At 35.7% G+C, this 144,179-nt stretch overlaps 1 protein-coding gene across 1 annotated transcript; it reads right to left on the bottom strand.

Annotated features, from left to right (window-relative positions):
- Positions 1-46,281: 46,281 nt before the first annotated feature.
- On the bottom strand, positions 46,282-143,770 carry LOC306653008 (uncharacterized protein). The gene is made up of 7 exons (XM_079125765.1): positions 143,404-143,770; positions 129,648-129,739; positions 76,012-76,132; positions 66,264-66,367; positions 59,396-59,573; positions 52,727-52,901; positions 46,282-47,003 (listed from the first exon to the last, which is right to left on the bottom strand). Exons 2-5 carry the CDS (start codon positions 129,691-129,693, stop codon positions 59,539-59,541), a joined length of 306 nt encoding a protein of 101 aa, XP_078981891.1. The 5' UTR covers positions 129,694-129,739; positions 143,404-143,770; the 3' UTR covers positions 46,282-47,003; positions 52,727-52,901; positions 59,396-59,538.
- Positions 143,771-144,179: the final 409 nt, after the last annotated feature.

The following is a 144,179-nucleotide window of genomic DNA, read 5'->3' as shown; positions in this document are numbered from 1 at the left end:
GCACCTTGCCTTTGGTTGACCTCATCTTCTATCAGTGACTCTAAACCTCACACTAGATTCCCTGTAATTCAGAAACTCTACACTTTTCAACAGTCCCCAAACATACATGGCTTGCTAGGACATATTTCCAATTCTCATGTGATAAAATCCTGTATGCCCTACTTTTCGTTTCTCTTTACAAGGTATTCATTCCACTCCCCCAAGAAAGAGCACTAGAGCAGGTCGCCTGTCCCTTCATGTTCCTGTAGCAATCTCTTCATGTATGTGCTGTGACACTTATCACCTTGCACTCTAACAAGCTATACGTGTGCTTAGCTATCCCCAAAACTGTGAAGTCCCCAAAGGTTAGAACTGTATCACATTCTTCTTTGCAAACAATCAAACCAGGAACAACCGTGGTGCTTAGGGACCAAGTAGCACTTAGTATATTTGCTGAATAAAGGAATAATGATGAATGGGTAAATTCACTGATGAACAGAGGGGTGATGGGTGAACCAATGCAACCTCTTGATTTCCTATCTTAGGGACCAATTAAAGTGGAAACTTAATAGGAAATATGCCTAAGCCTGACACTGAAGCCATAGCCATAAAAAAGATACAATGTCAAGTAATCAAAACAGCTATTGCCCTTAATACCTCCTTGTAAGCCCCATGATATCTATGTCTTTCAAATAGGACAACGGTTTCCATCAATGCCTCTATCACTAATAAACAATGAAAAGTGAACAAGGGGTCAATGTCATCAAAGTTAGCTTCTGTCTCTTAGGGAGCCTCAGTGCAGATCCAGGCTCTCTGAGTTTGACATCCAACTCAGAAGTATACTATTTAGCAAATAATCCTTCTATGTCTTGGTTTTCTCATCTGTGCAACAGGGGATATAATATCAGGACCGTTTTCCTAGAAGTGTTATAGTACTACAGTAAATTAATACCTGTGCAATGCTGAGAAGTGTTTTCTTGTACTTAGAAAATATTTAATAAATTATTATTTTTCATCCTTAATAGTTTATCACTGACATCAAGATTCTGTTGAAAAGAAATTCTAATGACAAGTAGGGTGAGATTTACCAGGAGTTAAGTTTGGAGGCTATAATGGGAGAAAGGACCAAGGAAAACTGAGACTGTCACATGCAAATGTGACCCCAGTACGTTTGAACCTTTACAAGATTCATAATTTGGCACAGCCACTATAATTAATGTCTTTTCCTTTTCAGATAAATAATGAGGTGGTTTTTACATTAAGGTGGATGTTGATGGGAAATGCCCAAGACCTAGTTTTAAAGTAACTTGAATTTTCTGGAGAAAAAAAATATACATAAAAATTAGAAGACATTCATTCATTGAGACAAATGAATTAGGAAAACGAAAAGATTGGAAACAAGGAGACAAAGACTAAGGAGTAATTTTATGGAGATAGGGAAAGATGTTTAATAATGAAGTAATGTTAATAAACATGAGCGTAACCTTGTGAAGAAAATCAAAGTGAATTATTAGTAATATTGAAATTTTGAGGTGAACTCAGGCTTTTTCAGTTGGTTGGCCTGACTTAGGTAATGAGGCTTCTAGAGCAATAAAATAGATGGTCATTGATATATTACTTTTCCACCATCCTCATTACACAAATGAAAATAAGACATGAGAGAGAATTCCCACATCCCCTTATAAAAAGACCAAAATACTTGTCACAAAGTCTGTGTCTTGAGTCTGTGTTTATTGCACATAGGAAAACCTTTCAGAGACAGATTGCTCTCGTTTCAGATCCTTATCATCACCAGGATTTGAACTGGTCTGTTGTCTTTTCATCCTGTAAAAGGTAGCTGAGCAGGAAATTAAAGCACAGGGTGGTAGCAACATAAACAAAAATTCATGATATGAATTCAATGTGTGCTGTATAAAATCATATGTAATATAATGTATTTAGAACAAAATCTGAAATCCCTAAAGATAAAATTTTGACAAAGTAATTCAAAGGAAAAGTGAAAAATAAAAGCATAAAATCAAGACATAGCAGACTGGACTTGGTTAATTCAGGGACACTGTGGTATCAGCTCCAGAAGGGCAATGTCATTGCACATTTAATGATCATTACAAAATTAAGACTTCATGAAAAATTCAGATTATAAAAAAGAATGCCATATATTCAGAAAAGATTTCTGCTTTTCATTGCAAAGTTTTGTGTTGTCTACATAGAAAATTCCCCAATGTGCAACATCCCATTTGAAGACACTAATGGAAACATGAGGTACTACTGTATTTCTAAACACTATCACAATCATGGAAAGACTGTAAATTGCCTTTCTGACATTACAAGTCATCAAAAATCACTGAGCCACTTCTGATGTCTTTCTATTTTGGCTACTTTTAAAAGTGACTGTTACCTTAGGCATTCATTGAAAAACAAACAGGTACTGCAGACTATGATATCAAACTTCTTAGCTCTTGAAAGTTTTATTAAATTAAATTTAATTCAAACAAGAATTGATTGTTATTAAATGACGAAGAACTATCTTGTGCCTTCTAAAAGTGAAGTGCTTTAGAGGAAAGTCGACTGGCAGTGGTGAGGACAGGACATACTTTTCACCCTTTCCCCAACCTCAGAAGGTCATTCCCCACCTGAAATAAAGAGTCTGAGACCCGGGGAACCTTTTAAATCGTTGGAATCAATCAAGCTATCTTTGTAGGCAAAGGACAGGACAGAGATGGTTACAAATTCACACTGTGAGCTGGGCAGGACTGACAAATAATCTAAGCCCTGTCCACAAATCACTCAGTGTACAATCTGAAGGTTCGTGAGCCTTTACAAATCCACAAATAAAGTATGGCAAACAATGGTGTTAAAGAGCTGGTCAGAGGTCCACTAAAATATTTCCTTATCTTTGGTCAAATTGCTACATTTCATTTCCAACTTCCCTTAGGGTTAGAAGTGACCGTGTGACTAAGCTTTCTCTAAAGAAATGCAAGCAGATTTTTTTTTTTTTTTTTTTTAAGTTCTCCCACCTGGCTCCTTCATGCCATCTTCACAGTCTCTGGCAAAGGTCTGTATTACAGGGGAGAAATGAGTTCCAGGACAAAGTCACCCAAGAGGCAGATCTGCCTGCAGAAATGAGCAGCAGTTTATAAAGCATGTTAATCCATGATGAACACGGATCCAGTGTGACTGGCCTCTGACATTCCTTGCCTATGTGTCCTCATTGCCTGGCTTATCCAAACAATGCAGTGGTTAAATACAGAGTCTGGAGTGACACAAAGTTGACTTTCATTCTTTATTCCCAATTTATAAAATTGTGACTCTGGGCAAATCTCAAACTTTGAAAACTTTTATTTTCTCATCTTTAATGTGAGGGAAACATACTGCCCTGTATCCACCCCAAGAGGCCACTGTGCATTTTAAATGAGAAAATATTAAATAAAACACTTTAAATATTTAGCATTATGCCTAATGACATATTTTTAAATGAGGACTTTTAAAATTAGTTTGATAAACAAATACCTAATTAAATATTATACTATAGAAAGTGTTTACTATTTATATGAGAGAAAATAAATATCTGAAACCCTTTTAAATGCCATTTTCTTAAGACTATGTATAAAAGTGCAGATTGTCACTTCAGTATAGTTCAAATGGTAATTCAATTTTCTATTCTGGCACACGGCTTGAGCAAGAGGATCTTTATAAGTTAGCAGGCTTAACTATTTTAGAACTGAAAGATACAAGATCAAATGCCATCTACAGTCCTGAAAGAAAGAAGGTTGGAAACATCTTTATGAGTTACGTAACGCAAAAACTCAGTCACACACAAAAACATATACACTCCATCCCCTTAAGATCTTTCCAAGTAGGCAGTGACATTGCATCCATTCTATTTGACACGTATTTTGCTCAATGAAGGTAAAATAACTCAAAACTGAACGAAGAAGAAAATTACCTCATTGTTCCTACAAAGAGAATCTATATACATGATTTGAGGTTTTTGGAGGTGAAGTTTGAGCTCCAGTTCTGTGTTCTGTTTGTTTCACAAATGAACGTAAAAAAATTGGAAATGAGTAGACTATCTAAGGCAAAACGTCATCCCATATCAAACTCACAATGGCAATACTTTAAGTATATCTGGAAATGAGAATGTCAGCATTACAATTTTATCACTGATAGGTCTCAAGGACATGGGAATCAGAGTCAATATCAGTATGTTGGAAGAGGGAAAGAAGCAGAACCCTGCTCTTCTTTTTTTTAGATCTTTCAGTAATAAACTGCAATATGGCTTTCTCTGCATCCTTCTTTAGTTTTATTAGTGCTATTTTGGATTGCAAGATCCATGTCCCACCCTCCCAGCTGACCCCCACCTCTTCGCCTTTTTCTTTCTTCACCATTGTTTCTCCAAACTACAAGACCATCTGTTCACTTGGCAGATGCAAGTCAGTTCTATAATTGTTGTCATTCTTAGCATAGTGCAAATCCCGCACAATCCAGAGGACGAGAAGTACTACATTCATGAGTTAGCCAAATGTATATTGTTGTCGAAATTACTTGTCAAAACGTCAAAGGGAACAATATTTGATTTTCAAAGCGCAGCAGACATCTACCCAGATTACAATGTGAGGGCCCTATTATGTTGTTACTTATGCAGTGCGTCATTCAGATTTTGACGGAAGTAAATGGCATGAGCTCTTGCAGGCTTTGATTTCCATTGTGTGAAAGGAGGAGAGGAGTTAGTTACAAAACCCTTTGTTCCTGCAGTGAACTGAGAGGTTTTCTGAAGTATATCAAATACATAAATTTGGATAACAGAAATATCTGGTATGAATGTGCCTCACTTTTAAACAGCCCTGATATATAACAATCATGTTTTAAACAAAAAATGTATCAAAATGAATTAGGAGTCCTTTAAGACCAAAGGCAACAAGATATTATATTAGATTTCTATGACTGCTGTAACAAATTGATTTAAACTCAGTGGTTTCAAACCGCACCAATTCATTACTTTACATTTTTGGAGGTCAGAAGTACATTCTGGTTACACTGGACTAAAATCAAGGTGTGGACTCCTCTCTGGAGTTTCTGCAGACATTTAATTGTTTTCCAGCTGTTAGAGACACCCTGTTCCTTGGCTGTGGCCTCCTTACTCCAGCATCAAACCTTGCATGTCTCTCCTCATTCTTCCACAGTCCCATCACCCTCTCTGACGATAATCAGGAAAGGGTCTTTGCTCATCAAAAACCATGTGATTAATTTAGGTCCACCTGAATAAATCAGGATAATATTCCCACACATTTCCACTACCTTAAATTAAATTGCAACTACAAAGTCCCTCTTTTCACATAAGACAACATGTTCACAGGCTATAGAGGGGACTGGTTTGGGACTATTATTTTCCTACTGTAGATATTATCCATCTCAACCTCCTATTTTACAAGTGTAAGTTGAGGAAAATAAAATAATTTGCATTAGTTCAAGATCAAATTGTGAAATACTGACTACAACGCCAAAACTCTAACCTCTGCTCTTGTAACTAAAGTACATCCTTTTCTTCATAATTTTACATGATTTTTCTTACATTTAAAAAAAATGAATCAAAGCGTTTCCCTAAATAGCATTCACACTTCCTAGCTCTAATAGCAGACTTAAACTATTATTTAATGATACCAACCAGTTACATACACAGCTTTTCAGCAATGCATATACCACCCAGAGGTAGACAGAGTAGGTGTTTAATTAATGTACATGTTGTTGATGACAACAGGGATGATGCCAATTCACAACACATTCCTGAAGACTCTAAAAAATCTGCTTTTAATTGCTAGCTGATGTATGGAGTAATTTAAGCACACATATTGGATGAATGAGGAAGAAGCTTCGCCAGTTAGAACGTCTGTTCATGGAAGACGTCAATGAGCACTTACTAAGTGGCTACTCCCGGTACATGCAGAGCTAGATGCTGCAGATAAAGGATAAATAGGGCATGGAATCTGCCCTAAATTAACTCACAGTGTGGTTAGTAAAACAGACATATAAATTGCCATATACTGTTACACGGCTCTCATATTCATGAAAGGAAAATAAAGGAGGAAGTGGCTAATGCTGGAAAAGATCAGTAGAGAAAGTAGCATTTGAAATTGATTTTGAAGGATAATTTGGATTTCAAATATTCAGATAAGTGGTGTTAGGATTTCCTTCTTTTTTTTTTTTTCAAGAATCATAAAATGGAATCAGATTAATCAAATTGAAAAAAAGTCTAGCAAAATTAGCCTCTAGGAAACTGATACGTGAAACATCGTCATTCCCCTGTGACCCTTGACTTTAAAGATGTAAAACCGAAGACAGATGACAGTGCACCTCACAACCAGGCCAGGGACTCGCTATCCCCAGGGAACAGTCTTGAGCTCTGGAGCTTAGCATGTGGGTGTCTTCTCTGTAAGTGCTTTAGGGATGATTTAAGGCCCTCACACCTACAACTTGCTGTCAAATAAAATACAAGCTTCAGCTCTGGAGAATTTCCAAACAGATGCCCCTTAATAAAATGTTGACTTGTTTTCAAGAACTGCTAAGCCACATCAAAAGAGGTATTTTAATTCGAGAATATTAAATTCATGGTAATCTGATTTTAGACATGCCAGAAAGTGATTGCTTTTGTTAAGGTAAATAAAACCTACGTTTCACTACCCAAATTCATGAGGATCTTAAATTCTTTAAATCCCTGCCTTTGGCACTCTTGATAGCTGTCTATTAGAACTGAGTCATAAACTGGGTTAATCCAAGGTGAAGATCCATGGATTCTCTTATTGTAAAATACAGGTCCTCACAACTTTCTGACCTCAAGTAGGAAAAGCAAAGGGGGCTGGGTATTAATGAAATTACAAAGAAAGTTCCAATGATGACATTTGTCTACAAAGTCAGCCACAATTCCAGGACCTACAGAGCTGAAATCTGATGATGTGTCATACTTACAGTCATCAGAACAAAGAAAAGCAGGCATTAGGATTGCTGCTGCGACCACTGCCATGCAAAGCCAACTTTATGTAATCTCAAGATACCTACGTGTGTCAGGCACAGTGACACATGCCTGTAATCCCAGAAGCTCAGGAGGCGGAGGCAGGAGGATCACAAGTTCAAAGACAGCCTCAGAAACTTAGCAAGGTCCTAAGCAACTGAGCGAGACTCTGCTTCAAAGTGAAATATAAAAAAGAATTTGGGGTGTGGCTCAGTGGTAAAGTGACTCTGGGTTCAATCCCTGGTACCAAAATAAATAAATAAATAAATAAAAGATACCCATAGGCTAACTTCAGAGCACTCTTGTCTGATTCTGTAGTTCACTCTTTCACCAAAGTTCCAAGCTCCGCATTATACTTCATGAATCTACTTATTCACAATATATCCTGTTATATCCTCTGTGTGAGACTATAGCATACATATATGTATATGTGTTTCTTACATGAGGATATTCAGATGTAAATCTGTTATATTAAGACAACCTTTGCATCATGATTACATGAATGATGTAAATCTACATCATGTTGAATCATAAAACCATAAAAACGAAAAGTTGTATCCTATTTACAGTCTTTAAAAATAAAAAAAAAATTAAAGATAACCTTTGCATTATTAAAAAATCCAATCTTTAATTCTACAAAACTTCCCCACTGCTCTCCTTCTTAAAATTATTAACCATCTCTGGAATCCTCCTAAGATTCCTCATTTCTTGGAAACATCTTTGGACCCAGTTATCCCATTCCTTGGCTATGCAGAGGAAGTAAAATCAGCATACTATAGTGACATGGCCACATCAAAGTTTATAGAAGCTCAATACACAAAAGCTTTGGAACCAACCTAGCTTCAACGGATGAATGGATAAAGAGAATTGGGTATATATACACAATGAAATATTACTCTATTGTAAGGAAGAATAAAATTATGACATTTGCTGGTAAATGGATGGAACTAGAGGTTATCATGCTGAATGAAATAAACCAATCCCCCCCCCCAAAAAAAGGCCAAATATTCTCTCTGATATGTGAATGCTGACTCAAAATGGGGTGGGGTACATGATTGGATGGAGGGAAGTGGAGGGAAAGGAGAGGGGATGAGAATGGGAAAGACAGTAGAATGAAACAGACATAACTTTCCTATGTTCATATATGTACATGGGACCAGTGTAACACATCACATACAACCACAAAAATGGGAAGTTATACTCCTTGCTTGTATGAATAAAAGAATAAAAAAATTAAAAATAAAAGATTCCTCATTCCTCAGGTACTGAATCCAAAGCATATATACTCCATTAAAGAAATTACATTTCCAGGGCTGGGGTTGTGGCTCAGTGGTAGAGCACTTGCCTAGCATGTGTGAGGCACTGGGTTCCATCTCGATCCTTAGTGCCACATAAAAATAAATAAAATAAAGGCCCATCAATAACTAAAAAAGAAAATACATTTTTAAGTGTATATTTGTAATGAGAAAAGGATAAAGTATCCTTTGGAATTTTGTTGTTAAAGATGTGATAGTTGTTTTCGTATACATTACTTTGAATTGATTTGTGAGAATTTTTATTAAAAATAAAATTCAGTGCCTACGTAGAATTTATAAAGCAAATATGTTCAGTATATATATACTTTAGATTTTAAATGTTAAAATATAACAGTATAAATTCAGTGCCTACATAGAATTTATAAAGTTAATATGTTCAGTACATATATACTTTAGATTTTAAATGTTAAAATATGGGTTGGAATAGTTGATATTTCACCATTTATAGTGTTAAAAACTATATAGGAAAAACTACATAGGAAAGAAATATATATATATATACATATATAGATGCTTGTTTTGAATATTCTTATCTAACATAAGATGTGTTGACATTTAATTTTCATTATAACATTATTAAAGGGCATAACTTTTAAGATGTGATTAGGTCATGGTGTTTGATGGAGTAGGTTAGATGTCACAGGAGTCTCCAGATTACAGAATACCTTTTGTCCCTCTCCTTTCCGTTTCTCTTTCTCTTTCTGTCTTTCTCTTTTTCTGCCTCCAGAACCATGAAACAAATAAACTTCTGATGTTTATAATTTATCCAATCTGCGATATTCTATTTTAACATCAGAAAATGGATTAAATACGTAAAAAATGTAAAACACAATACACAGTCTTACTAATTTAGTTGAATAGGTTAGAACGTGTGGAACAAAAATACCAATCTGCTTAACCGTTGTATGTTAAGAGAATAAACATGTATTCATGTGTGAGTTTATAGTTAAGAAGATTTACTTCCCAAGTACAGATAGACACACACACATGTGCATGCACACACACACACACACACACACACACACACAGGTATGACATGAAGAGATGTGGTAATGTCACTGGGCCAGGAGCATGGAAAGCCAAGCTGTAGTTCTGAGGCTTCAGTAGAGGAGCTGATTGGCCCAGGCTACTCATATTAGGGTGGGCCTTCTTCCATACTTGGCAGACTGGGTGGATAGAATCAGACAATATGGAGTAATCTTTCTCATTCTTACTGATGTTATGACTTTACCATATTTCTATGATTATTACTCTTACATGCTTTAGTTCTAGGGTAAGTGTAGGAGGGGTTATTTTGGTTTTTGGTGTTGGATTACTTTCTTATTGGAGATTTGAAAGGCATCTAAATTTTATTATTGGACCTTTTAGTAGAAAAATGCATTTGTAAAAATTAATCTATTTAATTCATGAGTGAATACAATTAAATGATATTTTTGTTCCAGTCCAATGACTGGTTATTATAATGCACAAGTTGCCATCATGTTATGGAAACTCAAATGCTTTTGAGATCATTTTGTTAAATATTAAGATATAACCTGGCATGGTGGTGCATACCTGTAATCCCAGCAGCTCAGAAGGCTGAGGCAGGGTGATCACAAGTTCAAAACCAGCCTCAGCAAAAGTGAGGTGCTAATCAACTCAGTGAGACCCTGTATTTCAATAAAATACAAAATAGGGTTGGGATGTGACTCAGTGATAAAGAACCTCTGTTCAATTCCCAGTATCACCATCCCCCCAAAAAAGAAAATACATGTTGCAGAATACTGTTTTTGCTTGAGTGTTGGATTTTACTCAGTGTATGTATTTTGCTCATTTGAGGAACATTCAACAAATAAAAACTAAAATTTTATGAAAATTTTTGGAAAGTACTGCCATCTCAGTGTATATTGGTGTATTCAGCAAATAGATATCCAACTGCTATATACTGGGCACTCTTTTATGCACTGATAAAGTGAAGAAATCAAAGCTCCTACTCTTTAAAAAAGTTGAGTATATATTACAGCAGATGCTAAAAGACATCATAGAGAAGTTAAAAGGAAAATAAGGTAATAGCAAAATTTTGTTAAGTGATGTTATTATACGTAAGATGCCTTTGAAAAGAAATTTCAGGTAATCTTTGAGCACAAAATTCAATGTAGTGAAGCAAGAAGGCATGCAAAAAGGAACAGAAAGTACAAATCCTTGTGGGAGAGATAGCAAACACAGTGCTTCTGAGGAGCACCAAGCAAAGCTGGGAGGCTGGAGTAGAGAAAATTGGCAGGAGTCCAGGGCAGAAAAGTAGCTATGGAATCTCCAATTGAAGATCCACATGCATTTTGTTCTAAGTAGGAAATTACTAGTCTTACAGGGTTGCAACATGAACTGACTTACATTTTAAAGAGAGGAATCTGGGTTTTGTGTTGCAAACATACTACAGAATTGCAAGAAGACAAGAGACCTTGGGCTGATTCATTATAATGGTCTAAGTGTGGTTTGAAGATGGCTCCTTCATCAGGAGAACTGGCAAACTGTTTAGTCCTGCCATGTTTCAAAATGTGGACTGTAGACATTTCTATACTGTGGTGAAATGATAACTAAAAGCCTATGGCCAAGAAAAGTTTTAAAACTTCTGGAATTTTAAGTTAGTAGACAGATAATTTCAGTACCTTGAAATTCACAAAAATATCAAATATCTTTAGATAAAAGCCATTATTGTCATTATGTATAGGACATTGTTAAGAAAATGTGCATCTGTAATCAATTAAGTGTGAAACATTTTAAATTTAACTCCCTCACTTTAAATATTTGTGCTAAATTGTTATATTTTAGAAAGCATGCTTTTTAGTCAACTTTTTACATTTAGTACCATATTTACCAAAACTAATGTTTTAAAAATTACTGCAACTTCCATAAATCGCTAAGTAACATTTTTACATAGGACCATCAATATTCTTTTTGAAAAAGGTAAAGATTAACCAGCTATTAACATAATGATAGAAGCTAAAATATGGCTAATATGTATTTACACAAATAAAATAACATCCAAACACAATGCTCCTAAGTTAGTAAGTGTTCAATGACTCCATATGCTTAATGTCCCCTTCGGATTCTAATGAAATATTTGTGATGCTTAGTTTGTGGGCCATATGTACAATTACTTCAAAAATGTCCTGGTGACGTGGATTATGTTTTTGTGTAGGTATGGGTATTATGGTTGAGATTACATACCTTCTTTTTTCTCTGTGATCAGCAGACCACATCAGGCCTGTAACATGAGTCTCCCTGGCACTCAGAACTGATTGCCCCAAGTCTCAGTTTCTAGGCTTTCTTTGTATCCAAGGTCTAATTTTCAGACGCCTGCCCTTGTGTCAGCTGACACTAGTTCCTTTGCTAACTGTATACACCCTTGTCCTCCATGAATAAGGGCTTGATTGTGCATTGATTAAAATGGCTTATTTTACTGTTAAAGCAAATTACACAGAAATGGCATTTCCTACCAAACAAAGAAAAATAATACCATAATAACACAAAGTTGACACTTCCCTAATGCTTTAATCTGACAATCTCAGGGCACTTAACAAACAGCAATTAATTAACCCTTACAACATTCTTGTCAGGAAACCCTGATTAGACCCATTTACAAATGAAACATGAAGAGGGAATGTAACTCAGACAAGGTTACACAGTCTGCTTCTGACGGACCCGTGACCCACAGAGCCTTGGCCAGGGTCTCAGAGAGTCTACAGGTAGTCGGCAAATCCTAATCAGGAGAATGTGCTGCTTCTGCTTACGGCAGGAATTTCCCCATTACATTCGAAGTTCCTGAATGGCTACTCAGACAAAGACTTTATTATATTCAATCATAATTCTCATCTAAGTTTGCCACCAAGAGGAAGAGAACTGGAAGGGGTGTATGAAAAATGGTGGAATGAGACAGACCTCATTACCCTATGTGCACGTATGGTTACACACATGGTATGAATCTACATCGGGCACAACCATAGAAACAAGATGTTGTATCCCATTTCTGTACAATGAATCAAAATGCAGTCTGTAATAAATAAATAAATAAATAATTTTTAAAAACTCTATAAGTACATCTGGTCCAGAACATCACCCCTAGCCCAAAAAGTCATGTCAACTGTTTTCTAGCAAAATGTGAGCAAGAAACAAATTTTGGAGGAATGTAGATGCCTGAGGGTGTCATCGAGGTGAACTTGGAAGTGCATTATTCACTATCTTCAATGGCTCTTGGTTTTCTTAAAAGGTTTTCATCCTGTGTTTTAAAATTCCAAGTGCAGAAAATTTTTTGTTATGTTTCACATTCACAATCAGAGCCAGCCTGAAAAGACGATCCAAAGTTATTTGGGAATCTATTGCATAGATACATCCAACTAGAAACTATGATTTTTATTGAAAATGATAAATTTAGTGTCCCTGTTTGCAGTCATGTGGCTTTATCAAAATCTGTGCCTGTCATTAAATTGGATCCCACAGTGTCAGGCGGTTGGTTAGTGACACACTGATATGGTACCTTAGTTTGTGATGTTCAAACTGCAGTCAGTTTTGGACATCAAGGGCAGAAAACCCATAGCATTTCCTGTCTCATGTTGCTCCAGCGAATATAAACTAATCAAGCTCCTCATTAAAAGTTATGTTTCCTCAGAAGTGTCTTTAATGAGAATTTGATTTTGGCAAAGTTTACATATGGCATCCACTGCCTGAGACTCCATGCTTATTACATCAAGGCTGTGAATGGCCAACAGGACATGTACGGAATCATTATCATAAACCGGAGAAATCTAATCAGTTGCTGCCCTTCCTGTTCTTGGCCACAGCTCCTCCAATTGCTATCTATTCCTCATGAGTTCATTTTTTTGGTCTTATGTGATTTTGATTCCCATATTACTTTCTGATTTTCCATGTTTATCAGCCTCAGCTTTGGATCATGTCTTCAGATCATTAGAACCTAAAGTCCATCCATTTCAACAAAAATCTGGATCATTCCCCTGTGAACTCTTTTACTATTATTTTTAAATTGACAGAAAAAAATGGTATGTACATGAAATTTTGAAGTATATATACATGTTGAATGACTAAAACCAGTTAATTAACATATGCATTATTTATAGAGTTATAATTTTTCTGGCAAGAACACAGCATTCACTCCCTTAGCATTTTCAAGAATATATTGTAAGTATATTTGACTGTTTTAAAAGAGATCCCTTGAACTTATTTCTCCTATCTGAGATTCTGTATCCTCTAACTCATACCAACCTAGCAGCTCCACTCTCCCCTCACTACATTAGCCCTTGGTACTGTTCTACTCTCTAGTTCTATGAGAGTCACTCACTGGTTTTTAGAATTCATATGTGAGTGAGATCATGAAGTATTTGTCTTTCTGTGCCTGACTTTTTTTAATGTCTGCCATGTTCACACTTGTGAAGTAAGTGGCATGCTTTCCTTCTTTTTTCTGGCTGAATAGTATGCCATCATGTGTATAGGTCACATTTCCTTTATTCATATATCCATTGATGATACTTATGTTAATTTCATAGGTTGGTGATGGTCAATATGGCAACAATTAAAATGAGAGTCTAGATTTCAACATGCTGATTTCATTCTCTGGTTTTTCAACAAATGTTTATTAATCATCTTTTATTTGTCAGACCCTGAATCGTGACACAAGGATTTAATGGTGCATCTGTCACAGACTATAGTCTCTTGTAGCATAAAGTTTAGTGGATTCCCAGATGTGTTAATAATTTATCTGTGTATAAGGTTAGAATAGGCACAGTGGGATGGGAAATTATAAAGCAGGACAAAAGATTCATACATGGGATATTGGTGGAGGGAGGAGGCAGGGTAGAATTCCCACAACATACTGACACCACCATGACTGTCCCAAATATTTCCCACTTGACTCAGCCCTTCCTCTGCCTGGTTACAAATATTTCTTGCATGTTTTGGCAAAATTTACATATGGCATCTACTGCCTGAGACTACATGCTTATTAAATTAAGGTTATGAATGGCCAATAGGACATGTACCGGGGCCATCCAGTGTAGATTATTGCAATTTTTCTTCTATTTCACAATTTCTTCTTATCTTTTTCTTTGATTATTCCTTTCCTTCATGACCTTCTATTTGGTACCTTGTACATAATAGGATATAGATAAGTGTGTATTGATATCACCTCTTGGGTGACCTTTCCTAATAATGCTGTCAGGACACCCAAGTACTCTCCATCCTTCATTCACTGTGTTTTGTTTGTTTGTTTGTTTTTTAACTTTGACACCTCTCACCTTCCAGTGTACTGTGTCAGTCAGCTTTCCCTTACTGTAACAAATACCTGTGATGATAAACTTATCTAAAGAAAGGAGGTTTTGGAGATTCCAGTCTGTGGTCAAATGGTACCACAGGCCCTGTGGCAAGGCAGCAGTAGCAACACCACTTACCTTATGGCGGAGAAGCCAAGAGAGAGGAGAGGACTGGTGTTCCACCAAAGACTTCAAGGGCACATCCTCAATGACAGGAGGACCTCCCACCAGGTCCCACACTTAAATATTGGACTCCCTCTCACTAACCCCACGCTAGTAATCAAGAATTTAACACAATCTGGAGCTTAATTAGCAGTAGCATGTACCAGATGATTCTTTTGCATCTCACTCATTTCCTCTCACTAGAATGACGTTTTCACAAGAATGGGAATTTTGAGCTAATTTGCACTTTGTATGTACCTGGTATGTGGTAATAGTTAAAATTAAGTATTTGGCATAAATATTGATCCTATTTTCCCTTGTGACTTTGACCCAATCTTATTTCTCAGTTATGAATCCTGAACACTTTTCACAACAAGATAAACCTATTTACTAAATTTCCTAAACTCAGAGAAATCAGAAAACCAAACGAAAATATGCCAGGACACATTTAACAATTAATAAATATAAACTGTAAATCCCATAATAGAAGTGCTCTGATGAAAGAGATTTAGGAGAAAGAGAAATGAGTATTGGTGTTTTCCCTGGTCAGGACAAACCTCAGTAAAGAGGTGACATTTATGTTCACACAGATAACCCAATACTTAGCTAAAATGCAGATTCTTGATTCATTGTCCATGTGGGACTAAAGATTCTGCATTGCCAAGATGCTGCCCAGTGATGTCCATGCTGTTGCCTAAGGAATCCGGATATTGTTTATAGATTGGAAGGAAGAAGATTAAGAGAAAAAATTAACATAGTAATTGATAGTCTCACTGGACACAATTAAACGAAGGAAATATAACTTTAAGTCCATTTGAACAGATAAGTTTATTCTGTTTTACTTTTTATCTACTTTTTAATGTTTCAATAATGGATACAAAATTAATTATGAAAATTATTTGAAAATATGATCAAATGCCTACACAACCAAGTAGTTATTAAGTAATTGGAATGTTTATTTCTGACTTAAAGTTATATTTCTTTTAATATTGTACCCAATGGAATATTAATTACTAAATCACATAAACCAAAATGTCATCTCTAGAGGACAGATGAATACTACATGTATACAAAACTAGACTACAGTACTGTAACACATAGCTATGTATAATATCCTGATTCCATGGGCAGCAGTGTAGCCAAAACCTTAGCAGCATTATGGCAATGTAGAACCTTTGATTGGTCCCACATCAGATTTAGTGAATCAAGAATTTGCATTTTAGCAAAGCATCAGGTAACTTGTATGAGCATTAATTGCCATGCATATATATGTATTTGAATAATGTAGTTTAATTTTATGTATCTATGAAAAATATATACATATAAGAATAATGCTGTTGTTTCACAATGATTTGAAATTTAAAATGGCACACACAAAATAGTGTCAATAAACATTAATCTTCATAAATTTATTTCTATAGCAACTAACATTTTAATCCAACAAATGCATGCTCATGATAGGAAAATAGAAAAAAAGTTGAAGAGCAAATCAATCATAATGTCTCTGCCAAAATATACAGACGTATGTAGTATATTTACTTGCATATTTCTGGATTTTTTAATGGATGCATCTACCTAATAGCTTAAGTTATAAATAAACTTATCATACATGTGTGGTACTAAAAGGTTTACTTTATAATTCATAAAACATCATTTTTTGGAGGATGGGTGGTACCAGGGATTGAATCCAGGAGTTCTTAACCTCTGAGCCACATCCGCAGCCCTTTTTCATATTTATTTTGAGACAGTATTTGGCTAAGATGCTTAGGACTTCGCTAACTTGCTGAGGCTGACTTTGAACTCTCAATCCTCCTGCCTCAGACTCTGAGAGGCTGAGATTATAGGTATGCACCACTGCCCCCGGCCATTGTGTTCTTAAGAATGATGTTTTAGCTGGGCGGTATGGTGTAAGTCTGGAATCCCAGCCTCTTAGGAGGCTGAGGCAGGAGGAAGGAAAGTGCAAAGCCAGCCTTAGGAATATAGTGAGGTCCTGAGCATCTCACCAAGTCCCTGTCTCAAAATAAAGTATAAAAAAGGACTGGGGATGTGGTTCAGACACTTAGTGCCCCTGGCTTCAATCCTTGGTCCAATAAAAAGAAAAAAAAAATACACAAACAAAATACTATTATAGAAAGGCACTATTCTTATTGATTCTTTCAGTTTTAGGTTGACAGAATAATTTTGGCATTGAAAGAAACACCTCTGCATTCCAGACTGTCTCCTCTTTTTTTTTTTTTTTTAATTAATTATTTAGTTAGTTTTGCATTTTGATTCATTGTACACAGATGAGGTACATCATTTTGTTTCTATGCCTGTACACAAGGTAGATTCATACCATTGGTGTAATCATACATGTGCATAGGGTAATATTGTCTGTCTTATTCCACCTTTCTTCATACCCTCTCCCTCTCATTTCCTTCTACATAAAGTTCCTCCATTCTTTTTTTAAAGAATAAATTCTTAAATATAAAATGCTATACCATATTCATTTTAGAAGTTTTATTGTTATTTTTCTATTTTGAATAATATGGTCACATTGCCTTCCACGATTTTTTTTTCTTTTAATATCTAGAGTTTTACCTAGGAAAACTCTTCTACATTCTCTATGGCATGTTGCCTATTTATAAATTACATTCGTGAGCTTCCTTGTATGACTCAAGTGTTGTCATATTTGTTTGTCTGCTGAACATTTTCAATAATTTCCCTTGTGGATCTTAATAGCTATTTTCCTAACAGATTATTTATATTTTATTAATTAATATTACTATGCTGTATCTAACAAAATAGTAATACTAGCTCAAAATACTGAGCAATTCTGTTTACAATGGTAAACGCCAATAGGCACAGTTTTTTATTCTTTGCAATATCTAACATTAAAACTTACAAATTTGAAATATCCTTTTACTTAATAAAAATCTTTACCATTTCAACATCATGTGTTATTTCCATACAATTTGTGTTTTATTTCATTGCTTTGATAACAGTGCCTCTTTCTTTATTTTTGCAATTAATACATTTTACTAATATATTAACAGATTCATCTTTCAGTAATTACTTATTTTAATATTAAACACAAAAATTTTTTTCCAGTCCTGAAATATATAACTGCTATAGTTTGGAGTTAGAATGTCTTGCCAAAGGTCCATATGAAACTTTTGGGAAATGGTAGGAATGTTAAAAGACAGAGACTGGCAGAGATTCTTATGTCATTGGGAGCAATCCATCAAAGGGGATAATGAGACCCCATCACCTTCTACTTCCTCTCTTTTGAGTTTAATTCAAAAGGTACAAAGCTCTGTTTTGCCAAGTACTTCCCACCAGCATGTGGTGCCTTCACACTGACCCAAAAGCTACAGGGACAAACAACCATGGACTGAAACCTGCAAAACCATAAGCCAAAATCCACATTTCTTCTTTGAATTTCTACAGTATTTGCTAAAATCACAGAAAACTAACACAAATTATTTGTGAGGTTTTCAGTTAGCTCTTTGAAGATTTCTTTTTAACAATTAAATCTTAATTTAATTTTATTAAGATTTATTGCAGTATATGATGTGAAGAACATTCTAATTTTTTTATTTGTAAGTAATATCTATTCACTCTTGAATCTGGTTTTTCAAGTAATTTCTCTGTTCCCCATTTGTCTGAGGAGATCATTCCTATGGTATTAATAATTATACTAAGAATTATTCATTGTTTTTTAACTCTTTTCTTATCTATCAATCATTGTAATTTAATATATAGAAAAGCATATTAATAAGTGTATTTTTCTGATAAATTTTTAGCTCTGAATTTTCAATAGAATAAATGGTAATGTTCTAAATTTATTCATTACTTTGGAGTAAAGTGATAGTTATCAATTTTTAAAATTCAGAAACATAGTTTATCATTTTACTTATCTAACTTTTTTATTAAAAAACACAGTAATATAATTTTATATAAAACTCAAGCACATTTTTCATATATATTATTCATAACTGTTTATACTTGGGTTGCTATTGTGAACAATGTATTCTCTTTATTTTTGTTTTGTCATATCTGACCCATAAGAAAAGTGTTCATTTTGTTCATAATCATATAATTAACTCTCATTCAAATTTCTAGTTATGCAACTTTTCAGTTGATTATTCTTGTTTTTCCAAAGTAGACCATAATATTTAAAAATAATAACAAAATACAATTCTCCTTTATTTAATTGCTGTATTATACTAATGAGTAGATTTATATACTATTGACGTTGTTAATAGCAGACTTCCATATTTTGTTCCTATCCCTATTGGTAAAGTGTGGGATTCTCCCACAGCCAATGATAGCTACTTTCATTTAGATGAATAATCTTTATTATTTAATGGCCATTCCTTTTTATGATAAATTAATAAATTAAAATTTGAAATTAACTAAATTAATTTAAATTTAATCAAATGTTTTTTTAGCACTGAGATTATACATTTTTCTCATGATTCTCATGATACAATGTATCATATAAATAAATTTATAAACATTTTCTACCATAGAATTTATAGAATAAATTCTTTTGGTAATCCTAACTAGCACTTAGTTGAAAGTGTTGATTCAGATATTCAATAAATTCACTAAGCAAGTATTATTCCAATATTATCAATAATGTGTTGTTAATAATATATTTAGCACCTTTCCATTTATATTTGTAGGAGGCTGTTTTTGTTTGATACCTTTTTTTGTGTTATCAGATTCATAAGATAAAATGATGAAAAACATTTTACTTTCCAAAGCATTATGTGACACAACTCTTGAAGGATTATTAGGAATACCTTATATTAGTTTTCTGGGGCTGCTATAATAAATCATCACAAAAGACATGACAAATCAACTTAAATCATGCCATAAATATATATATATATATACACCCACACACACACACACACACACACACATATGTATAATACATATTATACAATTTATATATATATATATATTTGGTTCATGTATATACATACATGAAAAATTATTGAAAAGAAATATGGAATCACTTGGAATCAACATATTTACTATAGCCCACCCTCAATTTTTTGTATTTGCAAACCAGGTAATCAGTTAATAATGCTACAGAATTGGCACGGGTTTTATATTTACTGTAGTGTCAAACATGTAAAACTATTCAAACTCTTCTGTAATATTAGATTCGATCTCAGAAACATTGTCAATTTGTGTTTATAATTTGCCCATTTTATTCAATGAGATTTGATATGGGCAGGACATCATCAATGTGTTACAGATCAAGAAGTTGATGTTAATTCATGCTACATGATCATCAGAAGAACTAAGAAAGTGGAATTCAAGGAAGCTACCACTGAAGATCATGGGAGAATTGCCACCAGTGGTCCCAAGGTGTGGGGTTTTCAAGAGTTTTTTGAAAGCCTCTAATTCTTTGTCTGTCTGCAAGTCTGGTTATTAAAACATATGGGAAAATGGCTTCCAGATCACTGAACTTCCTAGTTTCACATGATCTTCTCTCATTGGCACTGTTGAAGCCCAAAACAGAAAGAACAGGAAACTCAACTCCCACCCCTCAAAGGACAGGGAAGTAGATAATAGGAAATCTAGGGTATTTTGCATCAGATAGATTAAACCTAGTGCAAAGGGTCATCAAGAAATAACACAGGCAAGACTTTCATTTATTTAATTATTGTTTATTAACTAATCATCTTAAAAACTGTAAAGGAACAATTGAGAATTTACCTCTGCATAACCAAACCACTAAACACATGTATTTTAGGTCTTAAATTGAACTCTCTATTGTTTTAAATATCATTCTACATGTTGAACTCTTCAAAGTGAAGCATGGGGAAAGAGGAAAGATAGGCTCAGGAATTCTTAAACATGCAAATACTTTCTGAATTCTCTTAATTCTATTTTTAATAATTCAATTAAACAATAAAATTCACAATGTTCAAGCTGTGATGAATGCTTGCTACATAAAATCTGTCATTGATTTGCTTAAATGTAAACATCAACAAAATTACACTTAATATTTATTTATTATAGACTTACCATGTTCCAGTCACTGCCTTAACTCAAATAGCTTAATTAACACTCTCAGCAGCCCTGTTAAGTAGGTACTAAATATCAGAATCTACCTTTTAATTATGGTTTTAAAGATTTTAAGAAATTAACTGAGAACTCAAATGAAAGTGGAACTGAGCTTTCTATTTATCAGTAATATAGCTACCATTCATTAAGTTGTATAGCTTATTTTGTAGTGAGTTAAAGAGTTAGGTTGCCAAACATAATTTGAGGAAGCTCTTCCTGAGAAAAGCCACATGGGGCATCTGCCTGAAATATTTATATTAAGGTTTATTTATATATGTGTTTATTCATTACATAGCCATTTATTTATAAACTGAACAAGTTAATCCTGACTGTCCTAGATGCAAACTCTTCTTCAGTTCATTGTATCACTGGTAAGGAAAGGAGAGACTCAAATCATAAAAGAAATTCAGACTCTAAAGTTTAGATCTTAACTGGAAGATCAACAACTACCTTGAGCACAGAGGAACTCTCAAATGTGGCAGTCTAACTGGGTGTATTCAAATCTCAAGAGATTGGTAATCAGGAGATCCTATGACATGGTAATTAATTGTGTCTTGGACATGAATATAACTTAGGTTAAGGAATCATATTAATTTTCAGATGCACACTAATCCATGACATGAAATTTCATTATACCCCACTTTGCTTAGAAATGGCTTGCATTTAGATGACTGTAAACACCTTTGGTCAATTTTTAAACTTGCTTATAGACATACATACAGTGGAACATGTTAATAAATTGAGAAACTCTTGCTGAAAAGTCATCATTTAATTCTGAAGCATACTTTTTAAATGAGGAAAATTTAGAAACAGTTATTCAACAGAACTGCAAAGATGAATTTCCAGCAACTAATGTATATTTATATTGTATTATTTTATAGCACTAACATTTAAATTATAACTTTTAAATCATATAGTCTAGTTTTATCAGTGGAGGATATAAATAAATGCCTACAAGAAAAGATGTGAACTGAGAAGCAATAGGAGACAAAAATGATTAAAACCACATACAAATATCTTCAAACTCATATGTAATCAAATAAATGAAAACTAACCCAAGTATAATTATTTTGCCAACAAACTGATAATGGTACTCACTGTTATCTGGTGCTATTAAAAGAGCCATTTTCATGAAAACTAAAATTGATATAAGTTGATAAAACTCTCCTGGAAAATACTTTATCAGTACCTATCAACAGATTGAAAATTTGAAACTTTTTATCAAATTCATTTCCTTGTTCTTATGTTCCTAAGTTCCTATGGAAAGAAGATACGTACAGATTATATATACAGAATGTTATGGTTTTGATAAGTGTCTCCCAAAAGAACTCATTTGTCAAAGACTTGATTCCCAACTGATTGTTCTGTTGGGAGGGAGTAGAACCTTTAAGAATTAGAGCCTAGTAGGAGGTTTCTCTGTCATTGTGGGGGGTGTTCTTGAATGGTATATTGAATGACAATCACTTCCCCTCAGTCTGTCTCTCTCATTCTTTGCTTCCCAGACAAAATTTTATTAGTGAACATTTTATTCCATGATCTGATCCCTACAGTGATGCACTGCCATGCCACAGGCCCAAAGTAACAGGGCCAGTTATAAACTGATACCTCCAAAACTATGAGACAAAATAATCTTTCCCTCTTTTAAAGCTGATTTTCTGAGGTATTTTGTTATAGTAATGGGAAGCTAACCCACAATATTCGATTCAACATTTTATGGTGATAAAAATATGTAACAATCTAAATGTTTAAGAAAGAAATTAAGGTAAATTTTTACAATTTGTATGATAAATACGATGCATCAAGGTAACAAAGGAGTTAAAAATGTTTCTTGAAAAGAAATATAGACACAAAACCAGCTCCAAATCCCTGAGCCAGCGCGCAGCGAGCTCCGGCCCCCAGGTTGCTTCAGAGACCAGGACAGGGCAGCCAGGGACTTCCCCAAGCAGCCCGGCTCCCTCCGGTAGAAAGCGCATTTCTAGGCTAGCTTCTTGGAGCAGACTGCACAGTGAGAGCCTTTCTACACAGAGCCAGCCACAAGTCCCCAAGCCAACGGAGACCTCCAATCCGCAAGCAGCCTCTGGGACCAGGGCAGGGCAGCCAGAGACCTCTCGAGGGGGCCCTGCCACCTCCCGCCGCAGGCTTTTTCCACAGGGAGATCCAAGATGGTGGACTAGAGGGTGACTGCACCTCAGTCGCTACAGAACCCAGGATTCAAGAAGGGGAGGCATTGAGAGACTCGGACTAAAATAGAGCCACGGGGTGAGTCTCCCCCATGCAGTGAAGCTCGGCACTGGCAGCAGGCCCGGATTTGGGCGGTTGATTAGAGTAGGGCAAGGCAGCTAGAGTCTTCTCCAGGCAGCCCTGAGCACTCCGGCAGTGGGCTCCTCCCACACGGCCAGCTTCTTGGAGCAGGCCCCCCATTGAGAGCCTTTCCACACAGAGCCAGCTCCAAGCCCTGGAACCAGTAGCGGGCTAGGGGCAGCTTTCTTCGGAAGCACTGCATTATCAAGTTACTCCAAGGCTGCAGGCTACTGAAGGCTGGGAGGTGATACACTGGAAATCTACAGGGTCACTATAAGCCAATAGAGGAAATCTGCAATATCATAGAGTCCCACTGACATCTGACAAATATGAGACAACAAGGGAAGAAAATGTCCCAAACAAACCCAGATACTATATCAAAAAAAACCAATGATAGCACAGCAGAAGAAATGTCAGAAAGAGAGTTCAGAATGTACATAATTAAAACAATCAGGGAAGCAAACGAGGAGATGAAAGAGCAAATGCAGGCATTGAAGGAGGAGACGAAAGAGCAAAATGCAGACATTAAATGATCGCACCTATCAACAGTTAAAAGAGCAAATACGGAAAGCAAGAGATCATTGCAATAAAGAGTTAGAGAAACTGAAAAAAAAAACAAACAGAAATCATTGAAATGAAGGAAACAATAAACCAAGTTAAAAACCCCATAGAAAGCATAACCAATAGGATAGAACACCTGGAAGACAGAACCTCAGATATTGAAAACAAAATATTTAATCTTGAAAACAAAGTTGACCAAACAGAAAAGATGGTAAGATATCATGAACAGAATCTACAAGAATTATGGAATAACATGAAGAGGGCAAATTTAAGAATTATTGGAATTGAGGAAGGCTTAGAGAAATAAACCAAAGGAATGAACAATCTATTCAATGAAATAATATCAGAAAATTTCCCAAATCTGAAGAATGAAATGGAAAACCAAGTGCAAGAGGCTTATAGGACTCCAAATATACAAAATTACAACAGACCTCCACCAAGGCACATTATTATGAAAATACCTAACATACAAAATAAAGACAGACTTTTAAAGGCTGCGAGAGAAAAGAATCAGATTACATTCAGGGGGAAACCAATAAGAATATCAGCAGATTTTTCAATCCAGACCCTAAAAGCTGGAAGGGCCTGGAACAACATTTACCAAGCCCTGAAAGAAAACGGATGCCAACCAAGAATCTTTTTTTTTTTTTTCATATCAGTAACCTGCTTTATTAACACATAAGCTGCAAAACTGAATTGAACCTTGTAGCCAATTAACAACCCCAACAATTATCGTCTGCTCAGGGACCCCCTGAGAGACTCACCAAGAATCTTATATCCAGCAAAACTTACTTTCAGATTTGACGACAAAATAAGATCCTCCCATGATAAACAAAAGCTAAAGGAATTTACAAAAAGAAAGCCGGCATTAAAGAACATTCTCAGCAAAATATTCCATGAGGAAGAGATGAAAAACAACGATGCAAATCAGCAACTGGAGGAACTAGCCTAAAGGAATAGCCAAATAAAGGAGAAACCAAATCATGTCAAAAAACAAAAATGAGTCAAATGACTGGGAATACAAATCATATCACAATAATAACCCTGAATGTTAATGGCCTGAACTCATCAATCAAAAGACATAGACTAGCAGAATGGATTAAAAAGAAAAATCCAACAATATACTGCCTGCAAGAGACTCATCTCATAGAAAGATATTCCCATAGACTAAAGGTGAAAGGATGGGAAAAAACATACCATGCACACGGACACAGCAAAAAAGCTGGAGTATCCAGCCTCATTTCAGATAATGTGGACTTCAAGCCAAAGTTAGTCAGAAGGGATAAAGAAGGACATTACATACTGCTAAAGGGAAGCATAAATCAGCAAGACATAACAAGCATAAATATCTATGCCCCAAACATTGGCTCATCCATGTACGTCAAACAAATCCTTGTCAATTTCAGAAATCAAATAGATCACAACGCAATAATACTAGGCGATTTTAACACACCTCTCTCACCGCTGGATAGATCGCCCAAACAAAAATTGAATAAAGAAACCATACATCTCAATAACACAATCAACAATTTAGACTTAATCAACTTATATAGAATATACCATCCAACAAAGAACGAATACACTTTCTTCTCAGCAGCACATGGATCCTTCTCTCAATTAGACCATGTTTTATGCCACAAAGCTACTGTTAGCAAATACAAGAGGATAGAGATACTACCTTGTACTCTATCAGATCATAATCGATTGAAATTAGAAATAAATGACAGAATAAAAAACAGAAACTTCTCCAACACCTGGAGATTAAATAATACACTATTATATGATGAAAGGATAACAGAAGACATCAGGAGGGAAATAAAAAAAATTCTTAGCAGTAAACAAGAACAAAGACACATCATATCAAAATCTCTGGAACACTATGAAAGCAGTACTTAGAGGAAGATTTATTTCATGGGGCGCATTCAACAAAAGAAGTAGAAATCAACAAATAAACGACTTAACACTACAGCTCAAAGACCTAGAAAAAGAAGAGCAGATCAACACCAAAAGTAGTAGAAGACAGGAAATAGTTAAAATCAGAGCCAAAATCAATGAAATTGAAACAAAAGCAACAATCAGAAAAATTAACAAAATAAATGGTTGTTTGAAAAAATAAACAAAATTGATAAACCCTTACCCACACTAACAAAGAGAAAGAGGGAGAAAACTCAAATTACTAAAATTCGGAATGAACAAGGAAATATCACAACAGACACGAGTGAAATACAAAACATAATTAGAAGCTATTTTGAAAATCTATATTCTAACAAAACAGAAAACCTCAAAGACATCAACAAGTTTCTAGAGACATATGAATTACCTAAACTGAACGAGGAGGACAAACACAACTTAAATAAATCAATTTCAAGCAATGAAATAGAAGAGGTCATTAAAAGTCTACCAACAAAGAAAAATCCGGGACCAGATGGGTTCTCAGCCGAGTTCTACAAAACCTTTAAAGAAGAGCTCATTCCAATACTCCTCAAAGTATTCCATGAAATAGAAGAGGAGGGAACTCTCCCAAACTCATTCTATGAAGCCAATATCACCCTGATACCTAAACCAGACAGAGACACTTCGAGGAAAGAAAATTTCAGACCAATATTCTTAATGAACATGGACGCAAAAATTCTCAACAAAATTTTAGCAAATCGCATACAAAAATAAATTAAAAAGATAGTGCAGCAAGATCAAGTGGGTTTTATCCCAGGGATGCAAGGTTGGTTCAACATCTGGAAATCAATAAATGTCATTCACCATATCAACAGACTAAAAGTTAAGAATCACATGATTATTTCAATAGATGCAGAAAAAGCATTCGATAAAATACAGCATCCCTTCATGCTCAAAACACTAGAAAAATTGGGGTAGTGGGAACATTCCTTAACATTGTGAAGGCCATCTACGCTAAGCCCATGGCCAATATCATTCTAAATGGTGAAAAACTGAAAGCATTCCCCCTAAAAACTGGAACAAGGCAGGGATGCCCTCTTTCACCACTTCTATTCAACATTGTTCTTGAGACTCTAGCCAGAGCAATTAGACAAACCAAAAAAATTAGAGGGATACGAATTGGAAAAGAGGAACTCAAATTATCCCTGTTTGCTGATGACATGATTATATATTTAGAGGAACCTGGAAATTCCACCAGAAAACTCTTAGAACTCATAAGTGAATTCAGTAAAGTAACAGGTTATAAGATCAATGCTCATAACTCCAATGCATTTTTATACATAAGTGATGAATCTTCAGAAAGAGAAATTAGGAAAACTACCCCATTCACAATATATCGAAAAAAATAAAACACTTGGGAATCAATCTCACAAAAGAGGTGAAAGACCTCTACAATGAGAACTACAGAACACTAAAGAAAGAAATTAAAGAATACCTTAGAAGATGGAAAGATCTCCCATGTTCTTGGATAGGCAGAATTAATATTGTCAAAATGGCTATACTACCAAAAGTGCTATACAGATTCAATGCAATTCCAATTAAAATCCCAATGATGTACCTTACAGAAATAGAGCAAGCAATTATGAAATTCATCTGGAAGAATAAGAAACCCAGAATAGCTAAAGCAATCCTCAGTAGAAAGAGCGAAACAGTGGGTATCGCAATACTAGATCTTCAACTCTATTACAAAGCAATAGTAACAAAAACGGCATGGTATTGGTACAAAAATACACAAGTAGATCAATGGTATGGAATAGAGGACATGGACACAAACCCAAATAAATACAATTTTCTCATACTAGACAAAGGGGCCAAAAATATGCAATGGAGAAAAGATAGCCTCTTCAACAAATGGTGCTGGGAAAACTGGAAATCCGTATGCAACAGAATGAAATTAAACCCCTATCTCTCACCCTGCACAAAACTCAACTCAAAATGGATCAAGGACCTTGGAATCAGACCAGAGACCCTGCATCTTATAGAAGAAAAAGAAGGTCCAAACCTTCAACTTGTTGGCTTAGGATCAGACTTCCTTAACAGGACTCCCATAGCACAAGAAATAAAAGCTAGAATCAACCACTGGGATAGAGTCAAACTAAAAAGCTTTCTCTCAGCAAAGGAAACTATCAGTAATGTGAAGAGAGAGCCTAGAGAGTGGAAGAATATGTTTGCCACTCATACTTCAGATAGAGCGCTAATTTCCAGAATCTATAAAGAACTCAAAAAACTCTACACCAAGAATACAAATGATCCAATCGACAAATGGGCTAAGGAAATGAACAGACACTTCACAGAAGATGTACAAGCAATCAACAGATATATGAAAAAATGTTCAACATCTCTAGTAATAAGAGAAATGCAAATCAAAACTACCCTAAGATTTCATCTCACCCCAATTAGAATGGCAATTATCAAGAACACAAGCAACAATAGGTGTTGGCGAGCATGTGGGGAAAAAGGTACACTCATACATTGCTGGTGGGACTGCAAATTAGTGCAGCCACTCTGGAAAGCAGTATGGAGATTCCTCAGAAAGCTTAGAATGGAACCACCATTTGACCCAGCTATCCCACTCCTTGGCCTATACCCAAAGATCTTAAAATCAGCATACTACCGAGATACAGCCACATCAATGTTCATAGCTTCTCAATTCACTATAGCCAGATTGTGGAACCAACCTTGATGCCCTTCAGTTGATGAATGGATAAAGAAACTGTGGCATATATATATATACAATGGAATATTACTCCACCATGAAGAATGATAAAATTATGGCATTTGCAGGCAAATAGATGAAATTGGAGAATATCATGCTAAGTGAGATAAGCCAATCTCAAAAAACTAAAGGACGAATGATCTCGCTGATAAACGGATGAGGACATGTAATGGGGGGTGGGAGGGGTTAGCATTAGGGTTAGGGTTAGGTTCAGGGTTAGGGATAAGGAGGGTGGTAAGAATGGAGGAAGGATGGACTGAATAGAGGGAAAAGATGGGTGGGAGGTGTGGGAGGGGTGGGAGGGAAGGGAAAAAAAACAGAATGAATCAAACAACATTACCCTATGTAAATTTATGATTTTTAATTAAAAAAAAGAAATATAATTTAATATTAACTGAAAAATGTAAAATAAAAATTGCTTTAAAAATATAGTCTCATATCTGTTAAAAAATTAACCTTTAAAAAATTCAAAAAGAGACAATCAAATTTTTATATTGTCTCTGACTTGCAAAATTACAAGAACATTTAAATTTCCTATTGTTTATATTTTTCAAAATAAATACCATGAGGTATTAGTCAGTTTCTCTGTTGCAGTGACCAAAATACAATCCAAAGAAGGAAGGATATACTTTGGTTCACAAAATCATTTCCTTCATTTCAAATCATTTCAAATCTTGCAGTTCATGACAGCTGGCTGCAAAGCTTTGGGTCTGAGGTGAAGACAACAGCATCTTGGAAGGGTGCTACAGAGCAAAGCCAGTTACCTCTTTGCTGCCAGGAAGCAAAAAGAGAGAGAAGGGTGGATGCATAAGAAATCCTCTTCCATGGCACACCTGCAGTGAACTTCTTCCTCCCAATATCCCCACATCCTAAAGTTCCCACCATCTGTATTAATGTCATCAAATTATTAATCCATCAATGGATTAATCCAATGACAAGGTTAGCATTAGCATGATCCAGTCATGGGTAATAAGCCCCTCCTCTGAACAGTACTGCATCAGGCAATAAGCCTTTAATACTTGAGCCTTTGGGGAACATTCCAGATCAACCATAACAATAAGCTAATTGCTAACCATAATAATAAGCTAATAACATAAGATAATTTTATTTTTATCATAGGAAAATAAAGATATGCCTATAAAATGATTTTATTTACTCTCCTTTCATTTCAAAATGAACCACTAGCTTAACCAAATATCAAAGGTAGCATGATACTTTGAAAAAAATACACACATAGTAGAGAAAGAAATTTTATCAAAATTGGTTGTGTTCTTTTTCACATCTAACTGTATTCTTCACTCATCTACCCCTCCTTATTCCAAGAGTTATGTAATTTATAGTGAACTTCTACTGTTTCTAGAACAAAGATAGCCAATTTATGAAAGAAATGAACAAGCCCCATGTTTGGTTGGGCACAAGACAATTTTCTTCTCAAGTATCAGAGGGTATATTGATACAATCATTAATAAATTTTACTAGCCACAATTAACATGCCACTGCACTAATTATAATGCTCAAAATATTGTCTTTTATGCTTTGTTGAAAAACTTAGACCCAGAATGACATGTCAGAGAATCAGAGGTGAAGAGTATGTTCAGGAAAAGGGCTCTGTAATCACATTTTAAGGGAATTATTTTTATTTCCTTCTCCTTGGTGACTCAAATATTACAAATAGTAAACATTCAAGATGTGTGTCCTTTCCATGTTGAGAAAATGGAAGAGCGAAAATGACATTCACTTTTTCACCTCTTGCAGCAAGATTTTTGAGAGCATGAATAAATGGGATTCAGTAAAGAGGGGTTTCCACTATAAAAGAAATGCTAGGGAAAGGTCAAAAGATGGACTCTTCTGGAAAGAAGAATGGATTTCGAGCATATGTATATTTGAAGAGCTCCTTTTATCTTCTCGTACCTGAGAGGGCTTTTCAAACAGCTTGAAGAGTTGCCTGGATGCACTTACCGGGTAACAGGTGGACCGAATTAGGCCCCAGTCTCAGAATGTCACCGTGTATTATGTTTCCAAAATGCTCTTCTAGTTTTAGCAGGTCGGCTGAGATGAGGGTGTAAAACAAACACATCTAAGTCTGTCTCTGATTCAACTAATGATAAACCAATAACTGCTGTTAGGAAAAAAAAAAATAAAGTTCATGCTGTCAGGATGCATTCTATCTCCAGTTAAAGATTTTCACGCCTGATAAGTTTTCATTTAAAGCAAAGATTAAGCCATATGTCACTTTAGTCATTGATATTTTAATTTGCATATGCCGATCTCATGTATAGGAAGCAGTTCTAAATCAGTAGAGTGGGTGGTACTTAGCAATTCAGAGGAAATGCAGGCCAGGAGTAAAATGATTTGCACCAAATTGATTTTACAGAAACCCAAATGTTATTGTGATTGATTTTGCCCTTCTGTTACATACAGGTACTCTTTTTCTTTGAGTTTCCTGACTAATCACTTCCCACCAAAGCGGATGAGATGGAAGAATAAATAACAGCAATCCTATTTAATCATGCTCACTCCCTCTTTTCTCCATCCAACCATCCATCCATCCATCCACCCAAAGGAGATGAACTAAAAACTTTCTGTTCCAAACATTGACACTGGTTTGGGATGGATATGGACAAAATGAATAGTACACAATAAAGGACTTTTAAGTTTAAAACTTTTATTTTGTTCAGTACTTTGGGTTGAACCTAGGGGTGCCTTACCATTTGAGCCTTATCACCCGTCCATTTTTATGTTCTGACTTTGAGACAGGGTCTCACTAAGTTGCTTAGGGTTTCCCTAAGTTGCTTAGGGCCTCACTAAATTGCTGAGGCCGGTTTTGAACTTGTGATCCTCAAGCCTCCTGAGCTGCTGGAATTCCCTGCATCTGCCACCATGTCTGGTAATAAAACTTACTTCTAAAACAAGCCAAACGGTATGAGAAAAGCATTGTGGCACACATAGACCACCTCATCATCTGAGACTTTCCCTAGTGGTAGTGAGCTTCTACTTATAGAAAAAATAAACTGTTCTCTATTTTCATTTCAATAATGTGATTATATTTTTGGCAACTCTGTTATAGTTTGCATAAACATAGACTGGTGAAAGTATGAAAATTTAGTTTACTTTCTCTGAATTTTGGAGGGAAATCTGTTTTTCATTCTCTGCTCTAACATGGAAGCTCTCTCATGAGATTAAGAAACACCATGTTTCTCTGATCTCTTGAAGCCAAATCCTAGGTCAAGACCAAAACCTGCAACTCCAGTGATAATCCACACATTTAAAATATACATGTACTTAAAATATACATGTACATATCAGTGTTAATATATTCCTGTATCTGTGTATGCATATATATATATATGTTTAAATGTATTAGCCAAGTATTTATATGCTCACATAAATATAATAAATAATTCATGTTCCCTAAATATATTAAGGCATAATTTTAAATTGTTAACCTTGAGGCAAAAAAGATTGCTTTTTTAAAATTATCCTTAACTAAGTAAAAGGATTTTTCCCTTCTCCATACTAAGTTCTAACAATAATTAACAATAATGGGCTTGCTCGTTCACTTAGCTGTGTGTTATTTTTTTGATAGAAAGCACATGTTGTTTTAAATAATAAAATTATGTCTGCAAACTTCCCAATATTTACATACTTATAATTTCTTTTATTTACATATATAAGTAGAAGGACAGGCAAAAAAAGAACAAAAGAAAAATTAACTGTCAATACTATGATAGAACCTACAAAATGTGATTTTTTTTCCCTCAAGGAAACATTTTTCACATTTGCTGAATGAGAAGTAAACTAATCTTTCTGTGTAGACACCTGCGTTTTTCTGTACTTACGCAGCCTGAGCTCTTGTCCTTGATGCTAAGCAAACTTTAATTTAGTATGACCTCTAGCTGGTCTGCTTTATAATGGGGAACAAGTTCAATTGTAAGATCACTTACTAAAAGACCTCTGCATGGGAAAAAAAAAAAAAAATAAGCATTTCATGGTCTACATGGAGCAAAAGGATTCCAAAGATGGCTCAGGTATTTCAAAGCCCAAGGAGGCTCTGGAACATTGCTACTATCTGCTCCAAATCAGGTCCAGTGGTCCAGCAATAATAACAAGAATGTTTACCTTTCCCATAGTTGTTAATTCATCAGACATTTTCTGAAGTCCCTCTCAGCTGTAATTTAATTCGATTCCATTGTGTGACTATTACACTCAAATTTTGTTGTGAAAGAAAATATCCCTTCTCCTAAGGACTGAATAATGAAATTTGTTGAATGATCTTAAAATGGATACTACAAATAAAGTTACATAGTCAATGAGGCAAACTTACAAATATAAAGTTAAGGGACTAAATTTTGATTTCTTTTTTTAATATTTACATAATAAAATCTATTAGTGGTTCATATCCTCAAATCTCAATTACAGCATCAGCATCTTCCCTGTTAAGCAGTGAATACTGTCCCAGCATTTCCTTCCATAAAAGATAGTCCTCTGTCATGGGGGTAACATGGCTTGTCTCCACCAAAACTCAAGTACATGTTTGCATCCCAGTTTAACGGCATTGAGAAGTGTTGGGCCTTTAAAAGTTGTTTAGGATCCTGCCCTCATGAATGGATGAATGTTCATAATCCAAGAATGAGTTAGCTATTGTGGGAACTCCACTCTCTTCCCTCTCTTTTGCACATTTTGGCTTCCCCTTACCACCAAAGGCTCGTACTCAAAAATCTGACAATGACAGTGCGATGGTCTGACATACAGACCTGGGAGCCAGAACAAATCCTTTTTCTTTGTAAATTATTCAGTGTCAGGTATTCTGTTACAGCAACAGAAAGCAGACGAAGGCATCCTTTGTGTCTTGAATTACTAACAGGTAAATTCCCAATCATTTCAATTCATCTCCTCAACCAATTTCTGTTCCTCTTCATGCCTCATGGGTCCTCCTGCAGCAGACACTTGCTCTCTTTGTCTCCCCTGTTGTCTTCTCTATTGGATTACCAGAATGATGAAGAGAATATTTGAAAAGATCCTTCTTATAGTATATCAACATCTTCTCATTAATTGTTAAGTTTCTTCAGATGACAATAGACAATAAATAATCCAGTCGCTGGATTATTCCATGATTATTCCATTCCATATTCAAGGAATTATTCCAATTCCTTGAATTGCCATTGGGCTTAGTTATTCAGTCATACATGGCCATCTCCCTACTTACTGTAGTTATTATTATTATTATCTTTATTATTGCTTATTTTTTCAGAGTGAGCTGACAAATAAGCCCTGTTTGGTTTCTTCATCTTAAATTTTATTTAGATAACCCTCCAGTGTACTGCTATAATGCCAAGTTCATCACTATCATATTTACCATGCTGTATTTTCAGCCTGGGTGTTCAAGTTTTTGAAGCAGGGGTTGTGTTTTATATTCTTAATACCAAATATATGAGTCTTGACTGGGGGAATTTCCCCATTTCATACTTTAAAATGTGGGTTTTCTAATAATAATGAATAAAATAAAAAATTATTAGAGAAAAATCTACTTGCAGTCAAAGGAACATGTTCAACACCCAAAATTAAATTACAAAATATTACTTGGTATCTAAGGGAAATTTGGGTTTATATAGAGTAGTTTCTCTTCATAAAGCCAAGGACCTATGTAAGGGGTTAATAATTGAAGCATTCATGATCTTTCATCAGTAAGAAAGTGATTCCAGGAGTCATCTTTTGCCAATGGATTGATTTTCGCATGTGTCTGGCTGCCACTAAGCAATGGGCATTTGGAAGCATCATTAACTATGTGAAGTGGTCACTGCTGATTTAATTTTAAAAATCTGTAAAATGTAAATTCTGTGGCTTACCTGTTGCCATGGCCCAAACACAACCAGCCTTTTTCTCTCGTGAGTAGACAGATGTTTGATTTTCACTACTGAAAATGTCTTTCCTCACACCCTTGCAGCTGCTGAAGACTATCAAAGCACGTGTTTTCAGGGTTCTCATCGTAGATTATTTTTATCTACCCTTGTATACCCCCTTGTCTGCCCTAGTAAAACCTCCAAGGTTAACTGAGTCGGCAGTAAGCAGCAGTACTAGGACACTTACAGAATATAAATAATTCATTCACAGCTAATTCAAGTTGCCTCTCCCCACTACATTTTATTATTTATTGAGGTTTTATTGGGCCTTCCACTTTGTTGCTGTTATCATCCTCAATACAAAATTCTTTCCACTTGGTTCAAAATTTTGCTGGTTATCTATAGGAGAACGTCCATGCTCCTTGTCTTGTCTTTTGCTTTGCTATATCCTCCACGCCAGAATGAGCAACAATTCATGTTTCCAACTTTTCAAATTCAAACGTATGACTGGGTTGGGAGTTTTTCCAAGGTTGAGACAACTCAATTATAAGGAATGCCAGGTTTAACTTTTGTTAGGAAAAGAAAACAGAAGCAGTGATAGTCACATTTGAAATCATGGTGCAATTGGAAACTTTAGCGAATGTCAGTATTGCCATTTAAAATTGCAAATTCAAGATTTATTAGCATCTAGTAAAACTTTTAGTTTATCATTCGTCAATTTATCATTTTGTCGAATATATTAACCAAGATCTTTTGGTTTTAATATGCAAATAAAATGAGAATTTGGAAAAACTAATTGGTGAAAAAAAAAAAAAAAAAACTAAACTAAACTAAAGCTCATACCTGGGCCGGGGATACACATCGTGGTATAGCTCTTGCCTTGCATGCATGAGGCCTTGGATTTTATCTCCAGAACCAAAACAAAACAGAACAAAAAAATAACAAAACTCATGTTTTTCAAATTTTTGCACTAATTTTTGTAATAAGAAAACCTACTTTGTATGCATAGGTCTAGATTGGATTTTTCCCATTGTCAGTTAAGACTTAAAAGATTTTCTCAACCTTAGGTAACTAAAATATCTCCAACCAACTTCTAAAACATAAAAAAACGCATTTACTTTAAACATTTATTCCACTTCATGAAGCAAGAATTCTAACACAAAAATCTATAGTGCCTATTAATTCATAAAATCTGTCTTGTAATTCATCTAACTACTTTGCTGAAATGTGTGTGGTCTGTCATGATTTAATTTTCTTTTAAAGTAAATATTTTTTTAAAAAAATGAATCAACATGTTTGCCTTTAAAAAAAAGCATCTAGGGGCAGTTTTGAGAATGGACCCCTGCTTCTCTGCCTTTTGGCTTCTCTAGGGAAAATACATGTGACGAAAACAGAATTATCTTTTAATAAAATGTGAACATTATTGGCATTTTTCTTTTCCTGTCTCAGCAATACTAGGATGGTAAGAGTTGACAGACCTAAATTTAGTTGCATAATCTTAATCTCCTCCATATGAAGTTTGGTGGTTCTAACCTTATTTTTTTCCTCTATCTTGCATGAGCAAGCAAAAAAACAGCAGAATATTTGATACCAATTAAATGAAATAATTGAAAGAAATTTAGAGATGTATTCATGGCACTGGTTGATGAGTTCAGAAATATAGGAGCTTCCTCTGTCACTAAAAGGTGGCTAAAATTAATTTGATCACATTAATTCACATAGTGCTTCTCTTCCTTGCCCAGAACATAACCCAGAAGGAAAAGCAAAATATAAACGGGCTCAATACCGAATGTCTTCAGGAAGATTACCAGAGGAGCAACTGGAGGCTGCAGTTTGTCCTGGTTATTTTCCCACTGAAATGCAGCACGTCGTCAATGTATGAAAGAATGTCCCTCTGGCCACGATCCTCACAATGCTGTGCCCCACAGAGCAAAGATGAAAAGCAGGATGGAGAGAAGTCCAGAACCATTAGCCCCCTCACGCTGAAAAGCCTCAAATCAAGAAAATGACATGTAGCTTCTTTTACAGTGGGATCAAAAGAAACCTACGGACAGCTGTGTTAGGGAGCACATGTATTTTTTTAAGCAAGTTTATAGTTCAGATTTTAGGTCTTGAAAACCAGATGTGGATGATAGTGAAACTCAGACATGCACTTGAGAGGGAGGATGAACACAGGAGAGGAGCGACTTTACCAACACTTTTGTTTAAAAAATAAAACATAAACCACAATACCAGACTTTTACACAACTAATCATTTTAAAGAACCAAGCCTTCGTTCCAAAAAATCCAGACAAAGAATCACATCCCCAAAGATAAGAGGATATTGAACGTGATTTAAGCAGCTGAGCAGAGTTGCTGGTGAGTTGACCTTGGCTTTCTGCATAGCTTGAGACACACTTAAGGTTTTATTTGTAGGTCTGTTTCTGGACTGTTTCTGGATTTTAACAAAGAATTGGAAAACAGGACTTATCAAGATAAGTTGAGCTATTTTCCAAATTTAGGGAGTGGTAAAAAAGAAGCTCAGAAAAGAAAGAGAAAAACAAAAATGAAAGGTCATATCTAAAATAATGAGATTGCAGGGGCTGGGCCTGGCAGGTGAAAGACAAAATGAAAGCAGAGTTTGGAAGGTGCTTTGTGGGGGTCAAACCCATAAAGAATTAAGGATGAGAACAGCAGAAGCTTTGATGTATAACCGGGGTAGTTTTAAAATGGAAACACAGGAGTATCTATTTTTCTAAGCCCTAACATTTTTTCCTTCCTCTCTTGAAAATATTTGATGTATCTTTACCCAATTTAACCCTCAGTACAACTCAAAGATGGAGAAAACGTGTTGCTAAATACATTCCCACAAGATATTATGATTTTGATTAGCATCAGATCCTTAGATCTTTACTTTGCCTTTCACAGTCTTATTCCTCGTATGCATGTGAAAACATCTGTTAAAACACACCCTTTGGCAGACTCGAACTCAAAAACTGACATATAAAACTATTTCCAAAAAATTATATTTTTGTTGAAGGTCTAAACACTGAATAACTTTTCATGAAAAATGATGTCATTGCTTGACATAGGAGATAGAAAAAAATGCCACTCTTCAAGGAGTGCAGGCAGTGCACTTGACTTCTTACGCCTCCAGCATCGGTAACACTGTTCCCTAAACCAACTGCTACGACTCTATTAGTTTCAGCAGTAGTATTTATCAATTCACTTAATGGGTACTTTATACAACAAGAGAAGTTGTGGCAAAAACTAAATAAAAATATCTGCAAAAGGGCCTTGAAAGCAGAAGCCTTTGTTCTGTTATTAACCCGATCTACAAAGCACTTTAAAAGTAGCAGTGGGGAAAGGTCACTGATATGTGTTGAATACCTTCTATGTTATTGAAAACCAAGAACTATGAGACGTGTCAGGTGCATGTATGGGTGGATGGATAGATGGATGGACAGGTAGATAGGAAGATCAATGCGTAAATGGATAGATGGATTGATAGATGTAGATAAACAGATGCATATGGAGCTAAATGGATGGATGAAGAAATAGGTGAATGGATGGCTAAATGTATAGTTAGGGTGTTGGATAGATAAGTGAAAGATATCAATATATATGCCATTTAACTCATATATGTTAGGTGGAATTTTACTGGGAATCCGAAACTCAGAGACTCATGTAACTTATTCAGTGTTAAACAACTATTAAATAAAATAAAGCCTACTCTCTTTCCTTTAGGTTATCTGAATCAGAAGGTAACTGAACAATACTCATTTCTCATGATTCTATAGTCAGCCAGGTGGCTCTCCTGGACTGGTTTGGCTGAGCTGGCACATGTCTGGGTTTAACCTGGCTGACTGGGCACACTAAGCCAGCTGGAAGACCCAGGCCCTCCAATGGAACAACCTGCAGATGACGGCAGGAGAGTTTCATAGAAGAGCCAGAGAGGAAAGTCCAGTACTTAAGCGCTCTTCAAGATTCTGCTTTTGTTGTATTTGCTAACATTGAGATAATTAAAGTCATAAGGTCAAGTTCAAAGTCAATGGCAGAAACAAAGACTTCACCTTGTGATGGAAGAAGAAAATGAGTGTGGACTGTATAAGGGGATAGAAAAATCTGTGGTCACTTTTGAAACTTACCATACTGTAAAATCTAAAACAACATAGAAACCTCACAGTGTTTGGATGTATATATAGATATGAATGCAGTACATTTGTGTTTACATATTATGTATCTGTGTGTGTTTTGCTTTGGGGCTCAGGAAGCAATGAAAGGAAACAAGAAAAATGTTTCTAATATCTTCTTAGGCTACATACAGTAAGTAAAAACCATTAAGTACGCTCAAACTAAAACCTCACGCAAGGTACTTTATATGCCCTTGCAAATATCTATGTGCAAATGTGTTTTATTGCTTGTGTTTTTGTTGTTTTACCTTAACAGAACTGTCCCACTAATTGTTTTCAGTCTGAATTACTGCGAACACTTATAAGACTATGGAAAGTCCATGAAAAAGTCAGGGTCACTGGCTTTTCTTGAAATTGCAAAAGATCTGGCAACAATGAGTTCACATGGCCACGTGACAGTTCACGAGAGGATAAGAGTCCTTCCAGTGAGGAAGGGGTTCCTACTTTACCAGTATCTATGTGCAACTTCTTGAATTTGCCTCTTCACACTGAGGCTGAATGTTGTAGACAGGGCAACAAAACGAATGAGGAGATATATATTTTTTTAAACTCAGTAATTCTAGCCTCAGTGATCTTACTATAATTATATTAAGACCAAGAGTCCCTAACCCTTGACTTATGAAATGTTACTATGTGGTTAATAATTAACATCATTAAAATGTCTTCAAGTTGACATCACCAATTAATTAAAGGTAAGGTTTTTTTTTTCTTTTTTTTTTTCTCTTGGGAATTTTTTTAATTGCACATAATAACTCTGGTGTGTATATGTCAGCGATGGGGGTAGGGTGGAGATCCCTTTGTGAAGAATTAGAATATGAGAGCTTCAACTAAATTCCTTCTCCAAGTGTCAAATTTGAGCAAATCACTTGACACCAATGTTCTTTCCCACCAGTTAAGTAGAAATAATAAAAGAGACTTTATAACCTTCCAGGGGTACCTTTGGTATTTAAAAATAAGACAGATGGAATGCACATATTTTTGGAGGGGAGGAGAGAGGGGAATTGGGAACCTTTAAAGTATGTCTTACATTCAGCTAGGTTTAGTCATGCTATTTGGATTTAATAGGACAATCAACACTACGAATCTTTACCAGCCTCTTGGCTTGTCAAACCTGTAGTAAGCAAAATAGGCTTATCTGATTGCACCTAGACTCAGGTGTACAGGAACCAAATTTCCAGACATGATCAAAGAGATTTCTTTTTCTCTTCTTTAGGCATCATGCCATATACTTGGCCAGACAATTTCCCACCCCACCCCACATTTTTCAACCCTACTGTTTACCATCTCAGTATTAAAAAGATATGACAACATTCTAAGTCTAATGTGCATGAGCTCATCCTCAAAATTTGTCTCAGAGGGAAAAAGCAAGCATATGGACATTTAAATGCTATTTTCGAATGTGTATTTCTTTCATCAAAATAAGTCCCTTCAAGATATATAAGGCAAGTAACATGTCTTCTTTGGAATATCTTTATTCTATGATGCTATAGGCTCTCTGGTTCTTTATTGTCTACTGAATTGTCTACTTCCATCCTTCATGGAATGCTCCTTCTTGAAACTAAACCACCATGCTTTGAAGAAGCCCAAGTAGCCATAGAGAGAGGACTGTGTGCAGAACATAGGCCCACACTGAACCGCTGAGGAGTTATCAGTGCCATCTGAAAGATGTACAAATAAAGCCATTTGAACCTTCCACCCAGTCTCGCGCCATGGTTGACACTAAGTGAAGCAGATGATCCACGTGGTTGAGCCCTCCCAAACTTCTGGCCCTGAATCATAAACAACTAAAACAGCCATTGTTTAATGCCCTACAGTTGAGGAGTGATTTGATAACACAGCAATAGATAACTGAAACACTCCTCAAAGCATATGATTGGTATCAACTGGGGATTGGTGGCAGGTGTCTTATTCTAATTTCTCTAAGGTGAATGGCTAGGAACTTATAGTTTCCTACTGGCAGATGTCCTCAAAAAATGGATGATTCCTACATGCTCTGGATTACACTTCAGAGCTGCTCCAAGAAAGTTCTTGAGTTATGAAAGATGTTTACATTTATTCTGTCTTCAAAAAAGGCATTCTTGTGTTCTTATGTGAACTAGTCTGTTTTAGGGACATAGTGTGTAGATGGGGGCAGGAAGGGAGTCAGCTCACTCCTTTCCAAAGAGAAGCTCATTTTCAAAGGACTTCCTGGGATTCACCTGCACTACCATGACTGGAACAATTAAAAAAATGTGAGCCATCCCATTTTCCTGTAGATTGTTGGCTGTAACGGATGCATCAAAGAGACTTATTAGCATCTCCTGTCTGAAATGTGTATGTTTACTACAAGAAATTCAAAGCCCAACAGAGATGTGTCATAGCTCTGTGAACTCACATATTCTTTAGCTGCAGCCTGTAAGGGAGTCACAAAGTTATCTTTCCTTTTATGTGAACATTTCGATTGAGAATAAAACACATGGTGGGTGGGGGGCAGTGCAGGAATTCAGGATATAAGTATATACTTCATTTTTTTCAGAACTTGGTGTTTTCAGCTCACATTATGGCATCTGTGTTCACCAACTCAAGGCAAGCATGGCAGTGGGCACGAGTGCATTCACATATGCAGACAAAGCCACAAGTATGAACAGGCTGACTTAAAAGCAGGGTTTTGGGTTAATGGATATATTTGGCACAATGTACATCATAGTAGAATCAGTGGCTTTGAAATGACTTTGCTTTTCTACTACTGTAAACTATCTTATTTGAAAATTCCTCAGAGTGATGGTACTTCTAAATAGGTTTCAGATATTTATATGTCTTGTAAATAATGGGAAGTAGAATCATTTGTTAAACCAGAATGCTAAGGCACACAGAGACACTTGAGACAGGACTTGGCAGCTGCTGAGCAGACTCAGGGTACTAATGACAATTTAGATTTTTATTTTACTTTATCAATCTCAGAAATTGCTCTATAAGTCATTATTTCTCTCTTACAATCAAAGAATTGGTTGTTGATAAAGGAGTTTCTTACTATTTCTTCCTTTTGTGGATAAATAAACTATTTTATCCTCCCTACTCTGGTGGCCAAAAATCTTCTGTCAAGTCATTAACATGAAAAAAACAAAAAAAAACAGGAGTTAAAAATCAGGAATAAAATTAGTCTTCAACAATGCTTTAATTATAAAGTATAATATTCAAAAGAGAAAGAAAAGTGTAGCCTAGTTTTTACTTGTTTATGGTTTTAATTTCTTGATAACATATTAAATAAAAATTCCATTCAGATCCACACAGTATTTAATTGTGTTCATCAGTAATGATTTAGTTGAATATTTTCTAATGATATTAAACTTTTCTGACTATTTGCTATGCACCAATTGCTTTATGTGCTTTTTTCCCTTTTTAATTTCCAAGAAGATCTCTCTTATTGAGAATTTATATTTATCTCTTCTTACAGTCGAGGATGTCCAGGCTTAGTAAGGGCAAGTGGCTTGGCTAAGTTACATTCAGTAAAGCATACATTGGGATTTCAACCCAGCCTCCCTGACTACCTATTCTTAGCCTAATATGAACTGCTTTCCCATTGCTGCTCTTGGCATTGTGAGTCACAAGACTTCTTAGGTACAATCAAGGAAAGCATCATGATTTTCTGCCTAGAATAAGCTAAAAGAGGATTGCTGATTGCATAGGAAGACTATTCAATAAGATAACATGCAGCTATCTGGGTGTGGGTAATTCTAAAAAGTAATCTTAAATTGGCTGTGAGTGAGATACTAAGTAATGTGGAGACATTGGACTTTAGCAGTAGAGTTCCAGTAACTGTTACAGCAACAGAATGCCTACATACCAGCACAGATGGAGTTTCTGTGCAGTTTCCAGAGCTCATGTGAAAATGTCAAGTGATGGAAGGGCTGAAGCCAGCTGCTAGAATCCCTTCAGACACTGTCTCGGTGCCATCTTGTCCCTGTGGACATCATTGTAATGATGCTGTGCTTGAGCTGGACTCCTTAACCCTGGAGCTAAGATCCACTACTACTTGATATCATTGTTATTTCAGGATTGGATGTTTTCAGAATGATGGGATTAATTTGGAAGAAAAGTCATTTGGGCATGTCAGGAATCCTACCATCTTTAGGCACTTGAAAGCAAGAAAACTGAGCAGCTTTGGGAAATCTGAATGGTCTAGGGACTTTCTCTCTCTTAATCCCTCTTTTTCTGTGTCTGTGTATGTCTGTTGGTTGAAAGTGGAATACTTGTCATAATTTGCCCCATTAATTGCTACTTATCAGCAACATGAGTTGTTTATCAGTCTCTTCCTCCTCTTCTTTTTATTATTGTCTAGAAGTAGAGCATCCAGCTGGCCATTCCAGGCACTTGCTGTTTATATCCAAAGTTGTATTGCCATTTGATGAGAGACAAAATAAATAAAAGAAAGCAAAGATATTTAAGAAAATGGAACATTGGAAACCAAAAACTGAATAGAAGGGACATCCACTAAAAGCCCAGTTTTTAGTGAGTAGTTAGGGTAAAACTAGATCCCAGAATACTTAGTGAAGAGTACATAATCACATACTTCTTCTTCTTTGTTAAATATTAATATTAACATCACTTTGGTGTATTCTCATTACTCCTCCTTAATCTCAAGACGAAGAATATTCACATGCCTCCACATTACTTAAATGACACCCATGCACCTAAAATGTCTCTGATCCCAGTCTCATTGCCACTCCCAAATTTGCAAATAAATTTGTGCCAGCAAGCATGAGCCCTTGTTCAATGGTTTTATAGTTGGGGAAGTCTGCAACTTTAGGATTTGCTAATGCTATATCATTTTTGCTGTGTTTGCTTTTGCTTTTGGCAAGTTCATCTCTATGATCATCTAGGTTCTATTTACTCAGTGTTTGATGTACTAGTTTAGGTACTCAAAATATGAAATGTCAATTAGTCAATTAACTATGAACACACCAAGTGAAAAGAACAGAAAGACCTTGGCACCACACCTGACCCAAAAGTACAGGTGAATAATGGATGGATTTAAAATGAACAAATAAAAATTCATTCAAATTTTTCTCTAAAAGTGAAGATGGAAAGGAGGGAATGTATGAAAAAGTAGTAATGAATATTTTGGCAAAACTGCAATTTAGGAAAAACAGAGAGGTAGAAATAGTGGAAGAGATAGCTATAGTAAGCCCTGGAACAGGAAAAGGGTTATCTCTAATCCCAAGGAATGATAGAGTAGCTTTGCTTTTGTCTATTGAAATACCTGGAATACCTGGGAATCAATCTAACAAAATAGTTGAAAGACCTCTACAATGAAATCTACAGAACACTATAGAAAGAAATTGAAGAAGACCTTAGAAGATGGAAAGACTTCCCATACTCCTGGATGGCAGAATTAATATTGTCAAAATGGCCACACTACCAAAAATGTTATACAAATTTAATGCAGTTCCTATTAAAATCTCAATGACATTCTTCAAAGAACTAGAAAAATGCAATCATGAAATTCATTTGGAAAAATAAAAAACTCAGAATAGTCAAAGCAATCCTTATAAAGAAAAGTGAAGCAGGAGACATCACAATACCAGACCTCAGACTATCCTACAGAACTATAATAATAATAATAAAAAAACAGTATGTTATTGACACCAAAACAGATACATAGACCAATGGTACAAAATAGAAGACATGGAGACAAACCCACAAACTTGGAATGGAACTACCATTTGACGCAACTATCCCACTCCTTGATTTATACCCAAAGGACCTAAAATAAGCATACTATAGTGATGCAGCCACATTAATGTTTATAGTTTATAGCAGCTCAATTTGAAATAGCTAAACTATGGAGCCAACCTAGGTGTCCTTCAACAGAAGAATGGATAAAGAAAATGTGGTATGTATGTATGTGTGTAGGTGTGTATATGTATATATGATGAAATATCACTTAGCTTTAAAGAATAATGAAATTATGGCATTTGTTGGTAAATGGATAAAGTTGAAGAATATCATGCTAAGTGAAATAAGTCAAACCCCATAAAACAAAGGCTGAATGTTTTCTCTGATATGGGGATGCTAATTCACCATGGAGGAAAAGAGAAGAATAGAGTTACTTTAGATTAGGTAGAGGGGAGTGAAGGGAGGTAAAGGAGTATGGCGGTAGAAAGGATAGTAGAGTGAAAGATATTATTACCTCACGTACATATATGACTGCATGACTGATGTGATCCTACAATACGTACAAAGAGAAGAATGAGAAATTATGCTCCATTTATGTATGATTTATCAAAATGCATAAATGTATTCTTCTATCATGCATAACTAATTTGAACAAACAAAAAATTTTAAAAAAGAACGATCCACTTCCAGATTGGATCATACATAGGAAACCACATTTCTCTTCAATTAAATACAAGAGGAGTGTTGCTGAATTTCAAAATATTTTAGAATCACATGATGAAGTACAATGGAAAGACTTCCCTAAACAACAAGTAAATGCTTCTGATTGATCTAGCCTATAAGTTAAGAGGGAAACAAATGAATATAGAGCCATTAAGAAAAAATAGTGATCATTGGGATAATGTACATATCTTTTCCTTATTGTTATTGTTGTCATTGGCTAGACTGGCTAAAAAATACAAGAATTCCATGGATAGGGAGGTGAACCTAGAAACTAATATCAAGGTCCACTGAAGGGCTCTTTCTGTTTTATGTGTATAAGTAAGTGTTTGATTGAAAAAAAATTTTAAAACTCTCATCTCAGACTTTGTCTTTGATCTTATTCGACAAATCATTCTAGCACCTTCCTAATATAAAACATAATTCTAAAAAGGAATATTTAAGACACTTGGGTCTTACATTTATATTTATATTTGCACATACTTTTTCCTTTCTACCAACTTCGCCCAACTCGAAGTGAATTCTGCCAGCAGAATGAGCTGAGAAGGGGACCCCACATGTCTAATGAGTAGACAGTCCCAGGGAACACATTGACTTAGGCCATTTGAGACTTTGTTATGTGCTCAGTTGTGTCCCCTCAAAATACACATTAAAGCCCCAACCCTCGGTTCCACATAATGTGACAATATGGAGTCAGGGCCTTAGAACAGAAGACTAAGTGAAAATGAGGCTCTTGGGGTGGTCCTCAATTCAATCTGAGTGATATTTGTATAAGAAGAGGAAATTTGTGTATGTGGAGAGACACCAGGGATGAGCCTGACAGAGGAGTGAGCGAGTGAAGACAGAAAAGTCATGTGCCAGCTAAGGAATATGGCCTGCCAAGAAGTCAGACTTGCTGACACCTTGATCTCAGACGTTGAGGCTTCAGAAATGAGAGAAAACAAATGTCTGTGATTTAGCTTCCCAGTCTGTGGTGTTTTGTTTTGGAAGGCCCAGGATACTCGTATGAACTTTAAACAGAGAACGCAGTTGAGCTTCCACTGATGTTCAGCCTACAGAAACTATGAGATTAGAGAGGAGTGTTCTTGGAGGCCAGAAAAATTACAGAGATTTGTTAAGCAGTGTTAGAAAATACAATGTGTAAGTACGACCATGGCCTCTTGGCACTTACAGTTAACTAAGTTAATAGATTATCATTAATATTAACTCCAGGACAAAGATAGGCAAAGAAGAGTTCATAATATTATCTCACATATAAAATATGGGTAGAATTTAGATTTGGACCTTACCTCATAACTGCAAAATCTTAGATGTTAATTGGCAACTCAATCTCTCTATGGGTTCATACACTATAAAGTGTGTGTGTCTGCGTGTGTGTGTGTGTGAGTCTGAGTACGTATGTGCATGCAAATACACATACATGTAAAACACTAAAGGAGCAAAGATGTAATAATTTCTACAACAGTAAAATAAGGCTGTGTTTTATAGCACCTTTATTATTTTGACTCTCTAAAATCTTACTTAGGCTACTTTGTCATAAAGTGTGCTTTGTCAGACAACATTCAATTTAGTCAAAATTCTCTTAACCATCATTCCACATTATTAGACCAGGAATACACATACTATTTAAATGCTGATCCAAGGCTTTTTACTTTTTAATTATGTAATTTTTAATTATCATGAAAACATTACAAAATATATCGAGTAGAATTTGTGCATATGTAAAAGGTAATGAATGATCATTAAATCTATGGACATAATTTAATTCATTAGAATATGAGATTTCATAACTATACTGGTTAAGAAAAAAATTTTTTCTGTCGTCACTATCTCAGAAGATCATAATGAAAGAGACTCAACATTTTGGTGTTGGCTTCAATACAAGCCATTCTACATAAATTTCTCATTCTGAGGACAACCCTTAGGAGCACTTGATACCTACAGCCACCAGGTACTGAGTGCTTCAGTGCTTCAGGTACTGATGTGCTAAGAGCTTTGCCTTTCAGTCCTGCCCACAAACGCACAGGTTTGGCATCCCCAGTTCCCTAATGAGAAATCGTTCTTGAAAACTTTATGTTCCCTTGCTGATAGGTTGCCTTCCATGCATTCTGTCTATCTCTGTCCAATTCCAAATGTTAAGATCCTAACAGCAAAGTATTTGAAAATTGCAGGAATCTGTGCATGATACCTGAAAGCTACCAGAATCTAGAAAGTGTAGTCAAGTCGATGTCTGCAAGTTATCCAGAGTTTGAACCTAAGAAAAAGAAGCATGTGAACAACTGATGAGTTGTCCCAGATTTTACTTGATCACTGGCTCTTCAAAAACCATGCACTAGCGACTCTGTTAACCCAAGGCTACATACTGTTGCTCTGCCTTTGAGGAGAAAGGTGAAGTGTGTCTGGAGGAAGATACCATCATCGGACTCACCTCAGCTCATCAAAACAGTACCAAGCACTGCAGCATCAGGCACCTGGGGCTGTGGTGTCCATCCACTAAGTGGTGTGGACACTTCCCATGGACTATGAAACTGGATATTCTGTGTGCAGACTGGAAGGTCTGGTCTTGGAATTTGGGTTTTACTTGTAGTGCTTTTTCAAATTATACCTGCCCTTTCTTTTGTTTGAAAAGGGTGATGCAGGTTCTATTCTACAGAACTCATTTTTCCTCTGAAAATCATGAATTTTTACCAACCAGAGGTGTTTGAAGGAAAGGTCATTTTGGAAGAAATAATTGTTCCCTGGGAAGATATATTTTTTTTTTCAAAATTCTTTACTGCTACAAAAAAGTTCACTGAGTACTAGCTGCTGCTCTCTAAAGAAATTAAGCTCCTATAGCTTTCAAATTCAAATGCAAGACAATGGAGTCTGAGATATTTTAAGATCCATTAGGTTCTCAAGGCATCCTTCTGTAGCCTACTTTAAATGCTATCTGCAAGGTGATTAAAAGTAACATTTAATAACAGGTCAGTTGACAAGTAATTATTTAGCACCCCTAGGGTATAAAGCTTTACACAAAATGTTCAGAATTAAAACCTTTAAAGTTACATAATGGGAAAGGAAATAATGTCTTTTTCTGTGAGCATAGGAACAATATAGTCCTATTTTCTCCCATATTCTGGAAAGATCAGTTATCAAAAATTATGCAAAAATGTTAATAATAACCCACATTTTCATGGTATTCTTGCCTGTGTCAAATTTCTTTTATATTCTGTTATAATATCAAAACATTCACCATGTGAAGTAGAGAAGGTATTATGTTCCCATATTTCAAATGAGGAAACTGAGATTCAGAATCACAACATAACATAAATACAGAGTTGGGGCAGGAACCTAGATTCTTGTCCAGTGTCCACTTCTTCAAATCTCATTAGATGATGCAAGATGATACTGTCACAGAAATTTGCAGATAGAGTGAAAGTCTCACGTTCCTTTTGAAATTCTTCTGGGTCATGATGTTTGATCTCATGTGCTATACATAGAACTCCTGAGTGATATACGTGATATACCCCTACCTTGGGTTCAACAATGCCCTGTGACCATCCTTGCTGACACATGTGACCCTGGTTCCCACTGCTGCCACCGTCTGAGTATCCTACAACAGTTTCCACCCTGTACCTTCCCTCCATTCCATTCTTGCTGCCCTGAAATAACCAAGACACCTTTAAAATGTTAATTAGATTTACAAACCCTTCTTCCTGAAGGACTTTCAAGAAATTTTAAGAGAAAGACCAAAAACTTCAAGGAGGGCTTCAAGACCCTCCCTTGCCTGGGTTTACTGATACTGTATTATCTTCTCCTATCCTTCACTTCAGCCACATTCTCCATCTTAAGGTTTCTGAGCAAACTCTTCTCTAGGACAGATATCCCCTAACTCATGAGAGTGCACCCCCAAATCTCTTACCCAACCTATGGTCTATTAAAGTTTTAAAAAATGAGGTCAAATATCTCATATTGTAAATTCCTTTCAAACAGCATTTTTACCTTCAAAGTATTGATCACTATAGATCAATTTGGAGTTACATGATTAAGGCCAGTCTAAACCTCCAGAATGTGAAGGCAAGTGTTGCTCCCTGTTGGGCAACAAGGTCCTATGTACCTCCTCAGGGCCCACCTGAGGAGAATATGGGGCCGAGCAGGATGATGAGTGTCGGCCACAAAGGAAACACACCAGAGCCAGGAGGTCTGTCAGCGCACGAGGCACAGCAAGAATCTTGTTTATTGAGGAAATCACAGAGCTTTTATGTAGGAACCAATCAGCTTAAAGGTCAGCAAGGCATGGGAGGTTCACGCAGGTGAGAGTCCCATAGGACTACAGGGCAAGCACGAGCTGATCACATTTGCAGAACTATTGTTAACCAATCCCTGAGGGTGGTCCGATTTATCATCATTAACTATTGAAACTGCCTTTGAGGCCTTGATCTAGCTCACTCATCAGGGAGTAAGGAGTCAGCCTGAGTTAGTTAACATGTCACTAGTCCCAACACAACCCCCTTTTTTGCTTTATATTAAGGGTGTGTCTGTCTTAGGTTGCCCCTGGGCGGGTCTTACCCATCATAGAACATCGTCCTAGCAGTTTGGGGTCCGCCTTACTCGAAGGTGTGCCTGTCTTAGGTTGTCCTCCTCTGAGGATCTTACCCGTCATTGACTACCACCTTAGCACTTCAGGCGGGCCCCTCAGGAGGGGCAGGGCTCAAGGGAGAGACACTTAGACCCCAGTGTCCTGATACGAGTGATCCATGATCCTATAGGGCTCCCAATCATCATTATGAAGGGCGGTATAATGCTGTCGGACCACCATGAGCTGCACAGACTTAGACTGGCTTTTCAGGAAATGGATAAGCTTATTGATTATGCAAGGCCCAAAGGTGAACACAGGATAATGGTGATTAGCCGTCCCTTAAGCGGGAGGAGGTAGGGGAGCCACCCATATAACCCAGTCCATTGGAAATTAGAGTGGAGCTCGCTCCTAGGACATTCCAGATCTTCTTGTAGGTTTTTGATTTTATCTTGTACAATGCCAGAGCGGTTGGTGTAGAACCAGCACTCTTCACCAAGGAACAGGCAAAGCCCTCCTTCCTTCACCATTGCAGGATGACAGCGGCCAAGAAATCAAGTTAAGCCTGTAAATCTAAGACAGTAGAGCTGCAAAGTGCAATGTTAGGAGCTCTGTGTAGCTCTCAAGGAAGTCCACTGTCCAAAGACATGAGGTCATTAGAGACCCCAATCTCAATCACTGTTGTCCCATTTGTGCTACTGTGCATTATACTTTCTGAAATGTCATTTTAAGAAGTTTACGTATATTGACTCCTGAGTCTATATGAACATTAGTTAACACAATTTAACATTATATCTAAAACATGAATTAAAGAAAGGTTGAGAGAGCTTTTAACGTTTCTTTTGTGTGGCAAAGTGGCAAAATGTTTTCATGTTTCACAATATTAACCTTTAAACAAATCAGGCTCTAACTTTTAGAAATACATTTTCACTTAATATTTTTATCTCAGTGTAAAAAGTAAAAAATTTTACATATTACCTATTGATAACAGGTCCTATAATAGAACATTAAATGATAGAAATAAATCCCCAATAAAATTTACTTTTTATAATTATCATTACAGACAAGTTTAGTTTGGAGAATAGCAGCTTGATAAATTCCCTGCTTTAAAATTTGTATACCTGGAAAATATGAACACATTTAATATACAAAGAGTGACCATTTCACAATTACCTTGACACTTTTAAATTACCCAATTTAGTTTTTAAGGAAAAATTTAGACTCTAACGTAGTACAATACGCTAACAGTTGTTTAACCATAAAATTGTATAAACCCAATTTTTAAGACTAATTGTTCTAAAGAATAAAATTTAATAGACACAAAAGTAAGAGTAAAATAGTGTTTCTAAGAAAAACTTGTCATTTACCATGTCATTTTACCACACAGATTAAACTTTGGTTTATATCAGAACATTAGTATTTCACTTTAGGAAAAACCTTATAATAGCTTTAACTGTCTCACATACATACAACCAACTTAGTTACATGCAAACTTGTTGAAATTTGCCCTTTACTTACACACAGACTTTCTTAGCACTTACTTAGACCCTCATGTATTTCATCACAAACACTTTCATACCCAGAAAGATTTTGTTCTTCACTAAATATATTTCCATATCTAGAACCTTTTATTTTCTCTTTCCTATATGTTGATCCCTTTTTGTTCACATTCTGAAACGCTCTTAAGATATTTTTTAATTTATATAAGTTACTCCATTTTAATAAGTTTAAATATTTTGTTATTTATAGTACTCTAATTGAAACACAGTTGAAACCTTTAGAACCCTTTGTATATAGAATTGTACCTGTTAGGACATAACTCTTAGTAACCTTGTTTTTAGTCAAGATATTAGACAATTGTCCTGAACAGTATTTGCCATCTTTTTCTTGTTGAAGGAAAATCCTAGAAAAATTGATGTTAGACATTTTATTAACATCAATATTTTATTAGTTTGACCACCTAGAGACTTGTGAGTTAATTTTAAAGACATTTTACTTCTATCAGTTTACCTAATTTAAATTGAACCTTTTTAAATCATGTGAATTAAAAATATTTGGATCCATTTTTAAATTTTAATTTTAGGAGCGCTCAGTTTTGATACAGACAAAACATGACATCAGACAGCACGACATACAAATAACACAAAATCAAAGAAAGGCCTTGTGACTTTATAGGTGAATCTCCATTGCAATGTAACAGATGTTCAAAAACTCTAGTTGAATTAAAAAAATAGAACTGATCAAAAAAAGTCATGAGCTCAAAATAAAAGTAGAATTCGAAAAAAACAAGAGTCCTGGAAAAATGTTACGGCCGTCAATTACTTTAGTAAAGCACCATAAAATTTACTTTTGCTGGGTTCAGGTAAGACTCTTTTTGCTCTTTTTTTTTTCCCTTGGGTTTGAGACTGGTCTCCCATTTAGCCTTCCTCCATTTACATTTCAATGTAAGCCTTGACTGAGATCTGGATCTGAAAGGGGCTAAAATGTTCTAGCAGAAACTTGATGCCTAGGACATTTTAACCCTTATTCCTGGTTAGTAATAAATTCAGGTTTGGATGCAGAAAATTGTGAAACAATTATCTCCCACTACTTGTGGGAACTGGGGCTACTATATCATACTTCTTACTAGGACATGCCACTGATGGTTGGGCTGGTTACTCCCTCCACACTGGCATATGTGGGACCTCATGGCAGGAGGACTAGGTGGGCTGGACTGGGGAGAATGGAAGCAGAAATAGCTGAGTTGAAGGTGGAGGAGGAGGAGGGATTAAGGGGGGGGGGAGAAGGAGGCATTCAAGTTTGTAGGAAGAGCAGAGAAGCGCAAGAAATAAGAGACTTGAAGATAAGGAATCCCTTTCCATCTGCCTGCTCGCTTGTGGAAGCTGTGTGCCAATATCTTTGGTAGCCACAATCCACCTTCCCATGAAGCAATCTTTCATCCCTGCATAGGCCAATTTGTGATTGGTAGTCATTCCTTCCCAAACTAACATTTTAACATTTACCGGGAAGGCCATACAGAGAGTGGGGAGGTTAGAGTAAGTGAGTTCTTGCCCAGGATCATAAAAAGGCCGCTGGGAAGATTTCCTGCCATCCAGAGGCAGCGGCTCTTTGGAGGGAAGCTTGGAACCCCCTTTGGGAGGTCCTAAAGAGAAGCAGGCCTTAAGAGCAGATAATGTAGGGCAGACTCCCAATGGGGGACCCTCCCCTAAACTGATTTCCCTCTTCCTAACAAGTTGTTCTACACAATCCCATGTGGACCAGTGAGGCAGCCAAGGGGCTGCTTTAGTGAGGGCCTTCCAGGTCTGAAACGCCTGGCTATCTGAGAGCTCCAATCCTCTACTTCTAAGGAGAATCCTAAGGGAGTTAAGGGAGGGGTCAGACTTGGAATTGGACTGTCCCATATTTTATGGGAGTACACTTACCCACAGTCCGATTGGCCTGTCGGCGACTTCATCTTCCTCACACAGGGCACCAGGTGTTGCTCCCTGTCAGGCAACAAGGTCCTACGTACCTCCTCAGGGCCCGCCTGAGGAGAATACGGGGCCGAGCAGGATGATGAGTGTCAGCGGCAAAGGAAACACACCAGAGCCGGGAGGTCTGTCAGCGCACGAGGCACAGCAAGAATCTTGTTTATTGAGGAAATCACAGAGCTTTTATGAAGGGTGGGGGCTAGGTGGGAACCAATCAGCTTAAAGGTCAGCAAGGGGGAGGGGGGGTTCATGCAGGTGAGCGTCCCATAGGACTACATGGCAAGCACGAGCTGATCACCTTTGCGGAACTGTTGTTAACCAATCCCTGACGGTGGTCCAATTTATTGTCATTAACTATTGAAACCGCCTTTGAGGCCTTGATCTTGCTCACTCGCCAGGGAGTAAGGAGTCAGCCTGAGTTAGTTAATGTGTCATTAGTCCCAACAGGCAGGGGTCTTCTTTTTATGTCATGCTCACTACTCTTTGTCAGTGCCTGGTATCAAGTGCTTGAATCATCTTAAGGTTTCAATAACTATTACTAAAATGTTAGTTTTTGGCTCTCTTAACTCATATTTCAATTGGCTATAAGTTAAACGCAAGTGAATAAATGTTTTATATGTTCAATTTTCACATCTTATGGAATTCAGCACATAGAAAATACAGTTTTTAGAAAATGCTCACTGTCTATTTTTAGCTCACAGTTTCAGAGGTCTCAGTCCATGGTCAGATTTGAACCTGAGGCAGGAAGAACATCATGGTGGAAGGGCATGATGGAGGAAAGTTGATCAGCTCAAGGCAGCTGGGAAGCAGGGAGACAGGGAGGAGCCAGGGACAAGGGCACACCCCTAGTGACTTAATTCCTCCAGCCACACCCTACCTGGTACAGTTTCCACCTTCTCCCAGTAGTGTGATCATTAATCCATCAAATGGATTAATCCACTGATAAGGTAAGAGTCTTCATGATCCCATCACTTCCTAAAAGCCTTTCTCTCTGGACCTTGCTGTCTGGGGGACCAGGTCTTTAAATACACAAGGCTTCGGAGCACATTCCAGAACCAAACCATAACAATGGTGAATGCATTTTTCACGTGTAACAATCTAATGATCCTATCAGAAATAGATAAGAGGTGAAAATTGTTTGTGGAGAATTCCCCTGAAAAGTATTGTTTTCTTGTTTAAGTTTATCCACTTACTCATATTGGTTTGAACTAATGAAATTATCTTTGTGGTAGATAAAAATTATTGAACATAATCAATTTCACATAGTTCATCCTAATACTTTAGGCCATCAATCATATCCATATGTTATAACACATTTTACGATAAAATAGACAATCATATGTCACACACTAGTTAAAACTTGAGAAATAGAAAGTGAAAAATTATGGAAGAAATGAGCAACTCCAATGTGCTCATAGACTTGGCTATTATTATTAAGATAGAAATGGTCTTAGCACAATTGAATCTAGCTCTGAACTTCATGAGTAAAATAAGAAAGAAGATCTTGACTAATTTAGCAATATTTTTTGTAATCAAATTTAAATGCTTAGGGCTGGGGAGAGAGCTCAGTTGGTAGAGCACTTGCCTTGTAAGCACAAGGCCCCGGGTTTGATCCCCAGCACCCACCCCCCCAAAATTTAAATGCTTACATTCAACCCAGATTGATCCTTTATAAAATGTTGTGATGTTTAAATGTTAAGTGCATATAGCTCTTGCCTCTTTTTTCCCTTTGGACTTCCTCCAGAAATCAGGACTTTGGTTATATATATATGCACAAAACATTGTACTTGAGGTAGTTATCTATATCAGTAAGTGTGATTATCACTGTTTTGAGAAATAGACATTTCTTGATGAGTTGACTTGGCTTCTCCACCCGTACTTTTAACATTGACTGGAAAACCATTTAATTCTATTTTCTCTCTTTTTCCTAATATTTTCATGAAGATAGAAAATGTACCCCAGTTTTCATGAGACTAATTATTAAAAGCTGTAGTTGAACTTGTCTTTCAGTAATCCTGTCTTTCAGTAATCTACCACCTCCAATACAGATTGATCTCTTCTTTCAAAATAGATTTAAACTCTGTAATCTCAATCTCCTTCCACAATTCAATTTATTTTTATAGCAATGCATTAAAAGAGTTGATATACTTCTAACTTGCATACTTTCTAAAAATAAATTTAAATTTTTACTTCAGAAAAAAAATCAGAAAATCAAGAAAATTCAAGAAAAGGGAGGGCAAAAGTGAATATGAATATAATGAATAGAATACGACTCCCCCAAAAGTTTTTGAATATGTCTGTACTTGGAAATAGGATCTTTGATAACAAAATCAGGTTAAGGTAAGTTCATGCTAGATTAAGGTGGACCCTAATTCAATGGCCAATGTCCTTATAAGAGAGTAATTTCAATACACAAGAGATAAGACCATCAAGACAAAAGTGGAAATTATGGTTAAGGGTCACAAATCAGGGAACATTAAGAGCTGCTAACAACTGAACAAGCTAGAAGAGAAAAAGATGACTTTGTTTTAAGCTGACCAGTTTGCAGTACTTTATTTTCACAGCATTAAAAAACTATTACAAGGAGAAAAAAAACACAGGTTATGCTTTCTTCCTTTGCACTACTCAGGGACATTATTCTCAAGCGTGAGGATCTTTCCCAATCTCCACACGTGAACGGGAACATTGAGAAATACAACGTGGCAGGGTCAAGAGAAAAAAGATTGACATGGATGTTGAGAAAGCATACCTCTGAAGTTTTTTCTTGGATCAATATAATGCCTTAAAATTGTGATGCATTTTCTCTTAATTTGACCCTTAAGGAACCTTTGGGTGTAGATAAAACAAATAATAAAACCTCAAAATAGCAAATGAAAACTCTTAGGTTCAGAGAGATGAAGTGATGTGTTTGAGTAGTCTCGCAAATCAATATAAAAGAATCAATCAGATCCTAGAGTTCTTCACCCAATGCTTTATTTTTACTGTTCTTCAATGAATTACACAAATAGGTGTGACTAGCTTTTGATTTGGTTTTCTGACATTTTAAACTTCTGTTTGAATCCCAGTATCACTGACCCTCGGGGCTGAGTTACGTAGCCCAGAGGCATTCAAAGGGTCACTGAGTGGATTCTACTCATTTGTCAATAATGGATGCCTGGTGATCCTTTTAAAATATACTTAATATTGCTCTGTAGTATAGTTTAAGTTCTGGTATTGTGATACCTCCCACTTCACTCTTTCTGCTCAGGATTGCTTTGGCTCTTCTAGGTCTCTTATTCTTCCAGATGAAGTTCATGATTGCTTTCTCTATTTCTATGAAGAATGTCATTTGGGATTCTAATTGGAATTGCATTAAATCTCAATAGTACTTTTGGGAGAATGGCCATTTTGACAATATTAATTCTGTCTGCCTAGCCAAGAACATGGGAGATCTTTCCATCCTCCAAGGTTTTCATTGATTTCTTTCTTTAATGTTCTGTAGTTTTCATTGTAGAGGTCTTTCACCTCTTTTGTTAGATTGATTTCCAAGTATTTTTTGTTTTTAGGCTATTGTGAATGGAGTGATTTTCCCAATTTCTCTTTCAGAGGATTCATCAGAGCAACAGTAACAAAAACAGCATGGTATTGGCACCAAAATAGACAGGTAGACCAATGGTACAGAATAGAAAACACAGAAACAAACCCACATAAATACAGTTACCTCATACTAGACAAAGGAGCCAAAAATATACAATGGAGAGAAGAAAGCCTGTTCAACAAATGGTGCTGGCAAAACTGGAAATCCATATGCAGTAAAATGAAATTAAACCTCTACCTCTCATCCTGAACAAAACTCAACTCAAAATGGATTAAGGACCTAGGAATTAGAAGAGACCCTGCTCAAATATAAGACAAAGTAGGCCTGAATCTTCATCATGTTGACTTAGGACCAGACTTCCTTAACAAGACTTCCAAAGCACAAAAAATCAAAGCAAGAATCAATAAATGGAATGGAGTCAAACTAAAAAGCTTTTTCTCAGGAAAGGATACAATCAAAATTGTGAAAAGAGAGCTTACAGAGAGGGAGAAAATCTTTTCCACATGCACTTCAGATAGAGCATTATCTTCAAAATTTATAAAGAACTTACAAAACTTTACACCAAAAATACAAAAAACCCAATCAATAAATGGGCCAAGGAACTGGACAGACACTTTAAAGAAGAATACACACAGTCGATTAATGAATATATGAAAAAGTGTTCAACATCTCTAGTAATTAGAGAAATGCAAATTAAAACAACTCTAAGATTTCATCTTACTCCAATTAGAATGGCTTTTATCAGGAATACAAACAGTAATAGATGTTGGTACAGACATGGGGAAAAAGGCACACTCATATGTTGCTGATGGAGTTGCAAATTGGTGCAACCACTCTGGAAAGCAGCAGGGAGATTCATCAGAAAAATTGGAATGAACTCACCTTTTTACCCAGTTATCCCACTCCTCGATTTATACCCAGAGGACTTAAAATTAGCATATTACAGTAACACAGCCACATTAATGTTTATAGTAGTTCAATTAAAATAGTTAATTGTGGAACCAACCTAGATGCCCTTTGACAGATGAATAGATAAAGAAATTGTGGTATATATACACAGTGGAATATTATTCAGTCATAAAGAATAATAATAATATGGCATTTGCAGATAAATGGATGGAATTGGAGAATATCACACTAAGTGAAATAAACCAGCCCAAAAATCCGAAGGCCGAATGTTTTCCCTGATCACTGGTTGATGATACATAATGGAGGTGACGGGGTCAGGGGAAAGAGAAGAATGGAGGAACTTTGCATTACGTAGAAGGAAATGAGAGGGGGAGGGGGTAGCGGTGTGAAAGACGGTGGTATGAGACAGATATCATTACCCTATGTACATATATGATTACACAAATGGTATGAATCTACATTGTGTACAACCATAGAAACAAAAAGTTGTACCCCATTTGTATATAATGAATCAAACTAGTCTGTAAAAATAAAAAAGTATATATACTTAAGAACACTGAAGAATCACTTAGTCTGGGAATAGATCACTATGACAAGTAAAGGACACTGAGACAAGGAGAATTTAAGGAAAAGAATAAAGTCTAAAAGTTGCTCAAAATGGTCTTGGGGATGTGATTTACGTTATGGAATATAACAAGTTCTATAACAAACAGTAGGTTGGAATTCAGGGATCAGCAGAGTTGTAAGAATATATCTTTAGTACACTAGGTGGTTCACTAGTCAAACTCTTCCTGTTTCATCAATATCTGTTCATGTTTACTAATGTTCCCACGGGCAGGTGCCCAAGGAATGTCAGATTCTTAGTACAGAATGATGGTAGACTGAGGCTTGGGACTTAGTTTGATTCTTCTCATGGAGACAAGACCTCCATTTTTTTTTTTTGTCTAAATTATTTATTTTATTCTATTATTCATTTTTTTAACATTGATTTTATAAGCTTTCTGTTTTTCTTCAACTAGAAGACAGGCTCTCAGAAGTTATTTGGATTGATCAGCAATTGGTTAGTTGGTCAAACTGTAAAGTGGGAAACATGCCTGGTCCATGACACCTTGCAGTACAGTTCATCTTTCAGAACCTTCTTCAGCTGAAGTGGGACCCCAGAATTTGGTGTAAGTGACAAGTCCACAGTGGACCTAATTAGGTGGTTGTTAGAGTTTAGATATGAGGTCCCCCCAGAGCTCCTGATTGGACTGTGAGAGCAGTAATCCAATCAGTCCATCCTGGTATAAATGGACTGATGAGGTAGTAACTGTAGGCAGATGGGGTGTGGGCGGAGGAGGTGGGTCATTGGGGGCCTGCCCAGGAAGTGTGCATCTGTACTGCAGCCCCTTCTCCCTCGCTCCGTCTCTTTCTGCTTCCTGACCTGGTCATGAGCTGAGCAGCTTTTTTCCACTGGGGCCTTATACTGTGATGTGCTGCCTCAACTCAGGTCCAGATCAATGTAGTTGGCTGTCTATAGATTGGGACCTTTGGACCTGGAGCCCCAAATAAATTTTTACTTTTTAAAAATTTTTGTCAGGTCTTGTGGCCAGAGTGACAAAAGGATGACTAACACAAGGGCCTTAGCTTTCCAAGCTCCCCTCAGATGAGACTGAAAAATGGCCTTCTGTTTTAGTTATTCTGGAAGACACTTAGGATTGTACTGTCAACAAACAAACCAAAGCAACAACAACAACAGAACACAGGACAATCAAAATCACAAACAGGAAAACAAACAAAAGGCAAAGAGGAAGTGAGACTCTGGATTTTTTTCTTTCTCCACTTTAGTTATTCCCTGTTGCTAATGAGCTAACAGCTTTAGCTGTATGTTGGTTTATTAAATGTTTAAATTGCTGCAGTTGAAGCTATTGACTACATTGTTAATTATTAACCTCCTTCAAAATTGCCTTTTCAAGGGTTTGAAGTGATTCGATAGGAGTTCAAATGGCTAGGGACATCAAAATCTTCTGAGAAAACCCTAATGCTTTGATGTTCTTAAAAACTTGTGGTCTGCAGAGCCCATCTCCCTTGTAATTTCTGTAGTATCCACAATCTCATTGGAAACCAGAATAATTTATCTTATAGATTTTCCTCACCTCTGGCTGTTGGCTCTAGTTACATCAGGAAGACAACAAAAAGTAGATTTAATATGGTGTTAAGAAGCCCACAGGTGCTTGGTATGAAGTTACAGAGAGTCAAAGTTCTGTTTTCTTTCATTTTCTTCTTTGCCTTCATTAGCTTAAGCACAAACACACACAGAGGTGGTTTTACAATCTGGGAAGAAAGCAGTTAACACTGAATTGTTGCATGACCAGAAAGTCACTGTAAATATTAATAAGAAAATAAAATTTGAATCCTGGATCTTCAGATTTTGGAATCTGTCCAAGGATACAGTTAGCAAGAGAACAATAGGTAATTCTCTAATAATGCTAATTAGCCCCTGCTTTGGAATTTCAGCTCCCATAGGATGTCTCTAATGATTATTTCCCACTAGTGTACCTGCAGAGGCTTGTATAACTAGAAGGGTTGGATATGAGCAAAATAGCTCCTTCCAGGCTACCCAACTTCACTATTATCAGTGGGTGTTTTATAGAAGCAATGAGCACTCAAACTTAAGAGAATATAACAAGGTGTTTAAAAACATACACACAGAGGTTCCTTCCAAGAAACACATAATTGGAAAGAGTTAACAAATTTCAACAACCTACAGCCTTCTATAAAGAGCTTTGGACAGCCTTAAATGCAGGGAGGACAGGCATCTATTTTGCCCAGTATATACAATAGAATTTGCATCTTTAGATCAGAATGGGACTAGCTAGTTAACCAGAGACCCTATAATTTACAGTAGTTGTCTTTAATGAGGCCACTGAGAGATTGGGGAATGTATGCAGAAAGCGGGGAGAGTGAGAGTTGTTCTATAATAGAATACAGAGGTTTCTAAATGTAATTTGGGAAGACAGAGAAGGGTATAGTAAGAATTAGCATAACAGCCATGTCTATGGAAACATTCTTTATTCCTAAGCTTTCATTAAATCAAATACTAAGTGGCAATTACTGAAATACAATAGGCACATTCAGACTCTGACAACCCTTAACCTTTTTGAGTTTCATAAACCATTTGTCCCTGTTCACATGATGTCCCCATCACATGAGGTGACTGTTACACCATAGGCTTCAATGCCATGTGGAACAATCCAGCATTCTCTGAGTGGTTCATTTATTCCAAAGTAATTTAAGACATCTCTATTGAGGCATCTAGTATTCAGTGTGTTTAAATAGACTCTTGGGTTCTGAAAAGCATAAACTTAGGCAATGTGCAGGTTGTCATCTGCTTAGGCAAGGAGAAGGGCATACTTCCTGAGGCAGGATGGGTAAATTGGGAGATCTTACTCAGGACCCCATACACAATGAAGCTCTGTAAATATTTATTATACATCAGGGTTTAGTAAGATCTGTACTAAGGAACAGAAACATAGGCAAGGCAAATCAACTGGCAACATTAACCTTTTATGTTTTCATTTCTAGTCAACTTGGCCATATCGTTAAATGCATAGTTATTTCGAGTGATTCTTAAAATAGCTCATGATCCTATCAGGCTGGTAAGCAATCACATTTATATTTGGCCAGTTTGGAAGCTGAGGCTCAGGCATAAACTGAGGCAGATTTAACCCTAAATTTATGACATTTATTTGAGGTTAGGGAAAAGAAAGTAAGCTGAAATAGTAGGTAGGTTCCCTCATCAGATCACAAATCACATTGATACTTCTGCCCTTAGGGTATTTTATCAAATGGGCTTATCTGCAGGCTTTTTCTAGAAACTGGAGATGAGACACATTGGACAATGATTCAGAGTACCTGAAAGGAAAGTTTCCTTGCCATAGAATGGCCATTTTCAATGTCCAAAGGTAATCTTAGGTGTCTTTTCTAAACCACCTGTAAGTCCTTATTTATAAACACCTATGTATGGTCACAACACACTTCTCATTCTTATCATCAGGTCGAATCAAATTAGAATAAAGCTAACCATATGTCTGGGAAGAGGTGCACCCATGATATGGAAAATCATGTCTAATAGCAAAGGCTTCTTACGTCTTATCATAATTTTAGGCTTTAGAACATAAAGAGGCATCTGATATGTCATGGTTGTAAGTGAGGTGAGGTAAGAATTGAGGCTGAGTCACATCTCTGTGCACTAGCCTGGTGGACTGTTCAACAGTTCTCTTTCATTGAGACTGACCTTTATGATAAGGCTCAACGATATTTAAATAAAATTGCTTAGAGTCTTAAGAAGAGTTAGGAAAAAGAGAAATCTGATTGGATTTATGTTTTGCAGCACCCTAAAAGTTTCTGGATTCCAACTGGATCTTTCCATTTTTCTATGAACCCAGGCTGATGGTCTTTGTTCTTCTTTCCTGTATGTTCTCACTTACCACCAAGTGAATCTAAATTAATTAAGCCCACCAAGTCTTGAGTAATTTTGAACTGTGAGTACTATATCAATGGTAGGATGAGGGAAGGGTGGTGAGGGGAGATAAGAGGTTTACAAATAAATATGTGCTGTAGACCTTGGGGATGTAAGACCAGAGTATCAGATGAAAACATAATTAATTGCCAATACTGGGGTCCATGTGTTTATGCATACATCAATGTGGTCGTGTGCACATGTATTCACACACCTACAGTATTTACCTTGATGATTAGATCAGTATATACCAAAAGCATCTTGAGGAGCCCAGTGTTACTGATGGTTGAATGCAAAACTAGAGCTCTTCCCATTCAGAGTGTCATCCAGTGCCTCCTTGAATAACGTCATGGTCCTGATGCCTCTTCAGTCCCCATCAACTGCTGATGTTGATCTTGCTGCAGCAAGCTCCTCAGATCCTGCTTGTTGCTATAGAATTCTTACTTTTCCTACTTGATTTTTCAATTTTAACTCTTACTGTGCAGCAGAATCACCTGCCATAATCATTTGAGAAGTTGGAACAGTTTATCATTATGAAAAGTTTCAAGAATACAACAAAAGTGTAAAGAACAGTAAAATGAGTCCCTATACACATCACCCCGTTTCAGTAATTTTCAGGGCATTGCCAAAGCTGTTGATTCTAAATTCCAATTCATTTTACAATCACCCAATTCAAAATTCAAAATTCTTTCTCTTTTCCTTCCTTATTATTTATTTGTTGAAGAAACTAGTTTGCTTTTCCTGTTTCTCACAACCTAGACTTTCCTGGTTGTGTTCCCAAGACAATCAAGGTGTTATTTAATACTTTTCTCTGTCTTCAGTATTATATATATATATATACACATATATATATGTGTATATATATATATATATGTACATTCATATTCTATCAGTTTCAACTTTGAATATTTCCAAGGAAGGAAGAAGCTCTGTCATATTAAGAAGTCTCTTTTTTTGTGAGGTTAGTAGTAACTAATGATTGCTGCCTAGATTCATGATATCAAAAGGAGATACAAAATGATGATGGTCTGATTCTAAGACCTACTTTTCATTTATTAGCTGGACTATTTATTTTTTAACACCCCTCCCTCTAACTGATATCTTCTCCTAGGATGCAACAAATATGGAAAAGGTAAGGATAAATGCATACAAGGCAGTCTCAAGCACTATGAGTACTCTCATAACTGACCTGATTACTGAAAACACAATCCTGCTGGGGACACATGGCTACCATATGATATTAAAGTTCTTTGGAATGAATTGTCTGTTATGCCATCAACTCAAAATATAAACAGATGTTGTATTAGTTAAGGTTCTCCAAAGAGAGAGAACCAATAGGAGACACTATATCTGTGTGTGAGTGTGTGTGAGTGTGTGTGTGTGTGTGTGTGTGTGTGTGTGTGTACAAAAAAAACACAAAAGATAGGTGAGAGGGGATTTATTTATTAGGGGAATGGGTTAATGCAATTAGAGGGACAGAAATCCCACCAAAAGCCCTCTGTGAACTGGAGAACTAGAAAAATAGAGAAAATTGTAGGGTATCTCAGTTCAAGTCTGCATTCTCAAAGCCAGGAAAGTCAATTGTCTAACTCTCATTCTTAAACCAAAGATTCAAGAGCCTGGGTGGACCATTGGTGTAGGTCCTAGAGTCTAAAGAGCAGGAGAAGCTGGGTGTTCCCATTCCAGAAGAAAGAGGAAGTCTCCGTTCCTTGTCTTTGTTTCAATTTGGTCCTAGTTAACTGGATCATGCCTGCATAGACACAGAATAGACCTCCTCACTCAGTCCATGAGTTGACATGCCACTCTCCTCTAAAAACGCCCTCACAGACACACCCAGAAATAAAAGTTTATGAGCTCTCCAGGTAACTATGAATACTTTCAAGTTGATATCTAAAATTTATGGTCACAGATGCATTATTTAATTTTTCCTTAAAATTTTAGGAAATACTATTTTATTTAATTTGTCTTATAAATATGTAAAATAATTTTATTAATTCAAACTCAATGTCACAAAAGTAGATATCATCATAAATTAGATTTCATTCTTCCTCCTTCTACATTATTAATTCCTTCCACATAGAGAACCACATCTATACATGGTGAGAGGGAATTTATTATAAATATTTGCTGGTACTTCTAGAGAGAATATTTAAAGGGATATAAAGGGGAAGATTCTTAGGATCAACTTTCAATCTACTAAATTTTTAGAATTTTCCAGAGAGAGATCAGAAGATTCATATTCATACCCCTGGTTACAAACCTAGGCACTCTTCTTCAATTATCTCATTCATTTCATGCTCTTAGTTATAACTTAAGAGCTAGTTATCTTCTGGGCACTGAAATTCTGCCTCAGCTACTCAATAGGCTAAGGCAGAAGAGCAAGTTCAAGGTCAACTTGAACAACATTTTTAGACCCCATCTCAAAGTACTTTTTTTTCAAAAAGCACTGGGGTTGTAACTCAGTGACAGAGTGCTTACCTAGAATGCACACAAGGCCCTTGGTTCAAACCTAGTAACTCACAAACAAAACAAAACAAAACTACTGACAGGGTGACATATTATTGGAATCCCTAACCAGATAAAATAATGCCATTCTCTTTTATTATATTCAAAATAATTTTATTCTTTTTTTTTTTTTTTTTTTTTTTTTTTTTGCGGTGCTGGGATTCGAACCCAAGGCGTTGTGCTTGCAAGGCATTGCAAGGCAAGCACTCTACCAACTGAGCTATCTCCCCAGCCCCAATAATTTTATTCTTAAAGGGCATCTTAGTACCTTAGGTTAACAAATTTTTAGAGGTGCTTTTTTGTTCTGTCCTTCCCTTACATTCAATATCAATCCTATAATTTCTTCAAAATTATTTCTTAAATTCAGTGTGTTTTCCCTATCCCTAGAGTCATATCCTCTGTCTGACTAGGGTTTCCAGGGTTTCTCAACTTTGAGATACTGTCATCTTATACTGGATGGATATTTGTTGTGAGGGGCTGTCTTGGGCATTGCAGTAGGTTCAGCATTATCCCAGGCCTCTATGACCTGGCTGTTATCAACTCCCCAGTTACCAAAAGGAAAAATGTCTCCAGACTTTTCCAGAAGTCTCATGTGAGAGTGTGTGGAAGAGATCACACCCGGTTGAAAATCCTGATCTGTGCCTTCATTATACTGCTGCTAAGCTTCTGCAGACCCTTGCACCTCATTTCCACTTCATTTAATGTCATTAATTCCCCACACTGATGCTAAAGTCATGCATTATATTACAAAGTATCTTCTTGTTACTCACATTTTAACTTTTTTATCTTAGGAAATACATAATTCTGTAAGTTAACACAACCTTTCTTCATGGAGAAACCTTTCCACCATCTTGTTCTGGCTTTACTGTTCTGCCCTGCTTTACTTTTCATTCTCTCCTGTGGTGAATGTTTACCTATTCACTTCTCTAAATCTTCTATTTATATCTGCTTTATTCCTCTGTGTAGATACTGCTTCTTTTTCTCTGTGCCACCTCATTGCCTAAGATGGAAAATTCCTCATCACTCTTTAGGGCAGTTCTCAAAAGCTGTGTAGTGAATGCAGTTTTGCTGACACCCACGTTTTAAAGACAACACCAAACATCTTGCATGGTAATTTGTTTTAGTCAGCTTTTTGGCTGTTGTGACTATAGAACCCAAACAGAACAACAGTAGAAGAGGAAAGGTTTACTTAGGGGTTATAGTTTCAGAGGTCTAAGTCCGTAAGTGGCTGGCTCCATTCCTTCTGGGCTCAAGGTGAGGCAGGACATCATTGTAGGAGAGTGTGGCAGAGGGAAGCAGGTCACATGATGATCAGGAAGCAGAGAAAGAGATTCCACTCTCCAGATACATATATATATCCCAGAGCCACAACTCCAATGAACCACTTCCTCCAGCTATACTCCACCTGCCTCCACCTACCACTCAGTTAATCCCATCAGTGTTTACTCTACTGATTAGGTTAAGATGAAAACCCAATCATATCTCCTTTAAACCTTCTTGCATTGTCTCACATGTGAGCTTTTGGGGGACACCGCATCTAAACCATAACATACTTCTTCGTCATACTCTGTCTCTCTCATATTTGGGTACCTCCTGGAGGACACCTGGTTGTTCCTGGTGCTTATCACAGTGCCCAAGAGAGGCATTCACTTGTCTTTTCAGCCATACCCTATAGTGTCATCCTTGCCCATAGCTGTTGAGCCACAGAATCATTCCTTTGAAGATTGAAGGCTGCTAGGCTAAAAGGATGACGGACTGCATGCAACCAAAAGTAAAATTAAGAGAAAAAATAACACTTTTTTCAGGACTACACTTAACTTTAAAATGCATTTTATTACTGGGAGAATTTGAAATAAAAGTTAGTAGTCCTTTACCTGAGAAAATGGCACCCGTGGCATTTCTGGAACTGATTGCAGAGTGCTCCTGTGGAGCCAGGAAAGGTCTTTTCCTCCTGAAGGCACAGCCTCTGATCTGTAACACTGAACCTCATTACTCACCTGGGCCTTTCAGGGTTGGCTGCTGTCTGTTGGCCCATGTGCTCCCCAGCCAGGATTCAGGAGAGAACCTGCATAATATGGAGACCTTGGCTCTGTTAACCTGTCTGGAGAGAAAGTCATACCTGATATGATGATTAGGTAAAAAGAAAGAGAAAAGGAGAAAAATAAGTTGCATTCAAATTCTTTGTTAAGCTCCATATAGGAATAGAATATTTGTAAAACTTAGACAAAATGTAAAAGAAATAGCAATTCGCCATTTGTAAGAGCTATCTTTAGTTGTGTAAGTTTAGTCTAAATTTGAGACTTTACTATTCTTAGTATGACAAATTATATAAGTTTACCACCTTCTAGATAAAATAGGAAGAAAAAAAGGAAAAATGAGCATTAACTGAATATGTATCATAGACCATATTATAAATCAGACTCCTAGTTGCATGATTTTTCCATGTATGAGTTTATAATAAAGTTACGAAGTCTGCATCTTTGTTTTGTTCTGTATGGCAATGAAGGCCTTTTGAGGTGAAGAATGTGTTTGAGAACACAAAACTAATAGGTCTTGATGCGTGATCCAGATACCAATCTTTCTGTCTTTAAAGGCCATATACTTTTCAGATGCCCTTTATTTCCCCCTATTTTTATCACTTGTGAGGCTTAAGAGTGAGTTATCTTTGATTTCTATCCCGTGTTTGGTACATAGGACATGTGATTCCTTTGTCATATGTGCTGAAATTCAGAAAAAATAAAACATCCTCCTGAATGTGTTGGCATTGCAGGCCACACCTGGTGTGAATGGGGAAAGCAGGTGAGATGTTCCTGTGCTTATTACCAATTACAGAACCATTAGGACTGAAAAATTCTTGTTCAGATGCAAATACCCCAGGACTGGTTACATGTAAAATAGATTAATTGAAAGTGGAGTTTGTTTTTGGATTAGGCCATATTTAAACTTTTTGATCACTGAGAGAAGCAGAGGGACGTTTATATAAAGGGCAGGATCTAATTCCTGCAAATTCCCTCCTGGTTGTACAGGTAAGACTAAGCAATGCACAGGCGGCGAAGCAGATAAAAGCAGTGGATCTAAAAATCAATCTTTGGGAGAAAATCCTGGCATTGGAGCTTGAAGAGGTGAAATTCATCAGTCTTTAGGGGACATTTCCATCCTCAATGTGTAAAGAGAAAATAAAGGAAATGAAACAGGGGAGGGGACAAAACACAAAATGGATTTTCTTTCTTATTTTTAAATTCTTCCAAAACCTGATGAAAACCAATGTCAGAGTTCACTGAAGGCTGCCTCATGTGAACAGTTTGGATAACTCTACCTCGCCTCCGCATTGCTTTGCCAGTGGTCCATCTACCCTAGTAGAAAGCAGAACACAATTCTTTTTTTTTTTTTTTTTTTTTAAGGTCTTGCTTCATCTGACCACCTATCCAAAATTGCTCTACCAGAATTGGTAGCCTTTCCCACAAATCAGAATTGTCTCAGATACTTGTTAAAATTAGAGATTTCCACACAACTTCCTACTGAATCAGACTCTCTGATAGAGAGCTCCAGAGCTCTGCCTTTTAGTAAGCTGTGTTGTTTTTTATGGTTTGCATCTTAATTGTCCCCCAGAATCCACATACTAAAGGCCTGTTTCACAGCATGAGGAGGTATTGGGAGGTGGTGGAAGCTTTAGAAGAGGCTAGTGGAAGGACATGAGGGAGCTATCGTGTCTCCCCTTCCACTCTCTTTCCCTCTTTCTTTCCCACCCACCTGCCCACTAGCCAGCACCATGAGGTAAAATTTGTTCCATCCGCCCACCATAATGTTCTGCTTTACCACAGGCCAAAATTAACACAGTCAAATGACCATGTACTGAAATCTTTGTTGAATGAACCAAAAATAAATCTTTCATCATTATAAGTTGATTATTTCAGGCAATTTTGTCACAGTGACAGAAAACTAATACACTGTAGATTCTAGAACACAGAAATATTTTAGAGCCATTAATTCAGATGGTCTCTTTTCTGAACTATTCTAGGTTCTGTTATTTCCTTTCTGAGGTGCCAAAATCAGACATACCCATGTGGCCCTCAGTTGGTCTCATCCACATATACCCATTAGGAAATTTGATAGGTTCAGGAAATTATTTGCTATATTTACATGGAAGACCACATCAGACCTATGGAGTTAGTGGAGTTACAAGGAGTTGCACATGTCAGGATCTAAGCATGCTTATTATGTGTATAGAAAAGTACCACACATCCTCCAGGAGGGTACATCCAGGAAACTGAATAATGCAGCCTAAGAAAGAGCAGGTCAGCTCTAAGAATTTAGGGATAATCATAGCAATAACAATGAAGACTAGATTTGGAAGTAGACATAGAAGTGAATCCCAGAGCTACTCATGATACTACCTTTAGGAATTTATATATATGCTGATTCACCCAAAATATCCTGTGGATGCCATTATGTCCTTTTTACAAAAGCAGACACAGAAATAGAGCCTCAAAAGCAAATAAATCTTCCTTAAATTATACAGCTACCAAGGAGAGAAGTCAAGATCCTTTACATTTGAACATTGTAATTTTGCACAATTAGGAAACAGTATTTCTGTTTGATACACATCTTCCTTCCTGATGTTGCAAATTACTTTAGGCACTCACATTGGCACTCACAGATGTCTCTTAGAGACTTCGTAGATGTTAGTCAGCTTTGCATTTCTGCAAAAACAAGAATGAAACAAACAAACAACAACAACAAAAAAAAAAAAAAAAAAAAAAAAACCCTGAGATCATCAACTTACAAAGAAGATAGGTTTAAATTGAATCTCAATTTTGGAAGTTTTAGTCCATGCCCAGTTGGTCCCATTGCTTTAGGGCCAGTGGTAGGGCAGTTCCTCATGGCAGGAGCATGTGACAGAGGAAGCTGCTCACTGCATGGCAGGCAGAATGTGAAAGAGAGGGAAAGGAAACTCTGGGTCCTGACATCCCATTCCTGGACACACCCCAAATGACCTAAAGCCTTTTAGCCCCACCCACTAACGTCCCTACCACCTCCTAATAGCACCACCCTGGGGACTAAGGCTTTAATACACGGACCTTTGGGGAAAATTTAAGATCTAAACTATAGTATCGTACCTGTCTTGGATTCTGTTCTTGGTTTACGTATCAAGAAATTTACTTGCTAAATTACACTTGGGGGAAAAAGATGACCAACCTCCAAGAAATAGTAACAATGCCACATCTTCTGATCATTGATAGGTGTAACTACAGTGTTCTAAGTAACAATTCTCTCTTGATTCAGTCACAATTTAATTTTGCTAAAAGTTCCATTGACTTATGATTAATGCTATGAAAGCAAGATTTAACAAGTACTCTGGGGCAGCATTTTAAATATACTATAGCTAATTAACTACAGCTGCACAATTTACAAATACATCTACTGAAAACTGGAAACTCTACTGGTAGATATATTCATTTTTTGTATGCAGGAACTGTTACATCATAAAATTGTTTTTAGTCATTTGCTGATATTTAAAGACTTTCATTGTAGTTAAATCATGTGCTTAAAACAAAATTTTTCTTCCTTTACAATGACAAGAGAGGACATTTATGATTTTGATAATGTTACTTGCTGATACTTGGAAATTGAGACCAACTGGGAATATAAAATACGTAGAAAATTCAAACAGTTAAGAAAGTTTCTTCCAGTAACTGGTGTGCTTCCCATTGTGGAAACACTAAGTTGTAATAATACACTGAGAAATTTAACAAAATTTCTGAGAAAAAAATTTAAATAATAATTATTTCTTCTGCATGCCAAAAGCCACTGCATTAGGAAATTCGAGTGTGTGTGTATGTATGTGAGTTTAATTGCCCATTATCACTGTGCTTTCAGCACTTGACAACAAAGCTCAGGCTGCTTTATCTTTGTGGATGGGCACAAAACTCCTAACTTACACAGGCTCATTCTTCTTGTTTAGTACACCTGGGCTATTTGACTTACTCTTTCTCAATCTGACAGTTGCTCCAGTTCATTGTGCCATTCAATAACACTCAGAAACTTAAAGCAATAGAAAGAGAATTGACAAAGTCATGAATATGTATAAGCGGATGTCAATCAGAGAAATAGCCCTCTAGTATCTACCCCAAGGTGGCCATATCAAACTTATTACTCTTAAAGGATTAACGTTGGTTTACTGAGTTTATAGCTTGTACACAAGTCTTGGGTGAAATGTGCTAAATATGTTATTTTATTTAAATTTCTGCACAAAAGCCTTATACAGAAAGTGTAATATCCAAGTTTTATGGTAAAGACACTTATATTCAGAGGGGCTAAATAATTTGGCCAAGGTCAATACCACTTAATTCAGGGGGGGATGAATGACAGGAAGAGAAAATTATGCTTGCAGGGACAGCCCATCGTTCCCTTTACAGTCCATCAACCTCACCTCTTTATTGTGTTAGCATAACATTTTCAGGTTGTGGTACTGAACAAGAGGCTGGCAGAGTTCATAATAAAGCAACCTAAGATTTTTCAGTTCACCCAGGCTTCGTAGAGATTACTGCCTCTGATACCCTATTCTACAAGCTAGCAGAACTTTCCAGGTTCCCTGGACCCCCTTTCTCTCAGATTTATGTGCTTCCTTTCCTCTTGCCTCACATGATTCCTTCAAATCTCTAAGTCCATGACCTTAACCACCACCCTGACACAGATCCATTTTTATGAGTCTTTTAACATTTTGCTTTTGTTTTTAATATTAATGGATGTACTAATGGCAAAAAATTAAGCATTTACCACAAGAGAAAGTCTTAGAGTCTTTTCCAAAACAAATAGTGAGCAAACAACAATAGAGCTCTTGGCCAACACTAGAATTTCATCTCAGGTTCTCATGCAGGAAATCCCAGTACTTGTTCTTCATATTAGGCTCACTTTGAGTGACTGCCATGTCTACCTGTTTGCATTGCTTAGCCTTTTAACTAAGTAATGTTTGTGCTTCTTCCCATTTTTATCTGCCTTCTTTCCACATGATGTCTCATCTCTTTTTCTGTACTATCCACAAGTTTAAACTATTAGATTTTTGACAGTAAAGCCCAAAGTCCCTGAGGAATGCTTGATAAGATAATTTTATTCCTAGACAATTCCACTTTCTTAGCATTAAAAATAGAAAAGTGTGGGCGGTAGTAATTTAATAAATAACAACCAGCACCGATGGATGGAGTGGTTGACTAGGCATCTGGTAGTTCGCTAAGTAATTCACATGCATCCTCTCTTATAAGTCTTATAATAACTTTTAGAGAGATATACTACTTCTTATCAAAAATGCAGAAACTGTAACTGGGAAACATTAATTGCCTGAGATCACAAAACAGAGATGAACCTTGACTCGTCTTGGTGCAAATACAGCTACAGTCACTGAAAGCAACCTGCCTTTCGGTGTCTTTTTTCCAAGCTTGCACTTTTCTGCTTTTTACTGAAAGGAAATAAGACTTGAAAACTTCTAATAACATGTCCAAGACCACACATCTGGTAATTAAAATGGCCAAAGGATCACCTCACCTGCCTTAACCTTTTCATGATAGCAGTTGAGAATATTCTGGAAGAGATGACACATAAAGGTGTGAGGGTCTTTACAGATGTGGGAGACATATCTGTAAGAAATTGCAAGTTCCCTAGGAATGTCCAGCCTGTACTCAAAGAAATGATTATTATCACTCCCTGGAGTCATTTTACTCCATAGGCAATCTGAGTCACCTTCTTCAGGCCGTGGATCCAGGTATTCCCCTGCCTGTCACCCTGTGTGAGTGTCTTTTACAGCCTTGCTGAGTGCTGAAGTCAGAACGCTGCCAGACTTGTTAATAGGCAAAGCTTCTTGGGGGAAACCAATAGGAGATGTGTGAATGATTACAGAGCCTCAGATTGCTCTAAATTGTGCCTGCACAGTATGTGCCAGAAAGAGCAGATATAAGACCTGAGAAGAGACGACAGAGGCTCAATCTGCAAATAGGGTATTGCAGACTCTGTTTTTAAAGATCTATAACACTAATTTTGTTTCTGCTTAATGTTTTTGGCCCAAGAACTTCCAAAAAATGTTTTTTTTCCCCCCCTAGGATACAGAAAGATACACATTTCTATCTGGAAACAGCCCTTAATAGCAAGTAGTTACTGGGTATGAATCTGAGTAATTTGTAAGTAACTGGCTGCTTTCAGAGAATAAGATCATTCATACAGAAACTGAAGGACAACTGGACCTGGGATTGGATTTAATACTAAAAAAAAAAAACTTCAGTCATGTCCATGTTGAGATGATTTCATCTACCTGAAATGCTAAGGTATGGCATAAAAGAGTTTAACAAAGCAATTGAGGGTCTTAACTTTAGTAAAAGGCTTGGGAGGCCCCTTATATATTAAGATGTTTTAAGACCTCAGATGGGATATTTAATCTCTCTGAACCTCAGTTTCTCTAGTTGTAGAAATGAAAAATATACTACCTTCCCTTGAGCTAAGGAATTTGCCTTCAGGGCAGTTTGTGCTTTTGGTGTTTAAAATGATCAACTCTGACACAGGTGTATTTGTATTACTCTAGTCATTATGGTTTCATAGTGACATGGCTGTAGTGGATGATAGAAGCCTAGACCAATCCCTTCTTAGGTGAATGACCTTGGACTAGGTCCACTCTGTTCCTCCATTTCCTCATCTCTAATAGGAAAGTAAAAGTAGTAATTATCACATAGGATTGTTTTGAAAATGAAGTAAACTGATATGTATTGTTGTAGTTTAGATGTTGGGTATTCCCCAAAAGCTCATGTGTGAGAAAAGCAAGAAGGTTCAGAAAAGAAATGATCAGTTTATGAGAGCCTTAATCCAATCAGTAAATTAATCCCCTGGTGGGAATAACTGGGGGATAACTGAAGGCAGGTAGGGTGTGGCTGGAGGAGTCACTGGGGGCATGCCTTTGCAATATGTATGTTGTATCTGGTGAGTGGAGTCTCTCTGTCTCTGATTTCTGATTATCATATGAACCGTTTCCCTCTGCTACTCTCTTCCACCCTGATGTTCTGCCTTACCTGGAGCCCCAAGGAATGGAGTCAGCTGTCTATACATTGAGACGTTTGAAATCACGAACCCCCAAATAAACTTTTCCTCCTCTACAATTGTTCTGGTCAGTCTTTCAGTCACAACAGCAGAAAAGCTGACTAAAACATGTGTTAAGTAACAGTTCCTAGAAAACCTATTAAGTGATTTTTTTTTTCAAGTTAGGTTTATTAAGGTATAACTTACATTCAGTAAAATTCACTTTTGTAGCATACATTCTATGAATTTTGACAGACACATTCAGTCACGTTGCCACCATTATGACTACTATTAAGTGCTTTTTAAATAAATTTGAGAACTTGCCCAGTTTCTGGAGAAAAACTTCAAGACTCTATGATCTGGAGCTGGGCAGAGCCTCTTCGAAGATTCCATGGGGAATATGGACTCTCCAACATGAAGCTTACTTGACCCATTACCTTCCTGATGCTGGAGACCTACAGCTGGTGGAGTTTGTTATATTTCCCAAAGGCACTGTGTTTTAAGTAAGGAATATGTTTCAAACTGGTGCTCATGAAAATACAAGGATCATTAATATTGAAAAAGTTTCTAAATAGATGGGCTTCCTTGTCCATAACTTTGTGCCTTGTGGGTAAATAATAGCATAAATTCTTCTCATACCTATTTTGATTTCTACTTAGCAAGGAGAGTGTGAATCATTAGCACCTACCTATACGCCCATCACCATAAGAAGGAAGGTACAGGTGGTAAGGGGTATAAGGAACATTAAGAGAATCTCTGAGGGATTGGTATGTAACATTTCCATTCTGATACTCTGTTTTAAAAATCATGATGCCAAATCTGTTATAGCACTTACCAAATGCCAATGTCCATTTGAAATACTTTTCATAAATTGGTCTTCACAAGTCCATGAGGTAGGTGTTGTTAACATCCCAGGTTTACAGATAAATAAATGAAGAAGCAATCTTAGAATAATATTCCAAGGACCCAATATTGATAATTTCAATAAGCCAGGATTCAAATTCAGGAAGTCAGGTGCATGCATTTGAACCCCCACATATACACACACAATAAGAGACAAGATGGCTAGGGGTTTGGTGTTTCCAGCTTGGACTGGATTCACATACTTTTCTTATTGGCTATGTATCCTGTGCAGGATAAGCAATCTCTCTGAGACTCAGCCTCTTCATGAGATGAGAAAAATACTCCTTTTACAATTATCATTAAAAATGAAGGCAATGTGTATAAAACACATAGTAAATGCTCAAATAATTTTTACAATGACAATAATAAATGTATGAATAAGCAATTTGAATATCTGTGATGTAAGTAAAGTGTTTAAAGATATTCTTGACTCTTAGCTGATAATCCATATATGTATTCATCTTATTCCCCTTTCAAAGTGATATACTCATGAATATTCTCATGACAGAAATATTTCTAACCAACTTTACAGAATAACCTGAGAAAAGCAGACTAAGAATCCCAAGGGAAGGCAAACAGATGGGAATACAAGGGAGATCACTTCTCTAGAGAAAAGTTTCCCACAGTAGTGATGCTGAATAAAGAAACTAGCTATTCATATTTACTGGGTGCAAACAAATCTTTCAGGGTGATGCAATATTGGAGTCAATATCTCTAATCTCTCAAGGGTTTTGCATTCTTTTCAAACTGTGAAGTTCTGTTCAATTACTTTCTTTTCTTTCCAGGGTTGAGAAAAGCTAATAAGATTTCCCAGGGTTTAGAACCAATGCTGAACACAGAAACCAAGCTCAAATAGCTGTCATATCCCCAAGGTGAGGCTGTGAGACCCAATTAATAGGACAGTTGTCCCTCCATTTTTTTGGCAATCAATTTATAGCTAACTTCATTATACTCTAAAGCCCTTTGCAAAACGGCTCTGATTGGTAAATGCACTTTGGTGCTCATTGTTCTCCTCCCTTCCTAGTGACTATCACAATGCTTTGTTCAAATTAGGCGCCCATAAATCATATTTATATTCATCATTTTGAAAAGAGAGCCAAATACTCTCCTTTTCTGATGAAGTGAAAGATGGATGAATCAGAACTTAAGTAACACTAAATCTGTCTTCTACCAGCAATTAACATTTAGAAATTAGAGACAAATGGTGAAAGAATGGGGTGTTGAACTGTTCAAAAAAAAATATAAACAGGATAAGAGTTAAACTTAGTGTAAGATTTCCCACCGACAGTGCCCCCTGGGCTGTGGAGGGAGCATATAATTGTTTTTGTAAGAGAAAACTACTTTTCACTTATTTTCGAGGGAAAGGAATCATCTCTGAACCATCAACCATCATTGAATAAAGGTGGAAATAGAGGGAAACAATGAAAACGAGTGAGAAGGGAATACGTCATCTCAAAGTCATGGAAACAAGCAAAAGAATAGCTTTCAGCTCAGGATTTACCTTTCCACACTCTAAAAGTGTAAGAAGGCCTAATGAGAGTTCATGCCAATAGGTATAGTGTGCTTCCACATGCTACGTAACCAATTACCAGGGTTTAAAACCCCGTTCATTCTTGTTAACAACCTCTGGTTTACAGTTTCTGAAATTCAGCTGTCCAGGCTAGGTTCTTGGTTTATGTCTCACTGTGCTCAAATCAAGATGTCAGGTGCTTGGAGTCCTTTTCCATGTGCTTACAACTTTTGCCAGAATTCAGCACCTTGTGACTGCAGGTCTCAGGTACCACTTACTTGCTGTCTGTCAACTGGAGGCCATTGCAGTTCCTAGAGGATGCCTGCAGTTCCTCATCCTGTGATCCTTGAACAGAAGCTCCCACAGGCCGTCTTCCAGAGCGGCAGCTTACTTCAAGGTCTGAAAGAGAATCATTGTAGTACTAAGGTCTCTGCAGGGAAGGCCTGGACTCTCTTCTAATGGATTCACCTTGCTAGTCCAGACATGTTCAGCATGCTCTTCCTTTCATTGCCCCCCAAATCAACTGATTAGGGTTCTTAATTACACATGCAAGACACAGTCACCTTTGGGTGAACATAAACTAATCACAGAAGGGATGGATATTCCATCTTTAACACAAGTCCTGACCATACCCAAGGGGAGGAAATTGTGCAGAGTTGTGAACTCCAGAGGTCCAGATGGTAGAAGCTATTTTAGAATTTGCCAGCAAGTACCAATATAACTTTAACAGATGAGGTTTTCAGATCAGCTCATAAATATTACTTAGGGATTCCTTGGTGCCCAACTGAATGTTGTCTTTCAGACATTGAGTCCCACAGTGGTTGTGATCTGGGCTTGCTTCTAGGCTCTTTGTGTACGTTCTTGAGATGGACAATTTGCTTATTGATTCCTAACAATTTCTTAACCTTTCTTTCAGTTTCTTTTTTACGATATTAAATCTATATCTAAGCATAGCATTGACTGCTTTGCTTATATTTTGATATTTCATTATCTTAGTCCCCAAATATTTTCTAATTTTTATTTTGTTTACTTGTTGATCCATTGTAATTTAGAAGTCTACCTTCATTTCCTAACATATGGGGGGTTTTGACATTTCTTTTATCTTTACACTGTAGGAGACATACTTTGGATAATTTAAACTGTGAAGTTTAATAAACTATGCATAAAGTCTAGGAATATAGTCAATTTTTGTAAACGTTCTGTTTGCATTTCCAAAGAATGGTATTCATGGCAATCATACATATAAGACAATTAGGTCAAATTTGTTAATTATACCATTGAACTCTTCTTCATCCTGAATGATTTTTCTCACTTGTTCTGTCAATAGCTGAAAGATCTCCAACAATGATTGTAGATTTGTCTTTTTCCTGTCATTTACCTTTTTCAGGTCTGTCAATATTTACTTTAACCATTTTGAGGCTGCTGTTAGACCTTTACCAATTCATAATTACTAAGTGTTCTGGGTAGCTCAAATTTGTGGTGTTATTAAGAGTTCTTCATTAACTATAATAATGTTTTTTTGAGATATCATCAATTATACTTTGATATTACTATAGCTACACTAACACTTAACTAGTGTTTGTATAGTATGTATTTTTTCAATTACCCTATCTTTCTATAATCTTATATTTTAAGTGTCTTAGTATATTAATGGATTTTTCTTTGTTAATTAGGATTTCTGTCAAATCATTGTTCAAACACCTCAGGTAAATATAAATGATTCATACATGTTTAATTATATCCCTTTGCTTTTTGTCATTCCTACTTTTTTTGTGTGATTTTTTTTCTCCCTATTTCTTTTGAATCGTGGAGACAATGAGGATGACTATCATGATGCAGGCAATGCTGATTCAGTCCCCTGTGTGTCCTAGCTTGGGGGTTTTATATTCTTGTTATTACTTTCATGGTTGCTCTAGATTATAATGCATCTTGTCTTATCAAAAGTAAGTTATTCTTGCTGCTTTTATTTTGTTTCTAGACAATGGAAGCATCTAGAACCCTGAACTCCATGTCCACTTTCATTTTGCATTTACTTCTTCACAGCACATTACTATTGTCATATATAGCAATATTTATTTAAGAATTTTAGCATATTTATTCCATTCATTCTTTCTTGTATCTTGACCTTGTATTTGGGATCGTATTTGTTCTGTTCAAAGAACTTCCATAGTGATTTCTTTAGCATGGGTATACTGGTTTTGGACCATCTTGGTTTTTGATAGTGTGAACTGTCTTTATTTGGTATTTATTCTCAAATTATATCTGTGATGGATATGTTGAATAAGTTGTTATTTCTTTCAGCACTTTCAAGATATCCCACTTTGCTCTAGATGGTATTAATTCTGTCTGATCAGTTAACTGGCAGCATAACTGATCCTTTTCAACATGTAATGTCATTTTCTTCAGATGCTGTTAATATTTTTCTCTTTGGATTTGTTTTTTTACCTCTTTTACTAGATTGGCCAAATATAATTTCCTTTTGATTTATTTCATGTGGTTTTCATAGACTTCCTTGAATGCGATTTTTAGTTATTAGTGATCATCATCACTTCAAATATTATAATATTCAAATACTGAATGAATATATACTGTTCAATATTTCCATATTCAAGTATTTAAAATGTTTAAATATTGAAGCTTTTCATGTGGCACCCTTTTTGCACTTTCTTATTTTTCTTTTTCTTTAAAATTTCTATGGTTCATTCTGCAAAATTTTCTTTTTTTATTTTCTCTTTATCTGTGTTACATCTGCTTTAAAATACATTCTATTTTAAGATTGACAGAGTAAGCAGACAAAAATAGAAAAATCTCAGTTAAATTTAAATTGGAGGTAATGTATAATTTTTATATAAATGTCCCAAATATTATATGACAAAATTCTTTATTATATGCATGCCCCAAACAATGCATATATAATTCCAAAGTAATAGGTTTGGTCTTTATTTGAAAATAGAATTTGGGTGTTCTAAGTTTTATCTACTAGTACCACATTAAAATGTTCTTAATTTTTTATAATTATTTTTAAATTTCAGTATTTGTACATTTTCTTTTCTATGGATTTCAGTGTTCATTCAGTCTCTCATTTGTTTTTTTAATTTCCTAACTCATTCTTTAGCTGTTTTATTTGGATTCCCTTTCTGTCTATATAAAGTTTGTTCTTTTTGTTTTCATTCAAGTCAATTCTTGAATTTCTTGATATCTAATTTTTCTTGTTACTATAAAATTTTATTTTATACTTATTAACAAAGAACTTTAAGATTTCATTTTCAATATGTATCACCATCTGAATAAAATATAATCTTTACCAAAACAAATTGGTTAAGATGTTCCGATGGTAATTGAAAACTATTTCACTTAAGACCGTCCTGATTTTAAAATAGTTAATGTGAATACATCTAAAAATAAATATCTATAAACTGGCCACTTTGTTTATGAAGCAAAATAGAGTAGCTCCCAACACCACAGAAGCTTTGTATACACTTCCCTGAGAATATCTCCCTCTTTGACACCCTAGAGATATGTGTTTACCTCTAATTTTGATAAATATATACCTTAAATAATTTCTATGGACTTGTTTTTTAACTATCTATAAGTGAATTATAGCACATGTTCTTTGGGGATGGTTTTTCCTCAAGAGTACATAGATTCATCCAAGTCAATGTTTATAACTGCCACTCTTACATCTGAAAGGGGCCAGGACTGTAAGTTAAAACAGTGGCCAGTAGCAAGTTTGAGCCTAAGCTATTTTTATAACCACAGATGCAGATCTTTACAATCTGCCAAGGAAGCATTCTGACATGCTGTGAAGTCTTTGTATGTTTTTGACCCGTTTCCTGTTGACATGACCATGACCATGTCAGGCATCCTCTTCTCGGCTGGCACAGGTTGGAGTAGTAGTGTGGCCTCAGATGGTGTGAGTTTGGGGTTGGAGACTGTGATGCTCAGTATCCATTTGACATTGGTTACTAACCACTGATTTTTTGTGCCAGAGACCATTGAGGTACCTGGACCCAAACCGCAGGAAAATGGGAGTCATTTAAGACAGATTTCTTATGGAGCCTGACACCCTGTTCACTGCCTTCCTGCTTTTCTATGAATACCTGCTCTTCTTTCCCTGGAGTCTATAACTCAGCCTAAACCATCCCACAGTGGCACTTTTAAATGTCCCCTGCCCATTGTGATTGGTCATATTGTTTGTCCCTTCACACCCCTTAGCTGCCCCTTCAGGTCAAGAATACCACCCTCTTCTAGGTCAAAGCCCATATCACTGACTCCAGTAAAAGCCAACTTTGTTGTTATTACTCATATTATTATTATTATTATTATTATTAAATGACGGTCATGGTTTGGAAAATTATAGAAGTAATTCAATACTCTAAATATCATTATATTCCCACAGAGATAACTATGAAGCTTTTTTCCCACTGAGGGTCAGACTAGGTCAGTCTTTGCAAGTGGTATCGGATCTCTTTATTCTTTTAACCCTGATTTTCTATGCAGCCCTTTATGACCTCAACTAAAAGTCCACATATCTTGTCAGATTCCTTTTACTCTTAGAGGACACCAATCTTCTGTGTGCTTTATCTTGTGAAACTCTCATAAAACTAATTAATTTTTATACCTTTTTTTAAGGTGATATTTTCAGGATCAGTAAATACCACCATAGAAAAAAATGCTCCAAGCCCTGGTCTCATCTCATTGACCAACCTTCTCCTGGATTTTGATCTGATGAGTTACCACTACCTTGATTTTCTTTGATGTCTTCAAGAACTTGGTCTTATATTTGTAAATATTCTAAAGGTTCTCATTAGAAAAAAGTTCACAATTTTTGTTTGGGTTGACCTAGTCTACAATTTACCAAAAGTAGAACTATCCACAACTGTCTTCATCTCAGAAAAATTATATAGTTTAATCATTAATGCTAATAAGTGGCAGAGCTAATGTTAGAATTAAGGTTTGCCTGATCCCAAAGCCCACATTTTTTACTATCACCCTACTCTCTGGAAAGAGTAAGGTACAGAAGCTACAAAACCATAAGCAGGTATAATCAAGACCTCTGGACAAAAAGTTGTACAGATGAAGATTTCCTTAAAACACTGCATCAAAATAACCTGGCTACAAAGGAAGTGCTACCTGAAGAACTTCACAAGTTGAGAAAATGCCCATGATTATCCTTGAAGAAGCTACTGTTCCACAGCTTTGGTGAATCTGTGGATGATAAGGAAAAATTGCTTTAGCTAAGGATCTCACAAAGATAGCCAACGTTCAACTTGAACCTCATCTTTCTGTTGAACATTGAAATGGAAAGATCTTCAGGACAACAGAGACAAAAGTTGGACTCATAAAAAACTAATGAGTTGCATGACAAAATAATCAAACTCAAATCCTTTTCATCTTCTGATTAGAGAAGGGAATTTTTGAAATAGCAAGTAAGATATTAAGGAAGTTGAACTAGCCAAATCTTTAAGGGAACCCAGTGAGCAGTCAACTAACAAAAATCTACAATGCTAAAGGACCCTGCTGGCTTTATATAAGCAAAAGAAGAATTTCATGATGAAAGATGGTTCCAGAGGTAATGTGCATTGCTATTCAATACATTATTGAGTTAATGCAAATTGAAATCCTTCTGAGACACAAAAGGGGAGAAATTGATAAATGAATATTTGCCAAAAAGAAAAGCATTGGATCAAAGAAGGGAAGTGATATTCAATCTTCTAAAACTTTACCCTAAACAATGAAATCTGAAAAGGGAAAAGTTTATAGTATAAGAAAGAAAGAAGACTTGGCACCAATCCCCTAAGCTTTTCTCAAAACCACACTGCATTGAGAGTCATCCTCACAGTCCCACATGCTTTCAAATACCCATTTTTAAAAAAATTACAAAGCATAATATCTTAAGTTTCTGGTTAAAAATAAACTGAATAGATGCAAAGTGGCAGTAAGACAAGATTCCTCTGTGAAGAACAGAACCCTTGCTTTTTGTACTCCAGAATAATGAGGGGAAAAGCATCAAAAGAATTTGCAAAGTTAAACCATCAGTAAAGCATTTTTCATACATTTGTTGTGGTATTTACTTGGCATTTTAAACATTTTCTCTTGGTGTGACACATCCATTTTGCACATATGGGTTATTTTATTATTAACACATAATGGAATAGTTAGACAGGCAGTAACATTTCATGCATAAGCATGTGAAAATTAATCTAGCCTTTCAAATAAAATCTATGCTTTTGCTATAAATTCTGCTTGTGCTTTCTAATTCCCAGGCCTATACTTTATGATGACTTCAAACCCTTTTCTCCATATTTTTACAGACTTAAATGAAAGTAAAAATTACTCTCTTTCTTCCAATGTATAAAAACCTATTTTATCTATTGTGCTATTCTTAGACACATGCAGAATCCAGCAGCTCAATTCACCAGGCACCACCCAGACATGAGAGAGAGCCCAAACAAGATCAGCAGACACTTCCTTGATTGCAGGAGGGTACATTGGAGAAAGACTCAGAGTCCAGCTCAGCTCAGCAGAACTGGCCAGCTGACTACCAGGTTCATGGACAAAAGGAAACGTTTGTTATTGTTTTGCCTTGTTGCACTGCCTTATTTTGACTTTAAATCATTGCATTGTGGAAGACCAAGATGACACTTCCTATAATGGCATACATATGGATTGACTTCTGTCCTCCTCACAAAACACATGCTGAACTTCTCATTTCAGTGCCTGTGAATATGACCTTACTTGGAAGTAGGGACTTTGCAGATATAAGCAAATTAAGATAAGCCTTGACCCAATATGATCAGTATCCTAACCTGAAGAGAAGAGTCAGGATCAATGCCTTGTGAAGTCTGAGTCAGAGATCTGGGTGATACAATGTGACTATGAATCGGTGGGTGTCAAGGACTTCCAGCAGCGGTCAGAGCTGGGAGCCAAGGATTGAGCATGTCCTCCACCATCCTGCCTCCTTGATTTTAGACTTCTAGCTCCTGGAACAGTAAGAGAATAAATTTCTGTTGTTTGAACTCACCTAGCTTGTGGTAATTTATAATAGCAGCACTTGGAAGCTAATACAATATATAATAAAAAAAAAAAAATCAATACCTTTAGAAAAGCCAAGGCTATATAGGAGAAGCCTCAAATGTAGAGAGAATACTTGTCAAAGGCCTGGGAATTTCTACACATTATTCTTAAAAAAATTATATGTGACATTAACAGGATGGATTATAATCCCTATAACACAGACTGTATATGTATCATTTATTTCAGTAAAAATTCAAAACCTGCTCAGAAATGGGGTATAACCAGACATTTCCACTCATGTTTTTCCCTTATTTTTCATTTTATAAATCCACCTTTCTCATCTTGATTTTCTTCACTTGATTGAAGATCTTCCCACCCTCTGCTGAAATCCTTTCTCAAAAACTGAGTTAGAAGTCACATTTAGGTTGCCATATTATTTTATCTACTTGGTAGTATTAAGAACTTTATAATTGCCATTTTAATTCATGTTTTATCCAAAGCTAAACTCTGCGAAGTCAAACTGGTGTATCTATAGCTTAACCCAGTGTCTCACACAAGAGATACTCAATGAAGATTTATTGTGGGAACTATATTAATTTACTAACCAGAACTGCTCAAGAAACCTCTAAACCTGAACTTGTGCTCTTTACTAGTGTATCATGGATCTGTTAGATTCTATGACAGGAGGCCACTCAAAAACTCAATTCAACTGGTACCTTATCTAGTTTTTAGTCAAGCCTTTGACAGTCTGTCATTTGAACCTCTCATGGACAATCCTTTGTAATGGACAGAAACTCATGAATATAGCAAAGTGATGATACACAGTAAGACATATCTAGTCTCAGTCTTTGGCTTCGTGACTTATGAATTATGTGAGCACAGCAAATTACTTAAGCTGTCTTACTGTCATTTTTAAAGTAAACTGAAATTAATGTTACATATATCACAGAGTTATAATAAGAAGCAAATAACAAAGAAATGTTATAAAACAAAGCTATTGTAAAAGTGCTGATATTTTAAAGAAAATGATAGCTCTTATTATTCTGATAATAAAAAAAGAATTCACCTTCATAGAAGAATTCCCTTAGCACAACTGAATATGAGAGAAGACATATTATGCTGAATACAAAAATAAAGCCTTAGAAAAAAATTATGCACGTATCTTATTGTATTAATTTGCTAGGGCTTCCACAGTCAAGGTGGCTTAAACAACAGAAATTTATTTTGTCACAGTTCCAGAAGTTGGAAATCTGATGTGATGGAGTTGGCAGGCCTGACTTCTGTTGGGTCCTCTTCTGTCTCAAACATGACTGTCACCCTGCATCTGCAGAGTGTAGTGTGTGTATGTCCTGATATCCTCACATGGCAAAAGGCAGAAGGGAAAGAACAAGACAGAGAAGCCTCTTTCGTATCGGCATTAGTCCATTCATGAGGGCTTAGTTCCCATGACTGTACCCCTTCCAGAAGGTTTCAACATAATACTACCACATTGAAGATTAAGTTTTAACACATCAATTTTCAATGGTATACAACAATCAAATCATGGCACACCCAAATTCCAGTTTCCTGCTGTTGAACCAAAGCAATGTTTCTGTGTATTCCTTGTCATGATTAGTTTATTGTCCTAAAAGTTCTTGTTTCATATTTAAAATTTTAAATGTCACCTATTGTTTTAAAATAAACAAACACTGATAGGGAATATAACTTTCATTTCTGAACAAAATTCAGCTCTAATCTTCCACTTTAGGATGGATTTTGACAAAAAGTTATATAACTGCTGTTAGAATATTATCACTCTACTTTATATGTCCCTGTGGAAATGCAGTCTTTCTCTCTCCTTTCTATTTCTATCACATTTTATTTATGTCCTTCAATACTGTGCACTGGCACAATACCCATTACAGGCAACTTGTGTCCCTACGGGCTGCCTGCCTGTTCAATTCTATAGAATTTCGTTCCCCGACTCCCTCAAGACATTCTGAAGACTGTTTCTTTTTGGCAGTAAGAACTAGATGCATATATGGATTGTGAATATCACTAAATCTGCTGCATTTCAACATTTTTAAATCTAAGTAAAATAACATACCTACCTGGTGAAACAAAATTTATAACTGTCTATTGCTGCCTAATAGCATTAAAGTATATTTCTAATAAAATTGAAACCTGGCTATTCCCAAGAGGTTAGACATATGACAGTAGGAATTATTTACCAAATTTTTGTGTTGGTGTTGTTGTGAGAGGGGATTGGATTGTCACACCTATCATGTAAATTCAATCAACCAAAATGCCTCCAACATCTATTATGTTATGCTTTTCAATTGCAGAGTGTAGGTCACAAGGGGAAGTGATTCAAAGAAATTCTTTCTCCATCCTATAAAAATGAAATTAAAGCTCCTGCCCAACAATGCCTGGACCAAGAGCCTCACCTTTTGTACTCTCATGAAATAGTTCTCAGTAGCATGACAACAATTGCTGCATAGGAAATTGTCTTTTTCTAGATAGTAGTATAAGTTTGTATATGGAAAACTTTTGCTATACGGAAGATATATTTTACTAAAATAAATTTACATGTTAGGAATTTCATTTGCAAACATAACAGAAAAGACTTGACAAGTTGAAAAAGTAGATTGAAATTTTAGAAATGTTAAGTAGTTTTGTGATAATTGGTTGTTCTCACACTATTTTACAAGATATTTAGTGTTGCCAGTGAAGAGGGATCACAGTAACTTTATTGTTAGATAACTGTCACTCAGCGATCTTAAGCAAATTTCCTCAATATACCACCTCCATTTTCTAGAGAGTTAAATAAGTGATATTGGAAAACAACCTTTATTCTGTCTCTCTTATACAGACATTAATTTTCTATGAATTAGTAATGTACATGCCAAAATGAAGCTATTAATACAAAAGAATATATTTTTTTCTTTTATTGACCCTTGATTAGGATAAATCTTTCCAAGCAATAACAAATTTCAAATTGCCTAAAAGAATATAACTGGTTTAATTATATAAATAGTTATATAGTATGTGTGTGCTTAGAAAAATTTTTGTCCTAAACAAAACATCAAAAGACTGTTAAGAATATCAATAAACTAATTAGTTTTAAAAATCAGGAAGCATATGAAGCATGAGAGTATGATTTTCTTTCTTTAAAAATAGTTTTTAAATCAATAAAACTGAAAAATCCAAAAATAAATGCACAAGAACACATAATGCTAGAAAAAACAAAAGGGGAAAGAAAATGAAACACATTTTCAAAAGCAAATGAAAATATGCTCAATCCATTCTTGTAGTTAAAAAAACCAATTATGTCATTAAAATTCTTTTATTCTTTTAACAAATTCAAATTTTTCCTACTATGTAAGTAAACATACAAATCGCTGTAACTATAAGAAAAAGTCCTAAGGAATTAATTAGAACAAATTATATTTCATGTTTTCATAATTATCTAAATAAATCCTATTGTTATGTATAACTAAAAAGAACCAATAAAAAAAGGAGTGAGTTTAATTTAAAAATAAAAAAAAATCTGAAATACAAAATCCCTTCAGTTCAACAACTCCACTGCTAAGAATTTCTCGGTAAACAGGCACATAGGATGTTCACAAAGAGTGCCTTCATAGAAAAATCTGGGAAACTTTCTTCATAATTAAGTATAAGAAAAAATCAAATAACACAAAGAAAAGAGATTCAAAAAAAAATATTTGACACAAATAATGAATGCTATTTTATTTTCTAAAATACACCATGACTGAATAAAAAAAAAAAAAAGGAAAGGAATTTTATCATTTCTCTAATTCCTTCACATTAAGATGAAAACAATAAATTTTCTCTTACAACAGAAAACAAACCTTAATCTAAGGAAATAGTCTTTCCTTTTTTTTTGCCACACATAAAATTAGAGGTGCTACGTGAGTGCGTCATCTTTTGGAGTTATACAATCTAAAAAAACGTGTATTCATAGCAGTATGAAATATATTTACTTTGATCTGGCTCTGGTGAGAAAGGGCCAGAATGGACCCACGTTCTCATTCATCATCTATTTACGATGAATGCATTAATCAAGATAACACCACGTCTCCTGTAGCGAAAGCTATGGATCAGGAAACATACGGAAACAGTTTCAGAGGAGCGCATATTTTTTGAGATCCTCTGCACTCAAAATCAAAACACCCCCTGTCCAATACACCTCATATATTTCCAACCCAACATCTCCATTCGTGCTTCCCAGAACTGTAGTTAAAATGAAATATTGTCTCATGTTGGATGATGTTTAAGAGCACCCCATGAAATATTCTGGCAGCAGTAGACCTTCTCAGAGAGTGTGGGGAATCATAACATTGGCCCCCGGGGAGGGAGTCAGTTCCAGCCACCCCAGAGTGTTTGTGCTTTTGGCAACTCAAAAAATGATGGTTTTACTTACCAAGAGTATCCACTCAATTCCCGAAGGGGTGGTTGAAATTGGGATCCTGTGTTCATGTGAATTACCAGACTAAATCATATGAATAATATTCGAAGCTGAAAAATCAGGAAATCTTCTCTATCTCCATGTCAGTGTTCACATGTTATTCTCGGCTTTCATCTAGCAGAGACGTTCCTCACAAAATCAAAATATTAGAGGCTAAATGGTTCCATTAGTGCACCATGATCATTCGTTTCTTAGATGATGGTTGGAATATTATTTTTTTAAATTGTATGAGATACTTGTTTAAAAGGAAATTCTTTTCAAAATTTTTCTTTTGTTTTCACAGTCTGCATTTTGATTCATTGTACACAAATGGGGTACCTCTTTTTGTTTCTATGGTTGTGCACAATGTAGATTCACACCGTTCGTGTAATCATACATGCACATAGGGTAATGATGTCTGTCTCAGTCCACCATCTTTCCTGCCCCTACCCTCCTCATTTCCCTCTACATAATCCAAAGTTCCTCCCTTCTTCTCTCATTCCTCACCCCCCCACCTCCATTATATATCATCATCCACTTACCAGGGAAAATATTCAGCCTTTGTTTTTTGGGGATTGGCTTATTTCACTGAGCATGATATTCTCCAGTTCCATCCATTTGTGTGCAAATGCCATAATATTATTCTTCTTTATGGCTGAATGAATGAATAAAGAAATTGTGGAATATTATTTTTTATAGCTCAGAGAAACCATAGCTGTTTACCTGCTTGCTTTGTAACACACCCACTTTTAGCTTCTACTCATGAAATGCACATCGACACCATCAGTCTAGGACTATAATCTCTAACAAGAGAATTTAGAACTATGTGCTGATCTCCTTTTTATCATCACAACTGATGAAATGGCTGGGAAAAGCCACTTGATTGGGCTGCTTATTCAATAATCTGCTATGAAAATCAAATTCAACCATTTTAAAAGGACTTAATTTGAAAGTAGTAATTGATATTGAAAGTTAAAGGCCACATTTTTTTCCTCTTATTACTGCATTATTTAGGGTTAATAATTCTTCAAAGATATTCATCTTGCTCATGCTCTTGACTATTTTAAATTTTTTTTATTTTTAACTGACCAATTATAATAGTACCTATTTACAAGATACATTATGGTGTTATGATATATGTATACTACATGGAATGATTAAATCAATATGATTAACATACTCCTCACCACCAATTCTTATTCTTTTTAGTGGTGAGAACATTTGAGATTGATTCTCTTATCAATTTTGAAACATACATTATTATTAAGTCCAGTCAATTTGCTGTATGGTAAATCTCAAAAACTCTTCCTCCTGTCTAACTGAAACTTTGATTATTTTGATCAACATCTCCTGTTACACCTCCATTCTCCAATTTCTGGCAACCAATGGTCTACCATTCTGCTTCTATTAGTTTGATTTTATTCAGATTCTACCTAGATAAAAGATCATGCCATATTTCTTTTCTGTGCCTGGCTTGTTCCACTTACAAAATGTCCTCTAGTTTCCTTCATATTGTCATAGATGACAGAATTTCTTCTTTTTTAGGGCTAACTAATATTCCATGATGGTTAAGTATCATATTGTCTTTATTCATTCATCCATTGATGGAAACTTAATTTGATTTCATGTCTTAGCTATTGTAAACAATGTTTCAATGAGCATGAGAATCCAGATATCTCTTTGACATATGAATTTTAAAACCTTGGATGTATACTCATAGGTGGCATCCTTGGGATGGATCAAATGGAAGTTCTATTTCTGGTATTTGCATAGAAAATTCTATGAAGTTTTCCATGATGCCTGTACTCATTTCCATTTCAACCAACCAAGTTCAAGGGATTGTTTTTCTCTACCCACTTTTTATCTTTTGTCCTTTTCATTATAATCATTCTGGTTGGAGTGAGGTGTTATTTAATTTTGACCTTAGTTTGTATTTTCCTGATGATTTATGATAGAGTGTTATCCACTGACCATTTGTATATCTTTTTTTGAGTCCGGCTATTTTGGTCCTTTGGTAATTTATTAATCAGGCTATCTGTTTTCTTGCAAAACTATAGTAATCAAAACAGAAAGTCCCTGGGATAAAAACAGACATATAGATGAATGGAACAGAACAGAGAGCCCAGAAAGGAACGCACATGTTTAGGGTCAACTGATTTTCAACAAAGGTAACAGGAACATACAACGAGGAAAGGACAGTGTTTTTAATAAGTAGTGTGGGGAAAATTAGATATCTATATATATTGAAAAATGACTGCACTTTTATCTCACAGAATTTATAAAAATGATCTCATAATAAAAAATAATGTATATGGTTTGAAAATCTAAAACTGTTAGAAGAAAACATAAGAGAAAAGCTACTCAATCTTTGTCTAGGCCATGAATTTTTAGACTTGATCCTAAAAGAATGGGCAATAGAAGCAAAAGTAGACAAATGGGATTGCATCACACTGAAAAACTCAGCAAAGTATAAAATCAATAGAGAGAAGACAACCTGTAGGTTGGGACAAATATTTGCAAAGCTTATACATGATAAGAGATTCGTACACAAAATATAAAATACAAGCAACTCAGTAAGAAGAAAACAAATAGCTTTTTAAAAATGATTGGTGAGCTGGGCATGGTGGCACACACCTATAATCCCAGAAACTCCAGAGACTGAGTCTGAGGAAAATCAAAAGTTCAAAGTCAGCCTCAGCGACTTAGCGAGACCCTAAGCAACTTAGTGAGAAGTTTTCTCAAAATTAAAAGATTTTTTAAAAATTTTAAAAGACTGGGGATGTTGCTCAGTGGTTAGATCCTCCTGCATTCAATTCCTAATACCAAAAAAAAAAAAAAAAGATGGTTGAAAAATTTTCTTTGTCAAACTGTGTTCAGGTTTCTAGTAAACAAGAGGGTTTTGCATTAACTGACCTCCATTTGATTCCTGCCTCTACAACTAACCAGCCATGCAAAACCTCCTTGACTTAAACTGGATGAACTCTTCTAATTGCTTATTGCAAAAATCCAACTTTAATTATCCGAAAAGGATGAGAGATAATAGGTACCATCACACAAGCATAAAAACCAGAGGAGAAGTTAAATTAATGTGTCCATTTTTCTTTTCTCTCTTTGTTTCAAATTCACCCCTTTTTAATTCAGACATGTTTTCTTGAGGCAGAAGGAATATATCATAAATCACTTCAGATACACAAATATAAAATTTGCAACCACAAATGGTGGGAGGATCACTCCCCACCAGATCAACAGAGGAAATCAACTGTGGAAATCGCTCTGATCCATCAGTAGACAGATGACCACCCATAAAAACATTCCAGGGAAATGGAGGCCTATAACTAGACCACAAAAATTCTGAAATGCTCTTGTGTCTACTGTTGCATCTGCCTTGTCCACAATAAAGACAGGAAGGCCAAGTTGAGGTAATTTCCACTTTTGTTTTTCCCTCAGTTTTCTTATCGGAAAATTAGTGATGATGAGATAAAGAATTAGGATAAAGAGAGATTGACTGAGTCTCAAAGGAAATGCCCATGAACCATTGAGATGTATAAAGCACAGCTGTAAATCTTGAATGACAGGCCCTTGACGTGTACCCTTATAAAATGAGGGAAATAACGCAAGTTCAGGGAAATCCTTTGGTTCCACCCTGGCTCCGCTTCCAGTCTGGCCCCTAACTATAGCCCTTCTATGAATTTTGGACCCCTGAATCCAAGGAGGGGCTTCTTACCCTGTAGATACTAAGCATTCTCCTCCGAATGTGTATTTACTGTGTATGTACTTCCTACACGAACCTGTCTATCCTGAAATTCTTTTTCACCACATATGCCAAGAACCCCACTGGTCCTGATTCCAATTCCTCTCCCCTTTGGGAACTTCTATGGAGACACCTCTTCTGTGACATTATAGTACTTATTCTATAAAATTTCTGTGAGATGCCAATGGCATAGAGCATGCAATCACTGCACCCACTGGAACAATTCTTGGACAAATAGAGTAAGAGTCAATAAACCAAAACAATTATGATGTTTACTTTAAAGGAGGTACATGGAATCATTTTCAGAAGGCAGGTCCTCTATTACATTAGATAGGACATAAATACTTCTGACTTAAAATGTTTCAACAAGGGATTTTTTACTTCATAATGATGCAAAAACATACACATACAAACATTCTGTTTTTCACTTTAAGTAAGGTATTTAATAACTTACACAAGAGACTCAACACACTATTATAAAATAGGATTTGCGTCAGATGGTTTTGCCAAACTGTAGGCTAATGTAAATTTCTGAGCACTTTTAAGGCAGGCAAGGCCAAGATATGATGTCTAATAGGTTAGGTATTTTCATATATCTGGCTTCTGATATTTTCAATTTTTGATGGGACATTACTCCATTTTAAATTGAAGAGCATCTATTTTGTTTTTGACTACCCTTATAGCATTTAAATTCCATCAAAAGATACTCACATTTCTCAGCCTTGACTCTTTTGATTTACTGAGACTCCTCATGTACTTTTATGTCAAAATAAATTTGTTGAAATTTAATTTTCAATAATCATGAGAGTTGATCATGTCTTTGAATGTGTTGGTATTCATTTGAATGGTTTATTTAATATATTAAAATCTTTAAAGCATTATACAAATATTTTTAAAGAATGTACTCAGCATACTGAAAAGAAATATTTTAAAAATTAAACATTTATAGAAAGCTAATAACAATGGTATTTTTAATGGGGATAGAAAATATCAAATTGACAAATCATTCAGATAAGGACATTAACTTTTTGCTTATTATTAATGAATATTGTTCATTATACACAATAATAACTTGGGGGTAACAAATAATCACTTCTCACATATAAGGAAATTATCATACTTAAAAAAATAGAGCCAGTCTTTAATGCATATGCTGTTTAAGAAATGTATTCCCACGTTTATATTTCTCTCAAGTAGGTTTGGGTATTATTATTTCTCCATTTTACTATTGAACAAACTGAGGCAGAGAAAGATCAATAACTGGTCCAAGTCATGCAAGTTGGTCAGTCAAGAGCTCATATTTGCACCCGGCTCTATTGGACCTCACAGCCTGTGCAAGTTGCTATAAAATATTGATCAAGGACTTCCAGATCAAAACACAGGGCTGGTACATCTGTGTGCTTTGTGAAGCACCCGCCTTAGAACCAATCTGATTACCTCTCAATTCTAAGCACTCTGGCTCCAGGGAAGGTAATTAAGAGTTATGGCTTCAAGGGACTTCCTGCTAGGTCACCAGCTGGATTTCCCCGTGCTAACAAAGATAATGTGAAATGTAAATACACAACATAATTAGGCAAAAAAGAGTGTGTAAATTAGGAGCAAAAGACCCATTTGCTGTGACTATGCACAATGACAACCAATTACCAGGTGAAATGTGCTGACACTATTATTTCCCACCATATCAGACACATGTCATTGCTTATAATATCGTCTGCTTTCTAGTTTTTTAAATTATTGAAAGACTGCCTTTGCTGTTTAAATCAAAGAAAAGTAAAAGTGATGTGATGCTTTTCAACTCAGGTTGGCCTTCCACTTGTACAGTTTCTGTGTTTTATCTCTAACTTCTATTAACTTATCTTTCTTTTCCTTATACCACTCAATAAAGTGGTGATATGTGACCAGTATGTTTTACATAAGTACTGTTGTATGTAATTGGTATTGCACAAGATCCGTATTTAGCAAGTTTAAGAAGAACTGAAAGATACTTGAAACAATTTTCCAGAATTTCTGAAGGACAGTGATATGCAAATGAGAATCCAGAACGGAGATGTAATGTTTTCTAGATGCTTTTGAACCTGAATGGTGTTTCTTGGAGCATCTCTTCAAACTGATAATTCATTCCACACCAGGAGAAACACTGACCTCAAACATTTTGCTGTGCTCTGTGTCTGCCTCCTATTTATTCTCTATTTCCCCACTGTCAATAAATTTAGTAGTCTGTAATGAATGTTTATCCATACTTGTATAAATAACATTTATTACAAAATTATGTAACAGGTTCTGCCTAGGAATTTTTAGTTTATTTAGCACAAAACTATTCTTTGAAGTGTTTTTATGCAGTAAATTTTACAGATAAGCAAATTGGAAATCTCAGAGGTTCAGGAAGAACCCAAAATTACTTGGTTACTTAATGGTAGAACACAGGCACTCAGGCTATCTGATACTAATGTCATGGTTTAAACTCTAGCAAAGTTTGTAAAGACAGCCTTCATGTCTTAAACACAGTTTACTTTTTGATTCTGATACTGTTATCAGTCAACTTCCCTATCTTGTTCCCTCCATCAATCATTTGGCAAAGAGCAATCTATAGACTATTGTTACTACATTATGAAATTATGGTGCTACTTAATACAAATGAGTGTATCTAAGCTTTAATAAATGACTAATGAAGATTAATTTAGCATATATTATAGGTATTAATAAGGTTCAGTATGATATTTTCATACATGCACAGAATGTGCACTGATACATCCAATCTTCCTTTTCCCACCCTCCACCAACCCCAAACACAAACTTTCCAATCTCCCGCAAATAATATCCAACTTTCAGGTCAATTATTTTTTAGCTTTTCATATGAGAAAAAGTATGTGGTACTTGGTTCTAGTCATCTGGTAATCAACTTTCCTAAAACATTATAAATCATATTTTATAATGGACTTAACATAATGTCCAATAAAGGAAATACATATGCAGAAGTGTAAAATTTCACTTATCTATGTGTGAAGATGAAAACAGAAAAAAATGTGAACAAAAATATCAAGATAATTTTCTTGATCTCACCATTTTTAATAGCATTGGAAATATATACAGCAGTTAGTGTTTAACCCAAGTTTTCAATAGAGCAACTTGAAAAGTCTTCAGTCATTTATTTTTCCATGGCAGTTTATGTAGGCCTTTTCATAATATGCTTAATGTTTAGCATCAAAGAAGGACTGAGGTATTTCACTTTGGGCTAATTTTTTCATACGAGGCAGAGAAATGTTAGCATTGTGTTTGGTGTTACTGAATATCCATAAACAAAAATAATAGTAAAAACAAAATAATAGTAATAAAACAAAATAATAGTAATAAAAGATATGTGAATATAATTTAAAAATATTGAACTAATGTATTATATATCAGTCTGTCATGGGATATTTTTTCAGTACAGAAAATACATTTATGTCATTGGAATATGTATCTTCTTTTTTCTAATAAATGTATGAGTAGACAGTGAGTGAATTATAGAAAATAAGTTTGATAAAACTTAAAAAAACTCTATTGGGAAAACACTTTAAATTAAGCATAAAATGCATTTTGGGTATTGCTGAGCATAAACTAAATATAAGGTCCATAAAGGCAGAAAGTTTTGTGTTTGTTTACTTCATTGACTGATGAATCTCAAGTACCTAAAATGACCCTACCATGTTGAAATTTCTGCATATGTTTTAGCTGAACTTGAATATTAGCTGAACTTTTTCAAGAACAAAGACCCTGAATCAGTATCAAAATAACGCATTAAGTTAGAAATACAGAAATGTTGAGAATAGAAATTACATTAGTTATACAGAAACATCCATTGGGAGTCTGAGGATGAAGGCTCCCTTAGTGCAGTTGTCAAAATCCACAAAAGGTCAAGTCCCTTCTTATAAAATGTCAAAGTACCTGTATAGAACCTAGACCCATTCTTCTACAAACTTCAAATCATCTCTAGATTACTTACAATACCTAATGAAATCTAAATGCTCTGTAAGTAGTTGTGCTGAATTAGTTAGGAATGATGCCAAGGGAAAAGACTGTACATGTGCAACAGACTTGGAATATTTCCTTCTAAACCGTCTCATCTGAGATTGGTTGAATCCACAGATGTGGAACTTCTAGATACAGAAGGTAAACTGCATTTGATCCAAGATGTGAAGCATGGACATGGGAGGTCAGGGAACTTCTGCACCCTGGGCTCAAATCTTCTGAATCAGTAACTCTGGAGGTGGGGATGAGCAATTTGAGTTTAACAAGCTTTTGTGACTCTGATGCACAGTTTGAGGACCATTGCCTGCTTAGACCATAAACAACCATATCCCAGGGAACCTGTGCTCCTGGCAGAAAGCTCACCGAATGACTCAGCTTTAGAGTATGTCAGGTCATCAGCTAAAGCAGGGGTTTGAAGTTGTCCTTAGGACTCACTCTGTGGTGAAATCAACCATGTGACTCCACATTTGACCCCAAAGGTCTTATCGTTAATGATTCTGTAATTATGATTTGGATAAGGACCAAAAGCCACTTACTATTGATCCATCTACTCCTAAGAAGATCTTGGTCAAAAAGACAAAACTTTTTGTAGGTATGTATGTGTGTATACATAAACATCTATACACACATCTATACAGAAAGATATGTGCATATATATACATGTAAACACACATCTACACAAAAAGAGTCCTCAGAGAGAGATTTAATGTCCCCGTACCGGTGTATAGTGTGTGGGAGTTACTGTTATAAGAAGAAAAATTTAAAAAGCAAACATTCTCTTTTTCTAGAGAACTTATTATCCAATGGCAAAATCAATGTTAATTAAATGATCAAACAAACACATGTAAAATCTCAACTACAGATGCAAATTGCATATGTTCCCAAGCCATTAAAAAATCTGATGATTTGATTTTCTGTTTAAAAGTCAGGGAAGACTTTCCTGAAATGATATTATTATTCTGAACGAGATGTAAAGAATAGTCTTTCTAATGATTCCTGTGTTTGTGACCTCTCGATTTTTGAACTAATACATTTGCATTGAATAATATGTACTGTTCCTTGACTTTTTATTTGTGAGTTTTAAATTATCTAGGGCAGTCTCTTAAAGTCCCATTTTTCTGGCATATTCTCAATATTTTATAATACCTAGTGTATTACACATATAGGGTCAGAGTCTCAACAAGAAAGAGATATGCTCATTGAGGGAATTCTAATGAAATAGAGGCAAATATAATGAAAGAAATGATCACAAATAATTGTGAAGTATTATCAGACTAAAAATAGCCATAAATGTTTGTACTCCTAAAATCGAAGAAAAAAGGGAGCAATTGGTCATTGGGGTCCAGATAAACAGTGGTAGGACAGGTACCTAACAGGTGCCTCGATCATGGAAAACACACTCCATACCCACCTGTGAGCTAACATATTGAAGGCTTGTGAAGAAGTTCCTAACATTTTTATTCCACTCTATTCCCACTTTGCAATTTCCTGCCAATGATATCCATGACGATTCCCAAGGGCAAGCTAGAAGATGAGGGATTCCAGTTGAATGAGTTCATATAATTTTGGTTTCTAGGAACACAGCATGGAATGGAGAAGGGTGGAGAGTGAATCTGGAGGGACAAATGGAAAACATCTAGTATGATCAATACATAGGAATTTGATAATAGAAATAAAAAGTACATGTTCCTGTGACAGTCAGCTTTTAAAGAAGCCCAAGGCCACGTGTCAATTAGCCTCTCTAAACGAAATTATCAGGTCTGAACTGATAACATCTATAAAATAAGAAATCTAGAAACGATTATTTTTAACTTTTATCCAAACACACAAACTTCTCTGTCTCCAGGCTTCAGTTATATACCCTGAACCAGCAAGTTAGCATTTGCCTTTCAGTGACGGGTGGAAGGGGAGTAATTAAGGAGAGCAACATAGGAGAGTGGTAAGAGGGTAGATTTTTTTGCCACAATCATCTCAATAAACAATAGATCACTTTTGCTGTCATTTTAAAATTCATCAAATTTTCCATAATTCTTGAGTACCAAAAATATTACCTTAATAATCATGCAAAAAAATTTCTTTAGAGAAGAAACTTTCTTCAGAAAAGAAGTGTTCTTTTTTTTTTTTTTTTTTTTTTTTTTTCTACTGGGTAAAACACAGGGCATTGATAAGAAACATAGACAATCTGCACAACTCAATTCAAGGTGATGAAGGGACAAAGTTTTTTCCATGAAGCTAATTTCTTGTAGCACTTTCTTCCAAAGTAGGTATTTAAATTCAATTTTCTAACTCTTTCAATATTGCAGGTCAAATAACATCTGTCTAATAAAAGAAGATGTTTTAAAATTTAATTTAAACTTTGATTCAATAAATACTGACACCTAATATCTGCTGAGCATTACTTATATACTAGACACCATGAAAAGTGCTTTGAGGAATTCAAGGAGTGTCTCCAAGTGATATCAAAAGTGTGTTGCAATTTTTTCCTTTGGAGTTCATGACAGCTAGAGAGAGATCTACATAGAAGTCAAAATGAACTTAGATTGATAAAAATGAAAATTTCTGGTTTTATATGCTTTTAATTTCTAATGGTTTTATTGTTGCTTCCAGTTTAAAAATATTCCCACATTTACTATCTCATTTCTACTCACAACCATTGTGAGATGAGTTCATTCCTGTGTAATTAGTTTTGATATTTAGTAAATGAAAAAATACTAAGGTTTAGGCTAGGGAGTCCTGACCATTTGCAGTATACTCTATATTCCTACCTAGTTCAGAGAGAAAAGTATGGTTTTGGAGGGCAAATATAATAGGTAAGTTTAACAGAGAGGTTTCTGCGTGTGAGTCTATTTCAGGCAGTGGACAATGCTGATTGCTTCTTGAATCCTCCAGAACCATATAGCATACTGGAAAGGCAGTGGTTAACATGGGAGTTTGGGGTTCTTCACCCACAGCAGGATTCACCAGGTTTTTGTTTTGTTTTAATCTATTAGTTTATCCAAATTCATCATGCTACTTCCCCTCACAGAAAGACAAGATCTATCTGTTTATGGGGATGAGAAAACGAGACAATGGATACTTACAAAGTATGACTTCATCCCAGGATAAGCCTGCTTACCTGAGTACAAGGCTATATAGTCTAGGTTTTCTAAACCATTAGCCAGTTTTCTTCCTCTGTCTAGAGCAAGAAACATTCTACTATGTCACTTTGCATGATAATGGAGTGTTAACATGTGTCAAGGCAAATTCCAACCATGGTAATTGTTTATTTATATTTTTTGTTTGTTTCTGTGCCTCCTCTGAATTGCTACCGTGTTCCCAACCAAGCTGGCAGCTCATCCACCACTGATGAAGTGGCCATAGCTTTCTATCTGTCTGAGTGTTACCCATAAAGGGCTTGGGGCACACTTGTGGGTGGCAAAGCATGCATGTCAGGGTAAGCTGATTTATTGTTAGCATGGAGTCCCTGAGCTAAAGTTCCCACAGAGATGCTCTCTTCAACAAAGACAACACCTTCTTTCCCCTCCCTTCTTTACTTCCTATAACTGTCTGGGGAATCCGTCCTCTAGAGCGGAAGGTGAGGATACCTCTGAGCTCTCTGGTTGTTGCCTAATCACATTACTAGTAGAATTCCGGCCATGTCCATTGCAGCCTTGCCAAATGGCCTTTATGAATCCCAAGGGTTCAAGGAGCAATGAGTGGGGTTCACTGCCTCAAGTGGATTTATACACAGAGATCTCATTTCTAACAGGTCTGTTAATACTTTACCTCAAAAAACATACTTTTTCCTTCTCTATTGCTGAATATACCTGGCAGGAATAAAATATACCTTAAATTGGGTTAGTAACAATGAATTGGACACATTTTTTTTTAACAAGATTTGATTGAGATTTAACATACCTATACAAAATCTTAATATTGCTAAATTAACATGCAACTACCTTGCAATTCAAGTAAGAAAACACGTGCACACCAACACTCTTGATGCCTCTTCCCAATAATCCCATTCCAAGGGTGGCCTCTGTCCTCCTTTCTAATGTTGAATTTGTTTTGCCTGTTTTGAGATTTATACAATCTGCATAATACTGTATGTCATCCCTTGTGTATGGCTTCCTGTGCTCAATCTTGAGTTCCTGAGATTCATCCACCTTTTGTATGACAGTTTGCTCACTCTCACTGTTTAATACTAACCCATTATTGGGATCTACCAGAATGTGTTTATCCATTTGACTGTTAGCAGTCATTTTGAGTGGCTTTCAGTTTAAGGTTATTACAAATAAAGCTACTGTGAACCTTCTTATAAATGATGTTAGTCATATGTAAGCAATTTTGTTGAGCATATAACTTGGAGCAGGAAGTATGTATAAGCAAATATGTGTGTTTTTAGCTTTAGTACAGTTTGCCAAAAGATTTTCCAAAATGATTTTGTTAAATGACATGTCCACTAATAAAGGGTGAAAAGTCCTGTGTCCACATTTTATAAACATTTGGCTTGGTCAATGTTTTCTCATTTAAGATCTTCTGTAGATTGTGTGGGTTTAATTTGCATTATTTATTATAACACTGAATATTTTTTTCACATGCCTGTTGGTCTTCATCTGCTCTCTTTTGTGATATGTCTTCAAGATATGTTGCTTACTTTTATTATTTTGGGCTGTCGTTGGGTAGATTTTTTTGTGTGTATTTTGCAATATAAGTCTATTTTAGGTATATAAGAGATATTTTTTCCCACACAGTGACCTGATTTTTACTCTACTATAGTGTATTTTGATAAACAGAAGTTCTTCCTTTTAATGTTGTCCATTTTCATCACCTATTGATTTATGGTTGATGCTTTCTCATGTCCTGTGTAAGAAATGTTTGCCTACCAAAGCCATAAAGCAATTTTCTTCTTCAATTTAATCCATAATTTTCTCCTTTTAGTGTATGACAAGGTCAAGATTCATTTCTTTTTTTCCCATATGGACTTTTAATTTTCCAATTGATTTAGCTCTGTTTATTTCAATGAAACAAAGTAAAACAAACCAAAACCTTCCTTAGAGCACTTCAGAATAGCTTTTGTAAAAAATCAGGTAATGATAGACCTGTGAATGTCTCCTGATTCCATGATGCTTCATTGATCTACAAGTCTGTACTGACTCTAGTGCCACATGTTCTCATTCCTTAGCCTTTCCTTAAGTCATGATATCTGATACAGTAACTTGTTCAATTTTGTTATTCTTTAAGATTATGCTGGTTATTTTGGTCCTTTTCATTTCCATGTACATTTGAAGATGAATTTATCAGTTTACACACATGCAAAAAACCAGAAAGAAAAAGGAAGATGCACATACGCAAAACACTCGAAACCATCTGAAAATTTTTATTGTTACTACATTGAATCCCACTGGGGAAGAACTGGTAAATTTATGATACTGTTCAAATATTGAACATGGTAAACACTCCATAGAGGCTCTCTTAGTTTCTCTCAGTCAAATTTAAGTTTCTTATGTAAAACATTCACACTTTTTAAAAAGGATTTATTTCTATGCCTCACATTCTTATGCTATCATAATAATATCTTGTTACACATAATTTTCTAAATTTTAGGTCCTGGTATGTGGAATATGATTTACTTTCATATGCTGACATATTCAAAAAATACTAAATCTACTTAAGTATAAGGTCCACTTTCTGGATTTGTTTGGATTTCTTCATGAATAATCATGTAATGTGTAAATAGTGAAAGTACTATTTTTCTTTTAATTCCTTATGTCTTTATCAATCACTTTTCTATTTTGTAACTATTATAGTTCATCATTGATATTCCTTCACCTTCTCATTATTATAGTTATATTTTAGCTTTGTGGTATAGTTTCATAGATTTGTATATGCCTCTACATTTACCCTTACTATTGCTTCTTATTCTTTGATGCATTTCTACTAACCTTTTCAGATCACTCCCAAAGCCTGAAAAAATTTCCTTTTAGCATTTACTTCAGTGTGAATTTACTGATGAGAAATTTTCACTTTTCATACATCTACAAATGCTATATTTGGTTGTGACTTTTAAGTAACTTTATTGCATCATCTTAAGAACTAATAATACAGTGATTCCACTCTCTCCTGGTATTCCTTATTTCTGTTGCCATGTTTGATGCAGATTGTTGCTGACATGAAGCAATGAACTTTCTCCTTCCCCTCTGGCTGTTCATAGTGTTTGCTTTTTGACATAGAAAATTGGCAGTAGTACTCTAATGCAGTTAAGTGTGATTATTTTTATATGTGTTGGGGGGGTTGAAGAAGAATTTGTGAGTTAACACATTTATGAGCTAATATTTTTCTTTAGTTGTGAGAGATTCTCCATTTCTTCTGACATATCGCTTCTTCTCCATTGTGACTCTTCCATACTTCTGAGACTCCAAATACATTGCATTTTTCACCAACCTTACATAACTGTTAGGGCCTTTGATGTTTTCATCACAATTTTGTTCAGGTTGTAACTTTTCAAGAGCTCGTCTTCCACTTGTCTATTCATCTCTGAAGATTATAATTTAACTCATCTATTGAGTTTTCAATTTCAATTATATAGTTTCTGTTTCTATGACTTTTTTTATTTTTTAGGTTTGGAGAGTCCATTTCATTCTATTTTAGTGGCTCCAATTCTCTGGGAAAGAATTAGCTACCACATCACCCATTTTTCTAGAACGTATCAAATTTTGAAGTCACTGCTGGTAGCTCCAATAACTGGGTCATTTGTTTTTTTGTTTTCTCTCAATCTTAATTTTTGTGTGCCTAATAATTTTTTATTAATTCCAAGTATCACATGTGCTTACTTGTTGATTCTCAGAATGCTTTTACCCTTTGTTTATAGGGTTCATCTTATTTCTAACAGGTGAGTAGGTATAGGAACAAGACAACCTTAATCTAGACAAGATCAGGGCTGTCTCTAAACTGTTTTGCAGTTTCTGTTATCCTATATCTATCCCTGATTCTCTAAGTGTAGTTCAGCCCACAGCCAGGATTGTTAATAGGCTGAGCCATTTCTCAAGTAGCTTTATTAAGTATTCTTGCTGATGAAAGATACTCAGGATTTATTACAAACAGCCCATATTTGTGGTATAAGTAACAGGAGTTGTGTAAACACTTTGCAAGATGGTGACTCAGTTGACTGTCACTACAAGGGGGCCTTTAGCTGTCCTACGTTTATGAGAGGAGGTGTCCCTATGGTGCTGTTATGTCCTTGCAAGAAAAAGAGGATCGCTGGGTCACCCTCCCTAATCTTGTGCAACTCTGTAAACCACCATCATTTCTTTTCTGTCTCTTTTTCTGTTTGTTGTCATATCCTAGCCACCATTTAAGGAATTCCAACTAAAAATAGAATTTCAATTCAAAAGATAAGACAGCACTCCTTTGTTATTCTCAAGGTTTACCTAAGAGTTTCACCATAAATATAACAAAATATTATATATATATATATATATATACATATATATTCATTACATAATCGAAATATTTTTCAGTTATTTCTAGTTCTGTTTACAATAGTGATCCTATAAACATTACTCTACCTGTATTGTATATGTGTATGCTTCTATGGATTATATATACAAGGATAGAATTGATAGGGTTTAGAAGGGTTTATTATATTTTCAATATATTTTATGTTTTAGAACAGTTTAGATCTACCAAAAAATTGGAACACTACTGTAGAGAGTTCCCATATATCCTGCATCCAGTTGTCCCACTTTAACTTTACATTATTATAATACACTTGTTATAATAATGAAATGATATTAATGCATGATTCTTAACTAATGTCCATAATATGCTTAGACTTTCTTCATTTTAACTTAATATGCTTTTTCTGTCCTGGGATTCCCTAAAAGAATACATGACATTTAGTTGCCAGGTCTACTTGGATTCATTGTGGCTGTGACAGTTTCATGGACTTCTGTCATTTTTGAGGAATTTGAGGGTTTTGAGGAACACCAGAATGTCTTTCATGTCACTGAATTTGTTCTCATGTTCTTCTCATGATAAGTTGTAGTTGTGGGTTGTGGGGTGAGAAACGTCAGCAGTGAAGTGCTGTTTACATCATCTCACATGAAGGGCACATATTGTCAACGTGATGTGACTGTTGGTATTGGCCTTTTCCTCCCCGATGAGGTAATGTTGGTCCAGTTTCCTCATTGCACATTTACCCTTCCCTACTACTTCTGTGTACTGTGGACGGAAGAAACTCTATTCAGCCCTTACCTAAGACCTATAGCAATATGCTCCCCTTCTTTGACAGCATCTACATAAATTATCTCAAATTTTTCTACAAGGGCAATTCATCTCCTGTTCCCAATATATTAATTTATCTAACCATTCATTTATATCAGTTCAGACTCAGATTTTTTTTCCCTATACATGGTATTATAATGGGCATGCTATTTTTTTAATGTGCAAACTGAAACAGTTAAACATCCAACAGCTTGAGGTTGGATTCCAAAACACTGTGAAATCCTGCAGTGGTGCAAGTTTTCATGGACTTCTGGAAATTCCAGTTATCTTCTGAGCAGAGACATTGTACAAGTCAGGGTTCTCCAGAGAGATATATGAATAAGTGGGTGAATGGAGACATAGATAGACAGATAGATAGATAACTGTATAGGTATATATAGTTGATTAGTTAGGGGAATTGGAGTGATACCAGCCCTGGATATGAGAGACAGCATTGAAAATGTCTCCCTGTCCAAATCCACCTTCTCTACAACCTGATACATGTGCCCAAACTCATTTCTTTAAACTAAAATCCCAGAAAACTTTGACATTCATGTTTCTCTTCTCGGCATCGACATTTTGAAAATATGTGGGTATAGCCTGAGTAAATTTACTCAATGATGCTTGTAAACATCTCTCACTCAGTCTAAAGTTTTGCTTGAAATAAAGTGAGAGTATAAAATTTGCTTTCTGCAAATGTGGCTTTTGTGCATCATTTAGAGTTCTTTCAGTTATAAATAATAGAAACCACCAGCAAAATTGGCTATGCTACAGAAAGACTCAATTTGTTTTTTAACCTATTGCGTTAAAAAGGAAAAACAAGGTCAAGCAAGGCTTGCTTCAGTAGCTAGACTATGTATCTGGCTTTCTGTTCTCTGTGGCAACTACTTCTCTCCCTGGTAGGGTTCTAGGGGCCAATGCACTCATTTTCTCATTTATGTTTCTGAATGAAAACGAACGTGTCTCCTCCTCCAGTCACAAAACAAAGCCCATAGGCTATACTTAGCTCTCTGTGTTCACCTTGAACCAATCACTTCGACAAGAGCCTCAGTTTTGAAAGACTATTTTAGAATAGTCAGGGGATGTGCATAATTCCTTGTATATCATTGATAGAAACATAGTCACACGATGGGACGTGCATCTAATGACTACTGGCAAGGTGAAGATATTTATTATTGCAATAAAAATCACTGTGAGTAGGAAGTCAGGAGGTTCAGTTCTGCCACTTACTAACTGTGGAACCATAGGAACATCATTCAATTTCACCTAAATGACCACATTTGTGAGATGGAGATAATAATTTCTGAACCCATCTTTTACACACATACCATTTTCCCACCAGGGTTAACAGTGCTATTTTATGTATCAAATGATCCAATGAAGGTAAAAATATATTGGAAATAATGAAGCATTATATGCATCTTACCTCCCATCCAGCATTAAAATATACTCCCCATTTGTCAGATCTATATTTAAATGAGGCCAACCGCTCATAAATTATCTAGTAATCATCATTCAGTTTTAAATATTGTAGCATCTAAAAGGGTTTTTTTTCCCCTCCCTTTCACTGTCCTTCTGAAATCTTCTGCAATTATCAGATATTTTCTGCTCAGGCAGTAAAATCTGTTCCTCTAATGCCAAGGAAACAATTATTTAAAGCTCACAATGCACACAAAGAGACAACATGCTTATGTATGAGATGTGAAGAAGGCAGTATCAATCAATATTATAATGTCAGGGACACCAGAGGAAAAAACATTAGGTGATTTGATTACTCCTTTCTTCCAAGTATCAATGCTCTTTAAACTTTCTTACTGAAATCACTCTTTATCTTTCCCATTAGATAAGGCATTGGTGTTAGCCAAGAAGGTAATGGTTTCGCATGTGTAGCCCAATAAATAGAGCTTAAAAGTTTATTATCAAACATATTGCATTCTGCAATAAAAGTGATCTATGCTCCTGAAGCCCATTCAACACAGAGAAAAATGCTGAAGGACCAAGACGGGTGTTTGTCAACCCCCGTTAAGCAGCTCTACACAGACAGAAACATCAGCTTGCCAGAGTACATTCTTCTTTCATTCTTAAATGTAAAATCAGTTCCAATAGAAAATGCTTTAGAGAACATGCTATGCAAATAGAATGGATTTAGCATTTACCAAATAAATCAAATATGGTCCTTGTGTAAGAATCTCGGTCTGGAACCACAAACTGAACCCTGAAGAATAGTTCCATTAAATTCTAAAAGCTCTTCCCTTTACCATCCCAAGCAAGCATCTTTCTCCTCAACATGAAGTTGCATCCTGGTGATTGACAAGACAATTGTACTTCAAGAGTGCTATGTCTGTCTTGCAAAGTGTTGTTCAAAAGATTGAACTACCATAGCAGGAGTCCAGGTAGACTCCTCTGCTTCAGTGCCCCATGGTGAGAAGACCAGTGTCAATGATAGTTTCATCTCATACCATTACTCTTTTTTTTTTTTTTTTATTAACCAAAAAAATATTGTTTGGAGTCTGTTTTAAAAGTAGAGACAGGTGAAGGGGAAGGAGTTGTTTTCTTTGCGGAAGTGAAGAATATTTCTACTTCTTTAACATGTAACTTCATTAAAATAGAGTGAGTGCCTCTATGAAATATTCCCCCAGGCTGCTTTTCTAAATCACATTAACTTTTTTGCACTGGAAGGAACTAGAGTGTGCAATCTCTGTCTTAGTTAAACCAAAATTCAAGTGAAAGTTCTGTCCTGCAATACAGGAAGTCTTCCTGCCACAAGTTGTCTTCTTGCCATACTTGACATACAACTGATGATATTTTTGTCCTGTTATTTACACACTCAGTCCTTGGCATAGCCATTTCAATCTCTGAATCTTCCCAATACCGAAAATCCCCTTCACTGCCAGGTTGTTTTCCATCTCCTCTTTGAAACCTCAATCATTTCCATGGTTGCTTTAAAAGTAATGATAAACAGGGTGACTTTGTGCATATTGGTAAATCTATTTAATGTCTAGTCTCTTCGCACCATGAGCATTACGCACTGCATAGAACTAACTCCAATTTCTGTGTGTCCTACCTGTTGTGTGCATACCTGGCATTCTCTGATTAGTTGATTGATTTTTATTAAAAGAGCAGAGACATAGTCAGACCTCCGAAGTTGTGTTAGTGAGTTTAGACCAGGAAATTTACTCAGCACACATTCTCTTCTTTCTATTGAATTTTTCCCCTTCCTTTCCACAGGCTGAAATACCCTGCAGAGACTAAAGCAACCCACAGACACATCTTGAATCATTCTGGCAAATCACCTGGACTCAAACCCACATGCATGGTACAAATTTTCTCTTCTAACAGACACTACAATGGGTAGTTGAACATGTGTAAACATATAAATCAACTAGAGAAAAGTAATCCTTAGGGATGCAGACTTCTCAGTGTGTTTTGAAAACATTCAGCAGGAAGATAATGCCACAGGGATTTCACTAGAGAACTCTATTTTATTTCTACAGCTTCTTGAGTAGCTAAGACTTAAATATTTGGCTTTAAGGGATTTACTCTTCACTACATGGCCTACTATGTTCAGTGTCTGTCTTTTTGTAATATTGTGTCAAAAAGAAGTTGTCAACTTCCTCTTTTAGAAAAGCACATCCTGTAATTCTCATCTTTTGGGGAAAGGTTTTGTTCAGGAAAAGTCCCTGCAAATCTCCTAAGATGAAGAACTTCCTATAACTAGTAGGCCTGGTTTGACTCTTTGATCTGTAGAATAATGTCATCTTTCTTACTGATTTTGGCTATCTGGGAGGATTGTACCTTTGGTTCCAAACAGGAATCATTGACATGTGCAAAAGAAAAAGAAAGAAAAAAAAAGAAAAAGAAAAAAAAAAAAAAAAAAAAAAGTCCCATTGAAGACCTCCCAAAAAGTTTGGAGCTAGGTTCCGTATGGTTTATTTTTATTCTTGTTTTATTCAAGCTGGTTTGCCTATTCCACTAGCATATGCACCATATGTGAGAGAAGACTGTTAAAAGCTCTTTTAAACAGAAATCCCAGGAAGGAAGAGATGAAACTAAACAGAAAGAAAATGAAATTAGCAGTTCTTTGCAATGTATGTTTAGAGGGGAAGGCTGACAAGAGAGGATTAATGTTCCCACATTCTTGGTAGATACATTTATAGAGGATGGAGGTTTGAAGAGATAAATTTAAAATTATGTTAATTTTAGAAGCATAGCTCCTTAAACGAAAGGCAAGCTTAAACATGGAGACCTGCCTTGTTTTTTTCTAATAGTTGGATTTGACATGGCATCCTCTGGTAGAATTAAAAAAAAACCACACGATTGAAATCATCTGACATTTTCTTTTGTTCCTTAACATATTGGAGATGGGAAGCCCATGAATATGGATTTAAAGATCCAGAAGAAGCCAGAATTTATCTAACAGCCCAATAAATCAAAACTTGTTGAGTTTTTGCTTTATGGTCAAAGAGAGAAATTATGCGATTCACTTACTTTTATTTCTGCTTGTTAAAAGAGAGATGGAGAATCAATCGTTAAGGAATTGGTGAAGGTTGATCATACTCTGTACTGAGTAGGCACTCATTAAGTGAGGTTTGTTATGGATTTTAGGCACATTAGATAATATTTTGTAAACATCTGTCTTTGAAGAGAAGTCTTTTATGGCTCATCATTGTGTGGTACAATGAATTGATTCAGCTTCAAGTTAGAAATTGAATAAAATACCCTGAATGCCATAAAGAAAACTGAGGAAGAGGGCAACATGTGACTTTCCCAGGGTCATCCAGGAAAGTAAGGACAGAACCAGAACCAAAATATTTTATTTTACTTCCAACCTATATCTGATACAATTGACCTGTTTCCCTAAATTCACTATGTTGGGAATGAGAAACAAGCAAAAAGCAAAAGAAGACGAAACATCAGATATTGCTCGGCTGTGAGTTGAATGTTTCTCTCCTCTCTGATGTTCAGGTTGAAATGTATCCCCAATGCAACAGTATTAAGAGGTGCATCACTTAGGTGCTAATTGAGTTTTACAAATGGAATTAGTACCCTAATAAGAGATTGCAGGAGAGAATTTATCCCCATTTTCTAACACCTTTGTAGAGTTAAAAAGGCATAAGTCAAACCATTAAATAGGATACCAGATACCAAGTTGCATCTCTTAAAGGCTGATATCACAGGGGTTAGGAATGCAAAACTGGAAGGCAGACTGAGTTCCAAATTCATGTTCATCACTTTACTGGTGTTCTATTGTTATGCAATAAATTACCCCTAACTTACTGATGGAAATGCCAGATATTTGTTTCCAGCTCTTTAGTTTGGACTTTTACATTTTTTAAAAATTCATTTATTTCTAAAACATATTTTTAGCTGTATATGGCACAATACCTTTATTTAATTGATTTTTTTTTTAATGTGGTGCTGAGGATCAAACCCAGTTTTTCACAGTGCAAGGCAAGTGCTTTACCACTGAGCCACAACCCCAGCTCTGGACTTATTTTTTCTTTCTTTTGTTTTTTTTTTTTTGTTTGTTTGTTTTTGGTACTAGGGATTAAACCCAAGGCCACATCCCCTGCACTTTTTATTTTTTACTTTGAGACAGGATCTTGCTAAATCAATTAGGGTTTCACTAAGTAGCTGAGGCTGGCTTTTAACCTGCAATCCTCCTGCCTCAGCCTTCCACATTATAGGGATTATAGGTGAGCACCACTGTACCCTGCAGTTTGAATTTTAAATGTGCCCCTAAAGTTCATGCAGTGTTCATAGGCAGGGTGTTTGGAAAGAGATTGGATCATGGAGGCTGACTAAAGAATGTATTAATCCATGTATGGATTCATAACTAAACCGGTTTTTGGATGGTCATGGAAACGTTAGGAGCTGGGGTCTAGTTGGAGGAAGTAGGTCACAGGGTGAATATTGGGGCCCTGGCTCCATTCTCTCTCTCTCTCTTTTAGCTGCCTGGTCACCATGAACTGAGCAGCTGTCCTCTTCCATGTGCTTGTGCCATGTGTGTGGCCTTGCTGCAGACCTAAAGGAAACCAAGCCAAGTGCCCATGGACTGAAGCTTCTGAAACTGTGATTCAAAATAAGTCTTTCCTCCTTTAGGTCAATCACTCTCAGATATTCTCTCACAATGATGTAAAACTGACTAACAATCCAGACTTTGTGGTTCAGGAGCCCAGGCATTGGTCTCCGAGTACTGCACTCAAATACTTTCTTAGACTGTGTTGTCATCTGAAGCCCAGTTTCAAATAAATTGTAAAACTTCATTTATAAGAAGTTTATATACTTGCTATAAGCATTTCCCAAACTGCATTATATAAAACTCTTAATAATAAACTCTTTCTATATGTATTAGGTAATGAAAGCATTACCCAGTCTAATAATTCCAGAATATTATGGTTTAAGTATATTTTAAAATTACTTCATCCTTGGAAGAATTTCTAAAACATTGTTGAACAGAGAACCCCACTTTTCCATCTGGGGCAACTATTTCTCAAAAAGCCCTTCAGGAAATTCTAGACTAGATTTTCACACCGAAAAGAAAATTCTCAAACACATGACTTTGATGACAACTACCTTCCCTTTTTAGCTCTTGCCTCTCTCTGTGTGATGATTCATGTGGTGTTTTGTGTTTGCACGCTTACTGGGTAACTTCCGTGTACTGATATAGTCCATGAGATATTTTACATTCTTCTCACAATGCCGCTAGGAGATAAATTATCCAGATTTCATTTGGTGGAGTCTGAGGAAGACTAATCTATTTACCATGATCCACCCTTCATAGGATGCAGTCATTGGAATCAACCCTTCCCAATTCTGTGTGATTTCCATCACACCACTGATGGTTTCCAAGGTAGAAAGACGTGGGTGGACTTGGGTGGCATTTAGACACAAATGCACCAACAGAGTTAATATTACTAGTCAGGAAAAGGGTGTAGAAAGAAGGTTTTCACCTCTTGAATTATAAACACATGATGCCTTTGGAAAAATTTTCTGCATCCTAAATCCCACTAATAACATCCTAAATGTCCAATCCATTTTCCTGTGGATGAGGTTTGGCAAAATGACCCTTGTAATAAGAAAACGTGGGGAAATTCTGAGTAAATAAGTCTTCAATTTTTAAAAAAATCTTCTTATTTAGCACAATATCTATATTGTTTTTTGAAAAAAAAATTTTCAACTGAGGCCTCATGGGAAGAAATCTGTGTGATTAAAGATTGAAAGTCTCCAACTCAATAGGAAGAAAGGAAATGTAGTCCAGACATCTTCTCTGAGAAAAAAACAAAATCAAAAAAATAAAGGGTAGCATACTGATAACTTTTTAAAAATTAAATATTTTCTGAACATATTTAAATCATCCATTTGCTCTTTGTGAAAATGCCTTACAACTTGCAAATGAAAAATCTGTCATAGGGGAAATGTCTGGAGGTCTCTCCATGTTGTAATCCTCAGGTCCAGAACTAGGTAGAAAAGTAGAGACATAAGGCTTCAAATAGAAAGAAAATGAAAAAGAAATAGAAGAGAGGTAAGACTGATACAAATAAAATAAATTTGGGTGTCTCCCATTATCCCATATATAGCTGTGTGCAGTTCCCCATCCCAAATTTATCTATCAACAATTCACTACTGTAGGAATTTCAACCATTATTCTTCATCTTCATCTCTCCTCCTTTTCATTTTAGATATTCTCATGTATATTTTTATTAGTTTGTTTGTTCATTTTGGCAGTAATGGAAATGAACCCACAGCCTCACATATGCTAGGCAAATGCTGTACCACTGAGGTACATCCTCAATCCAAATTCATTAGGCATTCTTGATGTTCACTTTCACCTCAAATAATCAGTGTGAAAACTTAAGGAATGGAAGAGCTCATAATTATGCATTTTAGGCTCAGGGTAACCTGAAATTTGTTTCTATCCTTGCCAGGAACAGTTATGTTTTTTCTTGCTATCTTTTCATTATTTAATTATATTTAATTTTATTGTTCTTTTTCTTTACGCCTATTTGTTTGAATTATCTTCTAATACAAAATGTATGATATTTAGAAAAAAAATAAGTAAAAGTCTCTTAGTAATATCAGTTTGGTTATAATGAATATTCACCTTGGTCTTGCCCTCAAGATCAGTTGAATAGAATTTCCTGCAATGGATGAAATAATGTTACGTTGTCTGGTAGAGTAGTCACTAGACACAGGGAATTATGGGGCCCACAAATTGTGACTAGGGGTATCTGACCAATGGCATTTAAAATAGTATTTATCTTTAGTTAAGTTGAATTTGAAGAATCACATATGTCTAGAGGCCACCATGTTGGAAAATACAGAATTGAATTGTAATATGTTTCCATTGTTATCATTCCTATCAATTAAGGTAAAGCTTGCTTCTGTATAATAATCGACTGAATGAGGCATGATCCCACATTCTTTCTTCCTTTTTTTTTTTGGTTGGTTCTGGAGACTGAACCCAGGGATACTTAACCACTGACCCACATCCTCAGACCTTTTATTTATTTATTTTATTTTGAGACAGGGTTTCTTTAAGTTGCTAAGGGCCTCACTAAGTTGCTGAGAATGGCTTTGAATTCACAATCCTTCAGTATCAGCCTCCAAGGTTGCTGTAATTACAGGTGTGCATCATCACACCCAGAAGGAGTTCATTTTCTTTAAGACCCAAATGTCAGAGGAAATCTGCCTGAAGCAGTAGGAAAATGGGATAATATTTCAGGGATGTCAGAGACCCTGGCTTCATGTAACATTTGTTTCCACCATTTGTGACCCCCCTCCCCCACCCTATTTCCAGAACTACATTATAAGCCAGGATGGATGGAGCTCCTCATGCCACCAGGAATTAGGTAGAGACTAGGAAGAAAATAAGGTGTGATATCCCACAATCTTTTAAGTCTGATTTCCAGGACCCCAGAACCTGGACACAACACTTTTGCTTACATCCTCCTGTCCACACATGATTACAAAGGACAATTGAGAATAAAGTTTTTATTATTTGCAGGCATTTGTTCAGAAACACAAATCATGAGTTCTACTGCTATGGAAGGAAGAACAAACAGATTGAAAATGACTGTCAGTCTCTCCTTCATTATTTAACAACAACAACAACAACAACAATAATAATAATAATAATAATAACAACAACAACAACAATAATAAAGCTTTAAAGGGACAGGATGTCTTTCAACTTGCTGCTGAGAGAAGCAGACCAGGGAGAAGAGAAAAACTTTAAGGATAAAAATTTTCACTCAGCGAAATTCACCAAGATGGCTTCCATTTTATATTGACAAAGATGAATTTGGAAACAATGAGACCTACTTGTCAATATTTAAACATATGTTTCTTTTGATGTTACTTTAAAAATTTTTATGAACATCTCAATTTCCGTCAGATAAGGGGTTATCATTCAACACAAATACACCTGCCCCAAGTAGTATTTTTTCTTTTCTTTTCTGAGTTCCAGTAACAGTTACAACTTTGGTGACCAAAGAACAATTTATTTTCTTTTATATTAATCGTAAAGCAACTTGAATTTAATGCAGAAAAATAATTGAAGTCCCGCTAATTGAAGTGTTATATATAGCTTTTTTTTTTTTTTTTTTTTTTCATTTGCTTTGGGATTTCCTGAGTACATTGAGAATCCTCTGAGTCTGTGTTACTCCAGGTAAGACTCCCTAACTGGAGATTTCCTCTGAAATGAGGAGGAAAGTACAGATACTGTGAGAAAGGACATAAAAATTTTTAGAAAAAGCCGAGAGAGGAAAAATATCAGTTGAACCTAAAAATAAAGATTGGAAACTCATGTTCTACATATCTTTTTAGTTTTTCTAGTAACTTTTACTGTATTTTTTAAAAGTAACAGTCTTTGATGTATTGAAAATTTAAAGTAAAAAACAAAAATCTTGTTTGCCTCAGACAGTTTTAGAAGCCAAGCTCTGAGCCCCACTTCTAACCTTTCTTTTATGCTATAGAATAATAGATTTTTCCAACAAAGCTTGCATTGCAACAACAACAACTGCAACCAAAAGGCAGTCATTATTGTTGTTTTATAAATGTTAAAAAAGAAAAAAAACAGAAAAAAAATCTCTGCAAATAACCAAAAATCCCAGTACAAACACTCATGCCTTTCACACTGTGAGAACAGTACCCTTGTCTTGTCTCTGTTCCTAAGGAATGTGCCAACCAGCTGGCCAACCTTGTTTAACTTGGGATTTAATCTGAAAATTGCAATAGAGATGGATGGGAAAACCCAGATTAGCTGGAATGTGATTGTTATACAGGTTTTGTTTGGTGTTTTGACACATTCAAATAGTAGTGTGGAAAGAAAACTCCCAGAGCTTGTTACTTGGCAAAGGGAGACACACTACCAGTGCGTGTCCTACTTTCCAGACCACATCACAGCCTGTAGTCCACCCTCTGTTGACTCATCCCACCACCAATTAAACATATGTAAGTCACAGAGACCCAGAACTCCCACAGCGGGCTTCTGCATGGACCACAGTTCTCATTATCGCTCACAGTTTAATATTCCCTCACTCAAACCCTGAAATAAAGTTAAAGAGAACAGAAGACAACAAACCTGGAAAACATCTCTAAAAACAGGAAAGCAAAAGCACAAGGCAAAATGGAACGTTTCCTTTAAAATATTTCCACTGGAATATTTTCAGTGAAAGTGAAAGTGTAATGAATTTATATTTCACCATCTTGAGAAAGTCCCTCTCCTCTCTGCTCTTTTTCAGGTGAAATTTATACAGACAAAATATTACAAAATATAATTTTAAAAATATAATTGCTTGATGTTGTTACTTTTTTTTTTTTTTTTTTTTTTTTAGTTTTGAATAAAAGTAAGAAGAACATGAACTCCTCCATCTTCAAGGGACTCTATAAATTGACTCTTAATGGTTTTCCAAACTTTGTCTTGCCATATCTCAGGTTCCATCTTACCCTGACAACTAGGCAGGAGGCAAGTTTGCTGCATTAGCTTCTCGTAGCTGTAACCAAAACATTGCATGAGAACAACTTAGAGGAGGAAAAATGTATTTTGGTTCATGCTATAGGAGGTTCAGGGCATCGTTGGCTGATTCCATTGCACTGGACCCACATTGTGACTGAACATCATGGCATTAAATCTGGCAGAGAAGTCCTGCTGACCTTGTGGGTGACCTGAGAGAGAGAGAGAGAGAGAGAGAGAGAGAGAGAGAGAGAGAGAGAGAGAGAGAGAGAGAGAGAGAGAGAGAGAGAGAAAGCAAGGGGAAGGAGCTTCAGAGAAGATAAACTCTTTCAGAGTATGATGCTAATGACCTACTTCTTTCAGCCATGCATTACCTGCCTAGAATTACCACACAGTCCGTCCTCTCGAAATATTAATTCTGCAAACAGTTTAATCCACTGATTAGGTTACAGCTCACATAATCAAATCATTTTACCTCTGAACATTCCTACCTTTACACAGGAGATGATGGGGGACACCTCATATCTAAGAGATAGTAAGTTGTCTAGGATGTTTTACGATCCTTGTCCTAATTGAAGTTTGTGAGGAAAATAACGTCCTCTTCATCCTTGTGTTCTTAGAACATTGCCCAGGGAGTAGATCATAGAAGGAACTCAATGAATATTTTTTTAATTGAAAAAAAATTTCCTCATCCTCTCTTGCTATTCATATGGTTAGATAATTGCTTCTGGGCCAGATGGTTTGCAGACAGCTTCTTCCAACACTTTTTCCTCCAAATTATTAAGTAAGTAATGGCACATATACACATACATATGCACAAACAACCCAATTTATTAGATGTGAAGAAAGAAAACAATTTTCTCTCCCTCCCTTGGTTCCAGAGGATAATATCTCCATAATCTAAGTATACTTATATAAGGAAAGGTTGTTGCTGGCAACGAAGATAATGTTAATGAATTATTAATATCAAGAACATGATGCCTCAACATCCATTTTGAGTTGCTTAATTTATTCTTAGGTGGCAGTTGCAAGTGGTACTTTAAAGTATTCTTGGGACTGCAAGTTGTTTCCTGCATGTGTGGCAATTTCCTCCTTTTATGGCATATTCTTTCCTATCTCTACATTCTTGTCCATTAGAATCAGGTAGCTTCTAGTCCAGTACATTTCGCCAAAACCAATTTTAAAAATATCAGACAAAGAAAACTTATCTTCCCTGTGGTTTATTTCATTGAAAGATGTAGTAAAAGAACAAGATCTGCAGCTAATTTGGGCCCACATATTTTAACTTAAATAGGGAGGCACATTTATTAAATCACACTATTCTTCTGGATGAGTCACTTGCACCAGTTAAAAATTATTTTCGATTCATGATATTTTGTGTTGCAACATGCTATTTGAACACTGACCATTAATTTGATCTTGGATTTTTTCAATCAGTATTTTTGAAAGGAAGTGGGAGTGAGAAAGGTACATACACACACACACACACACACACACACACACACACACACACAAATCCTAACACTTCTGTTCATTTTAAACCTAGTCCAAAGAGTAGAATATTTAATTTAAAATTAATTCATACATTGAAAATAATCAAATTATTTAATACCCGGTTAATGTTCTAATTCACATACATAATTTTACTGATTTTTCTGTTATTTTTACCACTTTAACTGCTTCTGCTTGCTTTCTAGACTTTTGCATGCCTGCAAATGGAGGGTCCCATCTTGTTTGCAGGCAAGGTGTAAGGCAAGGAGAGATGGTAGCTGCTTAAACTACTTGGCCCCCTTCAAAGTCAATGCTGAGAAAAGCCCTGTTAACTGAGAGACTAACTTATAATGAACACCAAATAAATGTTCCATAAATGATGAAGCTTCTCTAGTTATTTAAGGCCTTCATATTCACTTTTGGCTGAGGAACAACTTGTCCATAAAGTTCCACTATTTGCTAATGGATGAAGTTACTGGCTTCCTTATAGCCCAGAACCATAAAAACATTGTTACTTATTTGATGAATTAATAATAATATAGGGTAAAAATCATAATTTTATTCTGCTTAATTACAATTTTTAAGCACTCATCCATTGGCACTTGGTCCATTTTTTCACTTCTTTTTGCCAGCTTCAGGAAACACGAGGATATGAATGATATGCTCTTCAGAGAGTCATGAGGATTTTGGGAATGCATGGATCATGTCTAAAATGCTGCACTGAAGTAATCCCTCCCAGTTGTTCTAGTCAGTTGTTTCACTGATGTGACTAAATGATCTGACTAGCACAATTATAGAGGAGGAAAGGTTTCTTTGAGGGCTCACGTTTCAGAGGTCTTAGTCCATAGAAGGCTGGCTCCATTCCTTGGGGTTCCAGGTGAGGCAGAACATCATGGAGGGAGAGTGTGGCAGAGGGAAGCAGCTCACATCATCAGGAAGCAGAAAGAGAGACTCCACTCTCCAGATACAAAATATAGCCACACCCAAATTCCCACCTCCTCCAGCCACACCCTACCACTTCAATTAATCCCATCAGGGATTAATCCACTGATTGGGTTAAGACTCAATCATTTCTCCTCTGAACCTTCCTGCACTGTCTCACCTGTGAGCATCTGGGGGACACCTCACATCCAAACCATCACACAAGTGTTTTCACATTAAAATTGTTGCTGCTGCTGACATTGCCTACTTTCTTAGGAGCTTGAAATCCTCTATACCCTCTCCTCCATTAGGTGAATGAAAGACCTGGTCTCAGCCTCCAGTTTTGTCACACCTCTGATTGGAAGAAACTGTGGCATCCAAAGAGCACTCCTTGAAGATGTGGTCCACCTTTCTCTTGGGTTCATCCTTTCCAAACAGAGCTTTTTGGAACACTGTAAGTACATAACAGACCACACGGAATACCCGCCTCTTTTCAGTTGTTGCTTTGTTTTCAATTTATAAAATAAGACTTTTGTTATGAATCTATTAGAACCACGTGCTGCTGAAAGACAATACTTATGAACATCTATTTGGCTTATTGTGTAGTACTCTCAGATCTTTCTTGGGATCTCCATAACTGCTGTATATTTCTCAGTGTCTCATAAAACCATGTGTAGGAATTTTTGCTTTACATTTTGTTAGAGTCCTACACTGAAGGATACCATCCTAAAACGTCCTATTCAACTTCCTATTACATTCATTTGAGGTGTTGTTTATTAAACACTAGAACTTATTTGGTATGTCAGGTGTCATGTTAAAAGTTTCCATGTTTAGTTCAAGTAACCCTCACTACAGCTCCCAGAGGTAGGCAGTGATGTCATTGTCCTTTCTTCACATATAAAGAAGCTGAGGACCAGGGATATAAAGTATCTTGCTCAAGGCCTTACAATCAGTAAGTGAGGAGGTCAGTATATAAATTTCAACAGCTGTCCTGGGTTTAGCAGTGTTTCCCCCCAAACTTCTTGTCTACCAAGAAATTGAGAATGTGACACAGTTTGAAAACAGGGTCCTTACAAATATAATGAGCTAAGATGATACAGTGGGTTAAGGTTGCTCCTAGTCCAGTGATTGATTTTCTTAAGAAAAGAAATCAGAGGTATGGCACATATCAGGGAAGAGAAGCGTGGGAAGACAGAGACAGAAATTGGAGAGATGCTGCTGCAAGGCAAGGAAAGCCAAGCATTGCCAGCAGCACCAGATGCTGAGAAGAAGCAGGCAGATTCATTCTGGAGCCTACGGAGCAGGCCTGGCCAGCTCACATGTTAATTCCCAACTTCTGGCCTCCAGAACCCTGAAAGAATCAAATCCTAGTGCTTTAAGTTAACCAGTTTGTGGGAATTTGTTACAGCAATCGTAAAGACCCAAGACATGTATGTACGAAAATACCAAGAAAGCATTTTCTATATTATAAGCATTTCCAGTATAAATTTAATCGTTAATATATTCAGTATATTCTGTCAATTTGGTTTTGTTGGTTTTGGGATTGCAATCACGCTATTTGCTTCATGCAGAATCTAATAGCAGTTACCGTTTTTTATTCAATAAAAATAGGTTGAGTATTTCCTACCAAATATATACTAAATGCTGATGATAAAAAATTAACTAAGATGTGATGATTCCTGACTTCAGGAAGTGTGACAAAATAGAGTAGAAGACCCTAAATACTGTAGTATGTGAAGAAATGCCATCCATTTAATATTATAAAAATTCACTTTGTATTTTCCTATGTACACCTTAAAAACCAAGATTTTAATTATGACACAGCAAAAAACAAAAGAGATATCAGGCTGATTCTCTGTGGATTAGGAGCTCGCACTCATACAGAGTGCAGCATATTGATTAAATTTTCATATCCCAAATCCTATGCCCATCCTCCCAAATGCATTAGTTTGTTCTTTTGTCTTTTCTCAGCCTCACTGATGCAGTTTCAGCTTTTCCTAGATGAAATGAAGCCCTATTTTGTCCAGTGTTCTTCCCCAGGAAAACAACATCAGAATAAATCCTACAGTAGTTAGTGCTCCACTTTTTAAGGCACTCATTAAAAATAAACAGTAGAGGAGAGGCAATTACTGTTAACAAACACGGGCATAAAAAACACAAATAAAGGAACATTAACATGAAAAAATAATTACTCAATCTTTCATCCGGACGCCTTTGTCAGCTCCACGCGCTGACACTAACAATTCCGCGAGCGGCTGCTGCCGGCTGCAGTTCGTCTGTTCAATGTTGCCCCCCTTGTGTCTCACAGGAAGAGAAAAATGATCAGCAGTGTCAGTGAATTCTATGAAGATCTACTTAAAATACGGCACTGACTCCTCTGTTTTCCCTTTTCTTTTTGTGAGTTTTTCAGGTTTTATGTTTCTTATGAATACAAAGTGGTGGCGGAAAAAATTATCATAGTGACAGCTGCTTTATTAATGGGTATAAGCAGTGGTAAAATAAATTTCCTTTTCAGGGTTTGATAGAGGAAGGATTTGAATGTGGGAAAAAGCACAGAGAAGAATATTCTCAGTTTATTTCATCACCCCCAGAAAATGACTTTGTAATTACTTGACCTGACATATTTTATAATTAAGTCTCAAAAGTTAAGTGTGCATGTGTGTGTGTGTGTGTGTGTGTGTGTGAATACATGTATGTATATTTTTAGGTGAAAAAGAAACAAGCAATGTATTAATGTTAGCACACCTCGGTCTGGATAAAATAGGAGGTAGATTTTTTTTTGGTTCATTTGATCAATTCAGCAAATTGAACTCATTCTGGCCTCACAGATGTAATACTGGTAAAGGTTAACCTTATCATACTCCGAGTTTAACCTACCTATCCCTGCATTAGAATCACCTTCATTGTCATATCACAGTGCAGAACTTCCTATAAGAATCCAACTCTTGCATGAGTCTCCAAGAGATATTATCCGAAGATTTCTCAAAAATTGTCTGCCAAAATATCATGCCTAGGGGGCAAGTCACAGGAGTTTAGTACCAAACTATCAAGTCATCTTGAGCACACTGCATGACTTCTAAAGCTTGAATTTTCTCCGCCAAAGAGGAGACTTGGAGAAAGTGATCTTCAACATCTTTTCTGACATTTTCTGGTCCTAAGTAATCAACCCAAGGCTGCTTATGCCTTCAACCCCGACCTCTGCCTAACTCTCCAGTTCCTGCTTATGGCTAATGAGCAACTCACTGGAGAAAGCTGGAATCTCATGATCTGTGCCCCAGGACTGCAACTGCTTAGAGTAGCAGCTGGATGAGTAAACCTACACATTAAATAAAAATCTAAATGTTTATACAGAAAAATGCCAGTCACTCTATATGCCAGTTTGACTTAAACCCACAATATATGGTAATTGAAGCTTTTTAAAAGAAAAATATACTTTGCACATGGTTCTATGAAAGAAGTCCATGTACAGTCAAATAAACATCAACTGTGCTCCAACAAAGCACTTTGGCTATCTTATCATTGCATGGTTTGTCAGACATTCTCCATGCAAGATGAAAAAAAGAACAGAAATTGAGTTTGAATCCTGTCTAAGCAATTTACTGTTTCTATGACCTTGAGGAAGTTGCTTGTTCTCTTGATGCTTCATCTATAAATCAAGAATTATAGTACATACTTTGTGGCAGTACATAGTACATACAGGTAATCAGAGATGGCTCAAAAATAGCAGAACATCAATTAATGATATCTATTACTGTTACTCTAAGTCTCTGATCTGAGAAAAGAGGTTACATGTAGTTCCTTTGTCCAACGAAGCTATAGTTCCATTTTTCAGAGCCACAGAGAGACATTATGCAAGAGTATCACAGCAGATCAGATTGTTCTTCTCAGCTCCATCTAGTCATCATCTGCTAGATGAGAAATTAATTTTTGCATCTTTTACTTCAGATTATTGAACTATAAAATCATCCAGTCATTTCCTCTAAGATGTTCATCATGTATTGCTTTTCTTACTTGATTTTGCTTGATTTGCAAGTGATGAGAGAATTTAGACTCTGACAAAAATTTTTTAAAAAATCAATCTGAGGATAACTGAAAACTGTTGAACTCGTTGAGAGAAGACGAGACATAATAAATTAACCAAACTTCTGTAACATTGTAACTATCCAACAATATGAAGAGATGAGTATGAGAACAGGAATTTTAACAGATTTCAGTTCTCATAAGTTCCCTTCGTGCATCGACTGATATAATACAAAATGTGGGATGATCTGCTATGTCTAGTAGAAGACAGAGACAGAGAAAGATGTATCTAGTATGTGTTCAACCCTCTCTCTTATGGAATTTAACAGTAATCATTTTACTTCCAGCTTCCTGTGTATTATATGAGCTCAGAGGAGAGTTAGTGAAGGAAGACCACGTCTCCATTTACCACTTCCTCAGTGGTTACAAACAGCTTGAACGATGACTTTAACTACAAAAATTAACATGTGGACAGAAGAGAAATTATTATTTCTCCGCAATGATTAGACAACAACCAATGGAAAGACAAGTTGAATAATAACTGTTAAAAGTTGTGACGTTTCTGTTCCATTAGATTTTCAAACTAATTCTCTTAGGAGGCTCTATTGTTTGGAAAAGGAGCCAGAGCAAGGGATATGGTTGCCATGTCAGATCTTTCTCTTGTGTTATGAGGAACTCTATATATTCTCAATAAATGTCCCTTAGCCTAACCTGAAATCTTTTCTCATTTTGAGAGCAACCAGAAAGTTCCTCAGTCATTACAAGAGCCAATGTCTTTGGCTGCCTGGTATAGATGTTTAATCACTGGTTCATGGCGTTCTGCCTTCCTTATAACCAAGAAAAAAACAGTAGACTATTAAACTGGCCAGATCTGGCCAACGGGTGCAATAAGAAAGAGACCTAGGATCTCTTTCATGGGAGAAATGCAAGAACAAGTTTGGGATGTGTCAAACATCACTGCCACCCACGTTCTGTGGCTGGCACTGTCTACAGCCACACCTAACTACCAGCAAGACTGGAAGTGGGGGACAAGTGTTTCCCATAAGAAGAGAAAATAGCCCTGGTGAGGCTCTATCCAGACTCTATCAGCAGAGTGTCCTGTCATTACTTTTATTCAACCTAATCACTGAGTGTCTAGTATAGACCGCCGATGCCAAAGATCCAGTACTGAGAAAAACCAGCCTGTTCTCTCCTTGCCAGAGAATGGAAAAAGAAAAAGTGCAACTGTCCTGCACCGATGTTCAGAAACAAAATTTCCTAACATTTGACAAGATTCAAAAAATACTGCTTCTGGGGCACACAAACATCTCCTTAACTTGAGGGGGCATTTTAGCCATTAAATGCAGAAGGAATGGAGTCTCATACTAAGATGCAGTCCTTGAAATTGAGTAACAGGAACTTTGTGGGAAAGCCACTACGTTTAGCCTGTTGTGTACCAATGACAATTTGTCACGGCCATTCCCTGACCTTCTGCCATGTATGGAGAATCATGCCCCCACCATTCACCATTCCAACCAACACTGTGGAGCATCTCCTGGGACAAGTGAAATACAATATTTTCAGCAGTCCGTTAGACTTTTATCTAGTTCACTTTCATTGCCTTGTGTGGTTAACTGGGACAACAAAAGTTCAGGGACATTAAGTTCAGGTGAAGCTCTCTTTCAGTCTAAACAAGTCACGTGCTTTGACCACCCAATGATTCACTAAATGCCAGTGATCTCTGAGATGATGTCTCTCCCCATCTTATTTCAGGTAATCAGTTTTGTAGTTCTTCAGAGCTTCCTTTTATTTATTTATTTATTTTTTGTTGTTGGTATCAATTTTTATGAGTCATATCCTCTAATACTGCTTTGTGGTTAAAAGGTGACGTTTAAATATTCTTTTCTGAGGTATTTGTTGAGGTTCGTTTTGTTGCCAAGTTCATGTTTATTTTCGTGTTAACATGTTATGAATGCTTAAAAGTTCTTGTAGAATAATAATGTTCAAAAATCTTCACTCCTACCTCCAATTCACAGTTTCATTGGAGGAATTTACTTCCCTATTTGGTGTCCAACTTGGTCATTCGACTGCCTTTGATCAAAGTGTTTAGAGTATGTGTGCCAACACTTTTGAACTTGTATTCAGCCTTGAGCTGAGAGTGGGCTCTGATTTGGTCTATGAATGGCAGATGGGAATAGCAGTGAACCAGTTCCATTATGAAGCCTCAGCAAGCATCAGGTATACCCACTTGCCTATTGTGCAGCAACCATTGCCAGGAGGAGATGCACCTTCCAGCCTGTGGGTCCAATGAGGATGAGAGACCTGTGAAACTGACCTGTTTGAAACCTGCTTCAATTTGCCAACTTTGCTCCATTCAGTTAAAATTTGTCAACCTCAAACCAACCTAGGGATGCATGAGATTACAATAGCTCCAAGTGGTTTGAGGACACATAAGAAATAAATGTTATATTTATATGGAACTAAAGTTTTGTCCTGATTGTTAGCCAGCAGTAGCTAACTGATACAGGGCTCTAGGAGGTAGAGACTTTGATACCTTTATTTATCAATTACAGTATATGAAATTCCTATTCTAGTTCTCTCTACAATCTTCATCTGTTTGATTCATAAGGGCCAAGATTCATTCAAATTTCTCACATTTCTAACAGTCTTGCTTCATGGATTTTTATGCTGAAATTTAGGTTTTTAAAGATCTGTTAAAGATTTTGACTAATCCTAATTCTATAAGTTACAGATGAAAACCTAAAAAGATATAGTAATATCATTCAAAATTCCCTTCTGTGCTAATTTCATTTTAAAAGTGATTTTTGAAGCATAATGCCTGTAAGTAAAGGATACATCTGGAATAATACAATTTTAGAGACTCTGGAAGACAGATGGAGAATTTATTTTGAGAATAGTGTCTTTTGATATCAGATCTCAAATTTTATTAAATATGTGACTACTTAGCTTATCGTTTGGGACAGCCCTGAATAATGAAATTCTGAGACATATGTGAAGAGGGACAGTTCTGGAAGGAGTAATTTATTTACTACATTAAAAAACAAAATTCAGCTCTGTGAAGCAAATATTGAAAAGCTGGGAATTTTCACTTTTCCTATTTTACATAACTACCTGCTTTTTGCTTTGTGTTTATGCCACTGTGGCATTATAAATGAGGAATAAAACACTCTTAGAATAAAAGTCCAAAATTCAGGACTATCAGTTTGTTTTTCTAAGTGAAATCTTCTCTTTAGATCCAAGTCTTAGCAGTTGAATGAACATTGTTATACATTTAAACTAGATATACATTAGAATTTTCCCTCCCCTCAAACTATTAGTGTGTTTCTTTGGATTCCCTATTTGGAGTCTTGAAATGCTCCCTGACTCTGTGACTTACAAAAACTGCACCTTTCAGAGATACAAAGACATTCTTTATGGAAGATTAATTATTAAAACTTCATACAAGTACCGCAATTTTCACCTAATACATGCTGGTTAGGATTTGTTTTAGTTCCAAATTATGTAAATTTCTTATGTTTGTTTACATTTGGAAAATTACTGTTAGAGCATTCATTCATGCAATTTAAAAAACATTATTCATGCATTTTAACTATCCATAAAAGTGAGATTCTTTATTATATAAGTGTACATGCAACAATATAACGATATGATTTGATCAATTTCATTCCTCAGAATCTCTTCTAACCCTCCCCTCATTCATGTAATTATATTTGAGTGCTGGAAATGCAGATATTAGAAAACTCGGGCCCAAAACATGAATGCACACTTGACTATGTATTTTATAAATAGCATATTTCTCTTGTATTCAATTTAAGCAAATGCTAGCAGGTAATTATTATGAGCATGTAAACTGCAGTTCACTGTTCTCTGTACTTCAGAAAATCAAGTTTGCCTTGTTAGCATGTTAACAGCTATTTTTCAATACAATGCAACATTGAAATTTTGTGATTTTTATTTCTATATTTGTTGTTCAAATATAGAAGCATAATTTTTCTGTGGGTCTTCTTATGTGATAGGTAGCTCTTCAGTATGGTAGCACTAACTTGGGACACTTTTATAGGCATTCAGGGTCAAATGATAGATATTCCTAGGGAAAACAAGGTGATGGTCCAATCATTGTTTCTATTTTGAAATAATTGTTTCTATATATTATAAAAAAAAAAAAGACTAAGAAATAATGACCCTAGTCCCAAACTTCTCCATGACCTGTGCTCAAAACTGTTATTGTAGAGACTACCCTCTGATCATTACAACTTCCAACTTCTGCAGCTTCTTTGACTCAGCAAAATTACAGCTCCTGTCTCCCCTTATATTAAGAAAATAATGGATTTCTTTCCAATGGAGTAGTAAACACTATACTTTTAAAAATCAAATGTTTTAATCCTAAATTAAGCATAGATGTTGAGAAATCTTACTATGTTGCTTATTTGAACTTCACATTTCAACAAACCTTGGCATACCATTAGAATTAAATTTTGGATACTAAAATTGTTATTCATCATATCACCTTAGATATAGAATGAAATTTTCTCAAAATGATAGGAAAAGGGAAAGCAAATTTGAGTATTTCTCGACCTGGCCTATGAAAACTCCTGAGCACTAGCACACATGTCTTATTATCATGCTGATGGTCTGCTACTACTGATTCATGTTAAAGCTCTGCATTGAAAATGATAAAGACTCAAGAAGCAAGAAGCTCAAATCATACTGAGAGTCTCTTCCACTTGTGCATGGCCACGGCCACTGTGGACTTTGAAAGAATAAGAAACTTGATTATAGATAGCTTCTGAAGGTAATCACAATGACCCCTTCCATCTCTCATCTCTCATATGTTCATACACAAGCATTTGTAAGAAATAATACAGGGAAATTCCTTGTAGACTTTACGATTCCAATAATAATATTCACAAAGTTATGGTACAGTACAAGTAGGACATTGATACAATATAATTTGTGAATATTGGTTTTAATTCTATTCCAGTTTTCATTCAATTCCTGTATATGTGTGTGCACGTGTTCATACTTGGTTGTATGAAATTTCATCATGTGTATAGATTCACGTGCGCCCTACCACTGTCAGGATTCAGAACACATCCTTTCATTACAGGAATCCTTCATGCTTTCTTTATCACATCTCCCCTCCCCCAACTTCATCCCTAACTTTTGCCAACCATTAATTTATTCCCACTAATCTATTTCTACATTTTGTTATTTCAAGACTGTTTTTAATAAGATGAAATCAGATAGTATCAAACATATAACAACTTTCTGGCAATGACTTTTGTTTTTTACTCAGTATCATCCCCTAGAAATTAATCCAAATTTTTGTGGTGTATCTATAACTCCTTCCTTTTGAAGGAAGTTGAGTAGTATTCTGTAATGCCAATGTTCTTTAGGTTAACCTAAAGGATTTTTTGAGTTTTTTTCCAATTTGGAGGAAACTCTTATAAACCTACTGTAGAGCATTTCATATAGATTTTTGTATGAATATTAGTTTTCATTTCTTTGTAATGAATGTCCAGCAATTGCTTAGTTGGTAGTTATATGCTTAGTGTTTATTAAGAAAATGCAAAATATTGTTATAATTTCTGTGCTATTTTATCTTCTCAACTGGTTAGAATTATCACCAGAATCTGATATTGCCATCATTTTTTTTTTATTTTAATCATTCTGATAGGTATATTGTAATATCTCATTATGGCTTTAATTTAATTAATTCTCCTGGATGTTGATGATATTGAACATGATCCAAGTGACTATCTAATACCTGCATATCATCTTTAGCAAAAGGTCTGTTATTTAATTATGAAAGTTCTTTCTATATTTTGAACACTAGACCTTTTGTGGATATATGCTGCAAATGATTTTCCCAGTCTGCAAATTGTGTATTCATCTTCTCCAGGTTTTTATAAAGAAAATGTTGTTAAATTTAAATTTATCAAGTCTCTCTTTTATAGGTTTGCTTTTGTTATCAAGATGAAAAAATTTCCCCCAAACTTTCAGTCTCAAATAGTTTCTAAAAATTTTTTTCTAAAAAGTTTTTAGACTTTTCTGTTTTATATTTAAGTATGTTTTAAATCTTGAGTTGATTTTTATACAAGGCATGGAATTTAAATCAAGGTTTATTTTTCTAACCTCTGGAAGTCTATTTCCTCCAGCACAATTTGTTGAGATGTCTGTTCTTTCTATATTAAATTGCTTTTTCATAACTTTATCAATAGTCAGTTGATCCAATTGGTGTAGAACTATTTCTAAGATCTCTACTCTGCCCCAGACAATAATGTATGGTTTTGATTACTATAGCTGTAGAGTAACACTTACTGCCAGGTAGGGTGATTTTTCCAATTATATTCTTTTTTGGGATTGATTTTGCTAATCTAAGGCCTGTGCCTTTCCATATGTCTTTATTTTAGAAACAACTTGTGTATATCAACAAAAATTTTACTGGAAATTTTGATTGGAATTATATTAATCTTACAAGTAAGGGACAAATTGACATTTTACCTCCTTAGGCTTCCAATTCATAAACACAATGTTTCTCTATTTTTTGAGGTTTTATTTGATTTCTTTCAATATTAGTTTTGTATCTTTCAGCATGCATAGGTACTATATTTTATCAAGTGCATACCGAAATGCTCTCTTGTAGAGAGTAGTATTGTGTTTCTTAATTTTGGCTCCCACAAGTGCACTGTAATATGTATTAATGACTTTCATATGTTAAGCATACATTGTACAACTTTCTAAATCCACTTACTCCTTCTAGGAGGAATTTGTATACATTTCTTAGGAGGTCCTGTGTAAAAATTTATTTTATTTGCAAATATATAATTTTATGTCTTCCTGTTCAATCTACTTACCATTTATTTTATTTTTCTTATTTTATTGGAATGGTTATGTATTTTAGTGTGCCTGATAAGAGTAATGACCAGAACCACTTTTGCTTTGTGTCTTTTCTTGAAATAAAGCATCCAGTTTCTCAACATCATGTTAGCTCTTGATTGTTTTATGAATGTTCTTTATTAAGGTGAAGGAATACCCTTCCCTTCACAACTTGCTGAGTGCATTCATTGTTTAGTTGTTGCAGATTGTCAGTTTGTAAACTGTATAAGTTTGCTATACTGGCACATTGATATGATTGATTATATTGACTCAGTTTTGGATGTTAAACCAGCCTTTCATGCTTGGAATAAAATTTAATTTGAATGTGGTATATAATTTATCTCATACATTACTGAAGGTGGCTTGCCAATTTTGTGGGAATTTCTTTTGTGTCTAAATTAATGACAGATACTGATCTACAGTTTTCATTTTCTATATTTTTTTTCTGGTGTTTGGTAATTCTTGCCTCATAAAGTAAGTTACAAAGTGTTCCCTTTTCCCTTATTTTCTGATAGATTTTGCAAAACTTGTGATAATTCTGTAAATGATTGGTAGATTTGCCCATGAAAACATCTTAGTCCAGAAGTTAATTTTTGGGGGAGGCTTTAAGTTATTTTCAATTTTACTATGATTCTAGGGCTATTCTGATTACTTAATTCATCTTGGTTGAGTTTCGACACTTTGTGGATTTCAATGAATTTGCCAATTTTTTCTAAGTTGTCACAGTTAAAGTTATTTGTAATATTTTCTTTTTATTCTTTTAATGGTTATGAAACCCTTTTCTGTTTTTTTCCCCCTAATAATAAATCAGTTGTGTCTTCTCTCTTACTTTTTATACTTGCAAGAAGTTTGTCAATCTTATCCTTGTTTACAAAGAACTTTTATTGCTTTATTGATTTTTTTGTGTGTGTATTATTATGGTTTGGATGTGAGGAAGGTGTATCCCAAAAGCTGAGATGTGAGACAAGACAAGAGGGTCTAGAGGTGAAATAATTGGATTATAAGAACCTTAACTTAATCAGTGCATTAATTCACTAATAGAGCTTGACTGGATGATAACTGTAGGCAGGTAGGATATGGCTGGAAAAGGTGGATCCCCGAGGATGCCTTTAGCATATGTATTTTGTTCTTATTGAAAGAATTGCTTTCTCTCTCTCTCTCTTTCTGCTTCTGGATCCACATCCTGAGCTGCTTTCCTCCACCATCCACTTCTGCCGTGATGTTCTTCCTCATCACAGGTCCTAAAGAATGGAATTGACCATCTATTGACTGAGACCTCTGGGACCCCAAATAAAATTTTTTGCCTCTCAAATTGTTCTTATTAGGTTTTCTGGTCAAAGCAGAAGAAAAAAAAATGACTGAAACACATTCCTACTTCCAGTTTATTCTTTTCTGATCTTTACCATCTCCTTCTTTGTGCTGAATTGTGTCCTTCTTTTAGTTTCCTTCTTCTGAAAGCGGATTATTTAATTGAGAATTTTCCTCATTTCTAATACTCTGTATGCCTTTTGCAATAGGACGTTGTCACTTCTTCCATTAAGAGCAAGAATCTGTTTTCTTTCCATGTGAATCTCAACTGATTCTGTCACTATTTTTGGTCAGTAGAAAGTAAAAGTATGTTTTATGTCAAAGTTCTCTGATTTTGGAAGTAAACTTTAAAACCAGTTGCTCCGTTTTTTGCCCTCCTGGAAGTCAAGGATCTTGAAAAAGATAAATGAGCTAGACCACGGAATAATGAGAGACCATGTGGAGAGAGAAGCCACAAGAATGAGAAATGGGATGCTCTATCTGGTAGCTAAAGTCAGGGCCACAAAATATGAATAGCCTATCTATGTGTGCCCCAAAGTTTTGCATAGTGAAACCTAACCTTGGTGTGATTGTATTAGGAGGTGAGTGTTTAGGAAGTAACCAAGCTTGAGGGTGGAGTTCTCCTGAACTGGATTTGTGTCCTTTAAAAATAAATCTCACAGGATTCTCTTGCTCCTTCAGAAAAATGAGAACACAAGAAAAAGACTGTCATCTATGAACCAGAAAATGTGCAATCATCACATAATAAATCTGCCAGTATTTTGATCTTGGACTTCCTAACCTTCATAACTGTGTGAAATATGTGTTTTGTTGTGTGTAGGCATCATAGTTCATGGTATTTTGTTCTAGCAACCAAAGTGAGTAAGCATACTGTTCCATTCCAAATCCTCTAGCCAGACTGTCTCAGGGAGTGCCATGTAGAGAAGACATGAGACTTTTCATCAGAGATCTCAAATATTTGACCTACAGAATAGCAAGGAATTTTATCAGTGTTGAAAACTCAATGTTATGCAATTATTTTTCTTACATAGTTATAGACAACCAAGACATTTTTATTTGTTAAGATACTGAGATTTATTGTTTTGTTATAGTATCTATCATTATTTTAACTCATGCAAAGGTTAGCCAAGAAACCCTCCAAACCAAAGTTAGGATGTAGATAAGACAGTTTTATATATATTATATATATATATGTTTATATATAATATTATATTTTATATATATATTCAATAATGTATTTTATTAATATATTTTCTTTATGGTATTGGTGAAAACAATACTGGTTAAAATACACAAATACTTCAAAAATCTTAATTATAAATTAAATATAAATTGAAAAAAGTGTCATTGTGAAAATCTTCCTGTCCCTTATAGATATTAGTGCTTGGCACCTTTTTGACATTAAATTTCAAATACTCAAATTAATTATTTTACATAGTGCCATTTTTATCACTAAAGGTAGAATGAAATCATCTCAAAATAATAAGAAAATGGAAAATAAACTTGGAAAGTTTTAATGAGATGGAAAAGTATAAATTTCATGTTTTGACAAGCAATAATGGGAGCAGGTGGTGGGACAGAGAACCAGAAATTTAGTATTACAGTTGATGTAGGGGAAGTTCATAGGCAGTGTTAATTCATATATGAACTCTTGTTTATCCTTTTTTTTTTTTTTTACTAGAACTACTACATTTGGAAGGAAGAAGTGAGAATATAAATAGTATGCAAAATAATTCAAAGACCTTGGTTATAGCCCTACCTCTGGCATTGCTTTCTTTTAAGCAAGTCAGCTCAGATTTTTTAAAGTAAATCCCCTTAATTTTATGTTTATAAATAATTCATGCCTAACCCCACAAAGATCACACATCTTCAATTAAGGCGAGAGTGTGCAAATTTATCTTTTTATAGTTTAAGACATATTTTGAAAATATCAATTGTTTTGGATGCTTGCTTCTCATATTAAATACAATTTTTACCAACAAAGGAAACATTCTCACATACCCCCAATGTATATTTTAAGCTTAATAAACATTAAGGTCCACTTAATCTATGGCATAAAGCTATCAATATTTTCTAGTTCTTTGTGTATCATTTGAGCTTGATAGTCTATTATCCTTGTAACTTGATAAAATGGATATAGATCATCTCACCTAAGAAAATGGAGACCCATCTGTTATTCTTTAAATGCATCTGTTCATCTGCTAAATCCATTTGTCAAATTCATTTAGGTTAGTGGAGATTTCCTCTAAGTACATAAAATGCTATGTGAGAAAAAGAATTAAGAGTCCTGGTTTACTAGATCAGGGAATGGGAGGGGGAAAGCTTATCCAAAGCCAAACATTTTGCCAAATGTTTTTAATGTATCACGACTAAATTGTATAAAACAGTCTTAATCTGTTTGGAAAATTTTCCACAAATAATTTAAAGGCAAAGTGAATAATTTGTAGATAATAGAACCCATTTTTAACTTTTAAATTTAAAGATATTTTTAACTTAAAGGGAAAGTGGAAATAAATATTCGTACCCAGATATATAGAGAGGAGATGGAATTAAAAGAATATCATTGGTCTTTGTAATCTTTACCTTCATTATTTGTCATTAGAGGGAGTTTATAAAATAATATGCATTTATAGTGAATTCTACCTTTCCCCACTTTAACACTGTGTCTTGGGCAGGATGAGGATTCTACCATGGTCCGTAGATTCTTGGAAAAGACTAAGCAGGTAGGTTCAGAGGACACCTAATAAATTGATTGCTGTTCAAACCATCTCTTATCCTTTAAACAATGGCCTCTTCCCTCCTTTCACATTTCTTTCACTTACTATAAACTTCTTTCATGTTCTTATTCAACTTTTTCAACATGACATTTAAACTGGGCAATATCAACTTCTTCATGTTGTATATAATCCTTGTTTTTTTAATTGTTTTAATTTTTACAGACTGCATTTTGATTCACTGTACACAAATGGGATACATCTTTTCATTTCTATGGTTGTACACAATGTAGATTCATACCATTTGTGTAATCATACATGTACATAGGGTAATGATGTCTGTCTCATTCCACCATTTTTCATACCCTACTTCCTCTCATTTCCCTCTACGTGATCTAAAGTTCCTCCACTCTTCTCTCACCCCCCCACCCCCATTATATATCATCCTCCACTTATACAGGCAATTAATAAATATATGAAAAAGTTTTCAACATCTCTAGTAATTAAATAAATGCAAATTAAACAACTCTAAGATTTCATCTTACTCCAATTAGAGTGGCTGTTATCTAGAATACAAACAATGTTGAGATATGTTCCTACTATTCCTATTTTTTCTAGTGTTTTTAGCATGAAGGGGTGCATGAAGGGGTATTTTATCAAATGCTTTCTCAGCATCAATTGAAATAATCATGTGATTCTTAACTTTAAGTCTATTGATTTGGTGAATTACATTTATTGATTTCCGGATGTTGAACCAACCTTGCATCCCTGGGATAAACCCCACTTGATCGTGCTGCACTATCTTTTTAATATATTTTTGTATTCAATTTGCCTGTATTATGTTAAAGAGTTTTGCATCTATGTTCATCAGGGATATTGGTCTAAAGTTTTCTTTCTTTGATGTGTCTTTGTCTGGTTTTGGTATAAGAGTGATGCTAGCCTCATAGAATGAATTTGGAAGGGTTCCCTCCTTTTCTATTTCCTGAAACACTTTGAGGAGTATTGGTATCAGTACTTCTTTAAAGGTCTTGTAGAATTCGGCTGAGAATCCATCTGGTCCTGGGTTTTTCTTGGTTGATAGGCTTTTGATGGCTTCTTCTATTTCATTGCTTGAAATTGATCTGTTTAGATTGTATATGTCTTTCTGATTCAGTTTGGGAGGATCATATGTCTCTAAAAATTTGTTGATGTCCTCGATATTTTCTATTTTGTTGGAGTGTAGATTTTCAAAGTAGCTTCTAATTACGTTATGTATTTCAATGGTGTCTGTCATGATCTTTCCATTTTCATCACAAATTCTAGTAATTTGATTTTTTTCTCTCCTTTTCTTCATTAGGGGTTTTTCAATTTTGATGAACTAGGGGTTTATCAATTTTGTTTATTATTTTAAAGAACCAACTTTTTGTTTTGTCAATTTTTTGAATTATTTTCAGCTCTGATTTTAATTATTTGTCTTCTACTATTTTTGGTGTTGATCTGTTCTTCTTTTTCTAGGGCTTTGAGGTGAAATGTTAGGTCATTTAGATGTTGACTTTTTATCTTTTTAATATATGAGCTCAATGCAATGAACTTTTCTCTTAGTACTGCTTTCAGAGTGTTCCACAGGTTTTGATATGTTATGTCATTGTTCTTATTTACTTCTAAGAATTTTTTTTATTTCTTCCCTGATGTCTTCTGTTATCATTGCATCATCCAATAGCATATTATTTAGTCCCCAGGTATATGAGTAGTTTTTGTTTGTTATTTTATCATTCATTTCTAATTGTATTCCATTATGGTCTGATAGGATACAGGGTAGGATCTCTATTTTTTTGTATTTACTAATGGCTTTTTTGTGGCATACAATATGGTCTATTTTGGAGAAGGATCCATGAGCTGCTGAGAAGAAAGTATATTTGCTCGATGATGGATGAAATACTCTGTAAATATCCATTAGGTCTGTATCATTGATTGTATTATTTAGTTCTATAGTTTCTAAGTTCAGTTTTTGATTGCAGGATCTATCCAGTGGTGAGAGTGGTGTGTTAAAGTCCCTCACTATTAATGTGTTTTGGTCAATTTGGTTCTTAAAATTGAGAAGGCTTTGTTTGATATATGTAGATGCTCCATTGTTTGGGGCATAAATATTTAAAAGTGTTATATCTTGCTGTTTTATGCTTCCCTTAATCCATATGAAACGTCCTTCTCTATCCCTTCTGACTAACTTAGGTTTGAAGTTCACTTTATCTGATATGAGGACGGAGACCCCTGCTTTTTTACTGGGTCCATGTTCATGGTATGTTTTTCCCCATCCTTTCACCTTTAGTCTGTGGATGTCTTTTTCTATGAGATGGGTCTCTTGAAGGCAGCATATTGTTGGGTCTTTCTTTTTAATCCAATCTGCTAGTCTATGTCTTTTGATTATTGAATTTAGACCATTGACATTCTAGGTTATTCTTGAGATATGATTTGTATTCCTGCTCATTTGGGCTTATTTTTGGTTTTTTAATTGTCCTGTGATTGGCTTTTCCTTTAGGGTAGTTCCTCCCTTTGCTGACTTGTATTGTTTTTCACTTCCTCCTCACAAAATATTTTGCTGAGAATGTTTTGTAGGGGAAGTTTTCTATTTGTAAATTCTTTTAACTTTTGTTTATCATGGAAAGATTTTATTTCATTGTCAAATCTGAAGGTTAGTTTTGCTGGGTATAGGATTCTTGGTTGGCATCTATGTTCTTTCAGAGCTTGAAATATATTGTTCCAGGCCCTTCTTGCTTTTAGAGTCTGGGCTGAGAAATCTGCTGATATCCATATTGGTTTCCCTTTATATGTAATGTGATGCTTTTCTCTAGCAGCCTTTAAAACCCTGTCTTTATTTTGAAGGTGAGTAATTTTCATTATAATGTGTCTTGGTGTGGATCTGTTGTAGTTTTGTGCACCTGATGTTCTTTAAGCCTCTTGTATTTGATTTTCCATTTCATTTTTCAGCTTTGGGAAATTTTCTGATATTATTTCATTGAACAGGTTGTTCATGCCTTTGATTTGTATCTCTGTGCCTTCCTCAATCCCAATAGTTCTTAAATTTGGTCTTTTCATGATATCCCATAATTCTTGGAGGTTCTGTCCATGACTTCTTAACATTTTCTCAGTTTGTTCAATTTTATTTTCAATATTTAATATTTTGTCTTCATTGTCTGAGATTCTGTTTTCCATAAGGTCTATTCTGTTGGTGATGCTTTCTATTGAATTTTTAATTTGATTTATCATTTCTTTCATTTCAAGTATTTCTGTTTGTTTGTTTGTTTGTTTGTTTGTTTCAGAATCTCAATCTCTTATTGAAGTGTTCTTTTGCTTCTTGCATTTTCTCTTTAAATTGTCTACGGGAATGGTCTTGCATTGCCTGCATTTGCTCTCTTATCTCATCTTTTCCTTCACGGATCATTTTAATCATGCATATTCTAAACTCTTTTTCTGTCATTTCTACTGCCATGCTGTCATTGGACTCTACCACAATAGCATCTTGATTTGTTATAACACTTTCTTTCCCTGTTTTTTCATTGTTTCTGTATATTCCCCTCTATCAGTGAAGATCAGAGATACTGAAGTTTGCCCCCTGCAGTCCTATTATGACCCTGCAGTTTTCCGCTACCTCTCCCTTGAAGGGGAGATCAATACCAGTAGCACCCAATACAGAGAAAATGCAGCCCCGAACCAGATAGCCCCTATAAAGACTTTAACATTTTTAAAATAAACAGGGTCAGTTCAATTACTATTTTCAATATTTCTAGTGTGAACAAGAGAATGGGGAAAGGGTGTAGGATATAAGTGAGTAAATAGGGGTACCTGTCAAAGGGCCTCCAGTCTCCTGTAGGTGTCTCAGGAAGGGAGTCGTCCTTCCAATGTGATGGCCACGCCCTCAGGAATAATTCAAAGTGCCTGCACCAGCATCCAAAGGAGCTGGGGAGCCCCAGCGAGGATGCACTGAGTCAGCACAAAGGCAGGTGCAGTGTCCCTCAGCAGTAGGGGTGGCAGGCGGGCAGGCAGGCTCGGTGCCTAATCAACCTTGGTGTGGAAGGCGGTCTCACCACTGACTCTGACCTCGGTGTTGGGGGCGAGCTCAGCGCCAACTCGTAGGAACATACCTCAACATTGTAAAGGCTATCTATGCTAAGCCCACAGCCAACATCATTCTTAATGGAGAAAAACTGAAAGCATTTCCTCTAAAAACTGGAACAAGGCAGGGATGCCTTCTTTTACCACTTCTATTCAACATCGTCCTTGAGACTCTAGTCAGAGCAATTAGATAGACCAAAGAAATTAAAGGGATACAAATAGGAAAAGAAAAACTAAAGCTGTCACTATTTGCTGATGACATGATCCTATATTTAGAAGATCCAAAAAACTCCACTAGAAAACTTCTAGAACTAATAAATGAATTCAGCAAAGTAGCAGGATATAAAATCAATATGTGTAAATCTAATGCATTTCTATTCATAAGTGATGACCCTCTGAAAGAGAAATTAGGAAAACCACTCCATTCACAGAAGCCTCAGAAAAAAATAAAATACTTAGGAATTAATATAACAAAAGAGGTGAAAAACCTCTACAATGAAAACTACAGAACATTAAAGAAAGAAATTGAAGAAAATCTTAGAAGATGGAAAGACCTCCCATATTCTTGGATAGGCAGAATTAACATTGTCAAAATGGCCATTCTACCAAAGGCACTATACAGATCTATACAGATTCAATGCAATTCCAACTAAAATCCCAATGACATTCCTCATTGAAATAGAGAAAGCAATCATGAACTTCATCTGGAAGAACAAGAGACCTCAAATAGCCAAAACAATTCTGAATAGAAAAAGTGAAACAGGAGGTATCACAATACCAGACATTAAACTATATTACAGAGCAATCGTAACAAAAATAGCATGGTATTGGCACCAAAATAGACAGGCAGACCAGTGGTACAGAATAGAAGATACAGAGACAAACCCACATTAATACAGTCACCTCATAACAGACAAAGGAGCCAAAAACATACAATGGAGAAAAGATAGCCTGTTCAACAAATGGTGCTGGCAAAACTGAAAATCTATATGCAGTAAAATGAAATTAAACCTCTACCTTTCACCCAGAACAAAACTCAACTCAAAATGGATCAAAGTCATAGGAATTAGATCAGAGACCCTGCACCTAATAGAAGACAAAGTAGGCCAAAATCTTCATCATGTTGGCTTAGGATCAGACTTCCTCAATAAGACTCCCAAAGCACAAGAAATCAAAGCAAGAATCAATAAATGGGATGGACTCAAACTAAAAAGTTTTTTCTTAGCAAAGGATACAATCAAGAATGTGAAGAGAGAGCCTACAGAGTGGGAGAAAATCTTTTCCATATGCACTTCAGATAGAGCACTTATCTTCAAAATTTATAAAGAACTTATAAAACTTTACAACAAAAATACAAAGAACCCAATCAATAAATGGGCCAAGTAACTGTTCAGAAACTTTACAGAAGAAGACACACAGACAATTAATAAGTGTATGATAAAGTGTTCAACATCTCTACTAATTAGAGAAATGCAAATTAAAACAACTCTAAGATTTCATCTTACTCCAATTAGAATGGCTTTTATCAAGAACACAAACAATAATAGATGTTGGCGTGGATGTGGGGAAAAAGGCACACTTTTACATTGCTGTTGGAGTTGCAAATTGGTGCAGCTGCTCTGGAAAGCAGTATGGAGAATCCTAAGAAAACCTTTTGATCCAGTTATACCATTTCTCAGTTTATACCCAAAGGACCTAAAATCAGCAAACTACAGTAACACAGCCACATCAAGGTTTATACCAACTCAGTTCACAATAGCTAGATTGTGGAACTAACCTAGATGCCCTTCAACAGATGAATGGATAAATAAACTGTGGTATATATACATAATGGAATACTATTCAGCCATAAAGAAGAATAATATTATGGCATTTGCAAGTAAATGGATGGAGTTGGAGAATATCATACAAAGTGAAATAAGCCAAGCCCAAAAAACCAAAGGCTGAATGTTTTCCCTGATAAGTGGAGGATGATATATAATGGGGTGGGGGTGGGGAATGAAAGAATAATGGGGGAACTTTAGAATATGTAGAAGAAAATGAGAGTGTGGGGAGTATGAAAAATGATGGAATGAGACAGACATCATTGCCCTATGTGCATGTATGATTACACGAATGGTATGAATCTGCATTGTGTACAACCATAGAAACAAAATTATGTATCCCATTTGTGTACAATGAATCAAAATGCAGTCTGTAAAAAATTAAAAACTAAATAAAAATAATAATAATAAAAACAAAGAATACAAACAATAATAGATGTTGGCATGGATGTGGGGATAAAGCCACACTCTTACTTGGCTGGTGGAGTTGCAAATTGGTGCAGTCACTCTGGAAAGCAGTGTGAAGAATCCTCACAAAACTTGGAATGGACCCACCTTTTGACCCAGTTATCCCACTCCTAAGTTTATACACAAAGGACTCGAAACTAGTATACTATAGTAATGCAGCCACAAGTGATTGCATTTTGAAGTCTCTGACCTCATCAGCAAATTAATCCATTGAGGGACTCATATCTGAATAGATTATTGGTTTGAGAGTGGAAAATTTTAAGAAATGGAACCTAGCTTGAGGGAATGGGTCTTTGGAGGGCATGTCCTTGGGAACTTTATCTTGTCTTCTGGCTCCTTCCTTTCTCTCTCTGTTTCCTTGCCACCATTAGGTAAGTGACTTTCTTCTGCCGTGCCTTTTGTCCTTGGTGTGCTACTTCACCACAAGACCAGAGACAATGGAGCCAGCCAACCATGGACTGAAACCTTTGAAACCATGATCCAAAGTAAATCTTTCCTTCTTTAAGTTGATTTTCTCAGGTATTTGTCACAGTGACAATAAGCTAAGAATATATATCTACCATTTATTAATAATACAAACCATTCTGTTCAACTATGAATCTTATCATGCCCTTTTATACTTTTGGAGAATATTATTTTCTACCACATTAGTTTGCAATGAAGACTTGTTTTAAAGAAAGAGCGAGATGTGTAAAATGACACGAAGTCAAAATTTGTCATACACATACATAAGGAATTTGCTCTGATTCACATAATTTACATCTTTTACCACTCCAAAACTTAGCATACTATTTCAAATTCTGAAACTTTTTCAAATGTTCTTTTCTGTTTGGATTATCCTTTTCAACTTTCCTTCATGATTTTTTAAAATACATATTTTTTTAATTTTAAATGAACACAAGGCCTTTATTTTATTTATTTATTTTTATTTGGTGCTGAGGATCAAACCCAGTGCCTCACACGTGCTAGGCAAGTGCTCTACCACTGAGCTATAACTCCAGCCCTCCATGATTCTTATGTATAAAGTTCTTATCTCTAAAAACCAGGTTCACTTTGGTCAATTCAGTCAAGACTCTTCTAAAATTCATGTTCCTCTAACCAAATTTGAGTTTTCCCTCTTCTTTCCTTCTTTACATCACTTATGATTATTCATTGATGTATATCTGTTTCTCCCTCATCCCACTCTTGTGCTATGAAGTACAACATGACAGAAAACCTTTCTAATTCAACTTTGTATACCCAAAATTCAGCACCTAGGGTGTCTTCAAAAATTAATTCCTGAAGGGATAAAATGATACATTATTAGACCAGTTTCTTATTTTAAATATTTTCTGGACTTAGATCATCCTCCTCCAACCTAAAGATATGCCTCACCCCACTCTCTTTCTGTAAAAATCAAATGTGCTCTGATTTTTAATGTGGAAAGCAGAAACTTCTCTTGTGTGTGCTTTAAGGAAATCAGTATGGAGGTTCCTCAATAGACTAGGCATGGATATATGACCTAGCTATACCACTTCTTGGTATTTATCCTGAAGAATTAAAGGCATTTTATTACAGCGATACATGCATGACCATGTTTATAGCAACAAAATTCACAATAACTAAGCTATGGAACCAGTCTAGGTATCCATTGATGGATGAATAGAGAAAATGTGATATACATAATCAGTGGAGTTTTCTTCACTCATAGGAAAGATAAAATGAAATTATGTCACATGCAAGAAAATGAATGGAAATGAAGATCATGATATTAAATGAAACAAGGCAAATTCAGGTCAAAGGTTGCTATGTTTTCTCTCATATGTGGAATATAGAGTGGAAAAAGGAAAAGAAAGGTGGGGGAGAATTTCATAAAAATTAATGGGAGATCATTAGAGGAAAGGGAGCAAGGGATGGGAGGCAGGGAATGAAGGGAAAAGTGCTGGGGAGTGAAAGTGGTCAAATTATATTGTCATATTGTTCATGTGCAAATATGTAATAACAAATCCCATCATTAAGTACAACTATAGTGAATCAATAGAAATGTGTAGAAAGATTAAAAAAAAAAAACAGGATTGTTTAAAATTCTGTCACTTCTGTATTTACTATCTCCCCTGTTCCCTGTGAGCATGTTTTTAGATTTCAACTTACAGGTAGTGCTTCTATATTCAAGTGCCACATAGATCAAAGGAACATGAAAGCAAAACAGACAGGGTGGCATTACATTAGTCAGCACTTGTGTAACTTTTACCATGTTGCCAACCAGACACTGGAATCTATTAGTTCGTTCACTTCACACCAAATCTATGTGCTAGAAAATATTTTTATCCCACTTAATAAACTGAAACACAGAGAGGGTAAGTGATTTGAGGAAGCAAAAGAAGTTGGACTTGAACCCAGACAGGTCTCCAGAATCCACGTCCTTATCACTATAGTAAATAAGGCCATGAGGGAAAATGGCAAGATAAGGGCAGAGACTGCCAATGACTAACTGCAGGGCTTTACTAAAGACTCCCTGGCCCCCACAGTAGGTAATACTAATGATGGAGCAAAGTCTATACTGTTGGAGTGGTTCTCTAAGTGACTTCTCAGCTGATCCCAATTTAGCTAATACAGAATTTTTAAGACGAAAAAATTCTATACTGAACTCAATCTCATAGGGTAATTAGGTAAAGCATAGGCATGGAGCCCAACCATTTATAAATACTCCCATATGTTGTATAAACCATACTATAGTGAGTTCAAAATTCACTTGCTTCAAGAGTAAAATTTTTCCTATTTATTCTGTTTTTGAGCATTTTTTGCCCCAGAGAAAGAACTAAAAATGCTTGAATGAAGAAATAAATGAATGAGTAGATAAAAAGGGAACATCTAAATGTAAATGACAGCTGATAATATCTGGACTAAAACCTTCACTTATTCGTATCAAATTATCTCTAAGACATTGCATACTCCTAGATTTGAAGGAGACTAATTTACCAAAAAATGGTATCATTCCACCATTAAGAGTACTCAGCATGGATTTTGCAATCTGTGAAAAGAAATTAAAACAAAGTAATTCTCTCACTTGGACTCTATTCCAAGGTCTTTTCTAAACTGACAGATGTAACACCCAGCCAATGAATTATGATAATTAAATCAATGCCTCAAGGGAAATGCCTCCCATATTCTGTCTTACAACACAGTTTATCCCAGTTTATTCATAGACTTTGGACAGAGAATTATTATTATTTTACATTTATTAGCAAAAAAGAAATCAGAAAGAAAGATGTATATATATATATATATGTGTGTGTGTGTGCTTGTGTATATATGTACACACACTCACACACACACACTCTGTTTGGGTGGTTCTCCAAGTGACTTCAAAGGCTTCAGATTTTTTTACTATTTTTTTCCTGAAATTTAATTGGGAGTGAGTGGGGATAAGCAATTCTTTATGGAACTCACAATGGGATGTTTTATGTGAAGCAAAGTTGAAAACTGGAAGCATTCCCATTATGAAAGCAAAGATTTTTTGAAGCTAGTTCACTTATATTATAAACTCATTATATATTGAGATTAAAACAAAGAAAAATATAAAAAATGTTGAAATTGATTTAGATAATTTTTATCATCAAAAAAATGGCAATTATTATTTAAAACAACTCTAATGTTAATAAATCATTCACAACTGTAAGATCCATGCATTTGTTGGATCAAAATTCATTGTAGCATTTGTCAATTCTTGTTGAAGGAAAATTAATGGACTTCTTATTCATTATAGCTTCTATAAAGTATCTCTTTTACCGTTTATTCAAAAATTTCTATTTGTTTTTTCATTCAAAACATTTGAAGAACTGCTAATTCTAGTAATATCACCAACTAATCATCCTCAGAAATAACATTCTGCAATTAATTTGACCACACATACACAGGCATACACACTTCAAATATTCTGGCTAAGCACTGTAAAATTTTTCAATAGATTTTATTTTTTACAGCAGTTGCAAGTTTACAGCAAGTAAACATCTTTTTAAAATCACTCATGAATTCTCAAAACTGAAGAAAATCCTCAGGTTTGCAAAAATTAAAGAAAAAAATATATTAAGTAGTGGCTGAAGTTATAGGTTTTTGAGGAAATTTATCAATTTTGTCAAATTGGAGTAGGGATTTAAGTTCCATATAGAAGACAGAATAAAATATACAGTTGGACATACTATGTCCCAGTCTTTCAGTCTTTCATAAAACACACAAATACATAGTATCTTTCAAGTACTACACCGTCAGTGAAAGGGTCAACTAGAAGATATTCTTTTATATGCAAAATTAATCATTGAAGAAGACTGGTATTTCAGCCTGGACCTTAGAACTGATTGAGATCAAAAAACATCTTCCTGAATATTAAAGGATCAAGATGCCAAATAAACTCAGAGGTACCCTAAGACATGTATAAGCAAATCCCCTTTAGAAGAACAAATTGAAATCTATGTCCCTCAGGATACCCACATTAAACCTTCGCAAACATGCTTTCACGATGCAAAGTTACACAAGTAGGGAAACTATTTTTGTTGCATTAAGATTAGACAACTAAAAAATAATGATAATAAGTTACGAGATCAAATTGGGAAGAAATGAAATGGTATGCTTCAGAGAGGGTCAGAGAAATGAAAAAAATATGAAAATGTAAGAGAGAGAGATGAAAAGTCGTAACATAATAATCAGATATTTCCATGAAGAGAATAAAAAAGAATGCAGAATTATAAATTTGAAGGGGATGATGACTGATAATTTCTCAGAATTCACAAATGCCATGAATTTTTAGATTTAGAAAGTATAATAATTCCCAAAAATAGAAATAAAAAATATTTGTGCATAAAATGATCAAAACAAAGAAGAATTAGAGAATTGGTGAGGCCTAAGAATGCACACACATACAGAATGAAAGAGGGAGAAGGAGTCCAGAAAGAAAGAGAAAGTGAGAAAGAAAAAGGACACATTAAACACTGGAGGAGAGCCCTGTGAATCAGTATGTAGGTGCATAACTATTTCTCTACACTTCTGTTTCTACAACCTTAAGACTTTTAATTATACTTGAACCTATCCTATTTATGAAACATGGTCTGCTTTCCTAGTAGATGTTTTCCAAGAGAGTTCATTAAGTTATTTCTTGAGCCTTATCTTCCTTGAATAATGAGAACTTGAAAACAGAATTGTGTAACTCTTTTGATAAACAAAATATTTGTCATTCCAATGCAAAAAAAAAAAAAAAATGTTTGGCAAAACAGCATTATCTAATTTTTACTCTATCCTGTTTCAGGCACCTGAATCTAACAAGCCATTAACTCTGCCATTCAAGTTGTTTTTGAAATTAATATTATTTTTGACATTTAAAAGGACATAAAAACACTTCCTGTGACAGGTCTAGAAACTGAAGTACATTTGGGCATTCTGAAGTGCCCTGCTGTTAAATCTTACCTAATACCCTGCCTTACATTTCCACACCTGACCTCCTGCCTTTTTTCTCTTTCCTTCTGCTAAGTGGCAGAATGCCCATCAAACACTGTGAACTTGCCTTAGGAAGTGACTTCCAAAGCAGCTCCTGGGGGGTAGATGAGGACGAGGACGCCTCCAGGGAATAGAGCAACATTTAAGTTGTTGTAAGGAGATACACAACAAAGAATCCATCCATCCATCTCCAAAAATGTTATGCCTCTTGACTGTGCTTCCTATGGCGATGTCTTTTTGCTATTAAATGACTGCACAGTCCAGGAAAGCATGACAGGTTTTATCAGTCTTGACAGCTGTCTAGAAAAAACAGCAGGCAACCAAAAACTTCAACGGCTGTGTGCAGCTATCTCCTCAGGTCCTGCTGGAGTTCGCAAATTTGAGTTTGATCAGTACTCAAACTGAAGCCCTCCCTGCTCAACATGTCCAGGCTTCTTCCAGGCAGAGCCCTTTCTGTGCACTCTCAGATGATAGTGAGGCTATGTTTATTGGAAGCTGGGTGTAACACTAGGGCTGGTAAAAGAGCCAGTCCGAGATTCATGTATCTATTCTTAGGAAGTCTTTGTGTCTGGCACTGGGGTAAGCCCTCCCTAGGATGCAAAGGGGAAAACTGAAAAGCAGTCATGTCTATAAGCAGCTCAGGGTCCAGAGTGTCCCATCTCCACACACCCATCAGCACCTTCCCTCCAAGACAGACCCGGGTGCAAATCCTTCCAACCTCTCTACCTGCCAATCACTCCTAGATCCCTTTTTGAACTCTACCACTACCTTTTTCTCTTCAGATTTCCTGATAAAGACATTATAATAAATTATAATGAATAGCCCCACAGCCTCACTACTTGT

This window comes from Sciurus vulgaris (genome assembly GCF_902686455.1).
Source record: "Sciurus vulgaris genome assembly, chromosome: 2".
Classification (NCBI taxonomy): Eukaryota; Metazoa; Chordata; class Mammalia; order Rodentia; family Sciuridae; genus Sciurus; species Sciurus vulgaris.
The sequence above is the reverse complement of the archived record's forward strand: the minus strand, read 5'-3'. Positions and strand labels throughout refer to the sequence as shown.

Bases quoted from the DNA above. Each gene is read 5' to 3' on its own strand.
- LOC306653008 (XM_079125765.1), bottom strand. From the start codon at position 129,693: ATGGCACTCCCTGAGACAGTCTGGCTAGAGGATTTGGAATGGAACA. The intron at 66,368-76,011 runs GTAAGTGGTACC...CTTTCTCTCCAG, and splicing joins CTCCAGTTGACAGACAGCAA to ACAGGTTAACAGAGCCAAGG. The intron at 59,574-66,263 runs GTGAGTAATGAG...CTTTCTTCCCAG, and splicing joins GCCAACCCTGAAAGGCCCAG to ATTGTAAAACCACCTCTGTG.